Source organism: Pinus tabuliformis, chromosome 2_2 (assembly GCF_031772625.1).
Source record: "Pinus tabuliformis cultivar Carrire ecotype Pingquan chromosome 2_2, CPIR1, whole genome shotgun sequence".
Lineage (NCBI taxonomy): Eukaryota > Viridiplantae > Streptophyta > Pinopsida > Pinales > Pinaceae > Pinus > Pinus tabuliformis.
Window position 1 is genome coordinate 620,589,954 of NC_142300.1, and position 144,179 is coordinate 620,734,132.

Genomic DNA, 144,179 nt, shown 5'->3' on the forward strand with positions numbered 1-144,179 from the left:
TGAATAAGAGATAGGACGCTTTGGAGTGATGATAGTTTATGCAAAACGAAAAAGGACATCAATATGCTAAAAAGATGCTTTGCTGACGGTATTCTAGTTGAAAATGATGTGATTGATCATAGAACAATTTCTCATGCATAAAGGTTCAAACAGGGAAAAAGTAAAGGAAATAACTTCTCTGATAAAAAGAAAATAAGAAAAGGGTATTATAATAATAATTGACGAAAAGATATAACTTCAATACCATAAGCAGAGCCGCTGCGGCCAGTAGGCGTCCATAGCCTCGGCAGGGTTGCTTTTTAACCCATATGAGCCAGGATCCTCAATTTATAAATGGAGAGTTTTAGTGTTGTTCTACAGAAGAGATCAGTGTGCTGGCGTGGTAACCAGATAACCACACTGCCATTCACTAGGAGGTAGCAAAAGTGATCAGGCCGGCTCGTGATGAGACCTCCTGTTCCAAGGATAATTTGGTTATCCAATGGATCATAACCCTGGTGTGGTGACCATAATGGGAATGTCACTTTGTTACAGCCTTATGAACATGGTAGGCTGGCTCGTAATGAGACCCCCTATCCTCCATCTGCGAACAAAATTTTGTTATTATTACACATTTTTATGATAAAAAGAGGGAGGCTCAGTACTCCTTAAGAGCAGGGATGGCGGAAGAAGTTGAAGATGTCAATAGAAAAAAATATACCCATAATCTCATTTATTACAGACAAAGAAGATTATAACCAGGGATGATGGAACCAGCATGGTATTAAGATGATCAATCAATATCATGTTCAACAGAAAACAATGCAGTAAAGTAGTATATAAATAATTGTGTCTCTTTTGAAAAAAAATCTGTCATCAAGGAGCTGTCCTGTTAAAGATCATAACGTAAATGATAATACTTGCTTCAAAAGAATCCATAATTCTTGTCCTCATAAAAATAGTGTACTTCATGCCATGAAAGAGAATCAGGAGAATGTGGTTGAGCTGAACTATGAATAATCCCACAAGAGAAAGGAAAGGGTTGCCCTCAAAAATATTCCCAAAGTGTTGCTCTTTTGAATGAACAGCAAAAACACTCAAAAAGTGGTGTTCCGTGTAGGGAACATCAAAGAAAATGCACATCAAAAACAAAAATACACACAAAAAACGCGAAAATGCAAATGTCGTTCCTTTTGAAAGAGAAGAATCCATGCAAGCAAAAACTCGAACAACAAAAACTCAAACTGCTGTTCCTTTTGAAAAAGGAACAGCAAAAAACTCAAACTGCTGTTCCTTTTGAAAAAGGAACAGCAAAAACTCAAACTGCTGTTCCTTTTGAAAAAGGAACAGCAAAAACTCAAACTGCTGTTCCTTTTGAAAAAGGAACAGCAAAAAACTCAAACTGCTGTTCCTTTTGAAAAAGGAACAGTAAAAACTCAAACTGCTGTTCCTTTTGAAAAAGGAACAACAAAAACTCAAACTGCTGTTCCTTTTGAAAAAGGAACAGCCAAAAACTCAAACTGTTGTTCCTTTTGAAAAAGGAACAGCAAAAAACTCAAACTGTTGTTCCTTTTGAAAAAGGAACAACAAAAACTCAAACTGTTGTTCCTTTTGAAAAAGGAACAACAAAAACACACCAAATGTTGTTCATTTTGAAAAAGGAACAGCAAAAACACGCACTGCTGTTCCTTTTGAAAAAGGAACAGCAAAAACTCAAACTGCTGTTCCTTTTGAAAAAGGAACAGCAAAAACACACCAAATGCTGTTCCTTTTGAAAAAGGAACAACAAAAACACACCCAACGTGAAAGTGCAGAAGTGCTGTTCCATTTCGAAAAGGAACAGCAAAATGTAAAAGTGTAAAAAGTGTTGTTCCATTTCGGAAAGGAACAGCAGCTGTTCCATTTCGAAAAGGAACAGCAAAATGAACTGTGAAAAAGGAACAATAAAATGAATGGCTTGATCAAAAAAGTGTTATTCCTTTAGAAAATAAAAAACGAAAATGATGTTCCTTTGAAAAAGGAACAGCAGGAACGACAAAAATGCACACAAATGTTGTCCCTTCAGAAAAGGAACAGCAAAATACACAACCATAAAATGCAAACATGCAAAGAATGAATTAGTTGTTCACTGCAGTGATGCTGAGGATGAGTTGCACTTTGAATGAAGCAACACCTGAAACACAAAATATAAGAGAAATTAGAAAAGAAACAACATTTTATTTAAAAACAATATGTAAATTAAGTTACAACAGCTATGATATTATGTAAAAAAATGATCTTTTTGAAAAATGTTTTGGCAGTAGTAACAAGACATGAATCTTGAAATTGAAATCAATTCTTCATTTGTTCTATTATGAATCCGTTGGGTAATGATTTGGATAAAATTCCTTTGTTTTATAAAAATTTCTTTGAAAAATCACTCGTCCATAAGTTGACCTTCTTTATTTTCCCAGGACCTGCAAAAAAACGAGTGTCTACCTGCAATAAAACATTCAATCATGGAGAAAGAGAGGTGCGCGGGCTCCCATAATCCAAGAATTATGCAAAAAACAACAATTAGTTACTCTGTATAACAAATCCATAGAGAAAATAACAAAGTAAAATTTATTTGGTACCTGCGGGAGAGCAGTCGTCGACCATACTAACCAGCAGTGTTTTAATCACAACGTCTTTGTTTTTCGTCCAAATTGAGTGATTTCAAAGCCAAATGAGAGCTAATTCAAAGGTTTATCTCCAATAGAAACAGGTTTTAAAAACTCAATGATATGATATGTCAAATTTGTTTAGAACAACCTGCATAATAGAGTCATTTTCAATTACCCGGCTTAGACCAACAGTTGATATTTCAAGCATAACTTTTTCGTTTGATGTCGGATTCAAATGATTCAAATTGGAAATTAAAATAGATTCATTTATTGATCTCCAATAGAAACAGGTTTTGAAGACAAGAAGAATTGATAGGTCAAATATTGTAAGGAACAGCCGGAAAGACATAGTTTTAAGGGTGCTGATTTACGATAGACAGTCAGTATTTTGATCATAACTTCCCCATACGATATCAAAAATAAGTGATTCCAATTGAATTTTAAACTAGATTCATAGGGGAATCTACCATAAAAACAGGTTTTAAAAATTCATTCATTTAGGCCTCCAAAAACTGACTGTCCCAACTCTGTTCCTGAGCTGCCCGCTAGACATCCGGTCAATGTTTTGGCTCTAACTTTTTCGTTTCAAATCCAAATTGAGTGATTCAAATTGGATTGGAAAGTAGACATCAAGGGCTACTTAGGATAGAAACAGGTTTTAAAAATATGGTCATTTAGGCCTCCAAAAACTGACTGTCCCAACTCTGTTCCTGAGCTGCCCGCTAGATAACCGGTCAATGTTTTGGTTCTAACTTTTTCGTTTCAAATCCAAATTGAGTGATTCAAATTGGGTTAGAAAGTAGACATCAAGGGCTACTTAGGGTAGAAACAGGTTTTAAAAATATTCACTTTTGGTCCCTCAAAACATGACTGTCCCAACTGTTTTTCCAGAAAGTTCATCAAGCCTGCAAGCCAAAAAAAATGAAATTCAAGCATTTTTTCAAATTGGTGATAAAAATGAAAATGAGTGTTTGTAGAACTTATTATTTCCATTATGATTCATATACATACACAAATTATAAAAAAAATTATCACCGATGTTGATTTGCATAGCATGTTGCAACAAAAACCCTAGTTTTACATGGAAAAACAAAATGCATTTATTTATTCCCTTATTTATTTTATTTCTACCCTATCCTATTTTGATTTGAAAAATGAATATGACTATGTGTATGAGTACTTCCAATGAAACCATTTTCGAAATACGGCTTCACGTATGCACATACCCAAATTTGAAAAATGCATGTTAATGGATATTAGGGTATGAAAAGGTGGCTTCCCTTGAAAAAATGATATCAAAAATTGTTGAAGCATAGAGTGATGTTGCAAACAAATGATGGAGTGAAACCAATCTTCAATATATCCTTTATTTTTTTGATTTCGCATAGCCATCATATCATGAAGTTCTTGAGCTTTTAAAATAGCTTGTTGATGCATAGTAAAAGAAACCTCATTTTCTTCCATAGCTTCTACAATTTTTGCATTTGAAACATTCTGAATCTCATTGTAGGTTTTCTCTAATGACACATGTGAGATAGAATGGGTGGGAAGGGTGGGTAAATTTTCCAGCTCAACATTGTAAGCATGTTGTACTGGTTTATTATGGTGGGGGTGTGAAATTAGTTGAGCAGGAGCATTTTGATGATGTGGCTGATTGGGTTGTGTGAATGGGCAAGCAAGGTGTTGTGAAAGAGCTGGTGGAGAATATGGAGGATGTTCTTGTGCTACAAGATGAGGGAGAGTAGTCATGCCATCATAAGATGAACCATGCCCAACTTGTAAACAAGATAGGTGGTTATATTGAAATTGACATGGCTGCCCTAACACATTAGCATTCCATAATGGATTATGCAAGTATGACAATGAAGAAAAAGCGTTTTGAACCATACCTGTAGGCCTTGTTGCTGCTTTCTTACCTCTTTGATATGGCACTTCCATCATAGATAAGGAAGAGTGAGTATCTATGAGATGCTCCTTTCGGTCATGAGAACAAAACACTTCATCCAATTCTTGATTTTTATGAACCTGCAAAACATCCAATTTTTCTTTTAGAGAGCTAATAAAATCAAATTTAAAATTTTCAAATAAAGCATTGATTTCAGCTCTTATGTCTCCTATTCTTGTAGTAGATTTGGAAAAGGAAAAACAAACATCTCTAAAATTCTTACCAGCCTTGGAGATTCCTCTTGAATACCTTATGCACAACTCACAAACATCATCATATGATAACTGAAAAACATCACCTTTTCCTATCAGATTTAAAAGTTCTAAAAATTTATCTTTAATTCCTCTAAGAATGAGTGTTTTTAAGATATCTTTTTCCAAATGCTTATGCTTTGATTTTTGAAAGTTATAATGAAATCGATCTACATAATCCTCCAAACTTTCATCTTCCCCTTGTATCATATCAAAAATATCTTCATTGGCTTTGCAATAGTCTTGGTACTTCTTCAAGAATATGTTCTTCATGTCCTCCCATGATTGGATGCAATTCCCACCTAGGCTCATGAACCATCGGAGAGCTGCTCCTTTTAGAGTAAGAGGAAACACTTTCAATCTTTGATCATTAGTACAATAATCATATCCTCTACAAAGTATTTCAAACTCAAACAAAAATGTATGTGGATCTTCATTTGCTAAACCATGAAAATTTGGTAAAGATGGGGGAATTATGTGCATTTGTGTCACTCCTCTTAGATCTTTGATAGGAAATTCAAAAGTAGAAATGTGAGCCATTTCTTACCATAGTATAAGATGTTCTTCATGTGTTTCTTCGAGGCTCCTTCTTCAAATGTTCCTGTCAATCGGTTAGTGAAATGGGTGGTGCTTACATCACCACTTGCGTGAGATCATGTGATTCATTTTTTTAAAAATTTCTATCTTTTTCCTAATCATTCACACAAAAATTCAAACATCTATTTCTACTCTAGGTTCTTTAAGAGTCCTGCTGGAAAGCGGACGGTGGAGCAGGGCTTTTACATGCTCCGTACGCAGGTTCTTACCTTCCGTTTTTAAGATCCAACTCTTCCCTAGCAGGCACTCATCAGATTCACACTACTCTTTAGAAATGGCTACACTCTCCCCGACAACGGCGCCAAAATGTGGAGCGATAAAAAGGTGTCTTGTAAACTCCTAATTACCTCACATTAATTATCAACCCAGGGACGACTTTTTATTTCAAGAGTGTACTCTGTCTGAGGCGGCTATTTTCTTAAGAGCAATGTTGTGCTTAAAACCCAAAAGTAAATAAATGCTTGAAACAAAATCTAATTGAAACAGCAAGAAACTGAAAATGTATTAAACTAAATCATTCATTCAAACAACCATCAATCGAGGATAATAACTCAGTCCTCTAGAAATCGATGAAAAAAGAATTAGAGTATGGATCATGGATCTGGGAGCATAATAGCATCTGTTGTGTCTCACGACAGCCTTGATCCTCCTCCCACACCAAAGCAACAAAGGCAAGTAAATAAATCAGCAGAAAGTAAAATGGAACAGCGAAATGGAAATAGAACAGCAGCAAATGAAACAACAATCAAAAGAACTAAATCTCGCGAGTCAAAAGTAAACTTGAACCAAACTCACATTTTGCAATGAAATAACAATCTTCAAAAGCAATTTACTTTATGAGGCGGTATTCACAAATGAATTATGGAACAGCAGTTATCATATATACAAAACACACTAATAGAACAACAATCATATATACATTCAACACACTAAGATAGTAATCTGAGATGAGAACTATGTTTCCAAATACAATATTACTTCCGGATTCCAATAATCATAACTTCAAATAAATCTTATGATGGTAATGTTTAATACAAAAGCTTTGTAACAGAAATACCCGATTCAGATTGATACCATGCAATCAATTCTGGAAAAGACTTAATGATATAACGCAGAATCGCCACAAGGAATTCGGAAAGAACATTAATGAATTAATGATCACATAGCATTCATGCATCAGATTACTGAACAATAAAGATAGCAAACCACGCATAAAACAAAAGAAGATACTATACAGTAGTAGCAGCGTATTCCGCCATAGGCTGGGCCCTTAGCCGCCAGCGGATGCTGCGGGATCACTTCAGAATAAGAAGAATGAACAGCAATTCCCAATTCATTTATTAATCAGCCAATTGGAATCATTACAACAGCAAAAGCTACAGCATGAATAATCCACCACCGTTGTCCATCATTTCTCTATCATTCTTCCATCATCACGTCTCTCTCCAATCTGCCCCTGTCTCTGATCTTGGGTTTCATTAAATAGAGAAAGATCAAAGTATAGATAATTACAATCATGATTTCTCTTACAAATTTAGGTTGATTCCAACCCATTGATCAACAAGAACAAGGCGGATTTAGGTTTGCAGCTAAGATTTGGAGGGCGGCCGCAACAGCAAATCCCAGAAAATCGTGTTCAAAGAACCCTGCGTTTCTCCCTGTACAAGCCGAATTTGGGCAAGCTGTTCATTATGAATATAATTGGGCCCGTTCTGGACAAAACCCATGTTCCGGATTTTCCAAATTCATCTTCATTTGCTCAGAATATTAACCGCAAAACCGTCACTCCTTAAACCAGCGAATTTCTGAGTTGGCTGATTTAAAAATCAAATCTTCAATCTGGAAGTTACCTTGGAGGCTAAAAATGGCGAATGATGTTACAACCAACTTATTAGAACTATCATTGATAAATTAATGCATAATAATCAATTTATTAAAAATAAAAAGGAATAAATAACATTCATCCATGAGAGCATAAATTATTTATAAAATGGATTTAAATGATAAATTATAATAAATGTCATGATGAAGAATGGTGGAAATGGGTGGAATAAACCTTCACAAGTGAGAATAATCATGGCATATTAACGACCCCACACACCCCCACACTCAATATGTTGCATGTCCTCATGCAACGAAAACTGAATATATTGCATGTCCTCATGCAACCCAAAGACAAAAACCATGTGTTAACCAAGCAATAAAAATTTGAGAATAACTGAATGCTTCCTTAATTAATAAATATTCAATTTTAGCAATCTCGATGAAGGCATAACAATTTTTACATTGACATTCAACTATATGTATGAAGTTGCAGCAAAATATGATATAGATAACAGCAAACTTCATTAAGCATTTTCTCAAAACTACAAACCAGATTTTGTTGAAATGTTGCTAGTAAATTTACAATACATGAATGTCTCTATGATCCAAAAATCAGATTGTTTTGATGCACGGATCATGAGATATAAACAAAATGGTTGTAGGTGAGAGTACATGATTTCCGAAATTTTATGAACCAATATTTCTTGAAATTATCTAGGTATGTGTATTTTAATAGTATGTTTGTGTTTCCCAGAGATCACAAGAATTGAGTTCATAGTTTTTGAAAATATGGAAAATCAATTTCTACACTGAAATTGTATGACTGAAATTGCATGCCTTAAATGAGAAAGGAAATAGGAAACATCCATCATGCGTAGCGATTCCCCCCCCTCTCTGAAAAATTAGCATGTCCTCATGCGATGCGAGAAAACAAATAGAGGTGGTTGCTACCAGCTGTTGAAGTCTATGCTTGGTGTAAAACAACATGAAATAAGGGAGGTGTTGAGAGTGGATAAGAATAGCAATGGATGATAAAGAATATGAATGACGTGGGTATAAGAAAGAAATGAATGAAAAGAACACTCCCCCACACTCGAAAATGACATGCTACTGAAAAAGGGGAAGTGGTAAAGATGTGGAATGAAGGATGACAAATAATGCTCAAAATGGATTTGCATTAGATTCTCCTAAATTTATAATAAATTAGAAAACTATGCAATTTTACCTCAAGTTTTACCTCCAAAAATGTGGAATGACATATAAATACTGGCAGTTGTTGAAGCTGATGGAGGCAGAGTTGGTGCTAAAAGTGATGCAAAAAGGTGGAATCCAGGGAAGCACATCATGTCTGAAGAATTGTTCACGTTCACGAGCCTCTACTGTGAAGTCCAATAGTGTGGTCATGCTACGAATAGAATTCTGCTCATACTTGTTGTTCTCCTGTAAACAAAGTAGTATTTTGCATACAATGTTCTTGAATCCATAGTGTTAGCTTTGAATAGCAACAGATAAAATGCATGCAAAATTGCAATTAGAAAAACTTATGTATACATGGAATACTAATATGTTGTCAAATCAACAAGGTATGGCAAAGTGTAGTAATCATATCGCATGCAATTCCATAATGCATACATTCCCCCCTCCAATTGGAAAAAGGGTTTCAGAACCATAAAGCATATGAAAGGGGTGGTGCTAACGGCAAGGCAATGGAATGAACAATATATCAGTGAGGGAGGCATGACTGCTTTTGGCATGAGGTTGTGGGAGGCACCTGAGTCAAACATTGCATTATGCAGTATTTTATCATGAATATGTAAGCTGACATAGAAAGGTAATACCCCTGTGACTACTGTTTTTCCATCCACTTCTGGCCCAAACAGGAGTTCTGGGGTATCATCCAGCACATTGACATCATCCTTGTTGCTGGTGAGTTGAAGGGACTTCTTGATCTGTAGTTTATAGGTATCATGCTTGGCTAGTTCTGAGAGAGGAATTGCTATCTTAAGTTTGCCAATTTCAGTTTCTAGGTCAAAAGGTTTTTCAGATTGGGTTTTAGGGTTATGGATAACAGTCCTTTCTTTGTTCATTAAGTCTTCTTCTTGATTTTTATCTCGACTTTGGGACTTGTCTGTTTTACTCATCTCTTGGGGAGTAACACTTGAATTAGGTTGAGAAGGTGAAGTGGCCATAGGCTGCTGTTTTAAGGGCCGTGGTTCAGTGATCTCTTCAATGACCACTTCTTTTGTAGGTGAATTTGTTTCGTCATTAGGCTCTGTGACTGTGACTCTTTTAGGCTGCTGATTATCCCTTATTTTTTCAGGCTGGTTTACATTCACTGTTCTGCTCCTTAGCTTGTATTGTTTATGGACTTCATAGACAGCAGTGTCATAGCCCTGTTTAAAGTCAAAGGATTCACCTGATTTAGTTTGGAACAGTTTGATTTCATCATCCTCATGATCTTCTTGGGTCAAAAAAACATGGCTTTCACCATCTAGACCTATCAAATTAATCTCAGGATCTTCATTGAGCTCAGATGATGTGGAAGCTTCAGCATAGTTTTCTTGAAATGGAGGTCTGATTTCTGGATCAGGATTAGCCCTGCCACTGTTTGGGATAGGGTTTCTCCTAAAATTTGGATTCCTAGGAGGGTTGTTTTGTGGAGCTTCCCATGATGCTTTTCTTTCAACTGATTCCACTCTATCACCTAATCTCTTCATGCTATTGAGTATGGCATCAAGTTTTTGATCAAAGGCTGTAGGTTCTTCTTTGTATATGCTTCTCTTTTCTAACCTTGCCCTGTTTCTTTTGGCAATCAGGTTTGCTTCCACTGTTGTGGAGCGATAAAAAGGTGTCTTGTGAACTCCTAATTACCTCACATTAATTATCAACCCAGGGACGACTTTTTATTTCAAGAGTGTACTCTGTCTGAGGCGGCTATTTTCTTAAGAGCAATGTTGTGCAATATAGTGCTTAAAACCCAAAAGTAAATAAATGCTTGAAACAAAATCTAATTGAAACAGCAAGAAACTGAAAATGTCTTAAACTAAATCATTCATTCAAACAACCATCAATCGAGGATAATAACTCAGTCCTCTAGAAATCGATGAAAAAAGAATTAGAGTATGGATCATGGATCTGGGAGCATAATAGCGTCTGTTGTGTCTCACGACAGCCTTGATCCTCCTCCCACACCAAAGCAACAAAGGCAAGTAAATAAATCAGCAGAAAGTAAAATGGAACAACGAAATGGAAATAGAACAGCAGCAAATGAAACAGCAATCAAAAGAACTAAATCTCGCGAGTCAAAAGTAAACTTGAACCAAACTCACATTTTGCAATGAAATAACAATCTTCAAAAGCAATTTACTTTATGAGGCGGTATTCACAAATGAATTATGGAACAACAGTTATCATATATACAAAACACACTAATAGAACAACAATCATATATACATTCAACACACTAAGATAGTAATCTGAGATGAGAACTATGTTTCCAAATACAATATTACTTCCGGATTCCAATAATCATAACTTCAAATAAATCTTATGATGGTAATGTTTAATACAAAAGCTCTGTAACAGAAATACCCGATTCAGATTGATACCATGCAATCAATTCTGGAAAAGACTTAATGATATAACGCACAATCGCCACAAGGAATTCGAAAAGAACATTAATGAATTAATGATCACATAGCATTCATGCATCAGATTACTGAACAATAAAGATAGCAAACCACGCATAAAACAAAAGAAGATACTATACAGTAGTAGCAGCGTATTCCGCCATAGGCTGGGCCCTTAGCCGCCAGCGGATGCTGCGGGATCACTTCAGAATAAGAAGAATGAACAGCAATTCCCAATTCATTTATTAATCAGCCAATTGGAATCATTACAACAGCAAAAGCTACAGCATGAATAATCCACCACCGTTGTCCATCATTTCTCTATCATTCTTCCATCATCACGTCTCTCTCCAATCTGCCCCCGTCTCTGATCTTGGGTTTCATTAAATAGAGAAAGATCAAAGTATAGATAATTACAATCATGATTTCTCTTACAAATTTAGGTTGATTCCAACCCATTGATCAACAAGAACAAGGCGGATTTAGGTTTGCAGCTAAGATTTGGAGGGCGGCCGCAACAGCAAATCCCAGAAAATCGTGTTCAAAGAACCCTGCGTTTCTCCCTGTACAAGCCGAATTTGGGCAAACTGTTCTTTATGAAGATAATTGGGCCCGTTCTGGACAAAACCCATGTTCCGGATTTTCCAAATTCGTCTTCATTTGCTCAGAATCTTAACCGCAAAACCGTCACTCCTTAAACCAGCGAATTTCTGAGTTGGCTGATTTAAAAATCAAATCTTCAATCTGGAAGTTACCTTGGAGGCTAAAAATGGCGAATGATGTTACAACCAACTTATTAGAACTATCATTGATAAATTAATGCATAATAATCAATTTATTAAAAATAAAAGAGAATAAATAACATTCATCCATGAGAGCATAAATTATTTATAAAATGGATTTAAATGATAAATTATAATAAATGTCATGATGAAGAATGGTGGAAATGGGTGGAATAAACCTTCACAAGTGAGAATAATCATGGCATATTAACGACCCCACAACTGTAACAGCCACCTTTTGGGCTTCTTCTAGGCTTTCAGGGGCTCTTTCCTTCAGCTGAAATGCCATGTCAGCCTCAAATCCATCAGGGAATTTGTATAGGGCCAAGTCAGGAGGGGGTCTTAAGTTCTGTGGTATTGCATTGTATACATTGTTGAATCTAGCACAATATTCCAGAACGGTCTCTTGAGGACCTCTTTTGATTGTCTCATATTCACCAAGAATATGTAAAGGATCCTTCTTTTTCTCCCATCTTCTAGTGAATGCTTGATAGAGCTCATCAGGGGTTGTGATAGTGTTTGCAGCAAGTGATCTGAACCAGGTTCTAACATCACCTGTCAAGCTTTGGACAAAGATTCTCATCCTCACACTGTCATCATCTATTTCATAGTTTTCAAAGTGATCTTGCATCCTCTTGGCATGTTGGATGGCAGAGTAAGGGCCAGTGGAGTCAAAGTAAGTGATCTTGGTTTGGTAATCCTGAGGCAAAGCTGCAGGATTGGCAGGCAACTGCAAGGGTGCATATCTTGCCATATTTACAAGGTGTAAGGGATTAACAGGGGTTGCTAAGCTGATAGGAACAGTGGGTGTGACAGGGGTAACAGGTGAGGCTGAACCTAGAGTGTGGTTCAAGGGAATATGTGCAGTGGATGAAGATGGGGGAGTAGGGCTTTGAGATGTAGATGGTGAACTAGGGGAACTTGGAATAGACCGAAAGAGGACTTTAAGTGGAGTGGAAAGGTTGGGAAAATCTGCAACTGAGGTCAAAACAGCAGGCTGATCCTGCCTTTGTTGCTTCCTGATGATTCTAGGGATGGTGTTTGGATTATCAACAATGATGGGTGGATTAGGGTCAGGATTTGCCCTAGTATGCCGTGGATTTTTCTTAGGAGCCAGCTTCTAACTGTTTTTTGGGATTTTTATAGGAAGTTTTTATATCTGCAAGGACTGGATGAAGATTTTGGAATGGCTATATATATTTCAGAGCTAAGATGAAGATTCCCTAACAAGCTCTTCCCTAAAGCTGCCAATGTGATACAGCAACAGTTTTAAGGCCTCTTGGCTGGTTTCAGGCTTGATGGTAGCTATGGAAGATAGATAGTAATTGAAAAATTTTAAGAAGTCCCCAGTGGAATCGCCAATTATGTTAACACCCAGGTTGTTCCCTATGACTCCCAAGGGAATACGGCCGGGGTAACCACTAACCAATCTTTGGATTACAGTTCCTAGCCAAACTATAATCAGAGAGGGCTCTCTCTTAATGATTTGTCTCTGTTCTGATAGTATTTTAGGCTAGCTATTATGCTCAGGTTTTGGTTTATATTTTGGTTGAAGGATTTCTTTCAGGGCTCAGGGTGTAGTGCTCAGCGAATAGTATATCATTGGGCAATGGAGTCTAGAGTCCGGAAATGCTTTGAAATGCAGAAATGGTGATGTTCAGACTACAGGGCCTGTTGTGTATTTTAAACAAACAAATTTAAACTTGGTGAGTGATGCCTGGTCAGTCAACAGAAAGCAATTAAGAATTTTCTATTAAACTGGTGATGTGAAAGTGATACTTGTTATATAGGAGCAAACTTGAATTCCTGAAAGCAAAGGTCACTGTGAAAGATATATTCTGAAAGTGCAGCAATTAAGAATTACACTTATCAAGATTATAACTGAAGAAAACATTCATTAACAACACAGATTGAACTCAGGGTATTACATGAATAAGTCCTGAAGGTTATTCTTTTTCTTTGTTTCCAAACACTTAGAATTAGAAACATATATGAATTGTGATAGATAGAAAACACATAACAAAGAGAGATACAGAAAACTTATTGTATTGTGAAATACACAGGAATCCAGCAGTTCCAACAAGCACCAGAACACATTCAACACTTTAGAAATCCGAGAAATTCCATCACTTTCTTTATTACACTTCTGAAAGGATTACAGTCTGATAAACTCTTCAGGAGAAATCAACAAAAACCCCTCAAGCTTATGCGAGGGGCAAATATATACTCTCGGTCATTACAAAATATCTGAGTTCTAAGTTATCTCAGATTTGAATACCTTCACCAACTTTTAAGATATTTAGATTAGAAAGTTATTACAACATTGAATACAAAGTAAATGCATCTTTATGCTTTGTCAGAAGATATTTTGGCCTTTGGAGGCCACTGAGTCGGTTGGAATGCTTTGATTTAATGCTAGCAGATTTGTCTTTACGGCTGTCGTGCTGTAGCTTTCGGTCTTGCCACCTGTGACTGTACTTGCTGCTGTGGTGACCGAATAGCCCTGCTGAGTTGGCTCAGCTTCAATCTTGACTGTATGCTGATTCTTTACGCCGTCCTGTGCATGGCAGTTTACATCTCAATGAACAAAATTTGCTGAATGGCACCCTGTTTATAAAATAGTTTGTATGGCCTGGGTCCACCATTCTTGAGTAGGTAGTTGATGCCTGAGAATTGCACCCATAGTCTCTTCAGCCTCTGTATATTTGAAAAAATTGGGAGCTGCCTCAAACAGGTGCTTGATCTCATTCATTACAAAAAATAGACTTTCTACTTTGTTGTAGATAGTTTGTCCTGTAGCTGGCCCTGTTTCCTCTGAGCTGCTGGGCCTTTCATTGATTTGGCTTGTGGCAAAGGTGTTGACTCTTTTAGCATATTGGTCATGGGTGTATAATCTCCCTGCGTTGTTCAGTAAACCAGTGAGCCCTGTGCTTTCCAACACCTGAAATTTCTCCAGAAACCTGTTCACCTCAGTCTGCATATCCTGGGTTCTTCTGTCCAATGTCTGCACTAAGTTTTTCAATGTGAGAACCCTCTTGATTAACTGAATGTGCTCAGTTCTATTTGAAATGCCCATGGCAGCCAACTGATTGCTTGTCTTGTAGTTGAGCACATTAATCATCCTGGTTTCTACTTCAGGCATGTTGCCTAGAGCAGCCCTTGACCTATGAATTTCAGTGCGTGCTTTTGGGATGAGCTCTAACTGCTCATGGATTGTCTCTATGTACTGCCATTGGTCAGTAATAGACTGGCCAATGTTAGTCCATAGCACTGTTTTCAGCTCTGCAGTCACTTTGTCAAGTGTGAGCTCCTTTTCTAGCTCAGATATTCTTTTCTTTAGAGCTTTTATATCTCTTTCCTTCTCAGCCACATTCCTTTTGCTTTTATCATATTTATCATTTACACTAGCCAGAGATTCTTTGGCTTGATTGAGCTCTAACATTTGAGCTTCTAGGACTTGAATTTCATTCTGAAGCTTCTGCATGTCCAGACTATGAGTCTGCTCTGTTGTTGGTGCAGCTGTTGATGTGGTTGGTGCTATTGTTTCTACTTGTTGAGGAGGAGGAGTAGTAGTAGGAGCAGCTTCTTCAAGATTGATTACCTCAAGAGGAGGTTGGGAAGTCTGCCCTTCTTCTCTTTGTTTCAAGGCTGCCTGTGCAGCCTCTGATTCTCCCAACTTCTCTTGAGTTTGAATCAGCTGCTTGTATAGAGACACCAGCAAAGTAGTTGCCTCTTGATCATGTCTTTGCTGTGCAACATCATCTGTTTGAGGGTGAATTGTGGCTGGAAGTTTAATCTTTCTCCTCAAAGCCGCCAAGTCTGCATCCCTCAGTTTTAGTATCTCTTGTATGCCCTTAATATCTTTGGGATCATGCCCAATCTCTATGATGATGTCCTCTAAGGACCTTATTCTGTTATCCTTTGCTTGGGATGATGCTCTCTCCAATTCTAGCTGAGCAGCTGTATTATTAAGGCTATTCTGTAGCCTATAGTTGTCCAAGGTTTGGTCTGCCAAGGAAGCATAGACCATCTCACCCGTTTGCTTGTACAGTTCTATCTTGTCCATCGGGTGGATATCCTTGGCAAGGACTTCCAGGTTAGTCCTAAGGTAGTCAGAGGCAGACTGTGGCTGCAGTGCTGTTGGCATAAAATGACACATGATCATTTTGCCTTCCTGTACATCATAAGCAGACATGAGCCTTTGTTGATTGGTGGGAGCCATGTTTAACAGATGGTTGTACAACTGTATCCTAATGGGCTCATTTCTCCTCTTAATCTCGATGAACTGTTGCTTGATGCTGAGTCCACCTTCCCTTTGCTGTCTTGAGGAGCTGACCTCTCCTCCCATTGCTCTATCTTGTTCCTGTTGAAAGGAACTTGCTGATGCTTCCCTGCTGGGTGGGGCCATGCCAAAGGACTGCCCTATTGGCATTTCTTCTTCTGATAAGGGATTGACTCTTTGTCTTTTCTCCCCATGAGTTGCTGATGTTGTAAGGGGAGTCTCTCTGTCCCTCTTTCTGAAAATAAATGTATCCTCCTTTTGCAGAGTTTGGAGGATTGATGCCTCAGCTGAGATCTCTTGCCTTGGAGGCACAATTTGTTCAGTGGTCTTGGGTGTTTCCACTGTTTCTTCTTGCTGGGCAGGCTGCTCCTGCCTCTGTTCTTCCTGATGTTGCTGCTCTTGCTGTACTTGCTGCAGCCCTTCTGCTTGCTGCTCCATCTCTTCTTGTTGCTGCAGTAGTGTTTCTACTTGCTTTTCTGTCATAGGAGGTGGCTGTTCCACCTGCTTTTCTTTGCCCTTGCTGGATGTCTGTGCAGTATTCACGGCAGCTTGTTGATGTGTTGTTGATGATGAGGTAGCTGCTCCGAGGTGCCTTCTATATGTGAGGGGAACCTGTGCACAAGTTTCCAAGTCAGTATCCTTTTGGACATTTCTAGCCTCTTTTTCTAGCAGCTCTTCATCAGTAAATTCCTCTTCTAAGGTGCCCTCTGCCCATCTCAATGTGTTGGCATACTGCTCAATCTCTGGTAGTCTTACATGTGCATAGGTACCTAATTTGTATTTTATTCTTCTGAGGGAGATGAAATGATTGGGGTCATAGGGTGCCCAATGAAAGCTAGTTTGTAGTCTGAGGCCCTCTAGGATTCTGTCTGCCTCTATCCATCCCTCCTCTCTTTTATTATAAAGGAAAGGGCCCAGCTGGCTCCTTACCTTCAGCTGCACCTTCTTGTTCTTGCTTTGGAAGTGGTGGCAGTCAGCGTTTCCAAATTGCCTGAAGTTTTCTAAGGCAAAAAGTCTCATAGGGACATACCTGGGCAACCTATAAGGCTTCAACTCACAGCCATATACCCTGATTACTGTGTGGTGTTGGTAGAAGTACCAATCACCAATGCTGTATTTTTTAGAGAGATGGAGAATTCTCCTCATGTCATCAGTCAACCTTGGAGGAGGAACACCATACAATAATGTCAAAGCTGGATGAATGAATAAGTCTACGAACTCATAGTATGTGTATGGTGACACAGAGCCGCAGTGAAAAACTGAAGTCCAGAACACAACCGACCTTGGATTCCCCTGGGCATTAACTTTCTTCAAGGGAACTGGGAAGCTGTCTGGTTGATAAAACAAGAATATATGGTAGATGTATGAAGAGTATCTAAACAATCTTTCCCTTTGCAGATTTATTAGCTGCTCACGGATCTTGTCTGCAATGTATGTGGCATAGTCATAATGTACAGCTAGAGCCCTTCCAGGAGAAAATATGGAAAGCATTGCCATTATACTAACATCCACATCCTCCACTCCCCTGAACCCTAGGACATAGCTGATCAAATCTACCAGCATTCTGCCCAAGTCATTGAAATATACATAGCCAATGGGAGGAGTTCTGATGGCTTCTGAGCTTGGTTGAATGAAGAGCTGATTGATTTTGGTAATCTGATCATTTGACAATTTAGTCCCCTTCTTTATCAAGGTCTCCATGGAGAGAGGTGTCAATGGCTTTGCAGTGTGGAAATGTAGCATCTCATTTATGCTCTCAGGGGTGATCTGGAACAGGATTGAACCAGTGGGGCTCAGTACAACTCTTTGGCAAGGGTCATAGCACTCTTGGCATCTGTAAATCAATTCAGGCATGGGGATGGCCTGAGGAAGGTTGTATATGGGCAGATTTGAGTCCCAAATCCCTAGGATGTCAGCTCCACTAAGGTGCTGGGCTTTCAATTCATTCAGCATCTGGATATTGTACTTAGAGCCTATTGGGAACCAGTCCAACATCTGGTAATCTACATCTCCCAGTGCTTTCCATTCTAATTCTCTTTGAGGAGCATTAAGAGGCTTGATGTTGAGTGCAATAGGTGTCTCCATGGTCTTTTTAAGCTTCTAAACTATGAGTGAACTGTTTGTAGTGAGCAGACCAACCCAGGGTTGACTTATTACAATGAAAGTGAGTTTCAGGTACCAGAAGGAGAATTGATCCAACAACAATTGAAATACTGTTTAAATTAGGAATAGGACCACTGTCAGGTCTTACTCTGTCTCTTGTGGCAGGTTTTTAATGGATTTAACCCACTGTCTCACGATTGCGCAAGCAGTTTACAGTTGTTGGATAAGAACTCGGGAATTAAGGCTCAGCTAGTGGTTTTCGAGATTGCAGTTGAAAATAGAGGCTCTGCAGAGGGAATTTGCCGGTGAAATGATGAGTTTTAGTGTATTTAAGCTTTCTGAGTGATTTACAGACAATTTCAGGCGTACGGAGGATAGATGATGAGAAATACCTGGTAAACAGCGAGCAGAGGTCGTAAATGTGGGCAGGATTGGTGCTCTGGAGGTTTCCTGGTCGATTTCAGCGGGTGGCGCAGCTTTGGACGTAACAGATCATGCAGCAGAAACAATAGAAAATAAGCGAAAAAGAATGTAAAACGTGATTTTTGGCCAAAATATGGACCTTTTGGCAATTTGGCGCCTTTTTTGGGATGACGTCAGCATGACGTCATAGGGTGGGGTCAGGCTCGGATGACGTCAGCTGACATCATCGGGTGACGTGGAACGATGCTATTGGTCCATGGGGGTGATGCGGTGGCAGACATGCTGGCGGAGGGGTGGACAAGACGCTGACGTGATGGCGGGTGACGATGACGTGGGTCTAACGTGGGACCAGCAAACTGGGCGGTTAGGACCATAGTGGTTACGGTTAAGCGCTATAGCCGCTACGGTTTCTCGGAGCAGTTAGGATACGGCCCGGGTTGTGTCAGAGTCTGACCCGAGAAAACGAGAAGGGGACGCGTGGCCGAGGCCTGACGTACCCCTTCGTCACTTTCTCGGGTGATAACGGGCGGACGTCGGGCCCAACCCGATATCAATGAGGGCCGTCGGATCCCGTGGGTCCGATCCGACGGTGGACGGGAGGGTGAAGTGAACGACGGATATGGATGCGGGCGGGTGAATTAAATAATATTTCTTTGGAATTTAGCGCCCGGCGGAGAGACTTAGGGATATAATGTTTCCAATGTTTTTTTTTCAATATTTTGGAAAAATCAAATACATGCGCCAACTTTGGTTAAGCGGCAAAAGAGTGGGTTTTTTCATAATTTCCAAGGGGTTATGGGTAGAAAGGGGTTTTTATGGGGTTTTTCTTTGCAAATGGAGGTTTAATGAGTGGAATGACTTGGAATAGGGAGAGGGATGAAGCATAGGTTCATCAAAGTGACCAGATGTCATTTTGATTCCTTTTCAGAGAAGATATGGCTATAATGCCAAGGGGAGGGATATTTATACAAAATTTGGGGTTTATACACCATGGTGTTAATACTAGTAGGGGAGAGGTAAGATAGGGGAGTTACATAATAGAATTAGAGGTTAATATGGATGAAGAGGGTAGGTGAGGGGGAATATCACTAAGTTTGTTTGAAACTCACTTAGTTTAGGGAGTAGATCAAAATGAAAAGATTTTTACATAGGAAATGTGGCTTATAAAGGATGAAGAGCCTCCATGAAACCATAAATCTTTCCATGCATTTTAACTCATGAGGGGATGTTAGTAACAAATGGGAAAAGGGAAAGAAGGGAGGTTAGACATGCTTCTTTGTTTTGCTTCTCTCGTTTTGACCACCAAAGTCAAATTTGAAATGAATATTACTTCTGCAACCCCATCTACCTACCCAGCTACTTTGCCTAGCATATTTTGTTTCTTCTTGGAGGGTGCATTTAGGCTTGCAGACCCTTTGTGTGCCTTTTCTTTTCTCTGGCTTTTTCCTTTTGATTTTCTATCAAATTCTACCCTTATTTCTTCCAAGGTCCCAGATTAAACTGTTGGGAACCTTTCTTCTCTACCTAAACTACTTGTCTGCCAAGATTAAGCAGTTTGGATAGACTTCTTTCTCTATTCTACAACTGGAAATTTAAAACATGGCATGATCCAGATTAAGCTGTTGGACCATCCATCAAAATTTAGTCCTTATCAAGATATATACACACCTTGTCTCCTTATGAAAATATGGGATCTTTGCATCACCAAAGTGTTAGGACTCCACTATGTACCATTTTTGCTATATATTTTGACATCACTTTACTCTTAAAACCATGAACCTCAATGTCTTTTTCATTCACTTTATCCCAAGGTATATAGAAACCTCTTCTTTATTATATGGTTAATCTGTCTTACATTTAATTCCACAATACTCTTATATTTTATCATTTATTGAAGTGCATTGTTGCTAACACAAGTCAAAGATCGCAGATAAGTTATATGCCTTGTTGGGAACAAGCGGCCGTTGCTGAAACAGCTGACTCCGTTGCTGAAACAGCTGACTCCGTTGCTGAAACAGCTGGCCCCGTTGCTGAAACAACTAACTCAGTTGCTGAAACAGCCGTCAAGCACGCAAATCCCGTTTTGCGTAATTTGCGATTCTGGAAGAACTTTTTGTGATAATAGCAGCAGCCCGAAGATACGGTTACCTGGATTATCTTGAAGATAGCACTTTTGTTGTCTCGGTTGTAACAGTATCTCTTTTTAAAGAACATAATAGTCCTGTTTTGAACAGAATCGAGATATTCGCTCTCATGTAAATTGTAAATGATGTCTCCTCTTTAAAAAGAGGAGACATCATCATTAGAGGAGGATCGTATTGTAAATCACAGAACAGCATTGTGTGAGAACAGGAGCTAGTCTCCTTTTTGTAATGTATTAGTTTCTTGACAGATGAATAAAAACTTCTTTTGAGCGTTCCAGTTTAATTCTTTCTCCTGGGGAATCTTGTGAGAAGGAAAGGGCCCGCCTTCCTCACAAGATTCACCCCTTTGGTTCCTGTAGTTATTTATTTCTTTGTGTGTTTGCACTTTCTTTAATTCTGTTGCTGAAACACTAGTTACATGGTTTGCAATACTCTGTTTCTTAGCTCTACACGTATTGAATGCACGAGTGGATGATGTTGAGAGCATGTGCTGAAGATCCCTGCATAAAGGGATAGGGTCTTGCTCCCATTGATTGCTTTCTTTTGCCTGCAGTGTGATTAGAAACAAGAGGGCAAGTGCTGAAGGTTCCTGTTCCTGGGAATAGGGTCTTGACCTCTTGAGGTTACCTCTTTTGCAGTGTGATTAGTGCCAGGCAGCAGGTGCTGAAGTTCCCCACCAGGGAATAGGGTCCTGTTCCTGCTATAGTTGAATGATTTCTTTCCTTATAGATTAATTTTCCTTTGCTGTAACAGAGAAATCGTTTCTGCTATCATTTAATTGACTTCGGCTTTAATTAAGTAGAGTGTGAATTGATAGATTAATGAATTTAACAGATGTATGACTTTCTTTCACTACAACATTGATCTTGCTTTTGAAATCGAGCATATCCAGTGCGTTATTACCTTTGGAATAAAAAGACCTTCTCGGGTTGACAATTTATGTGGAGCTCGAATTGTGAAAACAATTAGAGCGACCAACATTTTGGCGCCGTTGCCGGGGAAGGTAATTATAGATTTCGAAAGCATTTATCTTTTCTTTTTCTAATGTGTAGATTGTATGAGAGGACGCGGAAGCCAGAAGAAAAATAACCGCGCAGGTGGCAAAGGCTGGGGAGGACGGAAAACTTTTATCGACGAGATTGTATCGAAGGCTGAATCATCACAGAGATTAAGTTCCCGAAAATCAAAATTTCAGCGCTCTCCTCAGTCAGATTATAAAACAGAGGAAGTTGTGGGTCTTGAAAATATAGAGGAACCAGCGGTCAGTACTGAAGAGTCAGAAGAAAGTGTTCTCGGATCAACAGAGCACGTTGAGGAAATAGTAGAAAGTGTTGGACGACCGGTAGAAAACATTGAAGAACCAATAGAGGATTCTGACGATCGAGAAAGTGCAGTAGGAGGGCCAACGATGGAAGATAACAATGACGCATTCCTCTTTGGAGGAGGACATGCAGGTCCTGAAGAGGAAAGAAAGGATGAAAATTCCCTCTCTACCTTGGGATTTCCCATCAGTGATCTCCCTGCAGGAACAATGAAAAATATCCCATTGTCTGCTCTACCTAACTTTCATGGTTTATCCACTGAGGATCCTGACGAATTTCTTTTTGAATTTGATATCTTATGCAGAAGTTATGATTATGTTACTAATGCTCAAAAGTTGAAGCTGTTTCCAGCCACCTTAAAAGGGAATGCTTTAAGATGGTTCATGAGCCTTGGAAGTCAGGTAATCACAACATGGGAGCAGATGAAACAAAGATTTCTGCTTAAATATCAAGACTACTGCCGGACGAGAGAGAAGAAGGATGAACTGTTCAATATGGCACAAAAGTCGGATGAAAGTCTGGAAGACTACATAGAAAGGCTGCAATACAACATACAGAGATCCGATCATCCGGATATAAGTAAGGAAATTCGTAAAACAATATTACTTAGAGGTTTAAGGGATGATTGTTTAAATATGTTAAATATGCTTGCTAAGGGAGATATATCTAAAGAATCATATGATGAGATTTGTGAACTTGCTAAAAGGTGCTCTAGGGGAGCTGCAAGAAACAGAATAAGAGATTCCACCTATTCAAGGGTGCAGAAATCAGCCAATGGAGGAGCAACGAGAGCAGAAATAGGTAATTTACTTGAAGAATTTAAAACCGAAATGCTAAGTTCTTTTGCTTCGCAGATTGACACTTTGCAGGTTAAGAAGAAGCAGGCTGAAGCAGAAGCAACTCTGGCTGTCTATTGCCCGAAATGTAGAGACAAACATCCACTAAGGGAATGTCCAAGAGATAAAGTACCAGTTTGCACCCTTTGTGAGAAAGATCATGAGACAGAACAGTGTCCATCTCTACCAGGAGTAAAAGCAGCGTTGCAGCCAACGGAGGAAGAAGCTGAAGCAGTCTACCTGCTAACTCAAAGAAGACAATGGCAACCTAAAGGGCAAGGTACGAACTCTGGTATGCCATTTAATCGTTGGAACAATTATTCTGCTTTTGGCCAAACAAGCTACCCCCCCTTCAACCAAATGCAATATCCACTTTTCAATCAAATGAATTTCCCACCCATGCAAATGCAAAACCCTCCCTTTGTTGACCCTTCAATGTGGACTCCTTGGCCTCCACAGCAACCACCTCCTTTCAATCCTTGGAACCCAAATTGGAATAGTCAATCACTCCCGTACCCAAATCAAATGCCTCAATTCCAACAATCACTCTCTCTGCCATCAAATGCTCCACCAAACAACCAAATGAGACCCCAACTACCTGCGCAGCCAAATCCTAACCCCAATAATAAAGCTGTGCAAGTCATTGATATTCAGAATCAGTCTATATTTCCTACTATGCAATGTAATGATATTCATCTAAGATCTGGAAGAATAGTAGAACCTATTATTGATGACATAACTGATTCAGATAAGAATGAAACCGAGAAACAAAAAGAAGCTCAACCACCTCCTAACAAAAATGTTGAATTAACAGAACCACCATTCCCCGAGCGTTTGGTTTTAACCAAAACAGCTGAAACACCTGCTTTCAATTTTATGGGGGAATTGCAAAATTTGTATATTAAAATTCCACTTTTACAAGCATTAAGAGATGTACTAATTTATGCCAAAACATTAAGGGATATTTGTGTTAAGAAACCTGGTAGGAAAACCAAGGATCCCCTTACAGTACATGTGATGGGAGACTTGTCTGCATTAATGTCCGGAAAAGCCCCTCCTGTAAAATATGGTGATCCTGGCCATCCTACTGTCACAGTTCAGATTGGTAAAGCAGTGATTCCCCGAGTTCTGGTAGACTTAGGTGCAGCAATTAATATAATGACTCTGGAAACTTCACAGTTACTACAGCTGAATAATACAATCAGAGATACACCCACCATCTTAGAGTTAGCTGACCGTTCCACAATTAAGCCAGAAGGGATTGTTGAAGACCTGCTCATTTCAGTTGAATCCTGGAAATATCCAGCTGATTTTGTTGTATTGCAAACTAAAACAAAGCTGGGGGGACATCCCTTAATTCTAGGAAGGCCATGGCTGGCCACAGCTGATGCATTTATTAGTTGCAGATCTGGTTCAATGACAATTTCTAATGGTTATGAAACAAAACAATTAACTCTTTATCCTCATGCTACACCAGTAGTTAATAATGAAGATTCTATATGGATGGATTATGATGATAATGCTGTTCAACCTATTCTAACTATAGGACAAGCTTTAATGTTTAAAGGCAATACAAAGGATGAGATAATTAATAATTTTATTTGTGAGCCATCTTCTGTCATTGCTGAAACACACAATCAACTAACAACAATTCTTGAAACTGATGCACAAGAAAAGATGGAACCTGAAGAGTCATCTCAGACTTCAACCACAATCTCATCTAAGAGCAAAACAGTTGAAATTGAACCCGGCAAGACATTAAACATAAATCCTGATCTGACAGATGCTGAAACACAGCAATTAATGAAGTTACTGCATAAACATAAGGAGGCATTTGCCTGGGATTACACAGACATGAAAGGTATCTCTCCTGAATTATGTACTCATCGAATTTACATTAAGGAGGGATGCCGACCTGTCTGTCAACCCCAAAGGCGAATGAATCCTAATTTACGAGAAATTGTTAAAGAAGAACTTCAAAAATTGCTTAATGCAGGGTTTATATACCCCATATCTGACAGTGAATGGGTTTCCCCATTAGTAATCGTCCCTAAGAAAAACGGGAAATGGAGGGTATGTGTCGACTATAGAGCTTTAAACAAGGCTACTCAAAAAGATCACTTTCCCTTACCCTTCATTGATCAGGTGTTGGACAGTCTTGCAGGGAAGAAATTCTTTTCTTTTTTAGATGGATTTAGTGGGTATAATCAGATAAGAATTGCACCCCAAGATCAAGACAAGACCACTTTCACCAGCCCCTGGGGAACTTTCGCCTATAGAGTTCTTCCATTTGGGTTGTGCAATGCACCAGCAACTTTTCAAAGAGCTGTTATAGGAATTTTTTCTGATATGCTGAATGATTGTATGGAAATATTTATGGATGATTTCACCCCTTATGGTGTGTCTTTCGAAGAGGCATTACAAAACCTTGAGAAAGTACTTGAAAGATGTATACAAGCTCACCTCTCCTTAAGTACCGAAAAATGCCATATGATGATGAGTGAGGGAATAGTGCTTGGACATCTTATTTCAGCTCTAGGTATTCAGGTGGATCCATCTAAAATATTGGTCATTCAGAATCTTTCTGTTCCTAAAACTCAAACTGATGTGAGAAGTTTTTTAGGACATGCTGGTTATTATAGGAGATTCATTAAAGATTTCTCTAAAATAGCTTCTCCATTATTTGTATTGCTTATGAAAAATGCTGAATTCAAGTGGACTAATTCTTGTCAGAAAGCTTTTGAAGAGCTGAAGCATCAGTTGTCTACTGCTCCTATTTTGAGGGGGCCTGACTGGAATCTCCCATTTCACATATCTTCTGATGCTTCAGACATTGCTATTGGAGCGGTTTTGGGACAAGAGGAAAATCATCTTCCCTATGCTATATACTTTATCAGTAAGAATATGACCCCTGCTGAGCTTAACTATACAGTTACCGAGAAAGAGTTCCTTGCAGTAATCTATGCCATTAATAAATTCCGACACTATATTACTGGGTACCCTACTTTTGTACACACTGATCATTCAGCTATTAAATACTTAATGAACAAATCTGTCACAAATGCTAGAGTTACCAGATGGCTATTATTATTGCAGGAATTTGATATTACAATTGTAGATCGGCCTGGTAAAGAAAATGTCGTAGCTGATTTTCTTTCACGGTTAAAAACTGACAATGATATTCCAGTAGATGATAGTTTTCCTGACGAATATTTGTTTGCAGTTTCTGCTCATTCTCCATGGTATGCAGATATTGCTAATTACTTGGTTGCAGGAAAACTACCAGCACACCTGTCATATAGAGAAAAGAGAAGAATTGTTCAACAAAGTGCCAGGTACAGCTGGATAAGCGGGTGTCTCTTCTATACTGGGCTTGATCAGGAGATCCGAAGATGCATTAGAGAAGATGAAGTGTATGACATATTGAAAGCTTGTCATGATGGCCCTTGTGGAGGCCATTTTGCTGATAAAAGAACAGCACATAAAATTCTGAGGATGGGTTACTATTGGCCCTCATTATTCAAAGATGCAAAGAAGTATGTAAGGGCTTGTGACAGCTGCCAGAGAATGGGTCAACCCAATCATAGAGATCAAATTCCATTAAACCCCCAGGTAGTCTCTGAACCATTTGAAAGATGGGCCTTGGACTTCATAGGACCCATTAATCCTCCATCCAATCAAAGAACCTATATATTAGTTTGCACAGACTATATGACTAAGTGGGTGGAGGCCAAAGCACTTATTAGAGCCAATGAGGAGGCTGTTCTGGCCTTCTTGTTTGAAGACATTTTCACTAGATTTGGAATTCCCAGAGAGCTAGTTACTGATGGAGGACCTCCATTCAATTCTCATGGTTTTAAATCTACCCTTCACAAATATCATATTCAACATAGAATGACTACACCATACCACCCCCAGGCCAATGGGCAGGTGGAAAGCACAAACAAAGTTTTAGAGGCCATTCTAACTAAAACAGTGAAGGACAACCGAAAGGATTGGTCCCAAAGGCTCCCTGAGGCATTATGGGCTTACAGGACTACTTGGAGAAACACTACAGGTTTTTCTCCCTATGAATTGGTTTATGGTAAAAATGCTATTTTTCCTGTGGAATTTGAAATTAAAACTTTAAAGACTGCTTTAGCTGTTAATCTTGATTTGAATGATGTGCAGACAGCTAGATTGCAGCAGCTTTTGGAGTTGGATGAAAAGAGATTAGATGCCATTCATCACACAAACATGATTCAGCAACAAAGGATGAAGTGGCATGACAAAATTATCAAACACAAGCAGTTCCAAAAAGGTAATTGGGCCTTGTTGTATGACTCTCGGTTTGAAAATTTTCAGGGAAAGCTACGTACACGTTGGCTTGGACCATATGAAGTAGATGATGTCTTTCCAAACGGAACGGTAAGGCTTGTAACAATTGATGACGCTAAAACACCTCTACTAGTCAATGGCCATAGGCTCCGTTTATATAAGCGCCCTGTTTCTAAAGAGGATTTCAAGACTGCTTGCATGACTGATATTCATTATCTTTTTCTAGGGGAGTCTTCTGCTCCTCACAGCACTTAATTTTCTGCACTATATTTTTAATACTAGATTAGATTTAGCACTAATAATCCCTGTCAAGGGTTGGCATATTACAATTGAATTTTGCAGATTCTGGAAAAGCAATAAGGAGGACAGATTCATCATGAGAAGATCTGAAGCTTTAAATCAAGAAGCTTCTTCCCATTATTTTACCCTCTTTCCTAAAGCAATATCCCTCCATACCCACATTACTTCTATCATTTCCACCACTCCTGAAATACCCTCCTTCAGTCAGTATTTCCCACCCCTTACTGCTGAAATAATCCCTTATCATTCACGGACCTAACTCACTTATCCCATTTCTCTGATTTTTCCCGTTGCTGAAACACCTGTTTCAGCAACGTATCATTGATTTCTCCCGTTGTTGAAACACCTGTTTCAGCAACGTATCGTTCATTTTTCAGTTGCTTAAACACCAGTCTCAGCAATTGGTTATCATCAAAGCAGTATCCCTCTTTGATCTCATATGAGCTTTCTGGTTCTTCACGATTATACTTCAGATCCTTTTGGTGAAAACTATTCAGCATGTACCAGATTCAATTACACTCTGTTCTAAAAATCAACAAATTCTTCCATGTATATTAGAGCTATTTTGAAGCAACCGACACTTCGAATTATGAAATCAAAGGTAAAATGCAAGGTATAAGGTTTTAATGTAATTCGGTTAAATCATATTAAAGAGAGGATTTCATTTCATAATGATTGCATATCTTTACACGTCCAATCATTATTACACCATACGTAGGGGGGGGAATTCCGAAAATGGAATAATTATTTCGCATGAACCAACCTGCCGCCTGTTATCATATCCATTTCTGTCGTCATTTAGACTATGCAGCCTTTGTTGCAACAACTAGTGTGATCAGGGTCTGAGAATACTGTGTTGGTGCCTCTGCGGAAAACTCAAAGCTTCAGCCATGGGAGGGATGGCCATTAGAAATGAGCCCGGCTCCATAAGTCTTCTTCAGTTGTTTCCTGAAGTTTATCAGATCTTCCAACAAGCGGGATGGATAGTATATTTTGAAAGGTTGGGGGAATTTAACCCGGAACAAGTATTAGAGTTTGCACAGAACCTTGAAGACAATTTCTCAGTGGTCCAAGGGGTTCGCATTTCAGTGACAGAGGATGACATAGTTCAGGTATCAGGGTTGCCAGCTGAGGGCATTCGCTGGTTTAGCAGGAAGCAGGTCGTTCTTAATGCACAGCAAGAATTTCTGCGCCCAGACGAGCACGTGGAACCCAGAGGCCGCGGGGTTAGTCTGCACTCACTTCCTCAACCATGGCCATCAGTGGCAGAATTCATCAAACACTACCTAACATGTGAGGGGCGTTATCAGGTAGTGTACAATCATGACTTTGTTTTGCTGAATCACTTGAGGAATGGACGACTGATTAATATCCCTTATTTTCTGCTTGGTTGTATTAAAAACATGTCTTATTATTGTAAACGAGCCAAATCTCCAATGTCATCCCTTACCCATCACCGTTTATGCCAGTTGCTGATACAGAGGGGTTTTGCGCAGCAAAATCCCCCTCTGCAAGCCCCACCAGAAATTCCCCAACTTCCCGAAGTCCCTCTGCAGGCCCCACCTGAAGTTCCCCAACCACCCGAAATTCCTCTGCAAACACCTGAAATTCCCCAACCACCCGAAATTCCTCTGCAAACACCTGAAATTTCCCAGCCGGCCGAAATTCCTCTGCAAACACCTGAAATTTCCCAGCCGGCCGAAATTCCTCTGCAAACATCTGAAATTCCCCAGCCGGCCGAAATTCCTCTGCAACTACCCGAAAATCCCCAGGATATTCCGGAAATTCCTCAGCAGGACCAAACGCCCCAACCATCTGAAAGTCCTCATGACATTCCAGAGATTCCTCATGAAGAACAACAGCAGGAAACCCCGCATTCCCCAGTCAACCCAACCCCGAGCTCGCCTCATTTAGCAGAGCCAGCGGCCTCTACTATTCCTGTCCCTAGTGACGATTCTCTAACACCCCCTTCTTCACCCGTTAAGAAAAAGAGAAAAACCTCAGCAGTCACAGGCTCCAGACCACGGACAAGGTCCACATCCCAAATTCTTACCCCTCCGGAAAACCCTGTCCCCAAGAAAAAGCCCTCCCTTTCAAAGAAAAGGAAGGGCAGCGATTTTGCTGCCTTCCTATCAAGAGGAAAGAGGACAAAGACTGTTGAGACAAAATCCACCTCCATTTTCCCTGACTTTGCCACTATTCTATTAAAATCTTTATCCCCATTCCAAACTTCCCAACCCGGCTCGTCCGAAGGCACTGCCACACAAGAACCAGTGCCCCGGCATAATATGACATTGTTTATGGGCCAAGAAGTGACTGCTCCACAAGAACCAGTCACTTTCCCAGTGACTGAAACACAAGAACCAGTCACTGAGGCACAAAAATACACCAAGCAAGACAATAGTGGGAAATGCCCAGTGACTGCTCCACAAGAACCAGTCACTGAGGCACAGGACTTTACCAAGCAAGATGATAGTGGGAAATGCCCAGCGACTGAAACATCAGAACTAGTCACTGAGGCACAAGAGTCCATGTCTAACCCGGTGGATGAAACATAAGAACCACCCGCTGTGGCGCAACAACCAGCTACCACTGTGCATCAACAAAATATTCCAACAGAAACAATCAGCATACAAGGTCCACATACTATGACATCTCTACTGGAGGAAAATGAGTTCCTGAAGTCTGAATTAGAAGCTTACAAAGCTGAATTAGCCATAGCTCGAGAGGCTTTTGAAAAAGAACTCAATCTCCATACATTAGCACACGTAGCCTCAATGCAAAATAGGGAGCCATGCATGGAATATATGTGCAAGGAGTGTGGCACCATTTATCAGAATGCAGGCTATGAAGTAGTTGAAATTCCACTCCCTGAAACAATTACGACAGATGGAATACAAGAGGAATGCCCTACTGCTCCACAAGAACCAGTAGGACCCCCTATGATGCAAGAAGAAGAAGAAATCAAACCAGAGATATCGCATCCTTTGTGGACTGATGCAGCTATCCCGACAGAAGAAACACTGCCCCAACACACTACTTCTGATGTAGCTATCCCGACAGAAGAAATACTGCCCCAACGCACTACTACTGATGTAGCTATTCAGACAGAGGAAATAGTGTCTCAACCCACTACCTCTGCCAAAAAGACACAGACTCGGCCATGGGACCCATTGGAACAAATGAACAGATGGAAGAAGCAATATGCTGAAGAGCAAGGTATAATATTACAACAGCATAAGTTGCAATGGCAGAACTATGCATATGCTAACTGGGATAGCTGGGACCAAATACTGCAAGAGCACAAGGAATATAAGAAGGAAGCCCGACAGTCTAAGGAACAGATAGCCTTGATGTTTTCATTAGTGTGGAAATTGATGGTTACATGAAAACCCTCTGTAAATTACTCTCTCTTTCTTACTGAACGATTAGTTTATTTTCAATTAAAAGCAATAGCAAATGGCAGACCACATGAATTAATGACTTCAGAAAAATTTGTTGAGACCTTTAAGGAGGCCCCTGAAAGTGACCAGCATCTGCTGTGCGAACTCTACCTTCATAATGAGGCCATTCCTGAGGATAGGAGAGTTAATCTTATTCCAATTACAGGCGATATACAAATTAGGGCATTTGCTTCATTTCTGTCTAACCAGCTCACTTGGCAGACTGCGTTCACTGCAAGCAGTCATAATGAGGAGAATAAACTCCTGTGGATTAGACCAGAGCCTGTAGGCCCAACTATGTTTGTAGCAGAGTATTATGAATTCTTGCAGAAGCCAGGAATGAACGAGCACATACAGGAATTACAGGCTTCAATTCTTTTTAAGTGTCAAGAGCACATTAGAATGAAGGGCCCTGCTGCATTAAAGGCCAATACTATGTTTTGGGAACAGTCATGTAAGGAAAGACAGGGTTATCATCCTTTTAACCCTCTCAATCTTCAAGCTGCATTATCCAGGGTCCCTAAGTATATTAATTGCATTCAACATTGTGGAGTAAACTGGATCGGGTATCATTTCCGTTTTCCAATCTTATGGCTACCTTCAGAAAAATATCAGTGTCAGTATCAGTTGACTAACAGAGATGAAGCCTTGGCATGGAAACATTTGCAGAACAACAACGGATTCAGAGCTCCTACAGATGCCACCTTCTCCAGCTACTGCTTGAGTAATTTGCATGCTCAGTCCCAGTACTCAGACTCTGATTCAGACGAGGGGTTGCCTGAGGACATGCAACATTTTTAGCTGGGGGGATGTTAGGACTCCACTATGTACCATTTTTGCTATATATTTTGACATCACTTTACTCTTAAAACCATGAACCTCAATGTCTTTTTCATTCACTTTATCCCAAGGTATATAGAAACCTCTTCTTTATTATATGGTTAATCTGTCTTACATTTAATTCCACAATACTCTTATATTTTATCATTTATTGAAGTGCATTGTTGCTAACACAAGTCAAAGATCGCAGATAAGTTATATGCCTTGTTGGGAACAAGCGGCCGTTGCTGAAACAGCTGACTCCGTTGCTGAAACAGCTGACTCCGTTGCTGAAACAGCTGGCCCCGTTGCTGAAACAGCTAACTCAGTTGCTGAAACAACCGTCAAGCACGCAAATCCCGTTTTGCGTAATTTGCGATTCTGGAAGAACTTTTTGTGATAATAGCAGCAGCCCGAAGATACGGTTACCTGGATTATCTTGAAGATAGCACTTCTGTTGTCTCGGTTGTAACAATATCTCTTTTTAAAGAACAGAATAGTCCTGTTTTGAACAGAATTGAGATATTCGCTCTCATGTAAATTGTAAATGATGTCTCCTCTTTAAAAAGAGGAGACATCATCATTAGAGGAGGATCGTATTGTAAATCACAGAACAGCATTGTGTGAGAACAGGAGCTAGTCTCCTTTTTGTAATGTATTAGTTTCTTGACAGATGAATAAAAACTTCTTTTGAGCATTCCAGTTTAATTCTTTCTCCTGGGGAATCTTGTGAGAAGGAAAGGGCCCGCCTTCCTCACAAGATTCACCCCTTTGGTTCCTGTAGTTATTTATTTCTTTGTGTGTTTGCACTTTCTTTAATTCTGTTGCTGAAACACTAGTTACATGGTTTGCAATACTCTGTTTCTTAGCGCTACACGTATTGAATGCACGAGTGGATGATGTTGAGAGCATGTGCTGAAGATCCCTGCATAAAGGGATAGGGTCTTGCTCCCATTGATTGCTTTCTTTTGCCTGCAGTGTGATTAGAAACAAGAGGGCAAGTGCTGAAGGTTCCTGTTCTTGGGAATAGGGTCTTGACCTCTTGAGGTTACCTCTTTTGCAGTGTGATTAGTGCCAGGCAGCAGGTGCTGAAGTTCCCCACCAGGGAATAGGGTCCTGTTCCTGCTATAGTTGAATGATTTCTTTCCTTATAGATTAATTTTCCTTTGCTGTAACAGAGAAATCATTTTTGCTATCATTTAATTGACTTTGGCTTTAATTAAGTAGAGTGTGAATTGATAGATTAATGAATTTAACAGATGTATGACTTTCTTTCACTACAACATTGATCTTGCTTTTGAAATCGAGCATATCCAGTGCGTTATTACCTTTGGAATAAAAAGACCTTCTCGGGTTGACAATTTATGTGGAGCTCGAATTGTGAAAACAATTAGAGCGACCAACACAAAGCAGAGCATATTTGGACCTTTTATAACCAATCATGAAATATGAAACCTATTGATATAGGTAGCAAACACTATCATCTACATTTTCTTCTAGGATTTGTTATTCCTTAGATTCTTCTTTCTAACTCTGATGTTCTTGGAGCCCCAAAAACAAGGGTGGACTAAACCTAAACCCAATCCATTGGAATCCAACTCTTTGGATAATCCTTTTATACAAAAGAGTCTTGGATAGTGATTTCTCTAACAAGTTAGGAGAGTGGTATTCTCTGGTTTTCATGCTATGTGGAAATGTTTCTATCTTATTTGGTAAGATTGTGAGCTCTCCTCCCCTAACAATATGAAAGTGTCTTCAAAGTGGAGGATGGCCTCCACTTGCCTCTTCTTTGAAATGTTCACTACCTGGGGGCTTGATTTCACACAATTGGACAAATTTTGACATGTTTTTCAATCACAAGAAAAATTATTCTTATGTTTCTAAAGGATATAGACTTTCTTGTGGCAGTAGGATACTCTATTTTTTTCAACTACGAAAGCACACAACTTGAACTAAAATTGTCAAAAAAGTACAAATTACCCTTATATCTCCACAATTAGACCAAGCAATATGTATGGATACTGATAAACCCTCTTTTCCATTTATTCATAATTTTGGTATAGAAAATCTAAAAATTTGACTCGAAATGTTTAGTAATTAACTAACAGGTTGGTTCCAAATGTAAGACAAGGCGGTGGAAAAAAATTAAATGTATTTTTTTTTTTTTTTTTTTGTGATTACCAACCTCTTTCGGCCTACTCAAACCTCTTCGTGAGTGATTTCAATGGCACTTTGTATTCTTGTATCAAACCCTCTATCTCCTATAGTGTTCTGTAGTCTATTTCATGTAGCTTTGTAACCTAAACCCTATAACTTGTAGCTTATTCTTGTATTGATAACACTATTTTTGTCGAATCTTTAACATTTATTTGCATGCACAACATTAAATGGAAGCCAGGTGATGAATTTGAGCCAAATTTTAGTTAATTTGAGATGAGTTTGGGGGGTGGAGAAGGAAGGCTTAGTGCATAGCACTAAGCTGGCCCACCTACCCTCATAAACTCATGTTGGTCGTATATCCACCTCAGTTGATCATCATTAATGGTAATGCCTAACTTTTTAAAGGATTGTCAATTTGTATCATTTGTTTTTCCACATACAAGAACAACTTTAGATAAAGTGAAGTTTGATTTCTAATCTAATCGATATTGTTGCTAATTTGGCTAGTTATTTAAACCATTCCTTTTGCATAAACAATGTTTTCTCCTATACTAAAATGAATTCACTAGGTCAATGCTAGAAATTTCCATACCTTATGCTTACCTTTCATTGTGTTGTGTGGTGAACAAGAAGTCTTGTATTAGTCTATAAGTGATCCTGCAGCTTCCCAAGCATCTTTTACCAAAGTTGGAGTGAGTGTCATATAGATATTGTTGATATGGAGTTGCTAATATTTTTTTGATGGTGTGGAATTCTCTAGGAGTACTTATGTTGTTCCAGAACTTGATCCTATAGCATTTTTGCAGTCTACTACAAGAATGCATAGTCTCGTGTAGTAGTCACAAAGGTCCCTCATGCTCACTCAAAAATACTTCTAAATTAGTAGGTATACTTGATAGTTTATGGAGAAGTAGGTAATGTTGATGGATAGGGCCTTTATTGTGACTATGGTAGAAAAAGTGAAGAAACTGAACTCTTTCAATGTGAAAATTGTTGAAAAGTAGGGGAGAAAGTAGGTGATGATGCATGATGATGAAAGAGCTAAGTGGTACAATTTTCTCGGTGTCTTTCTCTAGCCTAGATGCCAAAGAAATTCTTATTATGTAGTTTTTTTCTCAAAATTGGGCTTTCCAGTAGCAATATAATACTTTCCTGTAATAATTCAAAGAAAATGAAAAGATATATATATATATATATATATATATATATATATATATATATATATATATATATATATATATATATATATATATAAGAAGGACATGGTGATTGAAGTCCAATTTGATGGATGATGAAAGAAAGTATAAAATGGTGCAGGGATGCCACTTGGGCCCTTTTGGGGTGCTTGGGTTGATGACTTGGACCGATCATGCAAGTTGAATTGTTCAACCTCTTTTGTTTCTTTTCCATGGTACCTACACACGAATCAAGGTGGGACAATTTTTTTTTATCTTTCATTTTGTTTGTTTTATTTTTCCCTTTTTTTCTTTTTTTCATCATTTATTTTTTTTCTTCTTTTGTGTGCTTACCAATAGCCTCATGGCTCAATTTTTAGCCAGTGAGCCTGTTATGGGTGCCTTGGAAGAGGTTTTCACCTAGAGTTCTTATTTTTTTCATTTCTTCTTCTTCTTCTTCTTCTTCTTCTTCAGAGTTATAAATTTCCTCATAAAGGTTTTCAGTTAGTGATTCTGCCTCAAGTTCCTCAAAGGAGGTTTTCACTTGAGGTTATTTTTCTTTTCTTTTATTTTTATTTTATTTACTTTTTTTTTTTGTTGGTCAGGGACTAAATGAATTAGGAGACCTAATTCTCTCAATTAGATTCAATTCCTTATTTAATTTTTAAACTCATCCCTTGAGAGAGTATTTTTTGAAACTTCTCAACTAATATCCATTCACTAAATGTGGAACTTGTTCCTCATCTCAGTAGTCCTACATATTACAACAAACTCAAACATGAAAGTGTCAATATCCTTTGTAATATTTCTCCTTCTACAAGATCCTCAAATATCCTCACTTGATCACCATAAAGGGCCTCAAAGGTCCCTATCGATATGGTAGAAGGCTCACAGTCAGCTAAAAATGGATGGCTACTAGTGCAAGTGGGGGTTTTTGGTAAGAATTTTCCTATTTAATCCCAAACTCTTCAAGGCATAAAATAAAAGAATTTATTTATTTATTTATTTATTTTCTTTTTCTGGAAAGAAGATGCCAATGAGATTTTTTTCTTTTGCAAGATATGAAATGAAATAAACAAAAAATCAACTAAAGTAAAAGGCAGTAGATACTATGATACCTCTATGGCAACTGTGCCAAAAATTGAGGACCTTGGTATTACAATAACAATGCTTCAACTCCTAAGGGTCTTATCTTTAATTTTCAGCATGGGATTCATACAAAATTAAGAGGAGACAACATTATATGCACAATAGGCACTATTTCCTTCTCTCATTGATTCTTATGTGGGTAGAAATATTGAAATGAAAGCTAGATGTACAAAGATCAAGTTTATCAATCTATGCTAAAAGAAGATTATAATTGTGGGAAATAACTTGATGAAAGGAAAATGCCTGCAAATCCAAGTTTCTTAGAATAAAGGATGGAACACTTGTACACTTCTACACTATGTTCAATGAAATGAAAGCACACTTACACAACTCTATGCTATTGTGCAAGGAAAGGAAAACATGTTGCTGACATGAAAGCATGTAAACCATAAACCCTAATTTGTAGAACAATAAGGTTTCCAAAGCAAACCAATGAAATCATATATATGGTATATCTACCTCCAAGTTCCATTATCAGGGTTCCAAGAGTGTAGTAATATATCAAAGCAAAAAAATCATGAGTTTATTGCAAATATGAGTGAGATAGGAAGAGTTCTTGTTTTTTACAAGAGATAGCCCAACAAGAAAGTAAACAAGAAAAATCCAAGTTGGAGAAGAAATGAAGGTATGGAGAAGTCAGAAAATGATAATAAAAAAATGTCCAAAGCATTAAGACATCTTGTTGCAAGTTTAAACTACAAAAACTCAAATATGTGGGTTTCATGTAGTTGCAAAACATGTTACAGTGTAGGAAATAGTAAACAAAGAACAATGAATAATAAATAAATATAAGTAAAGGGAATGAATTAAGTGCAAAGTGAAAATGTTGTTTAGTTATTGTAACTACTACAACTATCTTCATCAAGTGCTTAAATAACCTACAAGAAAAGACTATTCATGAAAAATCCCTTGTTAACCATGAATGAATGCTATTTACAAAAATGACTTTCATAAATACTTTTCAAAAGTGGATAAATGCATAAAAAAATAATACAAGAGGGATTTGGATCACCATGGGGGCTTCACTAGGGGAGAAATACCATACCACACGCATTCATATTAGGGGATATATATTGAGGAAAAATGACATAATATATTGAACATATAATAAGGGTAAAGGGTTTTTATATTGGAATGTATAAAAAATGGAGCTCAAAGTTAATGAAAAAATGGATACCTATAATATCTAGTGAAATTAAGGGTTTTCGAAATTGGGAATGTATATTGGGTTCAGATTGGTAGGGGGATAAATCATGTGATTTTTAGAGGTATTTTTGAATATGTAGTCAAATTAAGGGTAGTGTTTAGTATGTCATGAAAGCACGTGATATGTCAAAGGTTTATTGAGTGAATCCCCTATGTGAAGCACCTTGGGGTGGCCATAATATAAGGAAGCTCCAAACCCTTAGAGGAATGACGAACTAGGAGCTAAAATCATATATCTCTTTCATTAACTAAATAAATTGGTTGTACATTACATAGTTAGAAAACTTGTTGAAAACACTAATATAAACTTTTATCTATGCTTCATAAACTTCTCTACACTATTCTACTAGGCTACTCAAGCTTCTTGTATATACAATGAGTAGGGGGTAGCCTCCTTGAGGGGAGAACTACATTTCCCTCTAAAAATCCCTAGAAAAAGGAATCTTGCTTCTTAGGTCACCTTGTAGTAGTACGAAGGGGCATTAAAATCCCTCAACTAGCCAAGTTGAGACTCCCCTATCATAGGGAACAAGTTCCAAAAATATCTCTAGCTATATCTCCTTAAAATTTGTGCAAAATCTCTTCAAATTCTCGCACAATAATCATGTTAGGCACATAAACTATGAAAAACCTCATTGACTCTCCTAAGAACTCATGAAGCTAGGAAAGTGTGTCACTAAGTGTAAAAATTTAGGTTTAATATAATCTTTATGTTCCTAAGAGTTGTTAGAAGGGCCTTATGTTTTACCTATTTCGGAGGTCCAACACAACTCATCGAATAATTGCATTAAAGTTGTTTTTATTGCAATAAATTATCAAAATCCATAATACGGGAAGGCATAATAGAGATTTATATTATTTTGAATGTTGGAATAAATTAAAACAATATATTAAAGATAGATATTAGTACTTTGAGGTTGTTGATTTTCTTTGGTGGAAGTCCCTTTCCAATGATCAAATTGACATAATTTCAAGCTCAAGAAATGGAGATACATTTTTGAAGATTCCATTTATTTTGCCATAAATTATACTAAATGAATATGAGTAAAGAAAACATTATTGAACAACAATAATCTCAAGCTATTCTTAAATCTTCACAATTAAAGGAAATAGAAGTGTATATTAGTTCTAGAAGATCACATGCATGGTTGCAGTATTAGCGACTGGAGATCCACATGGTTACCCATTATGGGTTTCAAAGGTTATAAAGCTCATTAGAGAAAATTAAGATGTTACAACAGTTGAAGTACATTCGTATGTCATAAATACATACCCATTCAATAGTGTGCACAAGCCATACATGGTAGTTGACAAACAAATAAGTAGAAAGAGAAAAAGAAATAATTGAAATATAAATCATCAACACATTGACCTCTTATAATTAGAGGATGTTAAGATAATTGTTTAGACTTCAATTTGACAAAGAGAGGAGCTCTTCACTGTAGGACCACAAAAATTGTCAATAGGTTGCTACTACAACAAATAGCGGAAATATAGGAGTTTGTTGAACCTAATCATAGATCTAAAATGATTTTGACATCTACAATGTTGAGCATGCATGTAAACTAAGATGGTGCATTGATTTATGATAGAGAAGAATATGGGTCATATGTTGCTTCATCTATTTGTGTTGAAATATGGCAACAAGAACATTCCAATTTAATTTGTCCTTGAATTAAATTGTGAATTAAAATTGAATTTAGTCTTAACAGCTACTTGGAAATAATTGATTAATTTATTCTAAATTAATTAGTTGGAGAAATTCAAAGTTAGAAGTCTTTTTGAAGTCATGCAAGAGTTATCCCTTAAATTAAGGAGATAAGATTGAGTTATATTTGAGTTGTAATTAGTTAACTCAGTTTACTGAGTTAAGTCCAGTTAAATTAGTTCCAAACTATTTGAGGAACTAATAGAGAGTTAATAGTCAGCTAATGCATGCATGCACTCAACTAGTGTACTCCAATTAACTGAATATTCCCTCATCAGAAACTCATGCATGTCTATTCTGAGAAATACCCAGTTGAGATTGTAGACAAGGACAATGTACTATCAATTGCATGTGTTTCCTTATAAAGAAAATGCATGCATGCAGTCAAGGCATCATTCCTTGAGGATTGCGCAGTTCTGGCAGTGTGTGAGAGTGTTCCACTTGGTTGAAGGAGAATCATCCCAAAGGAACAACGCAAGGAAATAGGAGCTTGGAGGGCAGAGAGGAAGGCTTGAGAGAAGCCAAGATTTGTTGTGTGCAACTGTGAGGACTGTACTGAGAGATGGCTAGTTGTGAGAGCTAAGCCTTTGTATAATTCCTATGTATTTCCACCTTATATGAGAATACAAATAGAGGGGTTTTTAGCTGAGGCTTTCCCCAAAGTATTTTCATGTGTATTGTGTGATTGATTCTTCTTCTTCTTCTTCTGGTTATATTTTTCAGCTCGATATTTAAGATTCCGCAAATTGATAGTAGAAGTAGGTTATAATATTCTACTTTGATTTATATTGCATTATTGGGTTAATATATCACATATTTTCTACATGGTATCAGAGCCAGGTTTGTAGAAAATTTCTACATGGTATCAGAGCTGGATTTTTAGAAAATTTCTACATGGTATCAGAGTTGTGAACAATATACTGAGAAGATAATTCGAAGTTTGAAGTTTAGGGTTGCAAGTGCAAATCGAATTCATATCATACTTCAAGGTTGGCCAATGACATTGTATGGATTGAGACTTGAGTATGCCTTGGAAGGTAGCTCAAATTACATAGCATAGAAAGATAGAATGGAGGCAGTATTAAAAGACAATGGCTTGAAGGAATTCATTGATTAAAAAATCCCAAAGCCAGCTTCAACTAATGCACAAGAGTTGGTTGAGTGGAAGAAGTGTGTGGCGAAGGCGAGACGGATCATCCTTGAAGGAGTTCGAGACCATATTGTCTCAAGTCTCCATGGGAAGGATACTCCATTTTCAATGTGGAAGACATTGAAGGACCTCTACTAGAACAGTAGCGACCAGAGGAAATTGGCGCTCAAGGATAAGATTCGAAGAATCAAGATGGAGAAGGGTGATACTATTTCCACATATCTGAACAAGTTCACCACCTGCAGAGATGAGCTTGGAAATGTGGGAATAACTACTGCCGATGATGATATGGTGAGGCTTGCTCTCCTTGGCCTTCCAAAGAGTTGGAATAGCTACCAGGACTCTGTGAATGGAAGGGAGAAACTACCGGCTTGGGAACGACTATGGTCAGATCTTATGCAGGAGGAGATCAGGAGGAGCACACGAGATGGTTCTTCATCCAAGAATGATTGTGAAGAAAATCTGGCCTTAGCAAGTAAGGCAAGGAAAGAGAAGGGGAAGACTTCCCATTTCAAATCAAATTATTCTCATGGAGGGAAGAATGGTGACATGTCTAAAGTGAGATTCTTTAATTGTCACAAGATGGGATATTATGCGACTAATTTCCCATCGAAGAAGTCCAAGAAGGGATCCTCGAAAGGATCGAAAGGTGAGGCATTAGCCTCTCAGTTCGAAATGGAATTTACCCTCATCGCATGCATGGTGTCATCAATGATGGGTTGTGTTTGGTATCTTGATAGTGGAGCCTCATTCCACATGACCGGTGATAAAAATTTATTCAGTGCCTTGGAGGAGAAAGACCTCAAGATGCACATAGAGATGGGTGACGATGGAAGGTATAGTATTTCAGGAGTGGGCACAGTTGCTTTTCAGAGGGAGCATGGAGCTCCTATCACCTTGACAGATGTGAAGTATGTGCCTGGACTGAAGAAGAACTTGGTATCGGTCATGATGTTGGAGGAAAAAGGCTACGATGTTGTCTTCAGTAAAGAAAAGGTGTTCCTAAGACACATAACCACGGGTTAGACCAAGAGGATAGGGATTCGAGTGAATAATCTCTGTAAACTAGAGGTAGATGATTGTGCAGCATTGAGTACGAAAGTAGAATTGGTGCAAAGCCAAGACATTGGCAAGTTGGGGCATAGGTGGTTGGGCCATTTTCATCATGGGGCTTTGATGATAATGCAGCAGATATCTAAAGGACTTCCCAAAAGTAAACTTGAGCAAATTGACACATGCAAATGTTGTACCTTGGTAAAGTACACCAAGTCTTCCTTTCATGATCGAGACAGTCGAGAAGAGGCTATCTTAGAGTGAGTTCATACTGATGTGTGTACACCATTCTCAATGGCATCCACAGTGAAGAAAAGGTATCATGTGATTTTCATTTATGACTATTCTCGTAAATGATGGATTTATTTCATGCAGAATAAGGACCAAAATTTCACAAAGTTTTGTGAGTCTTTGGTCGAGAAAGAGTGAGGGAAGAAGATCAAGGCCTTGCGAAGCAACAATGGTGGAGAATATGTCTCTTAAGAGTTTAAGGACTTTTGTGTAGCAGAAGGAATTAAACGAGAGTTAACGGCACCTCATAACCCACAATAGAATGGGGTGGCCGAGAGGAAGAACAAAACTATTGTAGGGGCAGCATGGGCAATGTTGCATGACCAAGGCTTACCACTTCACTTGTGGGTTGAAGCATGCAAAACAACGGTCTATTTGCAGAATAGAAGCCTGCATCGCATACTTGGGATGAAGACACCAGAGGAAGCTTTCTCCGGTAAGAGACCAGATGTGGGTCACTTCAGGATCTTTGGCTCATTAGCATATTGCCAAGTGACAAAGGATGCACGGAAGAAGCTTGAGCTGACAACAGAGTTGGGGATATTTTTGGGGTACACCGATACACCTCACAACTATCGGGTGTACTTACCTACCAGTCGGAGGACAGTGGTTCGCAAAGATCTCAAGTTTGATGAGCAAAAGGCCATGCAAGTTTCCCTTGAGAGGGAGCTCCAACTACAGGTTGTGGAGGAACTATTGATTCCTAAGGAGGAGGAGCCTCAGACTGATGTGGAGCAACCGCATGCAGAGGTTCCAGGAGTGGAGACATCCACTCAAGAAGAGTCTTCCAGAGATGGACGGAAGCGCACAAGAGAAGTTGACAGATTGTTGCAAGATGCGAGAGAGAATGTGGGAGCACCATCTTCTTAGTGTAGACAGAGGAGGTCACCTAAGAGGTACAGTGGATACATGGCCCTTGCTAGGGAATGTGTTGAGACCGAGCCATATTCCTTTGAGGAAGTTGTGCAACAGCCAATTTGGGTTGATGCTATGGTGGAGGAGTATGACTCCATAGTTCGTAACAGTGCTTGGGACATGGTTCCAAGACTGGAGAACAAGTCAGTTGTGAGTTCTCGTTGGATTTACAAGGTAAAGCAAGTTGCTGATGGTAGTATGGAGAAGCATAAGGCAAGATTTGTTGCCCGCGGCTTTTCATAAGTCGAGAGGATCATGTTGTTGCAATATATTTCGACAGAGGAGCAAGATGCTGACATTTTGACAAAGGCATTGTCAAAGTGTAAATTTGAGTTCCATAGAGACAAGATCGGGGTGTCAGATAATCCCTTTCTTGTTGAGAGGGAGTGTTGAAATATGGCAACAAGAATATTCCGATTTAATTTGTCCTTGAATTAAATTGTGAATTAAAATCAAATTTAGTCTTAACAGCTACTTGGAAATAATTGATTAATTTATTCTAAATTAATTAGTTGGAGAAATTCAAGTTAGTAGCCTTTCTGAAGTCATACAAGAGTTATCCCTTAAATTAAGGAGATAAGATTGAGTTATATTTGAGTTGTAATTAGTTAACTTAGTTTACTGAGTTAAGTCTAATTAAATTAGTTCCAAACTGTATGAGGAACTCATAAAGAGTTAACAGTCAATTGATGCATGCATGCACTCAACTAGTGTATTCCAGTTAACTGAACATTCCCTCATCAGAAACTCATGCATGTCTATTTTGAGAAATACCCAGTTGAGATTAAAGACAAGGACAATGTACTATCAGTTGCATGTGTTTTCTTATAAAGAAAACTCATGCATGCAGTCAAGACATCATTCCTTGAGGATTGCGCAGTTCTGATAGTGTGTGAGAGAGTGTTCCACTTGGTTGAAGGAAAATCATCCCAGAGGAATAGCGCAAGGAAATAGGAGCTTGAAGGGTAGAGAGGAAGGCTTGAGAGAAGCCAAGATTGCCTATGAGCATCTGTGAGGATTGTATTGAGAGCTGGCTAGCTATGAGAGCTAAGGCTTTGTAGAATTCCTATGTATTTCCACCTTGTATGATAATACAGATAGTGGGGTTTTTAGCTGAGGTTTTCCCCAAAGTATTTTCATGTGTATTGTGCGATTGATTCTTCTTTTTCTGGTTATATTCTTCAGCTCGATCTTTAAGCTTCCGCAAATTGATAGTAGAAGTAGGTTATAGTATTCTGCTTTGATTTATATTGCATTATTGGGTTAACCTATCACAAATTTTCTACAATTCATTGATTTAAAGATTATGTAAATTCTAATGGTGTGTAAAACAAGCTGCTGATGGTAGTATGGAGAAGCATAAGGCAAGATTTGTTGCCCATGGCTTTTCACAGGTCAAGAGGATCATGTTGTTGCAGTGTATTTCGACAGAGGAGCAAGATGCTGACATTTTGACAAAGGCATTGTCAAAGTGTAAATTCGAGTTCCATAGAGATAGGATCGGGGTGGCAGATAATCCCGTTCTTGTTGAGAGGGAGTGTTGAAATATGGCAACAAGAATATTCCAATTTAATTTGTTCTTGAATTAAATTGTGAATTAAAATCAAATTTAGTCTAAACAACTACTTGGAAATAATTGAGTAATTTATTCTAAATTAATTAGTTGGAGAAATTCAAGTTAGAAGCCTTTCTGAAATCATGCAAGAGTTATCCCTTAAATTAAGGAGATAAAATTGAGTTATATTTGAGTTGTAATTAGTTAACTCAGTTTACTGAGTTAAGTCCAGTTAAATTAGTTCCAAATTGTATGAGGAACTAATAGAGAGTTAACAGTCAGTTGATGCATGCATGCACTTAACTAGTGTACTCCAGTTAACTGAAAATTCCCTCATCAGAAACTCGTGCATGTCTATTTTGAAAAAGACCCGGTTGAGATTAAAGACAATGAAAATGTACTATCATTTGCATGTGTTTTCTTATAAAGAAAACTCATGCATGCAGTCAAGGCATCATTCCTTGAGGATTGCGCAATTCTGACAGTGTGTGAGAGAGTGTTCCACTTAGCTGAAGGAGAATCATCCCAGAGGAACAACACAAGGAAATAGGAGCTTGAAGGGTAGAGAGGAAGGCTTGAGAAGAGCCAATATTGCCTATGAGCATCTGTGAGGATTTTACTGAGAGCTGGATCGCTGTGAGAGCTAAGGCTTTGTATAGTTCCTATGTATTTCCACCTTGTATGATAATACAGATAGTGGGGTTTTTAGCTGAGGCTTTCCCCAAAGTATTTTCATGTGTATTGTGCGATTGATTATTTTTCTTCTGGTTATATTCTTCAGCTCGATCTTTCAGCTTCCGCAAATTGATAGTAGAAGTAGGCTATAGTATTTTTCTTTGATTTATATTGCATTATCGGGTTAACCTATCACAGATTTTCTACAATTCATTCATCTAAAGATTATGTAAATTCTAATGGTGTGTCAAAATCTATGAGTTAGTTTGAATGATTGAATAAAATATTTTATGAATTTTGATCAACATGGTGTTTGCATGGTAACTTGAAAGGAGTTTTTTAACTTGCACATGGTATTACATGAAGTTATGAGTCATTTTTATATTTGTTGGATTATATGTTTTAATTATGAAGAATGTAACAAATTTCTTAGGCATATGTTTTGAATATTGATAATCCAACACTAAATTTGAGAAAAAAAAATCATTTAATGTAATTAATATTGAGCTTTGATTATAAATAAATAAAAAAATCAAATTAATATTGTATTTTTAAATTATGTGGTGATATTTTCACACCATTATATATTAAATTGTGCTTGAGGTGATAAACAAACCCTATAAAGAGTGAATATTTTAGGGATGATTTTATGATATTATTTACATTGGCAATTATTTTCGAGACCATAGCTTAAATATCTATGTTGCAATTTTAATGCCCAAATAAAAGGGGACTTTTTATTGGTTATATTGCAATTATACAAATTATCATATTTTGTTTTTAAAATGTTTCAATTTTGAGTTAAAAAATAGGTTCTATGACTAGCATTACTTCTCAATTTGATGCTGAGAACCTTATTGATTTATGAGAATGAGAAATTGGAAAATATTGTATTTTTAATTTCAATTTAGTGATAAAATTATGAGCAAGGGAATCTAAACCTGCAACACTTCCCATACCCCTTCCACGCAACACTTCCCCATCCCCCTCCTCTCTTTTTCATTCATGACGTTATTGCACTGTGAATTTCAGCGTCTTTCACGGTGGATCAAAACTCACAGTCAAAAAGTAAGACCTCCAGTCAATACGTCCACGTCTCTTCCGTGCTCAATACGCTCATATTTCACTTTCGTTTTGACTCTCGCTTATGCCTTGTAATTGCAATGGTGATATTTGCAATGGAAATTTCGTATGCCATCTTTCCTCGCTTATTTATGACTTTGCTTTTCCCATGGAAGACCAGCAACGAATTTTGAGTCTTAACTACCGTGAAAGAACGCTCCCAGCCAATTTGTCAATACGTCTCTCACTTTCCTGCTCAATACACTGATATTTCACTTTCATCGTGACTTTTTTGAGAATCAGTACATCCATCTGTCTCCCTCTCAACACGGCCACGTTTCACTTTCAGTTGTCACTCTCACAATACGACGGCGATCATCCACAAAGAAGTGGGTGCAAGCTTTTAAATGAGCATGGCATGTCTATCCCCCACAACTTTTAAAACGTTACTCTTCTCACATGAAAGTGACAAGCACGATTCATAATGAACTAGGATTTTCAAAGTTTTAACTCTAAATAAAATATTTTAAAATATGGAAACAGGTTAATCACAGGTTAACAGAGAGGCATCTAGGAGGAGTGAAAACAACAGGTTATTCTACGTGGTGTGGAAACATATTAATCACAGGTTAATGGCCAAGAACGAAAGGCATCTAGGAGGAGTGAAAGCAGCAGGTTATTCTACTTGGTATGGTTTTCCTTGAATAAGGGTAATGAGTAACCTGCATTCGTTGATAGCAGTTAGAAATGGTTGTCTACACTTCTGGTTTGACAACTAAATTACGATAAATTTTCACACCCAATATAAAAATAAATTGAAATTTATCTTGACATAAAATTATATTTTCAATTTCAATAACTTTATACATAAAAAAAATCGTTTGAATATGTGGTCTCTTTTATCTTAGTTTTCATTCATAAAATCAACAACTCAACCATGCCTTCTTATCAAAATATTGATTAAAATATAAATAAGGTTTAAAGAGTGTAGGAATCAAATGTAGATAACATGAATGAGGTCATGCTCGAGAAGCAATCCAATCTTGTGGAGAACTTCACATGATCATGTTCTAGTGGAGGGAAACTAGTTTGTGGAAGAATATCTAATGGATCACATAAACTCTGTTGAATGGACTTGCTAGTAAGCTTAGATGAACATATTAACAATTTAAAAGAGAAGGCATTCGCTATAATAGATATAATGGGAAGTGTGGAGACTATTCTTCCTAGATTCATGTATCCTTTCTCTTTTTCCAGCCACCTAAAATGACTTCAAGTTGTTAGGGTATTGTTTTGAGTTGTTTTCAGACCTAAAATGACTTCAAGTTGTTAGGGTATTATTGTTTTGAGTTGTTTTCAGAAGTTTCTTTTTAAGTGTTAAATTTTAGATCAAGATTACTTGTAATGTTTTTATTAAACCGAGAAGGCAACGGGCACATTGTCCGCTTAAACCACGAGCCACTGGTAAAAAACTACGACACCATGAAGTGAGAGAATAAATGGAATGGCATAAATGGTGGATAATAATAATATTAAAATAGAGAAGAAATGTATTTAAGTGAATTTTATCTATCTTTGCATTTCAATATAAGTTAGATTTATCTTATACATTGAATTAAATATTTATTAATTTTATTTTTATTAACAGAATTAAGAATAATTTTTATATAAAAAGAATATATATATATATATATATATATCTCGCATTAAAATATATTAAAACGAATTTCATTATATAAATTAAAGTAATGATTTGGTAACATAATTGAATTTAATTAATAAATATATAAAAATTTAATAGTTATGGTTGTAATAAGATAATATTCACCCCATTTTATCATAGATATTATTAGTTTCTAAATAGGCTTTGTTATAATACCATTGGTCAATATCATGGTTTATCAATGCCACATGTCCATAAACGACAACTCATTTTAAAATTAAAATAATTTATAACTATTTTAATTTATTTTATTTTTATAACTTTTTGAAATTAATATAGATTGTGGAAATATACAACCACAAACTTAATACTTACAATAAACTTACAATATAACAAGATTCTTAACCATGGATATTCACTCCTATTATACCATAGATATTATGAAATTCTAAATAGACTTTGTTATAATACTAGGTCAATACCATGGCTTATCAATACCACTTCCCAAAAAAGCATAGCTCATTTCAAAATCAAAATATTTTGTAAATATTTTACTGTAATTTTATTTAATAGCATTTTTTAAAAGTGTAACTTAACTTATAGACAAAATAGCCTTTTCCATCATAATCAAGATAATAATTTCAAACAAGTTTGTGAGTTTTTGTTATTTCAAATACATTTTTGAATGCATAAAAACTTTGGACAAACTAGATCCCTCCAACTAGAATTATGCGGGAGGAAATTGAATGGTTCAACAACCTGAAAAACCTAGGACACTTGATTTTTATAGATTAAACTACTTGAACTCAAGTTTTTGATAATCTTTGTTAGATTTTTGTTAAAATTAACCAGAAAAAATGTTATGAAAAAGGCATTTCATGTATAAGTTAGACTACACCTTTCTAAAATTAAATTTAAATGAAAAAAATATGGGGGAGAAGTTGTAATGTAAATGTTTGTGGACATTCAAATGTGGATTCAATTAAAAAATAATATAAGGTTAAAAGTAATTTCATGGAGAGACACTCTCTAGCCTAATATGTAGAGATGATGTAATATCCTATAAACATTTTGACATCAAAATAAATTAAAATTAAATTAGAAAATTAATAATGATAATAATCAATAAAACATTTTGACTCAATTGAATTACATAAAACAAAAATTAAAAATAAAATAAAATATAAAATTAATAGTTAATAATTATAATTATAATTACAATTAATTATAAAACAAACCTAGGTTTATCTTAACTTATCTACCAAGTGTAATAAGGGGTCGAATCCTTTGAAATGGGAATTTTTTTAGAGTAATAAGATATTTAATTCTTTTAAACCCTTAGTAGATCCAGAATTATGATAGATCTTTGTATAACATCTCATAAAAATAATCATATTATTTTTTTTATTTTCAAAGTTAACTATCTCAAAAAATTAAAGTTGAAATTTAAATGTAAGTATAATGTCCCTCAATTTTATGTAAGTATAATGTCCCTCAATTTTTTAAATTAACACATTTTTGGTGATATTGCATTGGAAATTAAAAAATATTATTCTAAAGAATTTAAATAATTTCATTTCCACATTAATATATTTCATAAAATTATTACTGATATAAATAATAAATTATTAATATGATTAATGTTTAGTTTGTAAAAGTTGATAGTTTCAGATAGAGTAAGTGTCTTTACACATGTAAATGCAGAAGAGGATTAAATTTTGTGCTCGAAGAATATATATAATAAATATAAAAGTTGAAACGGTAAAATTCAAAAACAAAGCGTTGCGTGCTTTGATATTTTGTAAACCATAGGTTTACATTGTTTTTTCTTCTTCTTACAAAGATCATGTATGATATTATTTAAATTATTTATAGAGTAAATTAGATTATACGTAAATTAAAATAACAGAAAGTATCTAATATGATATAGTATTTTGTAAATGGTATGTACATACATGTTTTTATCATATATATTATATTTTTGTTATATTATTTATTTTTAAATTAAAATGTTTATCAAATAAATTATAATAAGCAGTATGATTTTTTTATTGAATAAATCATAATAAAAATATCATTTTAAATTGTGTAAATATTACCATGATATTTATTCAAATTTATATTTTATTTTATTAATATTCAAATTTATTTTTTTAAATAAATTATATTACTAACTTAAATTAAATGATTTTTAATTTTATTTTTCATATTTATTTAAAATTAAATTATGTGTGTGTTATTTTTAATTTTAATATTGATCTATATAAATAATTATTTAAATTAACTAAATATATGTGTTTATAATATCTAAAATAAGTATTTTATACGTTTGTAATAGTGATATTGATTATAAGTTAATTTTGATTTATTTAATTTTAAGAAAAATAATAAAGATTTAATTGAATGTTTAGAAAACAATTCAATTTAAAGTTTATATATATATATATATATATATATTAGTGTTTTTAACGGTATTAATATTCACAAAAGTACATTATATTTTATTCTCCAATGGTTTAGCCAACAATTAACATATTTATATCATCTTTTTTAAGTGACAAGTGATTTTGCTTAGAATTTAAATTACAACCATGAAGTCTCTTGTCATTCATGACATTTATTTTTCCTTTTACATTAGGTACATAATCTTAACTATACCATAGATAGATGATATACTAGTTTTTAAGAGCAAGTTAGGATAAATGATTAGTAAACTTCCTGTTGAATAACTCTCAAAGGTGGCTTTGATTCCCGACTGGTGCGCCTAAGATTTTTGAATCATTACTCATCCCAACGCCCCTTGTTATGATCCTCTCTTTGCTAAAGATGGATTAGAGTTCACTAGGGCCTCATCTCCCCACCCGTCCTCCCCCCACCTCCGCCCCCTCGAGACATAGTGGCATTCAACGCCCTGTTTATTAGAAGGTTGTGTTTCTAGATTGTCAAATCCTCCAAAATTTTGAAGAAGATTGACGAAATTCCAAAGGTGTAAGTGCATGCCTCTTAATCTAGATTGGTGGCCCGGAAGCTTGCAGATCAAGGGTTGATTAGTTAGTTTATGAGCTTATGGCCCTCTTCGAGATCCATAAAGACATGGATCGATAAGAAATGGATACACAAGATTAAAAATAAGGTTTCAACATCATTATGTAGATGATGGTTTTACAAATCCATGTTCAAAGACAAAGTAGATCAAGATCTCATCTTGACTAATGGACCCTACTTCATGGGGGCCTAAGGTTTATAATTGGATAGTTGGAGTCCATATTTTCATCTTGAATATGATGTTCTGGTAGGAGACCTGGTATGGATTAAGCTTCCCTTCTTCCCACTACATTGCTAGAACAAGGAAACTTTTTGGAGTATAGGAAATGCCCTTGGAAAATACATTGACTAACCTAAACCATAAGAAGGATTGTAATCTTGAGCGAGGATTTGTGTGGAGGTAGACTTCGACAAGGGCTTAGCTATAGAAATAAATCTAAACCTACAAAATTTGGTCTCACATATAGGAAGTTGATTACTATCAACTTCTATTTAAATGAAATTTTTTCCATGAATATGGCCATTTCAAACACAATTGCAAGAGGAAGGCAGAAGAGCATTTAAAGCAGTTTGATGGTGGCGAACAATGGCAGTAACAGAAAATAAGATTCCCTGTAAGGAAAAACAACCAAGCTCCTCCTCAAGTGATCACAGGGAAAAAAGGGAAAGGACCCATGTCTCCAAAAACATAAAGACCAATGCTTAAAGAGGGAACCTATCCTAGTAATAACAAGAGATTCCTAGATCCAAAAAATGGCTTCGATATCTTGAATAAATTTCCAGAAGAAGGGGAAATTCTAGCTAAAGTTACCAAGAGGTTTTTTTATCTCCTAAGCCATTTAAGAGGTTCCAAAGGGGTTATTGACAGGATTAGGACCCCATGGATTATACATGTAAATTATTCTTGTCCCCCTAAAGGTATTTTGAGGATCATATGTGTGACTCTAGAATGTAGATCCTCCAAGAAATTGACTCCCAAAAGGATTGATCATCCCACTAGAAACAAACACACCTCTAGTGCTACTAGAGAATGGGATGGCTATGTTCGAACGGGGTCCCTTGGGTCAAATTTTGATAAAATATTGTAAGTCTCCACATTTTAAGGAGCAGAGTGTGAGTAGCTCAGGTCAATGGGAGTCAAGGGGATTAGGAAGGTCAAAGCCCCTTAGTTTTTGTATTGTTTTGAGATCTACCAATGGTTTTCAAACCATGATATTGTAATAGAAAAGAGTATTCCAAAGAGTGTCTTAGCGAGTATAAAGAGATAACTCAATGAAGAGAATCGGATTTTGAGATGTTCTAAGTCTGTACGATCTTTTTGTGTTTTTGGCGAAGGGGAAGGCTCCTGCAGCTAAATGCACGGAGGCCTTAATATGTCCGCAGCTAAGTGTAGGTGCCCCTGCAGGTGTTTGCACAGGGCCAGGAAAATTTGTATAAGAAAGGTCTAAAGTAATAAAGTATATGTTAAGCAATTTTGTGTCTATTTTATATACTTTTGTATTTTCTATATTTATGCAGAATCGAATGACATTTATCTTTATTTTGTCTTAAGTACTCCATGAAAATATGGATTTATTGTTATATGTTATTTTATGCATGCTTAAACGTTTACACGAAGTTTATAGCTCTGTTTAACTGAAAATCATTTTAAGTTCAGAAATTTCATGAATAAGCGTTCACGAAGGTAAGATCAGGTTTATAATTAAAGAAACACCTTAGCCTCGCATCACATAGCCTTCTGGATGCAGAAGCCTGGTTGTAGCATCCCCCAATACTGCCTCGAGTGAGACTGCACCATACGCTACACAGGTTGTTGCCAAAAGGGCCGGTAGTGTAGGGTATTATTGGTTAGTGCAACTAACTCTAAACCTGGGTCCAAGCCCCCTCAAGCCAACATGCTATACTAAAAGGATTCCATCCAAATGTAAACCGATTATACTAAGATATCATAATCCATCGTAGGCCCCATGAAACCAGACATGAAAGGGAAGATAGACCCTTCAACATTAGACATAGGGATACTAGATAGAATGGAACTAGAACATCCACTCATTATGAATGGAGATGTACAGGTCATTGATGTGGATGCACCCATCATAGATGTGTCAAGTGGTAGAATTCCACTAATATTCTGCAAGAATGAGGAGAAAGAGTCATAAAAGGATGTGGTTTGGAATGGATCTATGGTCAAAGGTATGGATGTGGATGTGACCTCTAGAAACCATCATACACTAACAATATGGACACAAGGAGTTTCGTCAGAGAATTATTAACATTATCCATGAATGACTCAAGTAAGGGACTAAGTGAATATTTAGATAAGTCAACACCCTCACATAGTGAGATGGGTTCAGAGGTATGATGATGATGTGGAAAACTAGGGTCAACCACTAAATGAAAGAAAGGTTTAGGCCTTCGAGTGGAACCCACATTAACCCGAGACACAAATTTACTTGTGTTGTAATTAAGTCTCTGTCTATGGATAGTTGGATCGACCTCATAGGGGGCAAGGGGCGCAAGTCCATGAGCACTAAAACTGAAAAATTTTCCACAGTGGTAGCCAAAGGTAACACAATCATGAACAAATAAAATTCCTAAAGGCCATTAAATACAAAGTATAAACAACATACCCTAAGAATATCCTAAGGTAGAAAGCCAAGCAACTAGGGTGGGAAAGGGATCCTCCCACCACCAACACTCGCTTAATCAATGCACAGGTTTGTCATGAGGAAATGGTTGTGATAGTCATGATAAATACCTGGTTAAGTAGCTAACCTAGGGCCAAGTGCTCTTACGTGTCATGGATCACCCCTTTAGGAGGACCAAGTGAGTATGCCTGAAATTTGCCTCGGGTGTAGCAAGGAACAACCCCCTCATCGTCACTCATGATAGTATCCTAATAAAGGCCACTAAGGTCACCACCAAAAGCAACATGTCTTAGGGGGATAGTCATCAACTAGAACTACACGCAAGGGTAGGGTATTGAGCCCGAAGCCTCTTGAAGGAGACCCCCACAAGTATAATGTCATTCCTAGATATAAACGCCACCAGTTCCAAACAGAGTTGGGAGGTCACTTTGAAGGTGCCAATGTAACCTAGTGCTTAACCCTTATGTTAGAAGGGCTTCCTAGACTATGCTACTAAAAGTGGATTTGCATACCCTATCTCAAGATGCCATCTTAGTTTTGTAGTCTTGGGGAAGTTAACTTCACTCGCCTATCCCAAGACTATAGTCTATCTAATGTTGGTTTGCTACCAAGGAAAGAGAGAAATATTGAATTAATTTTATTAAGTGCATTAATTTTAATGGTTTTTCATTAAGACAAGGGTGATGGATGAAACTAGAATGATGTTATGGCTCAACTTATTCAAAGAAACCGTGCAAAAATATGCAAACACAAATGTTCAGCTTCGATGAATTTTACCTGGAGTAAGGAAGAGACCTTTTCTTTTTAGAATGAAACCATTGAACATGTACCTCACTTTTATCTCATGTATCGTACTGATCCTATCAAGAAAAGTAGAAACCAACTGAAAAAGTGGAAACAAAAGAAGCAAAAAGAAACCAAGAAAAACTACCCAAAACCCAAAACCCTAGATCTACCCACAAGAATGCACTAGGATTTGAAAAACGAGTTTTCAATCAAGAAATCTAGCTACAAGAAATCAATTCATGTATGGATATCATTGTAATGATTCCAGAGAGGTATTTAGACACCAATGTTCTTGAAAAGAATCAAAACCCGAAAAAAGGATCAAACTCTAAATCATGTAACTAAGTCCACAAAATTTCATGTAAACTTAGTAGAAGAGAAATGATCTAAGTTAGAAACTTCAAAGTCTAATCACCACCCAGTAGGGTTTGTAGGGATGCAAAAATCCCCTTCCAAATCTGATCTTAAACACTCAGTTTTCAAGGAAAATAACCTTCAATACTTTCTTAGAGAAGGCATGACTGAAACAATGAGGCTATCAATGCTTCCCAACATTTATGTAGACTGAAACATGGGGCTATCAATATCGTAGACTGAATTGTAGGTGAGAAACAAAGGGGAGAAACTCAGATCTAGTAGGTTTAAGGATCTACTGATCTGAATTTTGGGCAAACTTGTTAATTCTATGCAAGCTCCCTCATTAGTATTAAAAAACATGTGTTTAGGATCGTCTCAAATTAACCAAAATGTGAGGAATTATGTGTCAAGTGTTGAGTGTCTTTTATGAGCAATTTATGAGGTTAATTACCTGTTTAAAACACATATACAACAAGAAAATTGCAGAGAAGTAAAACATAGAAAACTCATAATGCAAAGCTGATAAAGGAGTTCACCACTATTGCGCTACATCTCCTTCGACCTGCTTCAATGGTTAGGCCCTCTTTGGATTAATGGTAAATTCTATGATTACATGCACATGCAGTGCTCCAATGGCTTTGTAACCTGCTCCATTGGATTCAGAAGACCCAAAATCCCCAAAAATGACTATCTAAGCTCTACAATTGGACTTCAGTGGATCTAGGCTTGACCTCTTCTCCTGGTGGCCCTAGGCTTCCTTAAACTTCAATGTAGAAAAATCACATACAAAATTACCTTTCTACCTCTACAACCTATTCCATTGTGTTCAGAGCATTCAAATCATTTAGGAATGACTCTTTTTGAGCCAAAATTGGTCGAAAATTGAAGAAGTTATGGTCTCTTCAGTTTTCCCTAGGAAAACTCCACCAAATCTGGAGAAACTCCAGTTAACCTAGCCAAATTTTGTGCAATGCCAGATTTTTCGAACCTGCCAAACTACCGCCAACTAAATCTGAAATTAATTAAGTGATAATCATGGTTTAATTATCGTTAAACTCACTTAGTGCATTAAACTCGCGCAGTTAGCATTAGCACCGACCTTTGGTTATGAGGTAAGGTCACATGCAGAGGGGGCTAGCCCTGTGCTTCCCCATCTGCCACGTTTATGCCCATTGTATGTTAAGAAAAATTGGCGCAACATAGTGGTAACACTTAGTGCTTGTGTGGGCTAGGTCATGGGTTCGACTCCGCTGACTTGCCAATAACATTTTTTTATTGCACACCAATTCTTCTAGGCCTTTGGAGGGGGACATGTGGTGGACTCCGGGCTTGCCACATGTCCTTCTGTCATTGGTCCTCCCCCGTCCAATAAAAAAACCAACAAATCAAACTGTTGACCATTCATAAATCGCCACTTGGCATGACCTCACTGGCTATTGACCAAAACTTTGACCTGCACAGTCACCTGCCACGTTAGCAGTATGAACTGCTGACTGTGTAGTGACTGTAAATTTATTTGCAAAATTCCTCTATTTGGCAAAGTGGATAGAAGTCTATATCTTTCTCATACAAACTCTATTTTGAGTGAAATAAGTTACGTTGGGACAATATCGCTGAGACAGACGCGGTCGTTCAAGTTTTGATCGACTCTGAGCATTTTGATTTTTGAGCAAAGTTTTTCCCCTAATCCATATTCTAATCACTTCTTCCCACTGATAGGCTTTTGGACCCACAAAAGTTGGTTATCTGATGAGATTTGAATACTCTTCTCCTTCCCAAGTTCTATCAATTGATTCTACTTAGAGAGATATCCATGACAACCACTTTGGTTCACTGACATGCCTTGCCTTACAAATGGCTTGGCACTTCAACCAATGTTCTCCTTTTGCTGCTAACCCAATCCAACACTTGCCAGCTTCTTACTGATTAAACACCCTTCTGTACCAAATCGATCACTTGATGCTTGGAAAGCTAACTGATGGCCTTCCCACTGAGAACCATGTTCCTCCTTTGCAACACATGCATTCAATGCAAGCTTCTCCTTGGAAACCAATTTTCCATGCTAATCCCATATGAGTGAACTACAACAATGAGTTCCAATATCAGTAATAATAAGAAAAGAAATGACCATTCTTTTACCTCCACAGTTCCAAATTCCACATCTGGAATAATGCATTTTCCATCTCTTTCACTTCTTCGTGTCAACACATCAAATGGTCTACAATGGCTACAATTTTTTTTGGAATTTTTGTCCACTTTCACTTCTTGATTCCATCATCCTCTAGTATTAACATGCTGCTCATGTAATTATTTGAGAATGAAGGCTAATCATGAGCCTCTTGCTCAAGCATGGACCTTCTAAAATCCTGCAACATCTTGTCACAAGAAACACCATTAACCTTGAAAAATACTCATGCAAGAATATAACTTGACGACCTCTTCATTTTGCTTCTTCAAAGCAACAAATGTCACATCATCTAAACATCACCATATACTCTTACATCTTGGTGTATAAACCATAGACTAAACACAAGTAAAAAAAACATGCTTCTTCAAACAACAGTCAAGCAAAAGCATGTACAACAACTTCATGATTTACAACAAGAATTCCACATTCTCATGAAACAATTCATCTCATCTCCCTTTCATCTTTGGAGACAAAATCAACTCTTCCAAGTTGATATAACATACATGTAACAATAAATAAACCACACAAGTCGACACTCATGCATGTGCAAATGATCAACATTCTCAAGTTGACAACATACATGTTAACAAAGCAATCAACCAACACAAGTCAATCACTCATGCATGTTCAAGCATAATGAAACTATTAAAAATTCCATTGTTCACACATACAAACTCTCATGCATGTATAACACTTCTCAACTCTCTCACAAGTACAATCAAAAGTACAAGAATCCCATTGATATGTACGAGTACTTAAAGAGTTGAAATGACCAAATTTGCTGCAATAAAGTGAGTCAACATACTCCACTTTCGAACACCTTCCTGGCATAACCATGTAAGTTCAAGAATGCAACATGCATGCAAATTTGTAGTTGCAAATTGCCATCTTTGTTGCATCTAAGTGAGTCAACATAACTCTAGTTTTCCAACATCTTCCTTCATGCAGTATGCACCATACTTTCAAGAGAAAAGAAATGCATCCAAATAATAAGGAAATGCATCAATAAGGAAAGATCTACATCATTTATCAAAATAAATGCAAGGCCTTAATTGGTTAAGAAATTTAACCATCTCTTTCCAAACCATTTCATTGGTGCTTCTTTCAGCTGCACTTCATCATGTGTATCATCCTGACCCACATCAGTTATGGAATCCTCTTTTCCATTCTTTCCAAAATCTCTCTCCACCTTCTTCAAATGTCGTGGATGATTTCTTGGATGCAAATTCCAACACTTGTCTAGAATATGACCCTTCTTATGGCAATGAGTGCAAAATAATTGCATCTTCTTTTCAACATGGTTTCCATTATCCAATGGACCTTTGGCTTTTTGTCTCTTTTGTTTTAAAAGTTTCCTATGTATGGCTATCCTCTTCCAACACCTCGAAATAGTATGGTTATTCAAACCACAAAAGGAACATATAAATTTTCTCCAAACCTTATGTGAAGATTTACCATGTTTATCATAATCAAAAGAAACTTTATTAAAGGCAGATTTATACCTTGCACATTCACCTTTGTCACCTTCTTGAGGAGATGAATTTGATTAGGTATTGGATCTCTTCAGAGTACCAACAATGGTTTCAATGACATTAGAGATTTCAACATCCTCTTGTTTTCCATTTCTACTAGTTGCATGCTTATGAGCATCTTCTTGCAAAGTGGGTATAAAACTTTTGCATTCCTCATGAACAAAAAATTCAAAAGCTTGAGGTAATGAACATGTAATGAAAGTCTTTCTTGGAACACCTTCATCTGCCTCCTTGGCTTTCGAGCATTCTCCATCATGTTGTCCATAACCAGGACCCAAATACCCAGGCCTTTCCTCAACAACAATTGGCTCAACTATTATTGTGCGTGTTTGCCTAACCCTTTACCTTCATAACCCATATTCATCAATAATTTGTACCCTATTCCTCTAGGGTGTCTTTCAAAAGCACCAAAACATTCATTATGAGAGGAAATTGAAGATTTCATACCTCATTTTCATGCACATACTTGGCAAGGGTTTCCTTGGCATCATGGAATTAAATCTCCATCTCATGCATCTTTTAAAGAAGCTCTTGCTTCTCCTCCTTCATGGCCATCAACTCCTCTTGAAGTATAGTGTTCTCCTTCCTATCTTCATTCATCTCCTGCACCATATCTCTCATGATGATAAGCTCTTACAACATCTCTAAATCAAAGAATATTGCTAAGGAAGATGGATTAGAAACATCACTTGTTGAAGCCGCCATCACACTTGTAATGCATCAAATAGCTTCACAAAGCTTCAAAAAAAATTCTCAACAAAGAAGCATCTTAGACCATTCAGCTTACACACATAACCTTGCACACAGTTAAATTCTCCTTGCACAAATACAAAACCAATAGCTAATTTTCTAGCTAACCTTGGCCAACCATCCCAAGGTTAAAATGAGCTAATAGTTCTCTGATACCAACTTGATCTGAATGTTGGGAAAACTTGTTAATGCTATGCAAGATCCTTCATCAGTATAAAAAAATGTGTTTAGGATCGTCTCAAATTAACCAAAATGTGAGGAATTATGTGTCAAGTGTTAACTGTCTTTTATGAAAAATTTATGAGGCTAATTAGCTGTTTAAAACACATATACAACAAGTAAATTGTAGAGAAGTAAAACACAACAAACTCATAACACAAATATGATAAAGGAGTTCACCCCTCCTGGGCTACATCTCCTTGGACTTGCTTCAATGGCTAGGCCCTCTTTGGATTAATGGCCAATTCTCTGATTACATGCACATGCAGTGCTCCAATAGCTTTGCAACCTGCTCCATTTGATTCAGAAGACCCAAAAACCCTAAACATGACTATCCAAGCTCTGCAATTGGACTCCAAATGATCTAGGATTGACCTCCTCTCTTGGTGGCCCTAAGCTTCCTTAAACTTCAATGTAGCAAAATCACGTACATAAGTGTCTTTTTTCCTCTGCAGCCTATTCCATTGTATTTAGAGCATCCAAATAATCTAGGAATGACTCTTTTTGAGCCAAAATTGGTTAAACATTGAAGTAATTATGGTCTCTTCAGTTTTCCCTAGGGAACTCCACCAAATCTGGAGACACTCCAATTAACCCCGCTAAATTTGGCGCAATACCAGCTTTGTTAGACCTGCCAAACTATCGCCAACTAAATCCGAAATTAATTAAGTGATAATCATGGTTTAATTAATGTTAAACTCACTTAGCGCATTAAAGTCACGCGGTTAGCGTTAGCGCTAGCCTTTGGTTATGAGGTAAGGTCACATGCAGAGGGGGCTAGCCCTCTCCTTCCCCATCCGCCATGTGCTATCACATTAAATACAAAATGTGGCCATTGTATGTTAAACAACATTGGTGCAGCATAGTGGTAATGCTTGGTGCTTGTGTGGTCTAGGTTGTGGGTTTGACTCCACTTGTGTGCCAATAACATTTTGTCATTGCACGCTGATTTTGCTAGGCCTTTGGGGGGGGGACACATAGTGGCCTCTGGGCTTGTCACATGTCCTCTTCTTATTGGTCCTCCCCCATCCAATAAAAAAACAACTAACACATCAAAATATTTATCATTTATAAAGTGTCACTTGGCATGACCTCATTGGCTATTGACCAAACCTTTAACCTGCACTGTCACTTGCCACGTTAGCAATACAGACTATTGATTGTGCAGTGACTAATATTTTTTGCAAAATTCTTCTCTTTGGCAAAGCGGACGGAAGTCTCTATCTTTCTCATACGAACTCTGTTTTGAGTGAAATGAGTTGCATTGGGATCCTATCGCTGAGACGGACGTGGTCGTTTAGGTTTTGATCAATTCTAAGCACTTTGATTTTTGAGCAAATTTTTTCTCCTAATCTAGATTTCGATCATCTGGGTTTTGAAACCAAACTTTGTAGATGACTATGACCATTATAAGACACAAGGGAATCCACAAATATTTAAGGAAAATAAATTACAATAGGCTAAAAAAATTGACCCACTAGGATGTCCCCAATAGACTTTCCGATTATGTTTAAGAGAGAATTTTTCCTACAATAGTAAGTTACTTTAATCCTAGTAAGCTTTGCGTAAAGCTTGCCAATACAATGTCTTTGAATGAAGAAATGAAAAAAAAGAAACTAGACAATCCCAAGCACATTCAGATTGATGAGAAGAAGGTAGTTGACATAACGTTTACTGCCATATCCTTATCTCTATTTGATGATGCCAACTCTAAGAATATCTCCTTCGAGATCTTTTCTACTGGATATCTTATATCACCTGCACACAAAGAATGAAACCAATACGATCTTTCTACAAAACAATATTAGTGCAACATAATATATCAATCACAACAAATACAATAGACCATGAATGATAGATAATGGGGAAAATCTTCATTACTATTGTCGTTGAATAGAACTAGTGTACAGCGGTGAGTTCTCCATGCATCTTCCCTTGATTTTCTCCCTAACCTCTAACAATGTAAACTATCAAAAGGGAACTCTAGCTAAAAATCACCAAAAACCATGAAAAAAAACTTGAAAATGAAAAGTGTTGATATATATATATATATATATATATATATATATATATATATTCGTGGTAAATTTTCAACATTTTTTTAAAATGTAAGTAAAAGTCAATTTTTTTTTTGTGAAAAAACACCCTGAAAATGAAATTGTTGATGTTGAAAGAATGCGAGGTAAATTTTCAACATTTTTTAGCAATGGCATCAAAGATAAAATATCATGGCTTTGGAAAACCTTAAAACTCCAATGATTTTCAAGCATGACATTAAAGACAAAATATCACGCCTTTGAAAAACCTTAAAATTCCAACAATTTTCGGCCATGGTGTTAAAGATAAAGTATTTATAACTATTTCCAACTATAGCATTAAAGATAAAATATCGTGACTCAGAAAAACCTTAAAATTTTGATAATTTTTTGACCATGGAATTAAAACTAAAGATCATGACTACAGAAAAGCTTAGGTTTTCAAGATATTTCAACAATGGCATTATGAAAAAACATTGTGACTAAAAAAAACTTTAAAGATGAACTCCTAGATGAAAGAGTTATTATGCCAAGAATAAATTCTTTTTTAAATGCTAAAAATATAATGATTTTAAAATCATAGCCTAAGACAACTTGACACATTGTAACAAAAGTTTAAAAATCAACCATCAAATTGACACGCAGTGTAGGCATACTGAACTCATTGTGATGAAAACTTAGAAGCTAACCATGAAATTGACACATTATGGGGGCAACTTGAGCCATTATAACGAAAACTTTAAAATCAACTATCAGATTGATACGTAATGAGATCAAAATGTTAATTGAGGATCGACGTGGGCCCTACAGAAAAATAAAAGAACACAAAATAATAAATAATTAAAAATGAAAAATATAAAAGAAGACAAAAATTAAACATTGAAAATAATAAAAAATTAAAACTAAGACTATATATATATATATATATATATATATATATATATATATATATATATATATATATATATATATATATATATATATATATGTCAACTAAATAAAAATATATATTAAAAAATAAAAAAATAAAAAACAACAAAAATTGAAAATTGAAAAAAAATAATAATAACAAGTAAATAGAAATATATATTAAAACATAAAAATTAATAAAAAAATGACAAAAAACAGAAATATAAAAATAATTTAGAAAATAGAAAAAAAAAAAAAAAAAACATAAAAAATATTTTAAAAATAACAAAACTAACTGACAAAAAAAATATAAAATGAAGAAAATATAAAAAGTTAAATACAAAAAAAATATTTTGAAAAATTATAATTTAAGGAAATTAAAAAAAAAAATTAACACAAGAAATAGAAACAAATAATAATAATACCTAATTGGATTATATATATATATATATATATATATATATATTAAAAAAATATTATAAAAGAATTTAAAAAAAATAAAAAATATGGCCCCACGGGCCCTAAGTGGGGCTTCAATTCTGGGAATCGGCCTTGCCCCACCCTCAGCTCATGGGGCACAGTTCTGGGCAGGAGGGAGTTGCACCTCACGCCCGCCCATGAGCGCGACCCAAGGGCTAGCCTAGGCCTGCAAACACATAGTTCTTAGGCGGAGCAAGGCCATCAACCAAGCAATGCCTAGGGTCTGTGGGGTCGCAAACCTGGGCGACGGGAGCTGTAGAAAACTCCCCCCACTAAGGCACGTCACCGCATGGGCCCTAGGGGGGGCTAGACTGACTCTCGCCCAAGACCCTTAGGGCCGCGCTTTTTTATTTATTTTATTTTAATTATTTTTTAAAATATTATGTTTTTTTTATGTTTTTTTATTTTTTTTAATGGTTTTTTTCAATTTAATTTTTTGTAATGTTTATTTTATTTTATTTTCTAAAAAAATTGTTTTAATGTTTTTATTATTTATTGTTTTTTTTTTTTATAATTTAATTATATTTTTTATGTTTTTTTATTTTATTTTTTAAATTGTATGTTTTATTTTTTTTGACATTTCTTTGTTATTTTTATTTAAAATTTTATTCGAATCATTTTTTTTGGAAAAATAAAAACTTCGAATGCCATCATCTTTGGATCTAAAATCATAAAATTTGTTATTTTTCCAACTTCTTTTATTTAATTTTTTCATAAAAAAGTTTTTAGCTAACATGTCATTTTTAGTAAAAATGTCATGAAATACATATTTTTTTAATTATATCTATATGCAAAATGTATATTTTTTGTTCAATTTTTAAAAATATTATTTTTTAGTGACAATTATTTTATGTGTGTTGAAGTATTAATTGATCATATAAGCATATAAAAAATTCAAACTTCAAAATATTACTGTTATTATTTTTTTTAAACTTTGCAAAAAGAAATTGAAAATTTCATTATAAAAAACATTGTGAAAAAAATGAAAAAGCACATGTTTGGAAAGCTTTTAAAAAACAAGCATCTTAGAATGAAAAGAAAGAACAAGAATAAGACAACTTGAAAAATGGTTAGAAAATCAATATTTAAAAAAATTGTGCATACTTAGGACATAAGAAAATTTAAAGTGACAAAAATATGCCTAAAAAAAATGTTGATGCTTTTCAAAATCCACATGAAAATCACCAACATTTAAAAAAAATCCACACTTAGTACATTAGAAAGTTTAAAGTGTGGAAATACACCCTCTATAAAAAGGGCTTGATGTTGCATCAATACTTTTCAAAATCAAAATGAAAATCACTAACATTTTAATAAAAATGTTCATACTTGATACATAAGAAAATTTGAAGTGTCAAAAACATGCTAAAAATCGGATGATTTTTTGCTATCTCAAAAAATAGGTACTCAATACAGTTCCCGTTTGATATTTTATACTGTTATATATGCTCACTAGTGTGGACGAACAAGTTTATCATTGTCATAATACTAACAACATTTCAACATAAGTTCCTTTCTTATCCTCTGTGACTAGTGAAGAGCTTCATTTATATAGATTTCCTTATGATAGGCCTTCATTGCACCTAGACACTTTCTTGATCGTATCAAGGTGATGATTAAGATAGACCAAATCAATCATTAATTTAATCAACAACTATTATTTTAACCAAAGTTGTTAAATTATACCAAATCGAAGGTTATCTAATCAAAATCTTGTATTGTTTCAGTGCTCTAGTGCAGACAGGGTATTTTTGGCCTTTTGTTTCAGTCTCCAACACTAGGAGGGAGCATTGTTTGGCCCTCTAGTTCAATTCCTACAAATGAGAAGGAGAATTGATCCCCAAAGCACTTGAATTTTGATGTTTCACCATTCACAAATTGATCCTCTGGCTTGGCAAAGGATCTGGCTTTCTTCTTTAACCAAGGGAGTGGCTTTTTGAGCTATAACATTGTCAACCCGGGGTTTGTACAAACTTAAGAGGGGTCGACAGTATATGTACCATAGGAACTATCTCTTTCTCTTATTGATTTGTATGTAGGTGGAAATACTGAAACAAAAGCTACATGTACATAGACCAAGTTGACTAATCTATGCTACAAGAAAACTGTAATTGCAGGAAATAACTTGCTAAAAGGAAAATGGCACGCAAATATAGGCTACTTGGAATAAAGGAAGGAACACTTGCACACTTCTACATTGTTTTCAATGAAACAAAATCACACTTGCACACCTCTATGTTATCTTGTAAGGAAAGAATAACACATTGTTGAAATGCAAGCATGTAAATTATAGATTGTAGATTGCAAAAAAAGCAGATCTCGAAAGAAAACTAATCAAAGCATCAACAAGGTCTATCTACCTTCAAGTTCCATTATTAGGGTAAGAGTGTTGTAATATCAAAAAATACAAATAATGATTTTGTTTCAAATCTTAGTGAGCTTGGAAGGACGATTATTAACTATTATAGGATTCCTTATTTTGCTACAAGAGATCGTCCATCGAGCAGGTAACCAAGAAAAATGTGAGTTGGAGAAGAAAACAAGGTATAGAGGAGTTGGAAAATGATAAAATAAACTTGTTCAGAGAATAAAGACATCTGGTTGCAATTTTAACCTAGGAAAACTCGAATTTGTGGGTTTCTTGTAGCTGCAAAATAGGTTAAAGTGCAAGAAATAGTAAAGAGTGAATAATGAACAACAAATGAATAGAATAAAATGGAATGAATTAAGTGCAAAGTGAAAATGACATTTAAACAGTGTAACCACTGCAACGATTATCACCAAGCGATCAAATAAATTGCAAGAAAAGATTCTTCATGAAAAATCCCTAGTTAACCATGCATGAATGTTATAAACATAAATAAATTTCATAAATACTTTGCAAAAGTGAATAGATTCATAAAAATAAAAATAAAAGAGGGACCCAGAGCACCTTGGTGTGGATCCTAACCCAAGAAATATGCAAACCCTTAGAAGAAAGTCGTATTAGGAGCTGAAATCATATTTCACTTCCATTAACTAAAAAAAATGTTTGTACATTGCAGAGTTACAAAACTTGTAAGATACATGTTGATTGAAGATGTTCTATTTCCAACTCTGAAGTGTAAAGTATTTATTGATTCTATGGCTAAAATAGGTGGTAGTGCTTCTTCACAGCTAAAACCTTAATTTTGGCCCTTGCAACTATTTTCCCTGATGAAATTGTGCAATTTTCCTACCTTTAGCACCACAAGAGAGGCCATGTGTTGCACTAAGTTCTTCATTAGCCATATTCATGGAGGTTCATTGTGGCTTGACAAAGAATATCCCATCCACATTGAGGATATTTACAAGTGTACAAGATTGTCGCCATATGGTTTAGATGTTTCCTCTGCATTCCAGAGTGTTTCTAAATAGAGAAAAAAGAAGGGTGACAATAACTTGTACTCAAAATATGACGCTCAAGATAAAGGACGTGGTCTTGCTATTAACATGATCAGCAATCCTTGAAACAATTTTTCATGCCATATAATTGTAGAGAAACTTATGCGACATTACACCAAAGGTGAGTGTACCTTAGACGTTATCTTTCTTATTGATTCTTACGATCAAGGAAAGTTGTTGAATTGGTGTAGTTATCTGTTGAATTAGCTTTTTGAAGCCTGTGAAGATGTATTTAAGTGGGAAACCTATTTTATATATGGTTATTTAGTCATTGAGATTACTATGATGAAGTGGCGTATACCTGAAGGTAGAGAACCAACTAAAATTGCTAAGGATCAACCAATTTCTCTTGCCTATGCTCCATGGAAAACTTATGTAAGTTTTGCTAACAGAGCTTTTAATGAGCAAGCTTTTGAAAAATGGTACACTAAAATGGTGCATGTTATAGAAACATTGACTAGGGTACCAAATCCTATTTTGGATAAATATTCTCATCAAATTTAGTTCAAGATAAGTTATGGCCATACCTGCATCCATCCTAAAATCATTGTTTCTAATATATTCAAAATGTGGTTGTTTCCATAATGAGGTACTGTCTTAGCCCAGAGTCGAGTGCAAGAATCAAGAGGGAAACATGATTTATTCCCTAGATGCAATGCAAACTCGTAATTCATTTGTAGATGTTGCATCATCTTCTAAAAGGCACACAAGTAGGATCTCCGACTAGATGGTGTTGAAGAAGATCCAGGAATGCATGTTTTTTGTTTGAAATACTATGTCTAAAGTCATGTCTATGGTAAGTTGTACCACATCTACTTCAAAAATTCCAAATGTTTTTCGTCTTTGTGGTTCATCAATCAAGCCACCAGTAGTACCATTTGTCATTATGAGTCCCATCGTTGTTTCTCCTCCCATAGTCTCTATTACTCTTCCATCCACCTTTCGTGCCTTTTATTTTGTTCAAACTTTTTCTTAAACCCACCTGCATCTCCAACTTTCTCCTGTTGTTGACCTTACTGAAGATGAGCCAAAAGACCCTGTTGAGGGAACTAAAATAGTTGAGGAATCCTGTAATCCTTCTCCTATTCAATCCTCACATTCCCTTGATTAGTCTCCATATACCACATCACAATATGTCATTAGTTCTAATGTCCATTATGCTACAAATACTGGTGGTGATATGGGTGAAATGGATATTGAATCCACTCACAAAGATACCATACAACAAACCACAGTTGGACATGAGTTTCACAAAAAGGTAGTCATAGTGTCACTTGTGAAATCGCCATCCAAGTTGTAGCAGGACCCTAGTATGGTTCTTTCAGCTTCCCAAGTTGCTAAGTTTAGTCAAGACCCTACTCAATGTCGAGAAGTCTTACATTTAGTTGCACAATCCCTGGACATCATTCCTATCTTTCCCTCAAATGTTTTTGATAAGATTCAAGATGAATTTAAGGAGTAGAGTCAGGAGAAGCAAACTTTTCCTCAAGGGCACTGAAAAATATGTTGCTAGTAGTCAACTCCTATAGGCTTGATTCCCTTTAATTGATACTTTGCCTATAGATGATCTTCATAGTTGGTCCTCATCTGAGCTACTTCAAATGATTACAACTTTTGCGCTGCAACTAGAAGGCTGATAAAATGAAATGTTCTTTGTTCATGAGAAACAACAGTATCAACTTATTGTTGTGACCAATGAACATGACTAGTTGAGAAGTCAAAAGGAATAATTGTAGAGGACTATTGAAGACATCAATGTTATATTCTAGCATATATGGCCAACAATTTCCAAAGTTATGCATAATGCTCCAGATGATTTTTCTGTGTCAACCAATTGAGTACTGCAACTTTGTTGAAGTCACTTGTAAGGAGTTTTTGGCTGACAACAGAAAGTTCTGCACAATATTGTTGAAATGTGTAGAGCACTCTCAATTCTAGTTCATCAATTTTCTCAACAGATTGTGTGATAAATTGAGCATAGATATTCATACGCAAGAATATTAAAATTATCATGAATGGCTACCAGGAGTTTTTTAACAAGTGTAGGATTGGCCTAGTCTCATTGTTAAGAAGAACCATCCTTTGTACCAGTTGTGGCAAAAAACTCAATGGTTGTTTGAGCAAGAAATTACTACTACTAACCACCACCAGTAAGATTTCCTTGAATCAGGCTGAAGTACTAGAGAAACAAATGCACCAACTAGAATTGGAGTTACATGCCATTAAATTTGTATTATGTGATCTTCAGCCTCAAACACGAAAACACTTTATATACATGAAGAAACTACACTCTGATGCTGATACTAAATGGAAAACCATCCTGATGGTTTGTCCTGAGAATCCTACAATGAATATTATTGTTGAATTTGTTGATAAATTTGTTGCATTTATCGCTACTTGGAAATACACCACTACAGAGTATGTTGATTTTGAAGCCTAGGTTCTACATAAAATACTAGAGTTAGGTCCTTCATTTGAAGGAAACAAAGCAAAGAAGGGAGTAGATGAAGTAATAGAACAAATAGAAGAAATATTTGCAGAAGTAGTGCAACCGAAAACAAATTCGAGTGTGTAGCCAGAAGAATGACTCAAAGGAAAGTAAATGGATTGTGGTTGGGGCCTGTTGGGTCCTTATTTTTTGAAGGGTTGAAAGAATGGCCATTGAAATTAGAAATTTAAACTATCAAACCATCCAAAAGTTGAGAACAAGAAAATGAGAGTGGCAAATAAAAGTGAAAAGTGGTTATCTTGGTACCTAGAAAATACACAAAAGATGAATCTATGCACTGGATTTTCAAGGAATTGAGATGATAAGGATTAAGGCACAGATATTTTTTGAACTTGGACTAGATCAAGCGGACATGAGCAAAGTGGGAAAAGTGGACTAGATCAAGCAAGCGGGATCAAGGAAGAAAATCTATAAAAGGCCCACGAAGAATGAGTTAAGAGAGAATTTTCCTACTCTATGTTGAGATGTTGTCGAAATGAAACCTTTGTGACTATTAATAGATTATGAATTAGCCTTATTGATCCTCACTCTAATATATTTTCTGAAAGATCTTGCGCACTAACATGGATCTGCATTGTAATGGTCTAGTTTATTAATAAAATGAAGTGATGTGGGGTAACTCTACTTTTGTATCTATGGAATCATTGGTTTGGATGTGCCCATTTAAAATTTTCCTTTATGATGCATTGATTGATTTCCCTAGCATTCATTACCACAAATATATTTATTTTAGTTACAATTTCTAAATAATTCTTCCATTGATGTATACATCTTCAAGTAATGAATTATATGTGTGATAATCTAATCCTTGGTATTATTTTTTGATCCATTCTACCTTAATTGTCTCATAATGCCTCGGTGAGACATTTCTCCCTCATGGAGGAATGAAAAGGTTACTATCATGCTAGAATACAACGGAGCCCTTTGTTGGCGACTAGAGGTCGAAATCTAGGTCTACCAAGCCTAATTTTGTGCCAACACTAGGTCACCTTGCAACAGTAGGAAGGGGCATTGAATGCTCTGAGCCAATCAAGTTGAGAGCCTCCTGCAATAGAGAACAAGTCCCACTAATATCTCTCACTGGATCTCCTTCACAATAATCATTTTAGGCAGAGAATGAATGAAAAACCTCATTGATTCTCCTAAGAACTCATTAATCTAGGAAAGTGTGTCATTAAGTGCAAAAAGGTAGGTTTAATATAGCCTTGATGTGCCTAGGAGTGGGTAGATGGGCCTTATATTTTATCTATTCTTGTGTCCCATCATAACACCCTAATAGAATTGTCGTTGAACCTTTGAGAAACTTCTTCTTCTCTCCCCTCCTCTTTGTCATTAATCTCTTTGATAACCTATTTGACATCCCAAGTTGAGCTAGAGGTGGTTGTATCTCCATTTTCCGTTATGAATTTCCATTCCCTGGATTCCTCTTTTTGACTCTGATGTTTTCGGAGCCCTAGTAGCATATTTTGGGTGGATCAATTGTCCTTTTAAATCAGAATAGCTAATCCAACTCACACATAAATTATCAATCCAAGTAGGCCTTTTGTTTCAAGGCTATCATAAAAAGTATATGCAGGAAAAAATGGTAACTAGCAGTGATGAAATCTCAAAACCAATCATTGTAATGTCACTCTCAACACTCAAAACACACATTTTTTAACACTCCAAATCTTTCTCACACTTTTAGAAAAGAAATACACCAATTGCGGAATAAATCACACTCTAACACACAATCACTCTTATTAAAAAGAAACAAAACTCTTGAAAACCCTTAAATCATTCAAGAAATTGTTGAAACACCCATTCAATGAAATAAACAAACCAAAGAACTATAATAGTAATCAAATAACTAACACACTAATGAAGGGACTAGTTTAGGACCTTTGTTGTTACACAATGATAGACATTATAATTCAAAAACTACCTAATGCATGAATAAGATCTGTAACAGTAATAGTAAATCACACATGATTCCCAACTGTGAGGAAATAAATACACCACTATAATACCTCTCTAATTAGTTATCCCTACTAAGAAGGAGGGCCCTTCCTCCTTAACAAGGGCTAGTGAATTATGCATCATGCAAGCTAATTATAATAAAGGTATGAAGCCATGAATGGTAGAAATCTACATTAAATAAAAGTTACAATACAAGATTACAATGTTGGTACTCCCTTCTCTTATCTCTATTCATGCCTCATGGGAAGAGAGTACATTCTTTTATAGTTTCAAAATGCACTCCTATTTTGGAAGGGAAATATCATCATAAGAATCTCTTGATTCTCATGTGATCTAAATCGAGAATATATAATAACTATGTTTCAAGGAATTATCCTAGTCGAAACAAAGTTGTAATAGGTTTTCTAAGTTACAATGATTTATCAATAAGGAATCCTAATTGTTTCAACTGATTCAACTACATTTTCCATAAATGTCTCCTTTCAATGGTAGAGCTATCTATGACTTGTTGTTTGTGAAAATCAATCTTCATTAGTAAGAATATGAAAACAACATATCCCAAATAAGCTCAACGTGTATTAATAGCATTAGCAGATTGTTCGTTCCATTCTTAGCAAGAAAAAACTAGGGATATATTGTCCTATAACAACATCTCAACAAGCAACACAACTTGAAATAGACCTTCATCAATTTATTAATAAAATAGCCTAAACCAATTAGCTTTTATGTAAAATTACAAGCAAAACTAGATAATAAGGGTGGCATAAAAAAAAAGGAAACATACTTTAGTCAATGATGGTTGTCAGAATAACAAGGCATGGCTTGAGAGTCAAAATAACAAGAAAAGGTAGGAAATGTTTTGTGTCCAAACATCTCCCCTCAACTTAAACATCTACATGTCCTCATGCAAACCCTTATAACTAATTTTTAGTATACTGTGAATGGAACTTAAAAAAAATCAAATTCTCATGTTTTTTCTTCAATTTTTGCTTTGTACCCTCAAGAAACAAATAATTCCACTTCCCACAACTTATCATCTATTTGTTATGGGTGTTGATAGTTGTAAACAAGGAGCCAAATAAGGTGATATCTAAACTTGAGTCCATACCAACCAGACCCACTTTTTCTAATACACTCCACATATTGAGATACCTTGGAAGGTGCATGTAAAAAAAATTGAAATTTGTAAGGGTCCTCTTTCCTTAATTCCTCCCTGTAGGCTTCCCATCTAAGCCTACTTCCTTCAAATGTGTTTTTTCTTATCACTTTGATACTTCTGAGACAACATTCCAGAACCATGTTCCTAAACCCCATTAACATCCTTTTAGTGGTTGGCTATTTCCACATTCTATTATATGCCACAAAAACTATTTGCATGGGCCCTAGATCATCTCTAATAACAAGTCTCACAACTTCCTCATTTGTTGTTACAATATTGCACGCAAGCTTCCAGCTCACCAGATTTTGCATAAATGACATGAAGGCCCTTAGTTGAACATCTCCAACATACGGTGTAATCTTAAAAGTTCTCGCTCCAAAATAATCATATTCATGTAGATACAGTTCACACAATAGATGTTGTTCTAAAAAGTTGGCCTTCTGGAAAGTTTCCATGAAAGCTTAAAATTCCCTCACTACATATGGTCATTTCTCTTTAATTGTTGAAAATTGGAAGAGGGAGATTTTTTCTTGTAGATACAGGGAGTAGGAAGGAGAAGGATTTATGTAACTCAAGGCATTCTATTCAAGCTCATACATCAAGTCCTTTTCTTGTTGTAACAAATTTAATTCTTCCTACAATTCTCCTACATGCAGTATTGTTTTATTCCTTTCGTCCTTAATCTTTACCAAGTCTCGACCCAAAAAAATTTCAGCCCAATCATTTTGATATTGTCAACAATATCCTTATGTTTTCTCAGAGAGATATTTTCACTTTTCAATGATATTTTTAACCTCTTCCATCTATCTAACTCCTCAATAAGACATAATGATTTCAATGGCTCTTCATATTTTGATGGTTTTGTATCTATTTTTGTTACAGTAGTAGACTCAACATCTCTCTACAATGTTTCTTCATTTCCCTTGGACCTATGTTGCACTATCTCAGTTGTTGGTTCTTATGGAGAAGTAACATCATTGATAGGTTCTTGTGGAGCAATGGATAGGTTTATTTTAGTCTGATATGTTTCAACAACTAGTTTTTGTGAAGTAGTAGAATCATTAATAAGTTCTTGTGGAATAACACATTGATTTTCTCTGTACCACTTTGCTTCAGTTTTTGGTCCTTATGTAACAACAACATCAACATTGGGTTATTGTGGAATAGTGGTTTGGAAACCCTCGTCCTATTCTTCTACTTGAATCCACATCGAAACAATGGTTGTCTCCTCACCACCTACCTCCTTAAGTATTTATCTACAACCCTTGCATATTTTTTCAGTTATGTCAGCATGTGATAACATTTCTACCATCTCTACTAGGGTTTCCAACCCTGTTTGTTTCTTAAATTGATTATTTTTTATAAGCATGACAAGTTATTTCTTGAGGTTTTCATTTTCCTTTCTTAATTCATTAATTTTTCGAGTGAGAGGATTAGCTTTAGACTTACATAGTGAAATAATTGTTTCTTTTTCCAACGTGGGTCCTTCTTTCTTTCCTTCACTCGACTATTCCTCTAGTTCCTTTAATTATATTGTAGTAGCATGGTGTTACAGATCCATTTGGGCACATCACTCCCATCACCTAGATTAATGTTTTAGGGCTCATCAAACCCTAATTCTAGTTGCTACATTCTCTAAACAAGTCACCCCTTTGAATGCCTCCTTCCCAAACAGTTTCATGACCTGAAGACATCTAGAAATAACCTCTAGAGGGACCAACATAGGTAGGCCCATGTAAGGGTGCACTGCAGAGCAGTTAATTCCATGCCAGGGTTCTCTGTAGAGCACTTAGGCTTTCTTTGACCTGCGCTAGGCGAGATTGAGTGAAATTCACATGGGGTTTGGGGAATATTCTTATCTCTTGGAGTCATCTAGAAGTTTCCCTCACTTATCAACTCCTATGACCTCGAAAATGAATGAGGTATGAGTTAATATGCATCCTATCCTCTCATCCCTTCCTCCATGGAACTAATTCTAAGTATGGAAGGCCATTCAATACCTCCATTTATGACATAACCTCCTTCATCTTCCTATAAATTGAGCACTCATCTAAGTGATCAAGGCTTGGATTTTGATGACTTGTAAGGAGATAATGTTATTTTGATATTTGAGACTATTATAAGTGTCATGATGCTGCCGTAATGTCATGCTTATGATGTGATGTGGATGGAACCAAAGTTGGAGGAGTGACTTCGAATCAAACTTGATGGTTGTAATTCCTTCTTCTATTCAATAAAGTATTTGAACATTTTTCCCATATGTTTGTATTGTTATATGATGCTTATATGTATGAAATGTATCTGATTCCATTTACTTGTATTCAATAGATCTTTTGCTTTGATCGGTTCTTTGTCTTTTGTTTGTGTTTACAGGTACTTCTCAAGCGTGTTAAGTATGGGAAAGAGAGACATGATCGATACAAAGGAGACAAGAGGAAAGCGGAACTACAAGTAGGTCTTCTCATCTTATTTGTCTTATCTATTGCTTATAGGAAAAGGCTAAAGTGCTTTAAATTGTTGTTCTAGATATGGCTACTTATTTAGGGAATTATTATTTATCCGTAGATACCAAATTATCCAAAACAAATATACTACTCCACTAAGGAACGATCATCCTTCCAAGTAGCTTATCCACATCCTAGGACACTCTAGCAGACCTTACTTCCTTTCATTTATTGTATTTCAGCCTTGTTGAAGTGTTATTTGGTCAAAAATTGAGGTTAGATGACTCTTGAGTGGCTTCTCAGAATCAACACAGGCTTGGTCAGGGGACAATGCTCTGCAGAGCACCCTTGAGTGAGAGACAGTGCTCTGCAACACAGTTAGGCCCTCTTTAACCTGTGCTGATCCACCTTAGGGAAAATTTTCACCTTTGGATTGGGGTTTTTCTCCAAATTTCCTTTTGTTTATGCTTGTTGAAAGATCAATGATTGTAGTATGTCTTTGAAATCAACTTGTATCTCCTCTTTCCAGCCCTCCTTTGACTTGATTGATTAATGTTTCTTAAATGATTTCTTTGTCATTATCGATTCATCGTCAAAGTTAGATTATAGTCGATTAATCTTTGTTTGGAAGAAAGCGTCGTAAAAGTCTTATTTTCCTTTGAAACTGAACTGTCGTAAAGTCTTCATTCTTATAAAATGATTGATTGATTGTGTTATCACTTAAGAATTTTAATGCCAAAATTTCTCATACTAGCTTGATGGTAAAGATTCGGTGCTAGTCCAAGTTTGAGTTTTTGTTTGCCTTAGAGTCTGAGTCTTAGGAGTCCACTATGCATTCTCATTCACCACTGGTCTCATAATTCACACAATTTCCATGTGTCAGCTCTGTTCAAAGGTTATTATGTGCTACAAAGCTCTTTAGGTAATTTCGTAGTGCATAAGTCAGTTTTAGGTGTTTTCGCAGCGCAACTGTCTAGGTGATTTCGTGCTGATCCATAAAAAATCTCACTCAGCTGTCATATTTATCAGAATCCTCATCATTAGGTCATTAGCTGTCTTGGTATGCACAGGTTGCAAGTTTCAAAAAGAAGCAAAGAAAAGAAATACATTTATGAACTCCAAAGTTTTATTATGAAAAGGTAGTCAACTTCCAGGAGGTCTCTAAAGAAAATGAAAGCCTATTTTGGGAAATGGAAAGAGGTTTTTATTCCTAACAGACTAAACTAGAAAAACCTCCTTCAGTTTCCTCAAATCCATTACGATCTGAGAGAAATTAATGACCAAAGTTGCGCTATGAAACTGCTGTAGGTGCAATTTTTCATCTCCTGTTTTACACCTGTTTTTCAAAGACACATTCTAGGCGGTAGGGAAGGTGTTTCAAAAAACAAAGATAGGTTTGTGTTCAGCATGGATTGGTTCACAAAAGCCTCCTTCAGTTTTTCCAAATACGTTTTTTGTGAGAAGTTATGAGCTCTGTCCCAAGCCCTATTTTTCAGCCAGAATAGAAGCTTATATCTCATGTCATCTTCACTTATTGGCAATGCAAGAAAAAGGAAGCAAGGCATCATGATTCAGTTCCAGAAAGGGGTTTGGAAATCAATCTAGATCAACTTCATACAATTGCAGATAGCAACACAGTGGCAATGGTTGTTATCAATCCAAGCAACCCATGTGGCACCACTTTTACCCATGATCATTTGGCTAAGGTTGCAGAGACAGCTAAAAGGTTAGGTTTGTTAATAATCTCAGATGAAGTATATGCTCATATTGTCTTTGGTAAGAAGCCATTCATTCCAATGGAATTCTTTCCATCAACTATATTAGTAATTACTCTTGGGAGCATATCGAAGAAATGGATGGTTCCTGGTTGGCAGATTGGTTGGTTTGTGACATGTGATCCAGATGGTATTCTGAGGAAATCTCAGATAACTGAAGGCATTATTGCAACCCATTTAATTGACTAGGCACTAGATAGGTTTGTTGCTGCAGCTGTCCAGAATCCTATGTGTAATCTCTCATTAATGGTTGGCACAACAAATGATTGGTGTTATGTGGAGGCATATGGAAAGAATGGGGTCCATATATATATTCAGTTTGAAAAGCTCCAAGACAGATGAAAGGGACATTCCAAGATAAAGAAACTCAAGACAGTCGGATTTTGGCATTAAGCTGTGTTTTTGAAATTACACAGCAGTTTCGCAGCGCGCTGCGAAACCCCTGTAGCAGCCTGTTTCAGCAGAAAAAACTCTGTTTTCTGCGTTTACTAGTAAATTTCCAGAAGGGGTTCTGAGTAGCTGAAAACTTAATTTTGAAAACTGAAAGAGGCTTTTATTCCTAACATACCAAACTACAAAAACCTCTTTCATTTTCTTCAAATCCATTCTGAGGTGGGAGGAATTTATGGTTAAACTTGCGCTACGAAACTGCTGAAAGTCAAGCTTTGTCTACTGGTTTTAGCAGTCTTTTTCAAAATCAGTTTTTGGTTACAGGAAGACGTATTTTGGAATTATGAGGGAGGTTTCTCTTTATAAAATGTCCAGATACAATAACCTATCTCACTTTATTCATAAGTGTTTTCAGTTGGGAGATAATAAGCTTTCATTGAGACCCTACTTCCAGAAAACGGATTTTTTCCTGTTTGCCACGTGTTTTTCAAGGACAGTTTCTGGACAGCTGGAGAAATTTTTTAAAACACCAGGAGAGGTTTTTGTTCTGGACAACATGGGCTACAAAAACCTCCTTCAGTTTCGTAAAATGTGTCATGGATGAAGAGATAAAGGCTCTGTCCCACGTGCCATTTTCAGGGATCCTAAACCTAAAAACAAGGAAACATGTTCCCTAATTTCTAGGGTTTGTCTTCAGCAGTCAGATGACCACGTGGGAGGCTTCATCAAATTCGACTTCTTGAGGTTGCAAGTTGTCAAATAATTCTTTAAATTCTTAGATAAGGTTGTTGAATCATGATAAGGAGTTACACTCCTAGTTGTATTAGGTCTCTAAGACTACTAGTTAGGTGTCATTTGCATTTAATAATTAGTTTTATGTATCAATAGGTGTCATAGTAGGATGAATTAGAATTTCCCTCATGATGGAGGAAGGAATCCAAGCATGTAAAGAGCTCTATATATAGCAGAAGAGCTGATGTACAAAGGGTTGGAAATTTCATGTAAAAGCTTGTATTTGGCCTATGTAAGACTCATTTTCAGTAATACATGCTTGACTTTACTTCTCAGGATTCATGAAGGATTTTTTATGTTCAGAAGATGTGATGTTGTCCTTTTCTTAATTCTTACAGTGGTATGGATGTATAATCACTCAGAATTCACTGAATGTGCTCTGACTTCCTGTATACATTTATAAACTGTGTGGTCCCATATGAGTTTATGTTCTGAATGTTTAAATGCTGAATGCCCTGACTTCCATGTAAGGTTGAGTTCATTGTTATATTGAGGTGTTGTTGACTCCATAAGCCCAATGGATGTTTACTGATCATGTTCAACCATTCATATTTTTCACTTGTTTCATAGAGTTAGCCATCTAATCTTTGTCAAAATCATTAACCTTTGAGAGAGCCCTCTCAGGTTGAGGAGGCTAAGCCTCAGCCAAAAGTGGTTTGAAAGAGTTACATAAGATCTTCCTGATCAGCAGCCTTCAGGGTCATGATTTTGTGATAACAGATTGTATGTTTATTTGTTTCCTTTTGGTTCATCATAACATTAAGGGATTTGAAAAGAAAAACTTGCACCATTCAGATTGTAGTTTGTGAATGCTTGAAAGGAATAGCTAGGGAATTTTCATTAGATGTGCTCTTTGCTCTTTGTCAAAGATCTGATTGCTCTATCCCTACTAGCTAAGGCTTTCATTGTTCAATTGAATGAGAAGAATGCTTATCATATTAGTTGCATTTTAAGAATTACAAACATACATCATGTGGTGAACCTTGAAAGGAAAATTCTAAATAAGATCAACTTAAAATTTATCTAAATTTACCTAATGGAGCATTGTCACTTAACGAAAAACATTTAGAGACCTAGGCTAGAGACGTGTTCTGGCGTCATAAAACATAGCAGTGATTGCTAACTTTTCTGCAATACATCCCGAGTGTGATACCTCATTCCATGTACATGAGTATATCGTAGCTCATCCATGTACCTTTGGGTATATAGGGCAGTGTTACAGTACATAAAGTATAAGGGTATGCTCTCACTGTGCGGTTTTTCATTCGACAACGCTAATACGGATTGGGCCTCCACGTACTTTCAGATATATATGGGAGGAAAAAACTAGGTTTCTATCCATCCTTAGGTAACTGAGTTGGCTTCCTTCTACACTGTGATGCACCAAACACAGCATTCGAGGAGATTGCCTGTTCATACTTCTCAGTTCACTGGGAGGTATTCTATAGTTCAAAGTTGCTTGGTAAACCTTTTGCCTAGATTATCCCTTTTTTTGGTTTTGTTATGTTACTTTGATGAAAATAAATTTAATTTACCACGGATAACATCCTCCACACTCACTCCTTAGTTGGTCTTAGGTTGAGACATATGGCAACAAATCCAGAGTCCACTGATCAAGGAATTTCTTTTGATGGGAATCCTAGTCCCTTTCCTCCTTTTGGAAATATTGGTGCTCCATATATGGCTACATTGTCCCTTCTGGGATTTACCATTGGCTTGCCAGTATGGTTGTTTTCAACCTCCTTAGTTCAAAATGTTGTGATTTCTCCGCAATCGAGTACTCTTCCAACTAGACAAAATCAACCTCCAGTTGATCCTAAGGTTGACCCTTTTCCTTCTTCCTCGGTTGTTTCTTCCTCCCCTTCTTCCTCTTCACCTGGTGAAGGTATTGGTACTAGTAACCAGGTGGCTAAGAAGAAGAAGAAAGGGAAGAAGAAGAAGAAGAAGAAAATTCAACAGAAGGGCAACCAAGCAATCGTTGCTTTGAATGCAACATCTGATGAGAAATTGACCATCAAGCCTCATAAAGTTAGATATCCATGCAAACTTTGTGCGGGAGACCATATTATTTGAAATTGTTATGGTATTACTCAGATCTTAGAAGAATGGTCCTCCTGTTCACATCATCCTGTGTCAACAACTTCTGGAGATCATGCTAGTGACACATCATCAACTAGTGGTAGTAAAGTTCATGGAAAGGAGGATAAAGTTAAGTTTCCCTATCGGTTATGTGAAGGGAATCACCCCATTCACCTTTGTCCCTATCTGGATGAAGCTAAAAAGTGTTGGATAACCATCTTGCTTCACTGCAGCGACTTCCATTTGGTTATAGGAGACTCTCCCTTAATCCTTCACTAGTTGATGAATTGACTGACCAAAATCAACTGTCAGTCAAACCCACTCTCTATGAAAGTGAATCCTATGAGTCTATGCCTGACCCAAATCAACGAGTTGAGGAAACAATTGACCCGATTTCACCTTCAGTTAATCGTACCTTTCCTGTAGAGAGTGAATATGATACCACTCAGGTTCTTTTCGTTTCTTCAGACTCTAATGAGCTTGGGGAAAACCCTCCCATCCCATCAAGACAGGAGGAAAATCCTCCCATTCTCGTAACTCAAGGGGGTAATTCTCCCGTTCTTACGGTACCCCCTCCAAGTAGTCTGGTCACTTCCTTTGATTGGAATCGTCTGGCAGGATTCCATCTTCCTTCTTATGTGCCTTTCCAGATCATAGTACAGGTTTGTAATATGATTGTATCTGGCACTATTATAGATGAAGGTGCATCTCTGAGTATCCTTTCCTCAAATACTTGGCAAGCTCTCGGTTCACCACCACTTGTCCCAGTTACCCAGAATATGTTAGCTTTTAACAGAGGAACCAGTCAACCATCAGGGATCCTCCCTCAATTGCCTATTACTTTGGGAGGAAAAATTGTTTATCTCAATGTGATCCCAGTCCCTTTAGATTACAATTTACTTTTTGGGCACAACTATGTTTATGACATGGGAGTTATTGTTTCAACAGTCTTTCGAGTGATGTGTTTCCTGCATGAAGTCAGAATTGTCACCATTGACAAACTTTCATTTCCTGATCCAAATATGGCTTCTAGTCAACCATATTCCCTAAATGGTCCTTTTGTCCCAATGGTATCTTCCTTGCCACGGGTCAATTATGTGGCAACCCATTCCATGCTTACATCAACGGGCGATCAATTGTGTAATGTTGTACATTATGTACTAGGGGCATTAGAACCAGATCTCTCCTTCCAGAGAATTGTTCTCCCATCTAATGAGAACCTCTTGGAAGTCATGACCTCCTATCATGGGTCGTGAAACAAAGGGTACGAGGATAGTTCCTAGTCTTGTGTCAACCTTGTTAAAAAATGAAACAAAAGGATGAGGATAGTTCTTTTACTGTGTCAACCTCATTAAAAAATGAAACAGGTCTACGAGGATAGTTCCTGCTCTTGTTTCAACCTCGTTAAGAAATGAAACAAAGGAATACGAGGAGAGTTCCTGGTCTTGTGTCAACCTTGTTAAAAAATGAAACAAAGGGTACAAGGATAGTTCCTGGTCTTGTGTCAACATCGTTAAAAAATGAAACAAAGTGTATGAGGAGAGTTCCTTGTCTTTTGTCAACCTCGTTAAAAAATTAAACCAAAGAATATGAGGATAGTTCTTTTACTGTGTCAACCTCATTAAAAAAATGAAACAGGTCCCTAAGCATAGTTCCTTATCTTGTGTCAAGCTCATTTAAAAATGAAACAAGGAATATGAGGATAGTTCCTTATCTTGTGTCAACCTCGTTAAAAAATGAAACAAGGAATCTGGGAAAAATTCCTTGTCTTATATAAAGCTCATTAAAAAATAAAACAAGGTCCCCTGGAGCAATGTTCCAAGTCGAGTCTTTCACTCGATCTCATAAATGAACCTTCATTCCATCCACCTGATAGCCACGAGTAGTCTACTTAGGTGAATGTAATGAATCTTGGGGGGCATGCACCTAGTGGTAAAGTTAAGTTTCCCTGTAGGTCATGTGAAGGGAATCACCCCATTCACCTTTTTCCCTATCTGGATGAAGCCAAAAAGGTGTTGGATAACCGTCCTGCTTCACTGCAGCGACTTCCATCTGGTTACAGGAGATTCTCCCTTTCATCATGCTGCAGGCATGTAAACTGAATCCAAGCATAGTTTTTCATTTCAAGCTTGTGTAAACATGAACTAAATCCAAGCATAGTTCCCCATGGTTCAAGCTTGTGTAAAATGAACCCATCTCCATTTTAACCCTCATGATTGCCATCCTATCAGCCTCTTTCATCAAATGAGCCTTGGTTTTTCTCCTTCCATCGTCACTATCTGCTTGGCCGATCATACGCTTTCACTTGTTTATTTTACCCTTGTTGAGGAATAGTTGCAATGAGTGGTCTTATTAGTTAGCCTCTCCACATAAATCAACATGTTTTGAGAAGTTCCAACATCACCAGAATCAGTTGCTATCCTAGATACCACTCATTCCTCCAAGCGGAGTCCTCTTTAATCTCTATTCAGACTCTCGAAATATGAAAAGGTGGTCGAGCACTTGTCCTTTTCAACTCGTTAATGGATTGGAAATGACATCTACTTAGTATAATTTTAAATCTTTTTCGGGCTGAGATAGATTAACTATGAAAAAGGAATATGTTGACCGAACATGGTCAATAGGTTCTCTCTCGTATTGTTTTACGCTTTTTCGGGCTTGAGACAAACCTACGAAAAGGAACTTGTGGAGTTTTATTTTTTTCCCTTTTCAAACTCTCTAAACATGAAAAGGGCTGAGTTATCTTTGTCGTTAAACTCATTAAAACATCAAATAGTGACAAACTTGTCCATCTAGACAAGACTAAGTTTCACCTTCTCTAGGCCTGTTAAAACATCAAATAGTGATGGATTCACCTGAAGGGTGGAATTATACAACAATCATATGTTATCCTCCTCAAGCTTAATAAAAATAAAGAGGTATTGGTCAGCAATCACTGGGGAAAATGGGAAAAATGGGAAAACCACTTTATGGTAGTAGGTCGCTCTTGAACATGACACTTTCACTCCATCACCGTGACTATTTGGGTTGGGTTATTCAGCTTGATGGTTATCATACTATTGGTCTATCATACCACCCATCACTTTGTTTTGGGTCAATGCTACCAATTCATTTTAGTGTCGTCGACATGTTCAAGAAAAGTCATCCAGTTAAAATTCATTTTTTGCAATACCATAAACCTTCATTTTCATGATCGCCATTCTTGAATCTTGTGTTGTCAGTCAAATTCCGTCTCCAAAATCACTACACTCATTTCGTGTCGTTGATGTGGGATACATCAAGGCCCTCCTATGACGAGTCGCTTCTTGTCGACATCAGCACATTATCCAAAAAATTGACTTAGAAACACCCTTCCAGTACCTTGAGGCTTGCATACATCAATGGCGGGTTTCTTGCTTCCGACGATAGGTTAACACCAATGGCCTTCGACCAAAATACTTTGTATGGTGTTTGACATCAAATCATCTATTCACACCATGTAGAATGTATTGTAGTACCTTGAGGATCATTATCATTATCGGTGATTTCTCTTACGTCTATTAACAACTTACATCATTGGCTGGTAATCAAATGGTGTCTTCCCATGTTTGACTTCAGATCACATATTCACATGGTTAGACTCGTACTTGAGTGAATGATTGAACGAGATAGAAGACCCTGGATCTAGTTTCATCCATCTAGACTACAATTTCAGGAGTACTAAATCATATGTACAATGGCTTTATATTGATGGTCATTCCGATCATGGGTATATATCTGTAGATGACTGTTTATGTACATGTAATGAAATTTTATAAGCTAAGCATGGGCATGCCTTCCCTCAGAATTTCATGTAAAAATCAAAGTATCATGATATATGTATTGTAATTGATGCAGGTCACTTTCCACTTCGATACCTCCTCATCACATCGTAAAGCATTTCATTCGACATTTACATTTTTCCGAGTTCATGCTTTAAGGGGTAGCTGTTATAGATCCATTTGGGCACATCACTCCCATCATCTAGATCAGTGTTTTACGGCTCATCAAACCCCAATTCTAGTTGTTACATGCTCTATACAAGTCACCCCTTTGAATGCCTCCTTCCCATACAGTTTCATGACTTGAAGACATCTAGAAATAACCTCTAGAGGGACCAGAGTAGGTAGGCCCATGTAAGGGTGCACTGCAGAGTAGTTAAGTCCATGCCAGGTTGCTTTGTAGAGCACTTAGTCTTTCTTTGACCTGCGCTGGGTGAGATTGAGCGAAATTCACATGGGGTTTGGGGAATATTCTTATCTCTTGGAGTCATCTAGAAGTTTCCCTCACTTATCAACTCCTATGAGCTTGAAAATGAATGAGGAATGAGTTAATATGCATCCTATCCTCTCATACCTTCCTCCATGGAACTAATTCTAAGTATGGAAGGCCATTCAATACCTCCATTTATGACATAACCTCCTTCATCTTCTTATAAATTGAGCACTCATCTAAGTGATCAAGGGCTGGATTTTGATGAATTGTAAGGAGATAATGTTAGTTTGAGATTTGAGACTATTGTAAGTGTCATTATGTTGTCAGAATGTCATGCTTATGATGTGATGTGGATGGAACCAAAGCTGGAGGAGTGACTTCGAATCAAACTTGATGGTTGTAATTCCTTCTTCTATTCAATAAAGTATTTGAACCTTTTCCCCATATGTTTGCATTATTATATGATGCTTATATGTGTGAAATGTATTTGATTCCATTTACTTGTATTCAATAGATCTTTTGCTTTGATTGGTTCTTTGTCTTCTGTTTGTGTTTACAGGTACTTCTCAAGTGTGTGAAGTACAGGAAGGAGCAACAGGATCGATACAAAGGAGACAAGAGGAAAGCGGAACTACAAGTAGGTCTTCTCATCTTCTTTGTCTTATCTATTGCTTATAGGAAAGGGCTAAAGTGCTTTAAACTGTTGTTCTAGATATGGCTACTTATCTATGGAATTAGTATTTGTCCGTAGATACCAAATTCTCCAAAACACATGGACTTTAAGCATTGAGGCAGATGATGATGTAACAATTACTCATAGTCTCATCTTAGGGTATTTTCTCCCAATGCCTTCTTCAACGACCTCTTCCTAACTCTCATTTGCAGAGGCATTCCTTTATTAGGTATCTCTATTTTAGGTGCCTTTGTTTCTCGTGTCATTGTTTTAGGTACTTCCTCTTCAATGGGGCATCCACACCTAGTACTTTTATAATGTCCACTAGATACATCTATCGATCCTTCAGTACAAGCCCTCTTCACAGAACACCTAACTCAAAGACCCCTATGACAAGGCCTAAGAGGTGTAACTACCCTTTCTTCTAGCGTTGTTTCAACACTTTCTTCCTATTCTTCAACTTAACCCTTTTCCTCCTAACAAGGTGGTATAGGTGATTCTGCTAGAAAACTAGTACATGTAAATCCCTATCATTGTAGTGATTCAATTGTAATAAATTTGATCAGTTCATGGTTACCTAAGAATATTTTCAGATACTTTGCCATACATACTACTTTTGACATATGTTGTAAGGATTCTGGTAGATAATAGGACATATTGATTAATTTTCCATTAAACAAATGTGCTCGTAGCTGAAAGTAATAGTGAAATACAATCCCAAAGCATCCTACATAGCTTATAAATTTATGAATAAAATAGGTCACATCATCCCGAGGACAAGGAAGGGATGTTCAATCCATTCCTCATCCCCTTATTCCTTACCTCCTCACATTTTTGTAAGAATGTAGCTTTAACTATTGGGACTGTTATTTTCCTGCAAAATCAACACATTTCTGTCTAAGGTGGACTTGTTAGCCTAGCAATTAATTTTCCTACAATAGCAATTCTAAATCATCTAACCACTGAACCCTACTCATTCAAATCCTATGAAAAATCTAAAGCTATATGTTCATTAAATCCCTATAGCCTCTCTATTGGCTTAGTGGGGCCTGACCCAGGTTCAAAAGTGATTTAGCCAAGAAAATCTCGGTACTACTGGCCCTTTCAAGAATAGTCCGGACTGAGGTCTCTCCCGAAGTAGTATGGGAGGGTGCTAGAACTAGGTTTCTGCACCCTGCAGATGTATGATATGATGGGATTGGTACGTGGTCCAACCTTCGCGCTTATTGGGCTATGCGCACCAGTGGGCACCTCGCGGCTTGCGATGCTCTCTTCGTGCAGTCCTATTCGCAACACGATCCATGTTATTTACCCAAGTCTTCCTTTAATTATGCACTGTTTGCTGATTACTTAGATTATTTCCATATATAAGTATTTCGAACCATACAAGCGTTTACTCAATTGCACAAAGTAAATAAACAAAGTAAAAGTAATGCATAACAATAGAATAACGATTCAAGAATAGATGCAAAAAATTTAGGGTAAACTTCTCTTTATTAATCTTCAATCCCACTTACAGACTTGACATTGCCCTACACACTCAGCTGCAGGGGTCCACGCACTCAGCTGTGGACTCTACTAGGCCTCTGCCCACTCAGCTGTAGAGCCTCTTCCTACTACTACAACCCAAGACACTCAGACTTCTACTCTATCCCTAAACCATTACTTTGCTACTCTCTTTGTCATTCACTATTTTTACACTTAGAGCCTCGCTCTATTTATACAATCCCATGGTCTATGGACCATGGGTAGGCTGACACAACTTTACATTACATTACAATATCTTAGGGTGGATAGCCCTATGACTCATCCTAGACTTCGCGTTCCACACCCGAAATTCATGGAGTCTTACAACATACTTGACCAAAATTGGGCTTTGAGCCCCAAAAACATGCTACATGGATCCCATGCCCAAAATGTCCCCAACACAATCATTATGACTCATCCCGAGTCTCTCGGCTAGTGCGACGATCTTGGCATAGAACCCCTCCAACTGTGCGTGTGCTGCGTGGAGATCCACAACGCACTGAGCTGCTGCTTGCTAAACCTGCGGCATTCGGTAATCTAAGCCCTCCATGTCTGAATTAGTCCCTTACAGCTGTACCAGTATCCACTACGTATGTTTAGTCCTGCGCCCTGGTCTGGCTCCTTGGGTCATGAAGATTGTGCCGCGGTCGGTTAGTTAGATAACTGACCCACCCGTGTAGGGCTTCAAGTGATTCCTATTTACCTTTTCGGGGAAGGGTTTGCCATTTAGTTTACATAGCTGGACGATGCCTCCATCTGTAACCTCCTTAACCACGTAAGGTCCTAGCCAGTGCATTCTAAATTTTCCCAGGAATTTGTCGAATTTACTGTCATACAGTAGTACTAAGTTGTTGACCTTGAAGGTGTGCAACTTGATATGATGATCGTGCTAGGCCTTTTCATGTTGTTTTTGTACCTGCTGATGCAATCCCTCCAGAAATCATTCTTCCTTGAGCTCTTCTAATTGTGCGACCCTCTCTTCCAAGGCTTTGCAGTCCGACATGCTTGTGAGTGCTGCTATTCGCATACTAGGTACAATGTATTCCGTCGGCATGACAACTTCCGTGCCATAAACTAGCCGGAAAGGTGTATGACCCGTCATTTTTTTGCACGTGGTTCTGTACACCCATAAGATGGTATGTATGCATAGGTCCCAGTTGTTTTGCTGGGCATTACATACTTTGGTCAACGCAATCTCTAGGATTTTGTTGAATGCTTTTACTTTCCCATTAGCTTATGGGTGGTACGGTGTACTTTGATGGTGATACACCTAGAACTCCTTTGTGAGCACGCTGATGGTTTCATTCAGGAAGTGTGTTCCATGGTCACTTATTAAGATTTTCGGGCAACCGAATCGTGTCAACAAGTTGTCGAACAAAAACTTCATAGTCGTAGCGGTCGTGCAGTCCTTAACCAGCTGCGCTTCTACCCATCATGTCAGGTACTTTTTCGTATTGGTGATGTAGCGTGTACCCATCTTTCCATGAGGTTTGATCGGTCCCACAAAGTCAATTGCCCATTTTTTGAACGACTGCAGTGTCATTTGTGGATTTAGTGGCATCTCATCCCTTCATGATGGTTTTCTAGTCCTTTGACATATGTCGCAAGCCCGACATTGTGCTTTCGAATCTTGGTGTAGGGTTGGCCACCATAGCCTAGTGAAGAATCTTTTGTGCAATCATGCATCCTGCATAGTTTCCTCCTGCAGCACCCCCATGTGCTTCTGCAATGATCTAATCTCGTTTAAATTTAGGTACGTATCTTCACAATATCTCATTGTTTCCCATTTTGTAGTGGTTCCCCGCGATGATAAAAAAGTCCATCGTGCGTAGCACTAACTCCTTCTGTTGGACTGAGTATTCCTTCGGTGTAGTCCCTGTGGTTAGAAAATGGATTATATCTTTGAAGTGTCTGTCCGTGATGCGCACTGCGAAGAGATGTGCATCAGGTAGTCCCTCCTCCAAATTTGTTGGCTCCTCACCTGTCTCAATTCGTGACAAGTGATCTGGTCCTGCATTTAGGCATCTCGGCTTGACAATGACCTCAAAGTCATATTCTTGAAACAGTAATAGCCATTTGGATATGTGCCCCCCCAACACAGGCTTGTTCACCAGGTATGTTAATGTGGAATGATCGGTATACATCTTGAAATTCTCGCCAAGTAAATAGTGTCGGAATTTCTGGAGCGTGTACACCATTGCCAGCCCTTCGTGCTCAGTAGTAGAGTAGTTCTTTTTGGCTTTAGATAGTCTTCAACTTTTGAATGTGATTGGGTGATCCACACCCTCTGCACCTTCTTGCATGAGTACGGCTCCCAGTGTAATACACGACACATCAACATGTACATGAAATTCTACGTCCCATTTTGGGAAGACCAGAATGGGAGTGGATGTCAGTTTCTCCTTGAGGACATCCAAACTTTTCATGCAATCATCATTCCAACAATATGTAGCATCCTTCTTCAATAGTTTTTCCATCGGCGCTGTTATTTGGGCATAGCTCTTGATAAAATTCCTATAGTAACCAGTGTGCCCCAAAGTAGCGCATAGTTGTTTGACACTTTGTGGTGCTTCCAAATTCAGAATAACGACAATCTTCGCAGGGTCCACCATCAGGCCTTGTTTATAGACAACATGTCCCAGTGGGTTTCCAAAGGGAATGAGGAAGGTGCAATTCTTAAGGTTCAGCGTAATCTGGTGTCGGCGGCAAGTATCTAGCATCAACTGTAAGCTCACTACTTGGTATTTAACTAATCCAAAGACAGTCCAATCATCCAGATAGACCTCCAAGAACTTGTGGATGTATTCTTTGAACATGGCCACCATGATGCGTGAAAATATAGCTGGCACATTCTTCAGTCCAAAGGTCATAATAGTGTATTGGAAACAACCCCATTCTGTTGCGAAAGTTGTTTTGTTCCTATCTTCCGGCACGATCTTGATCTGATGGTACCCTGAGAAGCCATCCGTGAATGAGTAAGCTTCTTGACTGCCAACATTCTCCAATACTTCATCTGTGAATGGTGTCGGGAACGGGTCGTGAACACAAGCGTCGTTAAGATTTTTGAGGTCCACACATATTGTTATGTCACCTTTCTGTTTTTTCTCCTGCACTACCATAGGACTCACCCAGTCGAATTCTTCCACTGGTTCAATAATTCTAGCTGCAAGCATTTTGTCTAATTCATCACAAACCTTTTCTTTATACTTTGGATTCAAGCAGTAAGACCACTGCTTAACTAGCTTCGTGTCCATTTTCAGAGTGATCTTCATCATCCCTAAGTCACCAATGATCCCTTTTAAGTCCGTGATTTTGGTTGGGAACAAGTCTTGATATTCGCAGAGTAAATCAGTGACCTTATCTACCGTAGCATCGTCCCAATAGTCCCCAAGTGTCGCGTACTTCGGCTCCACTTCTGTGCCAATGTTTACCTGCTTTGTTTTTAGAGGCGCAGTGATGTCGGGATCCTTAATTGATGGTCCTCGAACCTCGTGACAACCTTTTGTTTTTGGAATATTAATATTTCATGGGTCTTCATCATCTTCCTCCACCTACACATTATAACTTTCTAGGGCACTGCTTAGCCATGTCACCCATACTAACTAAAGCATTTATAGTGGCTCCTATGGTATTTTGAAAATGGCGGCTTTTACTACTTGCAGCGCATCGTCAATAGTATCTGACCGCTGGTCTTCAAATGTGAACGTTAATAAAAATCCCTCGCGCAAGGCATCCCATTCGCTCATACCATGTCAAAGCTCTGTATTAGTATACTAGTTCATGGGGATGACATCCAAGGTATGGTAAAATAAATGTACCCATTTAGGCTGTGGTTCTTCCCCGTAGGCCTTAGTCCATTTCACGAGGTGTGTACGTGGGTCATCTCGTCCATCATATTTGTCCTCTAGCCATAATTGCGGTTTCCCAAATTGTAGGTGCATCATCCTTTTGCATCCGTGCCAATCCTCAAATTTCCTTGATGCGTACCCCACCATCGTGCGGGTGTTGCATGCAGTTCCCACTTCAGCACATCAACCCGCTGCTGTTTTGGTACTGTGCTTTCAAATTTTCTCAGAAATCCATCCACCGCTGTCAATCCATCATATGTCAGTAGCTCCCTTGCATCTGTTGTCATGCAGCACAATGATCTTATCGTCATGTTGAAATTAAGCGTTGTTACTTCGTGCAACCGATTATGCCATCATTCTACTTCTTTGTTTGAATCCTAAGTGCAGGAGCTTTCGCGCTCCCACGAGATTCTCCCATTTGTAGTCGGATTCACCCAATCCTGGTATTGTGCAGTTATCTTGTAAATACAATCAAGATCATCATCACTATCATCATCGCACACTGGTTCAGTGTAGCGCGTTCCTTCGGCGGGATCTAGTGGTACTATTACGCGAAGTGACTTTTTCTCGAAGATCATTTTGTGCTTTTTCATATTGATGACTCCATTCATATTGGTGGCCTAGTCTATTCCTAGCAGTGTGGGATAGGGATTACTGTCATCAACAATCTCTATCACTTCAAAATCCGCCTGTGCTCTCGCACCCTCAATATCTACCGTTACCCCTTGCAATCTCCCCATGGGCAAAATTTTCTATTGGTTCGCCATTTGTAACTGAATAGGGGGCCATTGTAACGCGAGTCTACCCATGCGTTCCCATGTTTGCTTCGGTAATACATTCGTGTCCAAACCTAGATCTAGGATTACCTGATCCATTTCATACTCACCAATCTACGCAGTCAAACTTTTTTCCCTTCCAGTGCACAATGCATGCTTCCCCAGTTTTTGGACCACATGCGGTTCTCCTCACCTCACACACCTAGTGATTAGTTCCTGTAGTCCCTTAACTAGTTTGCTATCGCGCAACAGTTTTGTGCATGTCTTTAGAAAGGTAGTGAGCATTGAAGGATCCATTCCTGGTTCTGGTTGATCCTTACTGCCTAAAGTGGAGGCCTCTGTGAAGCTCTTCTTAGCTTCCATGAATGTCTCCTTTGCACGTTCTAAGTCAAACTTGGGTTCCTTTGTAGGAGCCTTGAAAACCCATGTACTTTCCTCTGTCTACCTCCCCTTATCCTCTCCCATGGTTGTACCGCTTCTAAGAATCATGTTTATATTCAAGTCTTCTTCGCGTGGCTCAGATCTCATCATTTGTATATTCTGAGTCGGAGGAGGCTAGAATACCCCTTTTTCATGCATCCTTGTGATCAACGCAGGACAATCTATTGTTTCATGATCAAACTGAGCACAATACAAACAGGATATCCTTCTCGGGTTGGTACAATCACGGGCATAGTGCCCTGACCCTCTGCAATTGTAACAAATTAGTTGTCTGTGGCCCCTCCCTAGTCCCATTCCACCTCGTCCTCGACCACGCCCTTGAAATCCAGCGTGCGTCATTCTCGCATCTAGGTAGAGGGCTCACATTTCAGTCTACATCCTATAGGCAGGGGTCCAATCCATCATTATCTTGTAACTATGGCAAGTGCGCTCATCGTGGCCTACCGACCTGTAGAAATTACAAAACAATTGTTGGGGTGTCTATGTATACTACTGCAACAAATGACAATTATTTATTGTGTGTTTCCCTCCTATTTGACAGATCACACACCATAAAGTAGGTGCTACGCTTGGCCTTGCTTGTGCCTCCAGTCTCAATGGCATTGGCCCTCCTCCCGCCAAGTAGTTCAAGAATACTGGACAGTGATCTTTGTCGTGGCCCTGGCCTTTGCATTTTATGCACCATACTTCCTCATGCACCTCTAGCCACGGTGCCCTATCCTGCTTCAAACTTTGCATTTCCAGACACAGATTCTGTAGTTGCATATGGATTTGTTGGACTCCCAACCCAAGCTCTTATATCGGGGTCTCATGTAATCTCATTGCCATTTCCAATGCTTCGGCCTGGGTGGAAAGTTTCTGTTGTGACAACGCCATTCTCAAGTGCGGTGTCAAAGATGCTACAAACCATGCACAATGTTGTCCATCTGTCAATGTCATATTGTCTTTGCAGATTGTAATCTTTAGCCGTTGATCCAGATCCCGAGGAGTCTCGCCCAAGAGCATCACGATCTCTTTAAACCTGATGATTGATTGTGTTTTTGACTTTGGCCTGCTAAATTCCCTATTCAACGCAGCCTGGATATCTGATATCCCTGCGTTTGGGTGGTCGTTAGAATGCTTGATATACCATGTTAATGCACGATCCTGCAGCATGCTCACTAATGTAGCCTTCTTAATATTTTCATCCGTGACAGCTTGTGCTTCCCATACTGCTCTTACCACGAACCAAAATTGGTCTAGATCTTCATTTACTACTCCTCTGAATATTGGTAGTTTGATCGCGCTCACCATACTGAACTGTGGAGGTGACGGAGGTGGAGTGGGTGGAGATGGAGGTGAGGGGGGTGAAACGAGTGGTAGTGTGGGTGGAGGTGGTAAACACGGAATTTGTTGTCTTATCAAACTGACCGTGCTTCTTGGAGAAACCTTCACGAGCTCTTCCTCACTCTCCCGTGAGAGTGAAATTAAGGGACTGTTTCCTAATTCTTCGCTACTTTTGTAGATCTTTCTGCTCCGTGTAGTCACAAACATTAATTTATTCACATAACCCTTTTTTCACACAATAGCATCTTAATCTAGGTATTCAAAGATTTAATATACTTACCTCGCGGCCCTTTGAGAAAATGTAGTTCTTCCTCATTGTAGCTCATGGTCGTGTCTACCGGAAACTCAGTGATAAATCCTCCTATTATCCAGCCGAGCCAATGGTCCACAGCTCACACGATCTTCCGACGCGTCTAGTCTACGCACTAATTCTGGAGTCCACACTATTGGTTTGTCGAGCCTACACCTTCCTTGGCTGTTGGCTAACTTCGCGATCCACTCATACAGCTTACAAGGAAAGGAGGCAAACAAAATTTCATGGATTTCCATATACAAGTAGCGCTCCAACCACAATTCCTTAGATACTCGCGGAGTTCTATTTTCCTGTGTCATGAACTCGTGAATCTTCTTATCCAACCACTCTTCAATTTCCTTCTTTGTTGGGTTCCAATGGCACGACATCAGAAATCCCTTATGTAGATCCCGGTCGAACAACGGAACCATTTGTTGGCTTAGTGGGGCTTGACCCAGGTTCAGAAGTGATTTAGCCAAGAAAATCCCGATACTATTGGCCCTTTCAGCAACAGTCTGTGCAGTGCGGACTGAGGTCTCACCGAAGTTAGTATGGGAGGGTGCTAGAACCAGGTTTCCTCACCCTGGGAATGTCTAATATGATGGGATTGGTACGTGGTCCAACCTTTGTGGTTATTGGGCTATGCGCACCAGTGGGCACCTCACAGCCTGCGATGCTCTCTTCACACAGTCCTATTCGCAATGCAATCCGTGTTATTTACCCAAGTCTTCCTTAATTATGCACTGTTAGCTGATTACTTAGATTATTTCCATATATAAGTATTTTGAACCATACAAGCATTTACTCAATTGCGCACAGTAAATAAACAGAGTAAAACTAATGCATAACAACAGAATAATGATTCAAGAATAGATGCACATAATTTAGGATAAAATTCTCTTTATTAATCTTCAATCCCACTTACAGACTTGACACCGCCCTGTGCACTCAGCTACGGACTCTACTAGGCCTCTGCGCACTCAGCTACAGAGCCTCTTCCTACTACTACAACCCAAGACACTCAGACTTCCACTCTATACCCGAACCATTACTTTGCTACTCTCTCTATCATTCACTATTTTTACAATTAGAGCCTCACTTTATTTATACAATCCCATGGTCTGCAGACCATGGGTAGGTCGACACAACTTTACATTACATTCCAATATTTTAGGGCAGACAGCCCTATCACTCATCCTAGACTTCACACTCCGCGCCCGCAATTCACGGAGTCTTACAATATACTTGACTAGAACTTGGGCTTTGAGCCCCAAAAACATGCTGCGAGGGATCCCATGCCCAACACTCTCAAAATAGGCCAACCAACCTACGTTTTGAAATACTTATAAGGCTTTTGGATAGTGTAATAGAGCATCACCATAATCAGGTTCATGACAAAGCTCTTCTCCTCCCATGGCTGCTTTAGAAACTATTATAGGGTTAATACTCGGTTCATGAAAATGTTCACTAAAGTAGAGAGGATAAGTCTGTTAGAATTGGAAATGTTTACCCTTTCAATGGTTTTTGTCTTTGTGCCATAATTGACAACCATTGAGAATAGTTTTAAGTAATCACATTTTGTTTCAAGAGTAATTGCAGCTTATTTTTTTCCAAAGAAAAAATTGAACTTTTTATTAATGTAATAAAAAGTTACATAGTATATGAATTTCAGCATTCAGTAAACTATATGACTTTGTTCAAAGCATAGAGTTGTTCTGAAATGGTAAGTGTGAGTGTCTTCTGACTCTACCATCTCATTTTTTCTAAATCAAGATCACTGAAATCATTATCTTGGGCCTCCTCTAAAAGGAAAACAACCCAAATAGGATATTGGTAAGCTTTCAGTATATAAACCCCAAAAAAGATCATCATAAACTAATAATTGTAAAAAAAACGATTTACCAAAAGTAAGACCCGAGCCATTCTCGGGCCTCCTCATAGAGGAAAACAACCCAAATAGGAATAAGGTCAGCTTATAGTTTTCCAAAAGTATTTAACCATGTCATTGTTTGTTTTCAAGAACTGAAATTAGCATGATAATAAGTTTGGTTGTTGATTAAAACTAAAAGCTAAACAATTTAAACAGTAATGACAAAGTATCATAGGCTGAAGCCAAGAAACGGTGTGCCAAGATTCTCAAAATGGTGGCTAATCAGACACACGGGTCTTATCCATCTCAGCTTCCTCTATCCTCCAACTATCCAGACCCTGTTGTAGACCCACTTTAGAAAGCTGGTCTTCTGCACTATTGCATTCCCTGTAGATATGACACATTGAAATATCATTGAAAAAATGTTTTAAGTATTCTAGTTCTTCTAACAAAGGAGATAGAATATAATTCTAGCATCTGCTCTTGCCATTGAACCATTTGATAATATTCATCGAATCCTTGAAGATCTAAACTGAGTGAATGCCCAGGTGAGTAAGCCAACAAAGGAGTAGTTTTAAAGCAAGAAGTTCTGCCTAATTGTTGGTTCCATTCCCCAATCCAAAAGAGGCTTTAAGACTCCTGTGGTCATTTAGATGTATCAACAATCTTGCCCCATATTTATTGTTTTGATCTGAGGCCTCGTCAAAATAGGCCCATGGAGTTCCTTCTCTTATTTCTTCCTTTCTTACGATTCTTGGATTTGCATCCCAGATTGGCTAAGGAATACTTGCATAAATTGTAGTGCATCCTACAACAATGTGACTTGCTGAGGGAGGCTAGTCTTTGAAAATATTGTTGTTGTGGGCCATCCAGATACCCCAGGCTATGATTAGGGGGAAATTTCTCATATTTCCTTCTGGATAATCCTTCCACCATTTATTCCATACTTCTGATAGGGTTTCCCCTTCCCAAGTCATCCTGGTTTGAATCAGTCTCCCTGATTCCATCCACACGTCCTTTTTGAATGGGCATTTTAGGAAGAGATGGTGGATCGTTTCTATGTCATTTTTACATAAGGCACACCTTCTTGGGCCCGACTTGTATCTCCTCTGTAGAATGTCCCAAGCTGGCACTTTATTCCTTAGTATGCACCAGAAAAATATTCGTGCTTTTATTGGGAATTTTAGCTTCCAAATTAGGCTCACCACCATTCTTGATTCCCCCACCCGTTTCTTAACATGAGAAATTTATAGCCTTGTTTAGGAGAATCGGAACCCATGGGGGCATGTGCCTAGACTAGCTAGTCTGGTCTATCTCTAAGCCTGACATTTGACCTGGTCAGTTCCTTGGTGAAGTTTTACCACTCCTCCCTCCATTGTTGGTTGAGATTTAGGCCAGTCCCAGATAACCAGGCTTGGCCCCATATTGTGTAATGACCATTTTTTCTGATATGGCTTATATGCTGGATGCCTCTTGAGTCTAGTTGGTTTATAAGACCCGGAGTTAGTGAAAATCCTTCGTTGCACCCCACTTAGGTATCTTTCACTATCCTGACTTGTTCTCCATTTCCTATTTGCCAGGAGAGGCCTTGTGCTATGATATTGAAGGCATCTATGGTATCTTTCCACACCACCGATGCATTCCCTTTCTTCTTATTTGGTGTCTTGATCCAATCATCCAAAGGAATGGGATCAATGTACTTTCGTTTGACCACTATGGTCCACAGGTTTTCCATATTTATTAATCTCCATCCCAGTTTTGCTGCTAGAGATGGTCCAAAGGTTGATAAATATTTTATTCCCCATCCTCCCCATTCCTTTGGTCTTGCCACCTTATCCTAGGCCACCTAGGGTATCACCAATTCCTCCTTGGAGCTAGCTCAAAGGAAACGACTGCATACTTGTCTAATCCCTTCCAAAATTACTTTCAGAACCCATGTAAGTGCTGCCCAGTACACTGGAATGACCAATAGGACTGATTTTATGAGTGTCAATCTTCCTGCTCTAGACAACCATTTGAAACTCCAATGATTAATCCTGGATTCTATTTTTGCCACCAACCAGAACCAATCTTGTTTCCTGTATGAGTGTGGCTTGAGGAAAAATCCTAGGTACTTGAAACTAACCTCCAACTTCTGATCTTCAAAGGGCAGGTCTTCTGCTATATTCTTAGATTCCATTCTATTAAATCCTTCCAGAATTAATGAGGATTTTTCTTATTCACGAGCATGCCTTTCGCCTTGAGGAATAGTTCCAATATTTTTTTTAACTCCTTTGTTTCAATCCTTCTTCCAATGTTGAAAAGAAGGATGTCATCCAAAAATAGTAAATGAGTTATATATAGGTTGACTGCCACTTCAACTCCTTCAATATCTCCTTTCCTTCTTGCTTCTAGTAACAACTGACTTAGACCTTTTGCTGCTAGGAGGAAGAGGAGAGGAGATAAGGGGAGGCCTTGTCTCAGCCCTCATTGACCTTGAAAAAAGGATGATGTTGCCCTATTGATTAACAATGCAAAGATCACATTGTTCAAGAACCCCATGACCCAGTTAAAGAAGTCCACTTGAAATACCAAGTGAGTTAGGAGCATTTGAAGGCACATCCAATTGATTCTATCATAAGCTTTAGAGAGATCAATTTTCACTACTTCTCCTTTTATTTTGTTTAATTTTATGCTATGAATGGTTTCCTACGCCACTCATATCGCTTCATGAATCTGTCTTCCATCCAGGAATTCAAATTTTTCTTTTGAAATATGCCTTGAGAGCAATGGCTTCAATTTGATAGGTATCACCTTTGATACTATTTTGTAGATAGAGGTGCACAAATAAATCGATCTAAAATATTCAAAAGAGGATGGGTATTCTTTCTTGGGAATAAGGGCTATAAAGGTGGAATTAAAGGGTTTAGAAATTGCACCTTTCCTCCTAGATTCTTCAACCACATCAGTTGAATCACTACCTATAGTCTCGAAAAAAGTGTTGAAACAACTCCACTATCCAACCATCTGGACCTAGATTATTTTCCTTTGACATTGATTTTATGATTCCTTCGACCTCCCCTCTTGTGACTTCCGCCATGAGCTCCTCAAAATCCTCCTCATCCACATAGAGAGGGAAATCCTGAGCTGTCTAGATCACCTCATCTAATGACACTTCCGAAGGTGCTTAAAAATGATTTTTGAAGTGGCTTATTCCTATTGTGGATAATTCCTCAAAAGAGTTTTCCTTCCTTCCATCCTTTGATTTTAATGACCAAATGGTATTTGCATTTTTTCTTCATTTTGCATAATTTTGGAAGAATTTAGTGTTTTCATCCCCAGCCCTTAACCATATGGCCTTACTTTTCAAGCGCAATTTTTCTTCTCTTGCTAAAAGAATTTTCCTCCTTTGGGTTTCTAGCATCTTGATCCTATCCCCTTTTTTAGTTGTCTCATATCCATCAGCTTCCGGACATTCTATCTCATTGAGCTCCACCCCTATTTGTTTTATATTTTCATCTTCTTTCAATTTCTTTCTCTGTCCCATTCAATCGTAGGCTTCTTAAGGCATTTTAATTTCTCCACAAAGTGGAAGGCTTTATCCCCATTCTCACCTGGCCTCACAGGTCTCCAAGTTTTTTTAAAGAGGGTGTTATAGGAATCCTCCATTAGCCAAGCTGGATTGAATTTGAAAGGAGTTACCGACTTTATGAGAGGCCCTTTTAGTTCGACCAAGACAGGTAGATCATCAGAATCACCTCCCTCCCCCACCCACTGATGGAACACAAGGATCTTTGTTGCTACCTCCTCTCTCGGGAGAAACCTATCCAGTCTTTTGGCGACTCGGTCTTCCCTTGTTCTCCTATTCCTCCATGTTGGTCTCATTTTCAGTAGATTAATATCTAACCACTTATTCTCTCTAACAATTTTTGAGAAAAAAATCGAGAGCAGGTCTGCATGTGCAAAGGGGCCCCAGGTTTCTACAATACCAAGGGAAAAATTTAGGTTGCCCCCAATCACGAGGTTTGGGTTATCCATAATGGACTTGGAACATAGATTATTCCAAAAATGGACTCTGTCTTGGCATGGCCCATGAATATTGAGGATCAACAAGTTTGTGCAAAGCTCTAATGAATAAACTTCTATTCCGATCACCTGGTCCAGCCCCCAAGTATTGAGAACTCTTAATTTACCTTCTTTTACACCCAATGCCAGCTCCCCTGAATAGCCTTTGGCATCCAAGGCCTGGATGTGCCATCCAGGAACTAATTTATACAAAGTTTTTGATACTTCAATTCTAGCACCCAAAGTTTCTTTTAAGAGTAGAATGTCTAGGTTGTAATTGTGAATCACCTCCTTTAGAGCTAGTCTTTTGGGACCACTGGATAAACCCCTACAATTCAGAGATAGAAAAATCATTTGATAACCTCTGGGGGTTTTGCACTACTCTAATAAACCTGGAGATGGACGTTTGCTTCCCATATGCAATGTCCAATTTGGTTCACAATTGAGCCTTTGATAGGTTTGATTTCCTCCCTCTAACCTTCCGGTCCCCTTCTTGGATATTCTGCATTCCAAGCCCTCCCATAGCCTTCCAAGGAGGGGGGTTTTTCTCTCGAGGTATGAGATTGTAAAAGGGATTAACATCATGGGTATCAACAATGTTAGTGACTTCCTCACCATTCCCATTCTTTTGCTTCAGATCTAAATCAGGGATTGATGTAATAATACTATCTGGATATTCATTAGCAATTTTTGAGAAGGGAATTACAAAGTTCTGAGGCCTGGAGGGACCAGGTACTGATGCAGGAAGAATCATAGAATGAACATGAGAAATATGAGTAGGGGTAGAAACCAGAATCGTACCCTCTTTTGGATGAGTAAGGATCCTGACCCCCACTACTACTGGTTCTAGATTAGTCTCCTACTGAATATGCTAAGTTACTGGATGGTTTTCTTCCTACACTTCCATATTCTCCACAATATCCTCTTGAGGCATATCAATATCAATATGATTTTCCCTCGATCCCTTATTCATATTTGCCCCCTTATTCTCCTCCTCTGATGCTTTCCCTCCCTCTTCCTTCCTCTGCTTTCTTCTTCACTTGAAGCCCATCGGGGATTATTTTTCCAAGTGTCCATATTTATGACACCTGTGACATCTGAATGGTAGGTGTTCATAATATAACAATTGAGTATAAGTGAAATCCTTGTACTATAAATTTATTTCCTCCGCCAAAGCTGCACAAGGATTTAAGCTTACAAATATATGGGCCATCCCTTGATCTCTCATTTTCAGAAACGACGTATCAGCTTCCATGAATTTTCCTAGGTGGTTTCCAATAGCCCTGAATATAGAGTCGACCTAGAGAAATGGCGATAGTCCAGGCATGCGTACCCACACAAGTGATTTGTCTACTCTTTCCCTCTATGCATCAAACATGGGGTTCCATTTCTTAAATAATATCATATATCTCTCAAAGCACCAATTCCTTGCCATTACCCATTCTATCGATTCTCTCTTCCCGAACTTGACCATGAACCAACCTTTCGCTAGTGTTGTGACCACAAAGGTTGAGTCTGACGCTTCCTGCTCGTTTTTTGTGGTCCATTCTTGTATGTAGCTGGTCGAGTATTTCTTTCCTCTTTCCCTTCCTACCAAGGTTAGTTCAGCGAGCTTCATGGCCTTGTTGATTTGGACATCCATTCTCAGGTCCAAGTTAGCTACAGTCTCAAATTTCTTGATTATTTTATGCTTTTTCCTTTTCTCCCCCGCTTGCCACTGTCGAAACCCTCCCTCCCCATTCTATGTGTTTTCTTCCACATTTGTTGCTGCTACCGGAAGCTTTCCTGAACACCCCTCTTTCCTTTATATTCTGAGCCCTTTGAAGGACCTTTCACCTACTTGGTTCATCTCCTCTACCCCTGTGGTAAATTCCTTACCACCCGATTGCCCTTCCCTTTTGATTACAGTTTCCTTCCTGGCCTCGATCTGCTTGGTTCCTCGTCTCTTCCAACCCTTCTCAAACCTATCTCCAACCACCTTTAGACCACCTAACAAGTCCTCTGTTATCCCTAACAGTCTAGCAATGCTTGCCCCTATAAATGGGTTATTCTGAAGGGAACTTCTACTTCCATTATTATGCGAGCTTCTACATGCAAGGGTGTTATTCAGGCTCAACCCTCTCTCCTCCTTTCCCGGCACTAAACCCTCTGCCAGGCAGGTATGCCGACCTTCTTAGCCTATAAATCCACAACTGATTACTATATCCTCTAAGCCGCCTGAGTAAAATTGATTAAGAGAACGAGGAAGGTCGTAACATACTTGAAAACCCTCACTTTCCACCTCTCCGTACTAAAAAAAGGACGACCTCTCTTGCATATAATTCCCTTCCTAGTTCTCCAGACACAACAACCCTAAGCTTTCCTATATCCTCTAAGTCGACTGATTAAAATTGATTAAGAGAACAAGGAAGGTCATAACTTACTTGAAAACCCTCACTTTCCACCTCTCCATACTCAAAAAAGGACGACCTCTCTTGCATCTGCTGCCCTTCCTAGTTCTCCAGACACGACAACCCTAAGCTTTCCTCCAGGAGTCCTAGGGATTTTCTCTGCTTCCAACTCGCTTCTAAGCCTCATTTCTTCCTCCCTAACTATCCAAATAGATGAATATATCACTCTATATTTTGGTTCATTAACTCCAGACCCCAGACAGAGAGAATGTCCCCAGGCTTAGGGTCCAGACCAACATATTTGCTCTATTAGATTATCTTCCACCCTCATGTTTCATGTTAACAGCTTAGCAAGGGAAATGACACTCCCTGCTCTGACTTTAGGCACATGCTGAGGATAGAAGGAAATAGCACAACCGATATTATCCCTGTAATCCATTTCATCGTTTGCCATCCTTTGCTTAGTTCATAGGCATATAGGTATAATTCCTACAACGTGTGCATTCATGCATGTCACCTTCCACCTATCCTCCTCTGTCATCTCATCCCTGACATCATCGAGCCTTCTAATGTGATATGGTCATCTCTCGTACCTCTTCCCTGTCATTGTCTCAACCCTCTAGGCCTCCCACCTACAGTCAAATGTCGTAGGTTCGAAACCCTAGTTTCATTGCCACCCATCCATTTCCAGTCTTCTTCATAGTATAGAATTACAATAGTCTTGTTGTGAATTTATTTCATAATAGCAACTTATTACTATAAATACAGAGTTTAATCAGTAATTAATAAATTTGGATATAGGTATGGTTCATCATATAATAGTTATAATCCACCTCACCCCCCACTTAATGATAACGATAGTCCTTGGCATGTCTAATAGGAGTTCATGTCATCCTTAAATCCTAAAATGCGAGTAAATGACAAAAAGCATACCTACCGTCAACTTACCATGATGCTGATGTGGAAACTATACAAGTGTGATGACTTGATCAATGTTGTGCAATGTTTCATTTGTGGCTTATGTCTATTGGTGAAATATTCCATTAAAATGATGCGGTGAGAAAAATTTATATGTCAGCAGAATCCGATGTATCAACCAAATATTATTGTTGTCAACCATTAGAATGAAAAAATACATATGTGATCTTGTGATGGAGATATGTATCAATAGAAAATATCCTTGATTTGTATCAGCAAAACTATATGAAGTTGTAAAAAATGGCTTGCCCATGTGCAAAACTATATCAACAAAATTCTTGAGAAGTGTATAAGTTAAAAAGTTGTTGCATGCAAGCTTGTAATAGGTGTAGAGTCCTATGAATATTGACTTTGTAACAACAGAAGAATTAAATAGTGAACCATTTACAAGTAAAGAAGAAATATCATAATGTTGTTAGAGAAGAAGAAAAAGGATGTGTTGACTGCCAACAAACTGGTTTTCAGCCGCCAAATTCATCCAATGGTGCCCAAAAGGGGTTTTCACCATTCAGAATTTTATTATCTTTTTTATTTTTCTTGTTTATTATTATTATTATTCTTTTATTGAGTAATGAAAAAACCTAAGTGGTTGGCAGTGTAGAAAAAATTTCCCATGCCTGAATAACTTCAAGGTTTGAACTTGCATCTCAGACAATGTTGAAAAATGAGTCCTTAGAAGTAAGGTTGTGATACAACCGCATACGATGTCCATTAATGGTTGCGATTTTTTCAGTCCCATTTTCAAATATTGCTTCTAGCTCATAAGGACCTAGCTACCCGGTGCACAACCTCCCTTCAAAATCTTTAAATCCAGAGTCATTTTATAAAGCCCAATCACCCTTATGAAACAATTTCTTCGTAATGAATTGATCATGCCACTTGGAATGTCATTGCTAGATGATATATTCATTTCAAAATAACCAATTGATTCTTATCTAATTCATTTAGGTGTTCTAGTCAATGTTTCTAAGCTACATTCAAGTCTAGATTCACCTTTAAAGTAGTTATGAGTGTCTTAATCTCAAATCCAATGGGAATTATATGACTCTTACAAAATATTGAACTCATAGGGAGAGAATCTTGTAGTCTTCCTCAAAATGTTTATATAATCCCATAACACTTCTAGAAGTATCTCAACCCAATCTCTTCGGTGACCTATCATAGTCTTTGTGAGACTAGCTTCAAGCACCTTCTTGGTACTTTCCACTTTCCCATTCACCTATGAATGGTAAGGTGAAGTGACTCGGTCATGAATCGTATACTTTCTAACAAGGTCATGTATCATCTGAGAAGTAAATTGTGTCCTTCATCCATAACTATATCCTTTGGCACTCCATATAGAGCAAAAATTCCTTTAAACAAAAAGTTTGAAACAACACATTCAGTTTCCCTACTGAGTTCTCTAACCTCCACGAACTTGGTTACATAATCTATGCATACCAAAATATAGGTCTTCTATTGTGATGGGGGATTAATCGGCCCAACAAAATATAAATCCCATCTCTCAAATGGTTTTATCTTCAATTGAGTTTGTAATGGAATTTCATCTTATTGAATAGGTTGACCCATCCTCCAACAACTATCACAACCTTGAACATATTTCCTTTCATCTTAGAAAATAGTAGGCCAAAAATAACCCATTTGTAGAACCTTATGACCTGTTCTCATATTTGTAAAATGTCCTCTAGAAGGCCCATTGTTAGTGTGCAATTTCTTGGAAGGTGTACCAAAAACACTTCACTTAAGTCACTAGGTGACAAGTGACCCTAACAACAAGTTGATTGCTACTTGCGATTTAGATCTGCAATAAAAAAGGAAAACCCGCAACAAAAATATAGACGATTCAGAATAGAAAGAAATAGTAAAAAATATCTAATGCAATTACCCAAATGGAAAGACTTTAATTGAATACATTTTTTATTAAAAACACCTGGTGAAGGATATTTACAAAAGGGTTTGTAAGTCTCCCTCTGTGGGATGGGTCCTTTGATGTCCTTGATGCTTCAGAAAATGATTCTCTCTCTCGATATGTGAAAAACCCATAAAAATGTGTGGAGAACTCTAATGGGAGCTTAAAAGAAAAAAAATGATAATGGTGATGATGATTATGATCATGGTGAAGAATGGATGAAAAACCCTCCTATTTATAACAAATTATTGAGTTAATATCGAAAATGAAGAATAATAAAATAATATTAACGAAATCAAGATCTAACTGCTTGGAATAATTTATTATATTTATTGGAGAGATAAAAGATATTTAAAATGGTTAAATATCTTTATTTAGAAATAATTAATAAATAAAATGATTTATTAATTATTTCACGAGAATTAAGAATGGTGTGTAATTGAAATACTTAATAAATAGTGATTTAACAATTATTCCAATAACAGAAATAAAGAATATTAATTTAATTATTGCTAAGGGATTTAGTCATATGTGACAAGGAATAATTATTTAAATAATGATTTAACTAATTATTCTCATGTTTTTTTTTTTTTTAATTTAAATCAGAAAATAATTTAATAAAAGTGGTTTACTAAATTATTTTGCACAATGAAAGTGATTTTAATATGGTAAAATTAATCTTACATGGTGTATTTTAATCCACCTAGTTAAAAATGGCTAGGTGATCATTTTTTGGTGATAACACCCATCATGACATGCCTTGATAATATCATGAATCTTGTCCTCCTTTACACACCTTCTAATTTGCTAATCAAAACTAGTGTGGAAGTGGTAACCATCCAACCAAAAACACTAGGCACTTTGTTGGATAATTTTTCCCTTTTCCCTGGGATAAACGTGATCGTGGAGCTTTCCTGCAGCAAGATAATTGGAAATTTCTGCATATCAAAGTGAATAAGTGGATATTGCAAAGAGATAATCATATGGGAAAGAGTCTTCAACAAGTATATCTTTAGTAACATTAATCAATCTAAAAAAAATATGCAACGACATTATCATTCCCACGTTTATCTATAATAGTAATATCAAATTCTTGGAGTAACATCAACCATCTAGTAACCCTATCATCAGTAACTAGCTTATTCATTAAAAATAAAATAACAGAGTCGTTAGTATGCACAAAATATTGATAACCAGAAATGTAATCCCTGAATTTGATGATAGCATGAATAACAGTAAGAAACTCTTTTTCTATCACCATATAATTTAGCTTCGTTGGGGTCAATTTCTTGTTGATATACTAAATGGTGTAAGTTTTATCAGAAGCATCAGTAGAGATGTGAAACAAAAAACTGTAATTGGGTCCTTGTAAGATGGGAGCTATTGTTACACACCTTTTAACTCTACAAAAGCACGATTACACTTGTCATGTTAACAAGATATTTATCCTTTGTTAACGTGACAAACAATGGGAATGTAGTCTTGGAAAAGTTTTCTATAAATCGTTTATAATAACCTACCTACCCCAAAAAGATACATACCTCCTTTTGCATCTTAGGAATGGGAATCCTACGAATTACCTCTTCTTTTGTTGGATCAACCGGTATACCGGCAACAAAGAGATAGTGACCTAGAACAATAACTTTAGTAATCATCATATGACACTTCTCGGTACTGAGATAGAGGTGGGTTTGTATGCAACTCTCAAGTATCTTTTCAATTCTATACAAGACTTCATCAAACTCATCTATATAGGGTGTAAAATCATCCATAAATATTTCCAAAAAGGCATTGACCATATCAGTAAAGATTACAAAACTTGCTTGATGGAAGGTTGCAAGTGCATTACAAAGTTTGGAAGATAGGACCCTATAGGCAAATGTACCATAGGGGAAGTGAAGGTAGTTTTTCCCTAGTCCTCAAGAGCAATCTGAATCTAGTTATAACCACTAAATCCATTTAGGAAAGAGAATTTTTTCTTACTAGACAGAGTATCTAAAACTTGATAAGTAAAGGGTAGTATGAAATGGTCCTTTTAAGTGGCTTTAGTTAGCTCCCTATAATCTAGAGTGACTCTCAACTTTTCATTTTTCTTAGGGACAATAATAAGTGGAGATGCCCATTTACTGAAAGGAGTTGAATAGATGAAATTTTCATCTAAGATATTTCAAAGTTCCTCCTTGAAAAAAATTTCAATGTTGGATCCATTCATTGTTGAGGTTTCTAGATAGGTCGCAACCCTTCCTTTATGTAGATATGATGAGTGCACAAAGTAGGATAGATGCCCTTAATGTCCTTATAATACCACGTAAAGGCTTCCTTATTCTCTCTTTGTAACTACACTAATCTCTCTTTTTGTACAAGTGATAAATTAAGGTTAATATTTAAGGTATTTTTAGGTTTCATTTCCACTAGAACACCCTTAAGACTAAGGGTTGTAGGTATTTATTCTATAACAAGATCATCAAGAGTATCTCCCTCATTGGATTTTTCTATCATAGAACTCAAAAACTGATATGTTGATGGTGTAATAACATAAGGTTCATTAATAAAGTTGTTAATAGTATCATCTTCAGTCTCATCTTTAAAACACAAGGTTTTTTCGATAGTGAGAAATGGATCTTTATCAGCTTCTTCTAATTCAAACTTAGACCAGAAAGGATTCCCATGTTCCAAACACGGTCTAGTTAGAGGGTAAATAACAAGATCATTAGTAGTATTACCATCAGAGATGGTCATGCAGAGAGATCTATATCCAATAAAAGCATCGGCAGTGGCCGGCCATGGTCTGCCTAATATCAAAGGATGTCCCCCTAGGAATGTCTTATGCTATAACACTATGAAATCTATTGGGTGTTACCAAGAAATACTAAATTAATATCCCCCAATATTCCTTCAGGTTATATCTTAGACCTATTTTCTAATTCTAAAAGAATGTGACTTGGTCTCATGTTGGGGAAATTATATGTATGATAATTCCAACATTAAATTATCAATCTGAGGTCGTAAGACTTAGAGGCACAAATGCATGTAACCCAAGATTATAGAATCTAACCTAAACTAGAGTAAGAAAATCAATTTACTGTCTACGTACAAAATTGCTATTTATAGTTTGAAACTAAATCAATTAATGAAAACATGCTCAAATAATACGAAAAAGAAATTATTGTTCAAATAAAACTAACTCTAATCTACATATGCAATATTAATCACAACCCAAGCAATGCAAATTACCATTTAGACAATTTTAATCTCAATCTAAGTAAATAAAAAAACTCAATCTAAGATCTTTTTAATCTAAGTACAAGAATCCAAAACTAATTCAAAATGAAATTATGCCTATGCTAAAACTCAATCTCAACAGAACTCATTCTCACTCAAACGATGTTTAAACTAAAGTAATGGACAATTCAAACAAAAATGCAACTAATCTAATTCTCGGGACATGAGAAATCAACAAGCATAAAAAAACAAATTGCAACTCTCCTTAAACTAATTTTATTTTGTACCTAACTCAGAAATCCAATCTTATAACTAAAATGATTAAAATTAAGAAATATCGATTCCTATCATCTTTCAATCGTATCAAAACTATAATCCTATCCTAATCATATCAACGCTCACACACTCCACTCGTAATCAACATTGTCTTACTGTTTTCCTGAGCGTTAATCACAAATTTATAATGCTGGAAAACTTGGTAACATATAGAAAGTAAATAGAGGATAACAAATTCATTTCTATACTTGTGATACGGTGATTAAATTCTATTTATTTACCGTCCCATGCCATGCAATTGTACCAAAAGTATTATTTCTATCACAGACCATTGCTCAGTGAATCCTTGTTGATTGTTTGATGACTAAGTAATGAAATCTACAGTATTCAACTTCAAAATACAAAACAGAGTAAGATTATTGAGTGCAGAAATGAAAACATTGGAAGATGAAATCTACAGTATTCAACTTCAAAATACAAAACAAAGTAAGATTATTGAGTGCAGAAATGAAAACATTCAAAGATCTAAGCAATGTTTAAACAAAATTTTCTCTGCATATCTAATCCCCGTGATTGGAATGAACTACAAAACTTGCTTCCAGGTGGTGGTGGGCTCGTGCCACTCCTGGAGCAAGTGTAAACTAACTCAATGTTGTTTAGAAATCAAACACCATAATACTTACAAGAAGCTTATTTCCAAGTCAAGTTTTGTATTAAGAGTTCAAAATATTAGTTCATACACATACATCCTGGTTGGTCCTTATGAGGCAAAGCTCCACAAATCTTATTATGGAAATATTTCTCTACTTCCTATCTTATTCTTCTCTATTCCCCCAAGATACAAAATACATCGGATTTTTAAGAGGTTCAACCGATGAGGCCTTATCTAACTAAATAACCATAAAAAGTAAATATATAATTATTAAAACTAATCGGAGATGTATGAAATCTTCATGAGTGATTTCAGATTAATCTGGGCTGGGTCCTGTTGTGTATAACAAACCATTCCCTTTTTTAGCACAATAGGTTTATCCAAACCGTGGTTGTGGCCAAAAATAGACAAACCACTAATTTGGCCCTCATTTTGTACTTAAGATTGTGCTGGAATATTCCCCTAACCATAACTCCTTCATGGTAATGAATTTTTCCAAACCGTTTCTGGGTTACATGAATGAGGGTACTCTAGACAAAACCCACGTGTCAGAATCTCGATATTCTTTTTCATTTTCTCACAAATGTTATATGTTCACCTACATGAATTTTGCAATCCGTACTTAACTTGTAGCAGCTAGCTTGATTGACTTGTGAAGAATTTCAGAAATAGAACCCTATGGAAAATGAACTTGGCAAAACCATAATTAGTAAATAATGAATAAATCATATCTAATCATATAAAAGCTAAGAAAACTAATGATAATTAACCACAAGGTGTAAGACATGATTTGGCAACAAGTTGAGAAATTACTATATGAAATGAGTTAAAAATGTCAGAATTTACGTTATGAAATAGTGGTTTAGTATGATGGAAAAATAGATATATTCAAGGCTCAACATCACCCTAAGCTTGAGGGTTTTCCTTTCCTCATTCAAACAAATCTCTTGCTCATTCACAAATTCTAACATTGTTTCGTAGATGTTCGTTCTTGTGGAGCAACATTGCTTGAATATTTGGAGGTGTTGGTTCTTGTGGGGCAGCACTCTACATATTAACATATCATACCGATTTCAGAGCTATACAAATTGAGGACAGGAACAGGATGGATGAGGGAGAGATGATGGATGAAAATGAGGTGGTGATGGAGATGGTGAATGGGTGCTTGCATATTCTTTCATCGTAATGCCAATGGGGAAGACACTATAGAGACTGCCTTTATGAATACACTATAAGGAATTTCTTTTAACATGGTCTTGTAATCAGAGTGTAAGTCTTTTTATTATGATTAATGAATGGAAGAAAATAGAAGGATAATGGTTTATGAAAGATGAAATGCATGGAATGAGAAGTGGTGAATCATTAAGCTTCTTTAACATTCTACTGAATTAGAGAATCATAAGCCAAATTTACCTCAAGTTTTACCTTTGTTGTTGATGTGCCTGGTGGTGCAAGATCATAAAGTGGAGGATGGAATGGCTAGAGATGATGTGATTGCTGTTCTGATCTGCTGAAGAAGGTTGAAGGATGAAGGATGAACTAAAGTGCTGATGGATGAACTGAAGGTATCATTCTTCCCCATGCCTGAGGAGTTGTATGTCCCCAAACAACTGAGGAAATGTGACCGTTGTTGCAAATGGCAATTGGAATGCTGATACAAAAATCCAAACTGCTACAAATCTGTGTTGAGATCACAAAACCATATAGTCTTCAACTGCTACACACCCATGTGTAATCTTGCATATGTGAATAAATGGTGTTGATGTCGAACATAAGAAAGAATCATTTCATTACTGATGATTGAAAAGGTCGTTAACTAATGCGAGATATCACACCTTTGATGTCAATGGGAATCAAGGCACTAGGTACATCCTACTAGCCATGAATGGAGTTGTCGAAGTCGAATGGACTGCATAATTCATCCACCAAGAAACATTGATGTATTTCCTTAGTAGATGACATGGATACCTACCATTAATGCATGCAGGATCCAAGGTACCTTATCTAACCCTAAGTTTGGTCCCGGATAATTTACTAATGTCGATAGGAAAAGGCTTGTTGGTCGGTGGGCCTTAATGTATCCCACATCAACCAACTCGAGTACAAACATAATGACTTGAAAGATACATTATTTGAAGAACTCATATAAATTTACAAGCTTTATTGGGAACCTTTCCTGCCAGTTACCTGGTTTTCAAGAAAAGTCCCTGCCCAGTTGCACCAGACAAGCTGATTTTCACAAAAGGACTTATTTTCTCTTTACAATTTTCATTATTTATTTACTAACTTTCCTACTACACTGATGAAAAGATGTACACCTTCAAGTGAAAGAGAACTTCCATTGAAGCCATGTGCGGATCCGGTAAAAAGATATATTCATGCTCAGATTTAACATATAAAATTTAGAATGTACATGAGTATGAAAAATCAACATCTTTGAAGATGAGAGTGGCACTTAGATTAGATTGTGATCTGGAACCAATGCTCGATGTAATCCTGGTGGTATTGGCCTATTTCTTCGTTTGGACCACTCTGAAAGTCCTCCTGGTCATGCTAGGCAAACTTGGATAATTGGTCTCCGGAATGCATACAAGGCTTGTTGATGGGCATGGTGAAATTTCTTCGATCTCAGGTTCATTTGGATGCTCCCCATCATATTTGGTACATGATCTATTGATATCCTTGGTAGATAGGTAAGCAGAATCAAGGGAGACTTCCAAAACCTTTTCTGGTTGTGGAGAGATAGATAGTTTCTTGAATGAGGTCAGGATGAAATCTTCCTAAGAAGCAGATACCCCATCTACTACTAGGATTTGAGAAATTTCTTCAATATAAATTCTTCAAGCTTCCCAATGTTGGAGACACGATTGTCGTTACACCAAAACCTGCAGGTGTTAGTAAGCAAACACATCGCTAGTGTTAAGCACATGCCACAAAACACACGAGGAGCGTTGACCTTCTACACTGCCATTAACGGGGAGCCAACAATCTGCCCCCCTAATGTGAACCCAGTGTGTTTTGAACTTGAGACCTCTGGCTCTGATACCATTTGTTGGAGACATGATTTCCGTTACACCAAAACCCGCAGGTGTTAGTAAACAAACACATCGCTAGTGTTAAGCACATGCCACGAAACACATGAGGAGTGTTGAACTTCTACACTGCCATTAACGGGGAGCCAACACTCAACAATTCTTTAATATCTCCTACTGGGTTATGATCCATGTCTCGCAACATGGATTAGTACTCGGGAGTTCTTACAGTACCCCAAAAATGTTTTATCTTTAAAGAGCTTGAATTTTTAATCCAAATGAATTAAAACTAATTGCAATAAAACTTACCAAACTTGAAATCCTCGCTTATTTGGACAACCCAACTTTGGAGTGACCACAAACCAAAGTGGATGCGTGGCTCTTCACTCACATCTTACTATCATCTCCACCCTCTAGTTTCCCTGTAACTAAGATCACACTGAAAACTTGTGAAAGAAACTATGCTCTAATCCTTTTAGCACCTCCTCGGCAAGGGTGCAAAAAATGTTGGGGAAATTATATGTGTAATAATTCCAATATTAAATTATAAATATGGGGTCGTAAGACTTAGAGGCACAAGCACAGGTAATGCAGGATCAGAGCATCTAACCTAAACTAGAGTAAGAAAATCAATTTACTATTTAAGTACAAAATTTCTATTTATAGTTTGAAACTAAATCAATAGATGAAAACATGTTCAAACAATACAAATAAGAAATTACTGTTCAAATAAAACTAACTCTAATCTACATCTGCAATATTAATCACAATCCAAGAAATACAAATTACCATTCACACAATTTTAATCTCAATCTAAGTAAATAAAAGAACTCAATGTAAGATCTATTTAATCTAAGTACAAGAATCCAAAACTAATTCAAAAGGAAATTAAGCCTATGCGAAATCTCAATCTCAACAGAGTTCATTCTCACTCAAATGATGTTTAAACCAAAGAAACGGACAATTCAAACAAAACTGCAACTAATCTAATTCTTGGGACATGAGAAATCAATAAGCATAAAAAGACGAAATGCAACTCTCTTTAAACTAACTGTATTATGTATCTAACTCAGAAATCCAATCTTATAGGTAAAATGATTAGACTTAAGAAATATCGATTCATATTAGCTTTCAATTGTAAAAAAACTCTAATCCTATCCTAATCATATCAACACTCACACACTCCACTCGTAATCAACATTGTCTTACTGTTTTCCTGAGCATTAATCACAAATGTATAATGTTACAAAACTTGGTAACGTATATAAAGTAAATAGAGGATAACAAATTCATTTCTAGACTTGTGATACGGTGATTAGCTTCTGTTTATTTATTGTCCCATGCCATGCAGCTATAGAAAAAGTATTATTTATATCACAGATCATTTCTTAGCGAATCTTTGTTGATCATTTGATGACTAAGTAATGAAATCTACAACATTCAACTTCAAATTACAAAACAAAGTAAGAATATTGAGTGCAGAAATGAAAACATTCAAAGATCTAAGTAATGTTTAAACAAAATTCACTCTGTGAATATAATCCCTATGATTGGAATGAACTGCAGAACTTGCTTCAAGGTTTTGGTGGCCCTTGCCACTCCTAGAGAAAGCTTAAACTAACTCAATGTTGTTCAGAAATCAAACACCATAATACTTACAGGAAGCTTATTGCCAACTCAAGTTTTGTATTAAGAGTTCAAAATATAAGTTCATACGCATACATCCTGGCTGGTTCTTCTGACGCAAAGCTCCACAAAGCTTATTACGACAATATTTCTTTGCTTCCTATCTTATTCTTACATGTTCCCTCAAGATATAAAATACATTGGTTTTTTAAGAGGTTCAGTCGATGAGGTCTGATCTAACTAAATAACCATAAAAAGTAAATAGTTAATTATAAAAACTAATCGGAGCTATATGAAATCTTCATGAGTGATTTCAGATTAATCTGGGCTGGGTCCTGTTGTGTGTAACAAACCATTCCCTTTTTTAGCTCAATAAGTTTATCCAAACCATGGGTTTGGCCGAAAATAGACTAACCATAAATTTGGCCCCGATTCTATACTCAAGACTGTGCTCGAATATTCCCCTGACCCTAAATCCTTCATGGTAATGAATTTTTCCAAACTGTTTCGCAGTTACATAAATGAGGGTACCTTGAAGAAAACCCATGTGTTTGAAACTTGATATTATTCTCCATTTTCTCATAAATTTGATAACATCACCTACATGAATTCTACATTCTGTACTTAACCTATAGGAGCTAGTTTGATTGACTTATGAAGAATTTTCATAATAGAACCCTGTGGCAAATGAAATCAGAAAAACCATCATTAGTTAATCATGACTAAATCATCTATAATCATATAAAATATAAGAAAACTAGCGATAATAAACCATAAGGTGTAAGATGTGATTTGGTGATAAGTTGTGAAATTACAGTATGAAATGAGTTAAAAATGTTAGAATTTAGGTTATGAAATAATGGTTTTGTATGATGGAAATATATACATATTCAAGGCTCAACATCCCCCCATGCTTGAGGTTTTTCATGTCCTAATGTAAACAAATCTCTTGCTCATTGAAAATTCTAACATTGTTTTGTAGATGTTGGTTCTTGTGGAGCACCATTGCTTGAATATTTGGAGGTGTTGGTTCTTGTGGGGAAACACTCTATATATTAACATATGATTCTGATTTCAGAGAAATACAAATTGAGGGCAGGAACGGGATGGATGAGGGAGAGATGATGGATGAAAATGAGGTGGTGATGGAGATGGTGAATGGGTGCTTGCATATTCTTTCATCGTTATGCCAATGTCTATAGGTGGTTTCCTTTATCATTTCATGGAAATAATGACTTCATCCTGTGAATAGAGTGCTTGGCAAAGACACTATAGAGACTGCCTTTATGAATACACTGTAAGGAATTGCTTTTAACATGGTCTTGTAATCAGAGTGTAAGTCTTTTTGTTATGATTAATGAATGGAAGAAAATAGAAGGATAACAGTTTATGAAAGATGAAATGCATGGAATGAGAAGTGGTGAATAATTAAGCTTCTTTAAACTTCTACTGAATTAGAGAATCATAAGCCAAATTTACCTCAAGTTTTACCTTTGTCGTTGATGTGCCTAGTGTTGCAACATGAAGTGGAGGATCGAATGGGTGGAGATGATGTGACTGCTGATCTGATCTGCTAAAGAAGGTTGAAGGATGAAGGATGAACTGAAGTGTTGAAGGATGAAATGAAGGTTCCCTTCTTCCCCATTCCTGAGGAGTTGTATGTCCCCAAACAAATGAGGAAAGGTGACTGCTGTTGCAAATGACAATTGGAATGCTGATACAAAAATCCAAACTACTACAAATTTGTGTTGAGATCACAAAACCATATAGTCTTCAACTACTGCACACCCATGTGCAATCTTGCATATGTGAATAAACGGTGTTGATGTCAAACATAAGCAAGAATCATTAGATTACCAACCATTGAGGAGGTCATTAACCAATTCGAGATATCCCACCTTTGATGTCAATGGGAATCAGGGCACTAGGTACATTCTACTAGCCATGAATGGATTTGTCGAAGTCGAATGGACTATAGAATTCATCCACCAAGAAACATTGATATGTTTCCATAGTATATGACAAGGATACCTACCATTAAGGAATTCCAGCTCCAAGGTACCATATCTACCCCTAACCTTGGTCCCAAATAATTTGTTGATGTCGATGAGACAAGGCTTGTTGGCTAGTGGGCCTTAAGGGATCCCAAATCAACCAACTCGAGTACAAACATAATGACTTGAAAGATACATTATTTGAAGAAATCATACAAATTTACAAGATTTACTGGGAACCTTGCCTACCAATTACCTGGTTTTCAAGAAAAGTCCCTATTGAGTTGCACCAGGCAAGCTGGTTTTCACAAAAGGAATTATTTTTCTCTTTACTATTTTCATTTATTTATTTAATAAATTTCCTACTATACTAAAGAAAATATGTCCTCCTTCAAGTGAAAAATAACTTCCAATGAATCCATGTGCGGATTAGGTACAAATATATATTCATGTTCATTTATAAAATATAAAATTTACAATGTACATGAGCATGAAAAATTAGTAGCTTTGAAAGATGTGATACAAAGAGTACTTGAAGATGAGTGTGGTACTTTGATTGGATTGTGATCTGGAACCAATTCTCGATGTAATCCAGTGGTGTTGGCATATTTCTTCATTTGGACCACTCTGAAAGTCCTCCTCGGTCATGCAAGGCAAACTTGGATAATTGGTCTCTGGAATGCATACAAGGCTTATTGATGGGCATGGTGAAAGTTCTTCAATATTAGGTTTAGCTGGATGCTCCCCTTCATATTTGGTACATGATTTAGCAATCCCCTTGGTAGATAGGAAAGAGGAATCAAGGGAGACTTCTAAATCCTTTTCTGGATGTGGAGAGATAGATAGTTTCTTGAATGAGGTCAGGATGAACTCTTCTTGCGAATCAGATACCCCAGCTACTGCTAGCATTTGAGAAAGTTCTTTGAGGGACATTCTTCAAGCATCTCAATCATTCTTGATTTTCTCCTACTAGTTGATCATCCAAGTCTCACAACATGCATTAGTACCTGGGGGTTCTTACAGCACCCCAAAAATGTTTTATCTTTAAAGAGCTTGAATTTTTAATATAAATGAATTAAAACTAATTGCAATAAAAATTACCAAACTTGAAATCCTCGCTTACTTGGACAACCAAAGTTTGGAGTGACCCCAAACCAAAGCGGATGTGTGGCTCTTCTCTCATGTCTTATGGTCATCTCTGCCCTCTAGTTGCCCTATAACTAAGATCACACTGAAAACTTGTGAAAGAAACTATGTTATAATCCTTTTAGCACCTCACTGGGAATGGTGCCAAAAATGTTGGGAAATTATATGTGTAATAATTCCAACATTAAAGTATAAATTTTCGGTCGTAAGGCTTAGAGGCGCAAGCACAGGTAACAGAAGATTAGAGCATCTAACCTAAACTCGAGTAAGAAAATTAATTTACTATTTAAGTACAAAATTGCTATTTATAGTTTGAAACTAAATCAATTGATGAAAACATGCTCAAACAATCCGAATAGGAAATTACTCTTCAAATAAAACTAAATCTAATCTACATCTGTAATATTAATCACAACCCAAGCAATTCAAATTACCATTCAGACAATTTTATTCTCAATCTAAGTAATTAAAAGAACTCAATCTAAGATCTGTTTAATCTAAGTACAAGAATCCAAAACTAATTCAAAATGAAATTAAGCCTATGCTAAATCTCAATCTCAATAGAATTTATTCTCACCCAAACGATGTTTAAACTAAAGAAATGGAAAATTCAAACAAAACTACAACTAATCTAATTCTCAGGACATGAGAAATTAACAAGCATAAATAAATGAAATGCAACTCCCTTTAAACTAACTGTATTCTGTACCTTACTCAGAAATCCAATCTTATAACTAAAATAATTAAAATTAAGAAATATCGATTCCTATCATCTTTCAATCGTAAAAAAAACTCTAATCCTATCCTAATCATATCAACACCCACACACTCCACTCACAATCAACATTGTCTTACTTATTTCTTGAGCAATAATCACATATTTATAATGTTGCAAAACTTGGTAACGTATAGAAAGTAAATAGACGATAACAAATTCATTTCTAGACTTGTGATACAACGATTAACTTATGTTTATTTACCATCCCATTCCATGCAATTCTACCAAAAGTATTAGTTAGATCATAGATCGTTTCTCAGCGAATCCTTGTTGATTGTTTGACAACTAAGTAATGAAATCTATAACATTCAACTTCAAATTACAAAACAGAGTAAGAGAATTGAGTGCAGAAATGAAAACATTCAAAGATTGAAGCAATGTTTAAACAAAATTTGCTCTCCAAATATAATCCCTATGGTTGGAATGAACTACAGAACTTGCTTGCAGGTGGTGGTGGGCCGTTGCCCCTCCTATATCAAGCTTAAACTAACTCAATATTGTTCAGAAATCAAACACCATAATACTTACAGGAATCTTATTCCAAGTCAAGTTTTGTATTAAGAGGTCAAAATATCAGTTCATACGCATACATCTTGGATGGTCCATTTGAGGCAAAGCTCCACAAATATTATTATGAAAATATTTCTCTCCTTCCTATCTTATTCTTCTATATTCCCTTGAGATACAAAATACATTTTCTTTTTAAGAGGTTCAGCCGATGAGACCCGATCTAACTAAATAACCATAAAAAGTAAAGAGATAATTATTAAAAATAATAGGAGTTGTATGAAATCTTCGTGAGTGATTTCAGATTAATCTGGGTTGGGTCCTATTGAGCATAAGAAACCATTCCCTTTTTTAGCACAAGAGGTTTATCCAAACTGTGGTTGTGGCAAAAATAGTCAAACCATGAATTTGGCCCTGATTTTGTACTTAAGATTGTGCTGGAATATTCCCCTAACTGTAACTCCTTCATGGTAATGAATTTTTCCAAAGGATTTCTAGGTTACATGAATGAGGGTACTCTAAACAAAACTTTCATGTTGGAATCTTGATATTCTTCTCCATTTTCTGACAAATTTGATATGTTCACCTACATGAATTCTGCATTATGTACTTAACCTGTAGCAGCTAGTTTCATTGACTTGAGAAGAATTTTGGTAATAGAAACCTATGGAAAATGAACTTAGAAAAACCATGATTAGTAAATCATGACTAAATCATCTCTAATCATAGAAAAGCTAAGAAAACTAATGATAATAAATCACAAGGTGTAAGATGTGATTTGGCGACAAGTGGAGAAATTACGGTATGAAAATGAGTTAAAAGTGTCGAAATTTAGGTTATGAAATAGTGGTTTTGTATGATGGAAAAATAGACATATTCAAGGCTCAACATCTCCCCATGCCTGAGGGTTTTCATGTCCTCATGCAAACAAATCTATTTCTCATTGACAAATTCTAACATTGTTTCATAGATGTTTGTTCTTGTGGAGCAACATTGCTTGAATATTTGGAGGTGATGGTTCTTGTGGGGAAGCACTCTACATATTAACATATCATACTAATTTCAGAGGAATACAAATTGAGGACAAAAACATGATGGATGAGGGAGAGATGATGGATGAAAATGAGTTGGTGTTGGAGATGGTGAATGCGTGCTTGCATATTCTGTCATCGTAAGGCCAATGTCTATAGGTGGTTTCGTTTATAATTTCATGGCAGTAACGACTTCATCTTGTGAATAGAATGCTTGGAGAAGACACTATAGATACTGCCTTTATCAATATACTGTAAGGAATTTATTTTAACATGGGTCTTGTAATCAGAGTGTAAGCCTTTTTATTATGAGTAATGAATGGAAGGAGATAGAAGGATAATGATATATGAAAGATGAAATGCATGGAATGAGAAGTGGTGAATCATTAAGCTTATTTAACCTTATAATGAATTAGAGAATCATAAGCCAAATTTACCTCAAGTTTTACCTTTGTCATTGATGTGCCCGATGATGCAAGATGAAGTGGAGGATGGAATGGATGGAGATGATGTGACTGTTGATCTGATATGGTGAAGAAGGATGAAGGATGAATGATTTCAACTGAAGTGTTGAAGGATGAATTGAAGGTCCCCTTCTTCCCCATGGTTGAGGAGTTGTATGCCCCCAAATAATTGAGGAAAGGCGACTGCTGCTGCAAATGAAAATTGGAATTCTAATACAAAAATCCAAACTGCTGCAAATTTGTGTTGAGATCACAATACCATATAGTCTTCAACTGCTACAAACCCATGTGCAATCTTGCATATGTGAATAAATGGTGTCGATTTCAAACATAAGCAACAATTATTGGATTAATGAGAAGATTTTTTGGCAGAAATCACATTATAGTATTTTTGTCGACGCATTTTGAACCAACTAGTGTGGTTCATCGTGAGGACAAGTTGAAGAACCAAATCATGGCTACAAGTTAAAAAGGGAGAGCAGATCTTCCAACAGCTATATTTGACTAGGAAATAACTATTTTGACTGAGAAACGGTTAAATTTTGACTGGCCAACTTGACTAGACCGAGGGAGAGGAAAAGTTATTAATGTTGTGATTATTACCAAAAATATGGTTATATTTATTACGAGCATTTGAATAAAAAAAAGTTTGTATTCAATTTTTTTTTTTCATAAAATTAATAAATTAGTTGTCCAATTATAATTAAAAATATATAAGTGGTTAGTAAATCATCAAGGAAGTTAGTTTTTGGCTACCTCAAAATTCCTAATAGGAATACTAATTAAATGATTATTTATATTGTGAAATAATTATAAAACAAAAACAATACATCAATAATATAGTATGGAAAGATATGTAAAAATATACCTTCCTAATTTAATATAATTCTATAAAAAAATAGTTAATAAGTTATTATGCAAATAGTTTCTACAAAGAATCAAATCACAAGACCTAAACCTATTAATCTACCTATCTAGAAAGAAAACAAAAACCAATTATAAAAGGATATATATATATATATATATATATATATATATATATATATATATATATATATATATATAGATATCGAGGGAGTGAAGGAGAATAGAGACGAGAAGGGGCAAAAAAAAGGACAATGATCAAACAAGGCAAGGAGGGGGAAAAACAAGGAAACTGAGCCGGGGATGGGGGGATGGAGGGAGAAAAAAATGGGGAGGCAGCTAGGGGGAGAGGGCAGGGATCTAGCAACTACTAATTTTCTAGCCGTCATCTCTATTGAGGTTTCTCGGTCTTCTTTCGATTTCTATGTCTTCCCTAAATCTCCGGTGATGGAAATATGCCACCTTGGCGATAACACAGGCTTCCTCAATACATACATGGTGCTTCATCTTCTCGCATGTTCAGCCAAGGTGGAAGACTGAGTTCTCCTATGTTTTATGTCAGTTGAGTGTTCATTAATCCTTTGGTTAATAGAGTGACCAGTCTCACCAACATATGGGGTCCCAAAGGAGCATGGAATAGCATAGACACCTTTCATGTCTTTAGGGTCAATCAGGTCTTTTACCGATCTAAGGGAGTTACGTATGGTGTTAAGGGGTATAAAGGTAGAGGGAACATTATGCTTCCTGAGAATTCTAGCAATCTTATCAGTCGTCCCTTGGATGAAAGGGAGATGAACCCCTGAGACTTGCTCTTTAGGGTCTTTCTTGACCAATGAATTCTTGTTGGCTTTGATGAAAGCTTTCTCACCGAGGTGCCTATTATAACCATTATTGGCAAAAACATTAAGGAGATGAGCCTTCTCTTTATCGAGGCTCTTTTCATCAGAGATCCTAAGAGCCCGGGTAGTTAGCATGTTCAAAACACCTAACTTTTGAGCAGGGAAATGATGGTAACTAGCATGGAGATATTGCTCAGTATGAGTTTTTTTCCAAAACACTTGGTGGGAGACCGAACCATCATCATTCCTTGAAATGAGAACATCGAGGTAGGGTAGTTTCCCATCAACTTTCTGCTCCATAGTGAACTTTATGGAGGAGGATTGATTGTTGAGATGATTGAAGAAAAGATCCAAATCTTCTTGGCCATGGGGCCAGATGACATTCGTGTCATCCACAAATCTCTTCCAAAGCTTAGGAAGGAGTCGAGCAAAGGCCAAAGCCTTGGATTCAAAATCTTCCATAAAAAGGTTAGCAAAAACTGGGGATAGGGGGGAGCCCATGGCAACACCACAGGTCTGCTCAAAGAACTCACCCTCAAAGCTGAAAAAAGTTGAAGTGAGACAGATCTCCACTAAACGAGCGGTATCAGGATCCATGAGGTGGTTGATGACATCGATGGCCTCTTTTATAGGAATGCACGTGTAAAGGGATACTACATCAAAACTAACAAGCATGTCCCCAGGGTCAAGCTTTATTCCCTTAAGCTCTTCGACGAAAGACGAAGAGTCTTTGACAAAAGACTCTGTGAGGCCAACCAGGGGTTTAAGTTTTAAGGCAAGGAATTTTTCCAGAAGGTAAGTAGGACCACCAATGGTATTGGCAATGGGCCTCAGGGGGGGGGCTTTGTGAATCTTTGGAAGCTAATAGATCCTTGGAGTAATGGGGCTACTCTTAATTATCTTATGGCTAATGGAAGCCATAGAGTTACTAGACTTGATGGCAAGAGCCACTGCCCTTGATATCTTTTTCAGGGGATTGTTGGAGAGCTTCTTGTAGCTTCCACTATTATAGAGAGGATCCAACATCTTATGTCTATAATCCTCTTTGTCAAGGATGACGTTAGCCCCTCCTTTATCGGCTTTCAAAACCACTATATCTTTATTGTGGTTTAAGGATTTGAGGGCCTCAAATTCATCCCTTCTAATGTTGCTTCTAGGGGGCTTAGCCTTCCTAAGGACAATGACACAATCTTGCCTTATAGTGTCCTTAATATTATTAGGTAAGCCCTTAATCCAAAACTCTATGTCGCATATAATGTCTTCTATCGGGATCTTTTTAGAGGTTAGGGAAAAATTTAAACCCTTACCCAAAAGATTAAAGACGGAAGGGGGAAAGTAGAGACTAGAGAGATTGACCACTTTATTAGAATGAGAGAAAGGAGGAAGATTATTATTATTATTACTATTATTTTTATTGTGATTAATAATACTATTATTATCACAATTATAATTCATGATCCTACCATAATAAAGGTTATTATTAATAATTTTATTCTTGTTATTATTAGTCAAAACAATATATTTCCTATTAATAAAACTATCATAACTATTTTCAATATTCATATTATTATTCTGAAACGTGTTGACAAAAATACTATAATGTGATTTTCGCCGAAAAATCTTCTCATTAAACTTATGGATCACAAAAGCTTAAATTCAACAAATGATTGGATTACCAACCTTTGAGGAGGTCATTAACCAATGCGAGATATCCCACCATTGATGTCAATGGGAATCAAGGCACTAGGTACATTCTACTAGCCATGAATGGATTTGTCGAAGTTGAATGGACTCCATAATTCATCCACCAAGAAAAATTGATGTATTTCCTTAGTAGATGACAAGGATACCTACTATTAAGGCATGTAGGCTCCAAGGTACCTTATTTACCCCTAACCTTGGTCCCAGATAATTTGTTGGTAGGTGATCCTTAAGGGATCCCACATCAACCAACTCGAGTAAAAACATAATGACTTGAAAGATACATGATTTGAAGAACTCATATAAATTTATGAGCTTTATTGGGAACCTTGCCCACCAATTACTTGGTTTCCAGGCAAAGTCCTTACCCAGTTGCACCTGACAAGTTGGTTTTTAGAAAAGGACTTATTTTTCTCTTTACTATATTCATTTATTTAGTTACTAACTTTCGTACTATACTGAAGAAAAGATGTCCTCCTTCAAGTGAAAGAGAATTTCCAATTAAGCCATGTGCAGATCAGGTACAAAGATATATTCATGCTCAGATTTAACATATAAAATTTAGAATGTACATGAGCAAGGAAAATCAGCAGCTTTGAAAGATGTGATACAAATATTACTTGAAGATGAGAGTGGTACTTTGATTGGATTGTGGTATGGAACCAATGCTTGATGTAACCCTTGTGGTATTGGCCTATTTCTTTGTTTGGACCACTCTGAAAGTCCTCCTTGGCCATGCTAGGGAAACTTGGATAATTCGTCTCCAAAATGCTTTCAAAGCTTGTTGATGGGCATGGTGAACGTTCCTCGATCTCAGGTTCAGCTGGATGCTCCCCATCATATTTGGTACATGATTTATCGATCTCCTTGGTAGATAGGAAAGAAGAATCAAGGGAGACTTCCAAATCCTTTTTTGGTTGTGGAGAGATAGATAGTTTCCTAAATGAGGTCAGGATGAACTCTTCCTAAGAAGAAAATACCCTAGCTACTGCTAAGATTTGAGAAAGTTCTTCGAGGGACATTCTTCAAGCGTCTCAATCATTCTTGAATTGCTCCTTCTAGTTGATGATCCATGTGTTGCAACATGGATTAGTACTTGGGAGTTCTTACAAAACCCCAAAAATGTTTTATCTTTAAAGAGCTTGAATTTTTAATCTAAATGAGTTAAAACTAATTGCAATAAAACTTACCAAACTTGAAATCCTCGCTTACTTGGACAACCAAAATTTGGAGTGACCCCAAACCAAAGTGGATGCATGGCTCTTCACTCACATCTTACCATCATCTCCGCCCTCTAGTTTCCCTGTAACTAAGATCATACCAAAAAATTGTGAAAGAAAATATGCTCTAATATTTTTAGCACCTCCCTGGAAACGACGCCAAAAATGTTGTGGAAATTACATCTATAATAATTCCAACATTAAATTATCAATCCGGGGTCATAAGGCTTAGAGGCACAAGCGCAGGTAATGTGGGATTAGAGCATCTAACCTAAACTAGAGTAAGAAAATCAATTTACTAAAGTATAAAATTGCTATTTATAGTTTGAAACTTAATCAATTAATGAAAACATGCTCAAACAATACGAATACGAAATTATTGTTTAAATAAAACTAACTCTAATCTACATCTGCAATATTAATCACAACCCAAGCAATATAAATTACCATTTAGACAATTTCAATCTCAATCTAAGTAAATAAAAAAACTCAATCTAAGATCTGTTTAATCCAAGTACAAGAATCCAAAACTAATTCAAAATTAAATTAAGCCTATGCTAAATTTCAATCTCAACAGAGTTCATTCTCACTCAAACGATGTTTAAAATAAAGCATTGGACAATTCAAAAAAAATTGCAACTAATCTAATTCCTGGGACATGAGAAATAAACAAGCATAAAAAAACGAAATGCAACTCTCTTTAAACTAATTGTATTCTGTACCTAACTCAGAAATCCAATATTATAACCAAAATGATTAAAATTAAGAAATATCGACTCCTAACAGCTTAAAATCGTAATAAAACTCTAATCCTATCCTAATCATATCAACACTCATAGACTCCACTTGCAATCAACATTGTCTTACCCATTTCCTGAGCATTAATCATAGATTTATAATGCTGCAAAACTTGGTAACATATAGAAAGTAAATAGACGATAACAAATTTGCTTGTAGAATTGTGATACGGTGATTAACTTTTTTTTATTTACCATCCCATGGCATGTAATTGTACCAAAAGTATTATTTAGATCATAGATTGTTGCTCTGTGAATCCTTGTTGATTGTTTGACAACTAAGTAATGAAATCTACAACATTCAACTTCAAATTACAAAACAGAGTAAGAGTATTGAGTGCAGAAATGAAAACATTCAAAGATCTAAGCAATGTTTAAACAAAATTCGCTCTGCAAATCTAATCCCTATGATTAGAATGAACTACATAAATTGCTTCGAGGTGGTGGTGGGCCCTTGCCACTCCCAGAGCAAGCTTAAACTAACTTAATGTTGTTCAGAAATCAAACACCATAATACATACAAGAAGCTTATTACCAAGTCAAGTTTTGTATTAAGAGATCAAAATATCAATTTATATGAATACATCCTGGCTGGTCCTTCTAAGGAAAAGCTCCACAAAAGTTATTACGAAAATATTTCTCTTCTTCCTATCTTATTCTTCTCCGTTCCCTCGAGATACAAAATACATCGTTTTTTAATAGGTTGATCCAATGAGGCCTGATCTAACTAAATAACCATAAAAAGTAAATAGATAATTATTAAAACTAATCATAGGTGTATGAAATCTTCGTGAGTAATTTCATATTAATTTGGGTTGGCCCTTGTTTTGTGTAACAAGCCATTCCATTTTTTAGCAAGAGGTTTATCCAAACCATGGTTGTGGCCGAAAATAGACAAACCATGAATTTGGCTCAGATTTTGTACTTAAGGTTGTGCTGGAATATTCCCCTAACGGTAACTCCTTCATGTTAATGAATTTTTCCAAACCATTTTTGGGTTACATGAATGACGATACACTGAACAAAACGCACATGTCAGAATCTTGATATTCTTCCCCATTCTTTCAAAAACTTGATATGTTCACCTACATGAATTTTGCATTCCGTACTTAACTTGTAGTAGCTAGTTTTATTGACTTGTAAAGAATTTCGATAATAGAACTTTGTGGCAAATGAACTTAGAAAAACCATAATTAGTAAATCATGACTAAATCATCTCTAATCATAGAAAATCTAAGAAAACTAATGATAATCAACCACAAGGTGTAATATGTGATTTGGCGACAAGTTGAGAATTCACAGTATGAAATGAGTTTAAAATGTCAGAATTTAGGTTATGAAATAGTGGTTTTGTATGATGGAAAAATAGACATATTCGAGGCTCAACATTGCTCCTAAGTCAATCAGGGTATTTCGAAGAGTTGTTCCACCAATATGAACAACTACCATTGGGTTCCCAGGATCTTCATATTTAGTAGGTGTATTATCCCCTAACATCAATTCTGATAACTTTCCAATTGCATGTATAGTAGGGGATCCTAAAGTTTCCTAGCTATATTTTTGACACATGATTCTTTAATTATTTTAGCATAAATTAGAAAATTTCAGATTGCTTGAAGTAAACGAATTTGAACATGCAATATTTTTAACTCTTTTAAGAAGTCAAATTCAGATTGAGGAGTGTTCTTGAATCCAGTTAATCTTTTAGGATAAGGGGGTGGAAAAAATTCTCATTACTTGTAGGTGTTAAAGGTCTCACAGTCACGGTAACATCAGTTTTTATTGTGACATCGAAAGTATTATTGGGTATTACAATGGTGTTAATAATATCACCAACTGTTACAATTTCATGGTTATTTCCAATTGTTCCAACACTAGTGGTAGCATCGACTATTATAACCTAATGTTTTTCTAAAGATCCTCGATTTAAGTTTTTTTCTCTTGATGAATTTTATTCCTCATTTTCTATCATAGCAAGAGAAATGGTGTGGCTTACTATCCTTCCTTGTCATAATTGTATTTCATTGCATTCCACAGGTGAGATACAATAGGTAGGAAGAAATTGTGTTTCAACTTTTTCCACTGAATTATTATTTAGGTTAGGGTTAGGTTGTACAAGTAGATGGGGATGTAATGGAGGACCACTCATAGGTACATTGGAGGGAGGTTGTAACTATTGTTGTTGCATTGGGATATTGATGGGCATTTGGCTAAGAAGAACAATCCCTTACTATGGTTGAGGCCATGAAGGAGAAGGCCACTAAGGCTAGAGTACATGGTATTGGATCAAAGGGGGATTAGGAGGTTACCATGGAGCTACTAGATATTGCATTTCTTGGGGAATTTGTTGAAGACTATACATACCATAACAATAATTAAAATAAGAGAAGGGTTCTTACACCATACCTAATGGCCTAGACTAATAGGGCTTCTTAGTGCCAATGAAATATGTTGCTTCAGTATCCTCCCTTATCTCTCTATGTATTGATTTTAGTTTAGGTAATGAGGGAAATTTTTCTATAGAATGATCCTACTCGCATATATTGTAGCTATTTAGTGGGCATTACCTCAAAGGATTTTTATTCCTACATCGAAATTAGAATATAGCCAAAACTTATTCTACTTCAATTTGTTTCTCCTTTCTTTGCAACACATCGATTTGAGAGGACAATGAGCTCAGAATGTCAGGTTTGAAATTATCCAACAGGTTTCCAATCTATGCCCATGTTGCTCCACTATTGGCTGAATTTAAAATCTTGGTAGAAGCATCATGTGTCATGGTCTTGTTTCTTGTTGATCCTCTAGAACTCCTTTGATAAAGTTGAACGATTTCATCATAAGGTTCCTTGGATATATCTCCTTTCCCCAGGGGATTTAGCATGTCAAGGAAGTCATCGCACATTACTCTGATCAGAATCATCTTAACTATTTCCTTATCCAAATTGCTATGATGAGATCTATGCAAATTATATTGAAGGAACTCAACATACTCTTAAAGGTTTTCATTTGGTGTATGAGTTATCTTAAATAACTCTTCCCTTTGATCTCTAGAATGATAGTATTCATGATAATTTTCTAAAATGGTATTCTTCATCCCATCCCAAGAGGTAATAAATGCCCCACGAGTCCCATAAACCATCTTATAGTAGCTCCTTTTAATGTATCTAGGAACAATTTTATTATATTTTCATCGGTGGTGTAATCATAACTCCCGCAGAAGACATGAAATTAAAAAAAAAAAATGTATCTGGGTCTTTTTTAATTGTGCCTTTAAATGTAGAGAGTGCATATAGAGGGATTTTCTTCATTAGGGCATGTCCATGGAGATTTCCAATGGGTAACTCAAAGGTGTTAACCTAGCTACCTACCATTTGGTTCTGCCTAAAATCTTGACGGTTTTGTACAACTATTACAGATGGATCCCCTAATGGAGGAGATTGCTTCTTGGTGATGGGGATTGCTGAAGCTCTTCTAGTTGTTCAGGTTGCTCAAATTGTTCAGATTTTCCAATTAGTGCTAATGATTTCATAACACCTTTTGCAATAGAATTATAGGTAGGTTGTTTCACCACACTACCTAAATCCAGGATATATTGATCAAGTGGTCATTCTTCAGGGCTTGATTCTAAATCACATCCATTTATATCCCCTTGTCCTTCTATCAAGCCTTGATATATGTCCCTTGCTAATACAGATGGACTATAAAATTTATGTCTTGTCTCTGAGATTTAAGGATCATAAAATTCCACTTCCTTATTATGCTCATCCAACACAGATGACTCAAGGGATACTTGACTTTGTTGATCATATTTGTATAGTCCTTTCTTCTTAGGTGTCACTCCTCAAGTAGATGATTATTCTTCAACTTTTGAGATGATCTCTTGTATATATGTTACTCTCCCTGAAACTTGCTTCTTCTTCTTTCTTCCTCATCCTCATTTACATGCATGGTTACATTCCTTAGGGGAACCATGTTTTTCTTATTCACTATTCATGTAATGCAATCCTATGTGCCATAACTCCTCAATAGGTCAAACCAACTTCAGTATGTCGAAGCAATGCACAAGTTCTTACCTCTTGTCTTACCACCCGAAAACCTTAGGTCAAGAACACATCTACCACACTTTCAATCAATGCATATAAATAAAATAGTCACACATATGAACCTCTAATAGTCTCTCTATAAATGGCACCAAAATGTTGGGTGAATCAATTGTACTTTTAATTCAGAAAATCCAATCCAATTCACACATAAATTTTCAATCTAGGTAGGATTTTTGTTTCAAGGCTATCATGCAAAGTATTTGAAGGAACAAATAGTAGCAAGAATTTATGAAATCTCAAAACTAATCATTGTAATGTCACTCTCAACATTAAAAACACATTTGTTGTCACACTCCAAACATTGTTCACACTTTCATAAAAGAAAGACACATATTATAGAGTAAATCACACTCTGACGCATGATCACTTTTTCAAAAGAAACAACAATCCTAGAAACCATTCAATCATTCAAGCAACTATTGAAACACACATTCAATTAAATAAAAAAAACAAAAACTAGAACAGTAACCAAATAACTATGACACTAATGAAGGGATGGATATAGGACCTATGTTGTTACACAATGATAGAGGTTATATTTTTGCAACTACTCAATGCATGAACAAGATATGTAATAGTAACACAAAATGACACATGAATCACAACTAAGTGGCAATAAATACATTGCTACGATACCTCTTTAACCAGTGATCCCCGCTAAGAAGGAGGGCCCTTCCTCCTTAGCAGGGGCTAGTAAATTATACAACATGCAAGCTAATAAGAAGAAAGGTATGAAGCCATGAATGGTAGAAATTTGCACTAATGAAAAGTTACAATATAGGATTATAGCATTGGTTCTCCCTACTTTGATCTCTATTAATGCCTCGTGAGATGAGAGTAAAATCTTTTATAATTTTAAAATACATTCCTATTTTCGAAAGGAATGATCATCATGAGAATTTCTCAATTCTCATGTGAGCTAAATCGAGAATATACAATAATTTTCTTTCAACAAATTATCCTAGTTGAAATAGAGTTGTAACAACTTTTATAAATTACAATGATTTATCAATTAGGAATCCTAATTATTTCAACTGATTCAACCACATTGTCTATAAATGTTTCCTTTCAATGGTCAAGTTGGCTCCAACTAGGTGCTTGTCAAAATCAGTCTTCATTACTAAGAATAAGAGAATATCGTATCCAAAATAAGCTTAATGTGTATCAGCAACATCAACAAAGTCTTTGTTCCATCCTTAGTGAGGAAAAACTAGAGAAATATTACCCTATAACAACATCTGAACAAGCCACACAACCTTAAGCATCCTTGCATCAATTCATTAATAAAATAGCATAAAGTAGTTAGCTTTTGTGTCAAATTACAGGAAAAACTAGATAATAAGGATGACATACAAAAAGGAAACATAATTTAGTCAATGATGGATATTAGTGACAAGGCTTGTCTCTAAGAGTAAAAAAAGAAAGCAAATGTAGGAAAAATAGGTGCAAAAAGATGTCAATTCTACATCCCAACACAAGGGTCGATTGAACCTAGGCCCAAACCATTAGACTCCAAGTCTCTAGATAATCTTTTTGTACAAAATAGTCTTAGATAATGTTTCCTATAATTGGTTGGGAGAGTGGTATTCTCTGATTTTCATGCTAGTGGACAATGCTTTCCATCTTCTTTGGCAAGCTTGTGAGCTTTCCTCCCCTAATAATATGGAAGTGTCTTCAAAGTGGAGGATGGCATCCACTTGCCTCTTATTCAAAATGTGCACTACCAAGGTGTTTGATTTCACAAATTTAGATAGATTTTGAAAAAAAATCAAGTAGAAAAAACATTGTTCATGTGCTACTACAGGATACAATCTTTCCTGCGACAATAGGGTACTCTATTTTTTCTGGAAAAATGTAGCAAGAAAGGCTCAATTTAACTTTAGCCTTAGTCAAATTGTATAAAATCAAATTTCCACATCAACAGGACAACCTGGAGGTAGTTAAATATTGTGACATGGATCTTGTCACTTAGTTACCTCAGTAAATTCGAGTTAGAGGGTTTGGAGTTTAGTTATGCATGTGTGATTCCTAAATTTATTAATCCAATTTAGTTATTTTTCAGTTGTCTTCAGTTAACTAGCCTCTAACAATTGATAGAGTTAGTTTAAGCTCAGTTGTGCAGTGGGATAGAAGTCTAACTCAGAGATCTATCAGTTAATTGGTCAATCAACCGAAAATAACTAATGCATGCAGAGAATTTGAGTTACTCAGCTGAAGTGGAGATGACAAGGAAATGTAACATCAGTTGTAGACTAGTTTTGAGGTTACAAGTGTTTCACGAGTAAGAAGATCAATCTTTGAGAATTGTGCAATAAATTTGGAGGAAATTCCTAAATAATATGGGCTAATTTCCTTAGGAATTGCGCAAAGAAATAGGAGGCTTGATGAGCAAATATTTGGGTAAGTGCTAGCCATGGTTTGTAATTGAGTAGAGAGAACAATTATTCTTTTGTTGGTTGAGCCCAGAGTTAGAGCTAGCAATTGTAATAGTTTCTCTATTTGACTGATTAATGCAAAGAGGTTTTCCCCTACAAATCACAATGTATTTATGGTTTTTCTTACTGCATGTCTATGCATGTAGTTATAAATTGTGAATTTCATTCCACAAATTAGTAGAGTAGCATTTTGTCTCTTGTTTTTCAGTTTGAAATATTCATCAGTTGTAATTTCTATCAAATTTATACATGGTATCAGAGCCTTAGAAATGACATTAGAACCAATATTTCGAACTTGTCTCTTGAGAATTTTGAATTTTCAGTTATGTGTAGTAGTTTTTCTTCAAGATAGGGAGAATGTATTTCAATGGACTGAGATTGGAGTAGGCCCTGTAGGGTAGCTCCAATTTCATAGCCTAGAAGAATTGAATGGAAGAAATGCTCAATGATAATGGCTTGTTAGAATATGTCAAAATTGAAATTTCACAACCTCCATATTCGTATGCATAGCAATTAGCCCAATGGAAGAAGGATGTTGCAAAGACCAGGAGAATTCTTTTGGAATGTGTGAGGGACCATGTGGTCTCAAATATCCACAACAAAGAGCACCATTTACTATGTGGAAGACACTAACTGAGCTATTCGAAAACAACAATGACCATAGGAAATTGGCCTTGAAGGACAAACTTCGAAACATTAGAATGCATAAGAATGATTCCATTCCACAGTATCTCTCTAGATTTACACAATTTTTGGATGAGCTTGGAGGGGATGGGGTGAATTTTTTAGAATATGATCTGGTCAGACTATCTCTTCTAACTAGCATAGCTACCGGGACTCTATGAATGGAAGGGAAAAATTACTGAATTGGGAAAGGTTGTGGTCTGATTTGGTTCAAGAATATTCTAGGAGAAATACCATTGATGTAACTTCATCCAAAGCAGAGGATGAAGAGAATTTTACCTTGGTTGGAAAGGGGAAGAAGGGAAAACGGAAGAAGACCCATAGAAAACCTCAATCTAGACAAAATAATGGCAAGAATAAATGCTTGATCAGATCAAGTGCTTCCACTGCTACGAATTCAAGAACTATGCAACAAAATGTACGCACAAGAAGTCTACCAAGAAGGCTCTAGGAGGAGCATCAGGTGAAGCACTAACGTCATAATTTGAATTATACTTCACCCTAATAGCATGCATTACCAACACGAATATGGGGAGTGTGACGTGGTACCTTGATTTTGGTGGCTCGTTCCATATGACAGGGTGCAAGTAGTTTTTTAGTAGCTTGGAGGAGAAGGATCCCCAGATGCATATCAAAATGGGGAATGATGGGAGGTACATTTCTATAGGAATTGGTATTTTCACCTTTGAGTCAGAGAAGGCCTCTCCTCTTCTCCTAAAATATGTTACGTTTGTACCTGGGCTGAAGAAGAACCGGATCTCTATAGCAACACTGTAGGATCGTGGTTGCGTTTTTATTTTCAGCAAAGGGAAAGAATTTCTGAGACACATAGCTACCTCACAAGTGAAGTAGATCGAGGTTCGAGTGAAGAATTTGTTGAGGTGTTGGACTCGCCAACATTTAGGGGATCTCCCCGATATGAAGCCCCAATCAGACCTCACACTATTTGGGATAAGAATCCCATTCAGTATAAAGGCCTGGTTGCCAAATCCTTAAAGATTTGGCTCTATCTTTCAACATAAGAGAGTGATCCAATAGTGTCTTTGAAAATCAAGGGAAGTGTTCCTGATGAGTGTGTTGTTGCAACTATGTCGAGGTTCTTCTACTACGAAGGGGAAATAAATTTGAGCCTCTAATTGAGAGGTGATAGTACCACCTAGGAAGATACACACATGAACCAAAAGGATTCGTCTAACATCAAGTGGAAGAGTCCAAAGCGGATGCAATGGTCATTACAACCAACAAACAAGGAAAGATTTATTTATTATCCCACAGAATAATCCATGGGGATGGGACAACAATAACAACCATTACAACACATTCTCAATAAGATAAGCACTAAAATAACTGAAATAGGTTAACTATCTTAGTACATGTGAAAGCAAACATGAAATATAAACATCCACAGAATAAAATTACAAACATTCATAGTCCATGCATGAAGAACGTGTTGGCCTTAAAAGGCTTATGTTAATAAGAAAAGGTTCCAAGACACATGTTTATAATGTACATCACTAGTGTTGGTGGAATTATATGTATTCTAATTCCAACATTTAATTATCGAATTCGGGATCATAAGACTTAGAGATGAAAGCATAGAAAATGAAAAACTAGAGCCTATTCTAGCCTATGCTAGCAAGTAACACTAGAAAGAACTAATCACTAAGGATTATCACTTGTCAATGGACTATGGGACTCTAATACTTATCAGGTTTTGAACCATAATATTTCATTAACAATGTTCATGTGGTTTTATATATGTAGCTTATTAGGTCCTGAGACTTCAGTGGTTTTAATCCTACAATGATGAAAAACCATTAACAATATCACAGAAAAGAAAGTGTCGAAAACTATAAGAAAAAGTGTGTGAGGCAAGTAAATAAAACAAGGCAATAAACTACAAGAAACACATGAACAAACTATCAAAAATAAATGCTAAGCAGGCTTAAAGATATATTGTAGGTTCTTATTCGCTATAGAAATATTTTATCAATTCATTGCAAAGCTTTAATCAATTAAAGAATCTTAAACTAAAAATTACATATTTTTTTAATACTATGTTCTAGTATAGAACCTAGTACCGAATTAAGTAAAAAATTTACAACTTTAGAGGAAAATCTCAGAACTCTAATTTTTGTGTAATTTTATACAAATTGGTGTCAACAAAAATGTCTCTTTATATTTCCTTATTCAATTCCATGACCTCGTAAATTGTGCATGAATTTGACAGTCTAGATTTTTTTTCCAATCTGGGTTTTGCAAACTTTTTGTAAGAAACTACTTCAAAGAACCAGTTGTAACTTTAAAACTATATATAATTTTGGGCAACAATTTGAGATACAAGTAAATTTTTAGGTTTTGCAAAAACGCATATACCATATTCTTGAGATTCGCCATTATATGCACAAAAATCGAAGTAGAACATGGTAGTTTCAAAACTGTTACATATTTTTGGTTGTAGCTTAAATCATGTGCTAGGATCCCACATGTGAACTGGGTATATTCCAATGCTTGTAACAACATATTAGGTCCATGTGGAACCTAATTTACCATACTAGAGAAAATAAAACCATATTTTATAATTTTGAATTTATTCCCCTCCATTCGTGCAAGTGTAGAATTAAGTACCTAATTGTTGAACTAATACAAAGATAGAAATTTTCCTATCGGAACATGATCCTTGGACACATAACCACATTAGTAAACCATCATTGATAAAAACATATTAAAAACTCATTTAAACATTAAAAATACAAGAAATCATTAATAAATAACCACAAGGTAAAATGAATGCATTTACTAAAAATTGACAATATAATAGTTATGGAATATGTTGTAAGGGTATGAATATGGCTTGTAAATAAAAGGTTTGGATAGCCAATACAATAACATATCTAGGACCCACCATCCCCCCATCCTAAGACTTTACATTCCCTCATTCAAACAAAATATGGACTAGGAAGGAATGATGGATGATATAAGGTGACAATGAAGATAATGGATAAATGAATATGGACTTGGAAACTAGAATATGCATTAATGGATTTGGAAATGGTGGTTTAAGAAAACTGAAGAAATAGGAAGTGCTTAATCATCAATATTCCTTAAATTTTAATGAGCTAAAGAGCCTTTAAACATGTTTTATCTGAAGTATATATTTCAGACTTTGATATGTACTGCAGGCTGCAATGGAAGTTGTATAAAGCTGAAGATAAAATAGAGTAAGGCTAAGAGTCTGGAATAATATGGAAGAGCCAGAGTTGATGATTGTCAATATGATATGTTGAAGGAAGCTCAAGAGAATGGAATGAAGATGATGAAAATATCCCAACCACCACTCCCCCATGCCTGAGGGTTTGCACATCCTCATGCAAATAAGGTGAGGTACTAAAGAAGTGAGGAAGGTTGCTGAGATGGCTCTAGTACAAATGAACCTAGAAAAAAAAATAGAACTAATGAGATGAATACTGAACAAAAATAAGTCATCTCAGATTTATTAAAATGATGCAAAGCTAAAACCAAGCATAAAATAAATTTCAAACGATTCATTACATATGATTCTATCAATTTTTAATAGTTTTATGCTCAAGAAAAAGAAACCTTTTATAAATTTAAGGGGCTATCCTTTGTTGTAGAAAAGGAGGATTTTTATTATCACAACAAATGATGAGCCATTGAAAAATTAGTTATTACTAAGAAAATCCCATAGCCTTATAATTATCCAAGTATTACAGATAATCTTTGTAGTTGAGTTTTATTAATTCTCTCTAATCATAGGTCCCACTTCTAAGACAATTAAATCTTAGATATAGTATGAAAAATCAATGATAGAGGACTCAAGATTACCTTAAGGCCATTCTATAGCAGAAAATTTATGGAGTTCATTTTTCTCTTGACTTCATCTATGCAGGCTTCCTTTTGATTTTAAAACTATAGAGTAGCCATCATATGTGTGGACAAAATCCCTGGTTTGATTGACACTTCTTTAGGGAAAATGCCCCCTTTCCTGCGAGCATCCATAGCCCTGATGGGTTTACCTAATGATATCACAGGTCAGTACCTACTGCCAGCAAGTGTCAATAGCCTCTAAGTGTTAAAATTTTAAACTTATTTTACATTGAAGGCTCTAGTCCCATGTTTCCTACCATTTTTGTTTTATATTATGGATATTGCTTTTGCAATTGGTAGATGGGGGAGTGGCTTCAGAAAGCTCCTTAAAGGCATAGGATGATACCTTTCAAAGTGACTTTGATTACCTACAAAATGTTTTGGATGCATAAGGTACTCAGTATAGGTACTCAAAGGACATAGAGTGAATGAGCCATTTTTAATGTGAGATGGATGAGCCTGCCAAAGAATAACCAAAAGACACTTAAAGTCTTGCTAATCATAGTTTCGATGTATGCTTTCACTTTTAAAGTAGTGTTCGACCATGAGTAGAGACTTCATCAATTCTCTTGCAAGTCTTAATAAAGAAGCTCAGAGATCACACTTTGGTGTTATAGTTATAGTATTCAAGTTTATTTTTCATCAGTATCATTGTATGGACCTCTTAGCTTTGTTTTAATCACCTTAGTATGCATTCGTAACTATATTTTGAGCAACTTTTTTGTATTGATAATAAAAAATCTATACGAATAAGAGAAATGAAATTCCAAAAAAGAAAAGAAAAGGTATATAAGCTATCAATAATTTGCAATTATCATTTTATTCAACTTCTATGGAAAAAAATTTGTTTATTCGATCATCTTCGTGAAATAATGGTCTTAATGATAAAGCATGAATGCATCATTTTTAACAACTTAAGGAATAAGAAAGATATCATCAAATACTCCCTTAAGCGTTACATTATGTTGATGAAGATGTCTTTTCTTCTTTTGGAAACATTCTTCTAGTATTTAAGTGTCCCCAAATGAATAAGATCCTCGAATCCTACTTTGTCTTGCAAAATAGTGAATTGGTACCAAAATTTTGGGTACCAGTTAGATGAAATATGGTACCAGACAGTCGATATGTACTATGGACGTCAAGGAGATTACCTTCAAATAAAATTTCAAACAAAGTTATCATAGCTTACTTTATTGAAAAGAAAAACTAGAAACAAGTCAAACTAAAAAAAAAAAAAGTGGGAAAGTAAAGTAATAGTTGAACCATGTTGCAGTTAGAAATAAAATTGTGTGGAAATTTACATTAAAATAATATGCATCTAAAAGAGACACCAACATAAATATGCAATAGGAACATAGATCTCCCATTTTCAACTAATTACTTTTTAGCCATTAACATCCCCATTTATACAAAACAATGAGAAAGATGTTGCACTATATTTTATAGCTAAACTAGCTACTATATGTAACAATTATTTATTTATTTATTATTCTACTCTGCTTGAGAAAAATTAAATTCATATCCTCAATTATAGGTGTATTTCCAATGTAACCATGTGCGTAATAGGTGTAAAAATGCATTCATACTCAAGTTTAAAATATAATATTCAATGCATACCTGAGTATGAAGAACCAATTGTTGTAATGATGATGTCAAGAAGTAAGGAAGAATGAAGGAGTGGTATTCCTTATAGTTGCTTGAAACCAATTTTCAATAAAATCAAAATTTTCTTGGTTTACCTCGTTATTTCGCTCATTTGGCATATCCTCCTTTACCATGGCATGAAAATATTCTATTATGAGATGACTATCCTTTTATGTGCTTAGAGGATTTGTAGATAGGCATGTTGAAAATACTTCAATCTTAGGCTATAATTCTTGCTCTCCATCGAATGTAGTCCATGATTCTTCAATTTCCTCAATAAGTTTTCAAGAGTAAAGATCTTTGTGTGGATGTCATTCATGGATTTGTTGTTATTCTATCGCTTCTGGGAAGGCCAATAATTTCTTGGCTATTATCAATATTTTTTCTTCCCAAGAAGAAGAGACCCCAGCCACTGCTAGGATTTGAGAGAGTTCCTCCAAAGTATTGATCATCCTTGAATAATTCTTCTGTTGCTAATCCCTACCATGCACATGGATTACTGTATGAAATTCTCTTTAAAAATTCTAAATAAATAAGAAGGAAACACGCTTAAAACAAATGCAAGCAAACCAATCATGTACTCAAAGCACCACCATGCTACTAAGACCTTGTTTTCACCAAGTTATCTATTCACACAAGTTAGGCTTCTCTTATTTCTATCAATCAATCTAAAATAAAACACACTTGCAAAGAAAAATAAGGAAAAATGAGCCTTTGGATCCTACCTTTAATTCTACGAATATGAAAACGAAACTATAAATTCAATTAGAGGCACCCAAACTTTGGAGTGACCCCCAACCAAAGCAGATTTGTGTCTCTTCACTCACATCTTACCGTCTTTCTCACCCTCTAGTTTCCCTGCAACTAAGATCACACAGAAAACTTGTCAAAGCAACTATGCTCTAATCCATTAACACCTCCCTGACAACAATGCCAAAAACGTTGGTGGAATTAAATATGTATTCTAATTCCAATGTTTAATTATCAATTCTGGGATCATAAGACTTAGAGATGAAAACAAAGGAAATGCAGGACTAGAGCCTATTCGAGCCTATGCTAACAATTAACACTAGAAATAACTAATCACTAAGGATTATAACTTATCACTGGAGTGTGGGACTCTAATACTTATTAGGTTTTGAACCATAATATTTCATTAACAATGTTCATGTGGTTTTATATATGTACCTTATTAGGTCTTGAGACTTTAGTGGTTTTAATCCTATAGTGATGAAAACCCATTAACCATACTACCGAAAAGTAAATAAAGACAACTATATGCAAAAGCATGCGAGGAAAGTAAAGAAAACAAGGAAATAAACTACAAGAAATGCCTTATCATACTATCAAAAATAAATGATAAGCAAGCTTAGAGATATATTGTAGGTTCTTATTCATTGTAGGAATGTTTTATCAAGTAGTTGCAAAGCTTCAATCAATTAAATAATCCTAAATTGCAAATTACATATTTTTTTAATACTCTGTTCTAAAATAGAACATAGTACCAAATTAAGTACAGAAAGGTTGGAATTTGAAATTCTGAATAAGTTCCAAATTAAGTATGGAAATTATGTAAATTGAAATTTATAGTATTAAAATGTGTTAAGAAACCAATTTAAATTTGTTGACTCTTAAGCCTCAGAAAAATCAATTTGAATTTGATGATAACGCATTCTACTTAACAAATCTGGAAATAAAGAAATAAATCTAATACTATGTGAAATACAAATCTAATAAAAAAATGAAAATACCATCAATCAAAAGGAATTCACTTCTTAAACCCGAAGAGAACTACTAATCACTAAATTGAAAGCATGAAAGTGAATAGTTCTAAGTTTTATCTAACATAAATTCATTGCAAAATAAAACTAAATTGTTAGATGTAAGACTAATCTACAAGACACATGAAGCATAAAAATGCTTACCCACACTGAGGGCCCTTCCCAGGAGGTTAGTTCTGCTAAGAAAATCTCAAATCAAGCTAAAAAGATGTACCACAATTTAACAACCATCAATTATTTTTTTACACTTCAAAAATATTTGTTACAAATCAACTCTCTAAATCTCTCCAAAAGGTATTCATTGATCTCCTCTATTATAATAATGAACAACCTCCTTCCTGTGCCCTTTAAGGAAGGCTAATATCCAATCCCCTAAACTCAGAAAACGCATTTACAACTTTAGAGGAAAATATTAAAACTCTGATTTTTGTGTAATTTTATACAAATTGGTGTTAATGAACAAACCAAATATTCTTGACCATTATGTATTTTGGGGACTTGTTTCTATGGAGACTAAATTGTTATCCTTTCAACAAAAAAAAATCTCTTGTAATTTCCTAATTCAATTCCATGACCTCGTAAATTGTGCATGAATTGGATTGTTTAGATTTTTTTGCCAATCTGGGTTTTGCAAACATTTTGTACAAAACTACTTCAAAGAACCAACTGTAACTTTCAAACCATATATAATTTTTTGAAACAGTTGGATATAGAAGTAAATTGTTAGGTTGTAAAAAAAATTATTTTCCAGATTCTTGAGATTCACCATCATATGCATGGAAACGAGATAGAACATGGTAGTTTCAAAATTGTTACATATTTTTGGTTGTAGCTTAAATCATGTGCTAGGATCCCACAAGTGAGCTGGGTCTATTCCAAGGCTTGTATCAGCATATTACGTCCATGTGGCACCTAATTTACCATGTTAGATAAAATAAAAACATATTTTATAATTCTGAATTTCTTTCCCCCCATTCATGCAAGTGTAGAATTAAGTATCGAACTATTGAATTCATACAAAGATATAATTTTTCGTAGTGGAACATGATTCTTGGCCACATTACCACATTAGTAAACCATCATTGATAAAACCATATTAAAAACTCATTTAATCATTAAAAATATAAGAAATCTTTAATAATTAACCACAACATAAAATGAATGCATTTAGTGAAAATTGGTAATATAATAGTTACAGAATATGTTGTAAGGGTATGAATATGGCTTGTAAATGAAAGGTTTGGACATCCAATACAATAACATATCTAGGACCCAACATTCCCCCATGCCTAAGACTTTGCATGCCCTCATGCAAATAAAATATGGACTAGGAAGGAATGATGGATGATATAAGGTGACAATGAAGATAATGGCTAAATAAATATGGACTTGGAAACTAGAATATGCATTAATGGATTTGGAAATGGTGGTTTAAAAAATGTGAAGAAATAGGAAGTGGTTAATCATTAAGATTCCTTAAATTTTAATGACCTAAAGAGCCTTTGAACATGTTTTATATCAAGTATACCTTTTAGACTTTGATTTGTACTGCAGGCTGCAATGGAAGTTGTATGAAGTTGAAGATAAAACAGAGTGAGGCTAAGAGTCTGGAATGATCTGAAGGAGCCAGATTTGATGAGTGCCAATCTGATATGTTGAAGTAATTTGAAGAGAATGAAATGAAGACGTTGAGAAGATCCCAACAACCACTCCCCCATGCTTGAGGTTTTGCATGTCATCATGCAAACAATGTGATGTACTAAAGATGTGAGGAAGGTTGTTGAGATGGCTCTAGTGAAAATTTACGTGGAAAAAAAAACAACATAACTAATGAGATGAATATTGAACAAAAATAAGTGATCGCAGATTTATAAAGATGATGCAAAGCTAAAACCAAGTATAGAATAAATTTCAAATCATTCATTACATATGATTTCATCAATCTTTAATAGTTTTATGCTCAAGAAAAAGAAACCTTTTATAAATTTAAGGGGCTCTCCTTATTTCTAGAAATGGAGGATTTTTCTGATCACAACAAATGATGAACCAGTGAAAAATCAGTTATTACTAAGAAAATCCCAAAGTCTTATAGTTATCCAAGTGTTAAAGATAAGCTTTGCAGTTGAATTCTATTAATTCTATTTGATCATAGGTCCCACTTCTAAGACAATTAAATATTAGATATAGTATAAAAATCAATGATATAGGACTCAAGATTACCTTAAGGCCATTCTTTAACAACAAATTTATGGAGTTTATTTTTCCCTTGAATTCATCTGCACATGCTTCCTTTTGATTGTAACACTATGGAGTAACCACCATACATGTAGACAAAAGCCCTGGTTTGGTTGACACTTATTTAGTAAGAATGCCCCATTTTGCGTGAGCATCCATTGCCCCGATGGGTTTTCCTAATGATATCATAGGTCAATACCTGTTTCTAGGAGGTGTCCATAGCCTCGACAAGTTAACCTCTTAAACCTATTTTACACTGAAGGCTCTAGTCCCATGTTTCCTACCATTTTAGTTTATATTATGGATATTGATTTTTGAATTGGTAGATGGGGAAGCGGCTTCAAAAATTCCCTTAAAGGCATCAAATGATACCTTTCAAAGTGAATTTGATTACCTACATAATGTTTTGGATGCATAAGGTACTCATAGGTACTCAAAGGACATAGCATAAGTGAGACACTTTTAATGTAGGATGGATGAGGGTGAAAAAGAATAACCAAAAGACACCTAAAGTGATACTAATCATAGTTTCCATGTATGCTTTCACTTTTAAAGTAGTGTTCCACCATAAGTAGAGACTTCATCAACTCTCTTTGCAAGTCTTAATAAAGATGCTCATAGATCATGCATTGGTTTTATGGTTATAGTGTTCAAGTTTCTTTTTCATCAGTATCATTGTATGGAATTCTTAGCTTTGTTTTAATCCCCTTAGTATGCATTGGTAACTATATTTTGAGAAATTGTTTTGTATTGATAATCAGAAATTTATATGAATAAGAGAAATCAAATTTAAAAAAAATAGAAAGATATATAAGCTATGAATAGTTTGGAATTATCATTTGTTTCAACTTCTTCGGAAAAAAATTGTTCATTCGATCATCTCCATGAAAGAGTGGTCTACATGATAAAGTATGAATGCATCATTTTTAACAACTCAAGGAAGAAGAAAGATATCATAAAATACTCCCCTAAGTGTTCCATTCCATTCATGAAGATCTCTTTCCCGCTTTTGGAAACAGTCTTCCAGTATTTAAGTGTCCCCAAATGAACAAGATCCTCAAATTGTGCTTTGTCTTGCAAAATAGTGAATTGGTACCAAAATTTTGGGTACCAATTAGATGAAATATGGTACCAGATAGTTGATATGTACTATGGACATCAAGGAGATTACCTTCACATAAAATTCCAACAAATTTATCATATCTTACTTTATTGAAAAGAAAAACTAGAAACAAGTCTAACTATCAAAAGGAAATAATAATTGGGAAAGTAAAGTAATAGTTGAACCATGTTACAGTTGGAAATAAAACTGTGGAAATTTTCATTAAAACAATATGCAGCTGAAAGAGACCCCAACATAAATATGCAATAGGAACATAGATCTCCCATTTTCAACTAATTACTTTTTATCCATTAACATCCCCATTTATACAAAACAATGAGAAATATGTTGCACTATATTTTATAACTAAACTAGCTATTATATGAAACATTTATTTATTATTCTACTCTACTTGAGAAAAAGAAATTTATGTCCTCAAGTATAGAAGTATTTCCAATGTAACCATGTGTGTAATTGGTGAAAAAATGCATTCATACTCAAGTGTAAAATAAAATATTCAATGCATACCTGAGTATGAAGAACCAATTGTTTTAATGATGATGCCAAGAAGTAAGGAATAATGAAGGAATGGTATTGCCTTACAGTTACTTGAAACCAATTTTCAATAAAATAAAAATTCTATTGATTTACATCATTACTTGGCTCATTTGGAATATCCTCCTTTACCATTCCATGCAAATTTTCTATTATGAGATGACTATCCTCTTGTGTGCTTAGAGGATTTGTAGATAGGCATGTCAAAAGTTCTTCAATCTCAGGTTCTAATTCTTGCTCTCCATCGAATGTAGTCCATGATTCCTTAGTTTCCTCAACAAGCTTGCAAGAGTAAAGATCTTCATGTGGATTTGATTCATGGATTTGTTTTTCTTCTATGGCTTTTGGGAAGTTCAATAATTTCTTGGCTACTATCAAGATTTGTACTTCATGAGAAGAAGAGACCTCAGCCACTACTAAGATTTGAGATATTTCTTCCAAACTCTTGATCATCCTTGAATACTTCTTCGCTGGTTTCTAATCCCTTCCACAAACATGGATTAGTGTACAATATTATTATTAAAATCCTAAAGAAATAAGAAGGAAACACACTCAAAACAAATGCAATAAAACCAATCGTTTACTCGAATTGCCACCATGCTACTAAGACCCTATTGTCACCAAGTTATATGTTCACACAATTTATTCTTCTCTTATTTTTATGAATCAATCTAAAGGAAAACACACTTGCAAAGAAAAATAAGGAAAAATGAGGCGTTGGATCCTACCTTTAATTATATGCATATGAAAATGAAACTAGAAAATCAATTAGAGACACCCAGACGTTGGAGCAACCCCCAACCAAAGTGGATGTGTGGCTCTTCACTCACGTCTTACTATATTTCTTCGCCCTCTAGTTGGACTACAACTAAGATCACATAGAAAAATTGTGAAAACAACTATGTTCTAATCCATTTAGCACCTCCCTAAAAACGATGCCAAAAATGTTGGTGGAATTATATGTATTCTAATTCCAACATCTAATTACTGAATCAAGGATCGTAAGATTTAGAGATGCAAGAAAAAGAAATGAAGGAGTAGAGCTTATTCTAGCCTATGCTAATAATTAACACTAAAAAGAACAAATCACTAAGGATTATCACTTGTCATTGGACTATGGGACTCTAACACTTATCATGTTTTGAACCATAATATTTCATTAACAATGTTCATGTGGTTTTATATATGTAGCTTATTAGGTCTTGAGACTTCAGTAGTTTTAATCCTATAGTGATGAAAACCCATTAACCATACTGCAGAAAAGTAAATGCTAGCAACTCTAAGCGAAAGCGTGCGAGGAATGTAAAGAAAACAAAACAATAAACTACAAGAAATGCATTAACAAACTATAAAAAATAAATGCTAAGTAGGCTTAGAGATATATTGTAGGTTCTTATTCGCTTTAGGAATCTTTATCAAGTAGTTGCAAAGCTTCAATCAATTAAAGAATCCTAAATTGCAAATTACGTATTTTTTTAATACTTTGTTCTAGTAAAGAACCTAGTATCAAATTAAGTACAGAAATGTTGGAATTTGAAATTCTGAATAAGTGCCAAATTAAGTAAGGAAATTTTGTAAATTGAAATTCTGAATATTAAAATTTGTTAAGAAACCAATTTAAATTTGTTTTACTCTTAAGCTTCACAAAAATCAATTTGAATTTGATCATTATTCATTCTAATTAACAAATATGGAAATAGAGCAATAAATCTAACACTATGTGAAATACAAATCTAATGAAAAATTGGAAAGAATAACAAATAAAATATGCAATCAGATGGAATTCACTTCTTAAACCTAAAGGGAAGTACTAAACACTAAATTGAAAGCATGAAAGTGAATACATCTAAGTTTTAGCTAACGTAAATTCATTGCAAAATAAAACTAAATTGCTAGATGTAATATTAATCTAAAAAACACATGAAGCATAGCAACACTTACCAACACTGAGGGGCCCTTCCCAGAAGGTTAGTGCTACTAAGAAAATCTCAAATCAAGCAAAGAAGATGTACGACAATTCAACAACCATTAATTCTTTATTCACTTAAAAAATCTTTGTTACAAATCAGCTCTCTAAATCTCTCCAAAAACTGATCATTGATCTCCTCTATTACAATAATGAAAAACCTCTTTCCTCTACCCTTTGAGGATTTATTTATACATAGAATTCATTGAGGAAGGATAAGATCCAATCCACTAAACTCAGAAAATGAATTTACAACTTTAGAGGAAAATCTCAGAACTCTGATTTTTGTGTAATTTTATACAAATTGGTGTTAAAGAACCACCCATATCTTCTCGACCATGATGTATCTTTTGGGTATATTTATATGGAGCCTAACTTGATATATTGTAAAAAAAACTATCTTGGAATTTCCTGATTCAGTTCCATGATCTCGTAAATTGTGCATGA